This window comes from Mytilus galloprovincialis, chromosome 9, assembly GCF_965363235.1.
Source record: "Mytilus galloprovincialis chromosome 9, xbMytGall1.hap1.1, whole genome shotgun sequence".
Classification (NCBI taxonomy): Eukaryota; Metazoa; Mollusca; class Bivalvia; order Mytilida; family Mytilidae; genus Mytilus; species Mytilus galloprovincialis.
In genome coordinates, this window is record NC_134846.1 from 36,237,681 (window position 1) to 36,381,859 (window position 144,179).

The 144,179-nt window shown below is 31.9% G+C and overlaps 4 protein-coding genes across 7 annotated transcripts; 3 read left to right on the top strand and 1 right to left on the bottom strand.

Moving 5' to 3' along the window:
- The first annotated feature begins 19,137 nt into the window (after positions 1–19,137).
- LOC143044920 (ragulator complex protein LAMTOR3-like) lies at positions 19,138–46,818 on the top strand. Of its 3 annotated transcripts, none has more exons than XM_076217174.1 (6): positions 19,138–19,155; positions 38,050–38,084; positions 41,227–41,285; positions 44,581–44,714; positions 45,216–45,279; positions 46,095–46,818. In XM_076217174.1, exons 1-6 carry the CDS (start codon positions 19,153–19,155, stop codon positions 46,166–46,168), a joined length of 369 nt encoding a protein of 122 aa, XP_076073289.1. In that variant the 5' UTR covers positions 19,138–19,152; the 3' UTR covers positions 46,169–46,818. The 3 variants fall into 3 exon arrangements, with proteins under 3 accessions (XP_076073289.1, XP_076073288.1, XP_076073287.1); XM_076217173.1 differs by lacking the exon at positions 19,138–19,155 and adding an exon at positions 29,053–29,115; XM_076217172.1 differs by lacking the exon at positions 19,138–19,155 and adding an exon at positions 29,229–29,374.
- Positions 46,819–54,469: 7,651 nt separating this feature from the next.
- LOC143044917 (ATPase family AAA domain-containing protein 5-like) lies at positions 54,470–77,972 on the top strand. Of its 2 annotated transcripts, none has more exons than XM_076217167.1 (18): positions 54,470–54,613; positions 55,429–55,502; positions 56,693–56,881; positions 61,617–63,178; positions 63,683–63,737; positions 64,223–64,433; positions 65,081–65,284; positions 66,059–66,432; positions 66,811–66,958; positions 67,925–68,116; positions 70,116–70,298; positions 70,951–71,111; positions 71,731–71,863; positions 72,274–72,590; positions 73,005–73,163; positions 73,887–75,022; positions 75,544–75,702; positions 76,015–77,972. In XM_076217167.1, the coding sequence occupies exons 2-18, from the start codon at positions 55,452–55,454 to the stop codon at positions 76,091–76,093; spliced, it is 5,313 nt and encodes a 1,770-aa protein (XP_076073282.1). In that variant the 5' UTR covers positions 54,470–54,613; positions 55,429–55,451; the 3' UTR covers positions 76,094–77,972. The 2 variants fall into 2 exon arrangements, with proteins under 2 accessions (XP_076073282.1, XP_076073283.1); XM_076217168.1 differs by having other exon boundaries at positions 54,470–54,570.
- A 6,357-nt stretch (positions 77,973–84,329) lies between these two features.
- Positions 84,330–111,451, bottom strand: LOC143044918 (protein transport protein Sec24C-like). The gene is made up of 24 exons (XM_076217169.1): positions 111,297–111,451; positions 109,351–109,530; positions 107,329–107,446; positions 106,702–106,960; positions 104,838–104,894; positions 103,580–104,170; positions 102,943–103,051; positions 102,235–102,362; positions 101,719–101,857; positions 100,673–100,788; positions 99,089–99,216; positions 98,403–98,481; positions 97,747–97,859; positions 96,429–96,639; positions 95,920–96,090; positions 94,385–94,481; positions 93,952–94,097; positions 93,359–93,497; positions 92,921–93,115; positions 92,349–92,452; positions 91,723–91,810; positions 90,927–91,030; positions 89,377–89,466; positions 84,330–87,523 (listed from the first exon to the last, which is right to left on the bottom strand). The coding sequence occupies exons 2-24, from the start codon at positions 109,514–109,516 to the stop codon at positions 87,383–87,385; spliced, it is 3,489 nt and encodes a 1,162-aa protein (XP_076073284.1). The 5' UTR covers positions 109,517–109,530; positions 111,297–111,451; the 3' UTR covers positions 84,330–87,382.
- Positions 111,452–111,502: 51 nt separating this feature from the next.
- Positions 111,503–120,545, top strand: LOC143044919 (GDP-fucose protein O-fucosyltransferase 4-like). The gene is made up of 2 exons (XM_076217170.1): positions 111,503–112,829; positions 115,125–120,545. Exons 1-2 carry the CDS (start codon positions 111,580–111,582, stop codon positions 115,288–115,290), a joined length of 1,416 nt encoding a protein of 471 aa, XP_076073285.1. The 5' UTR covers positions 111,503–111,579; the 3' UTR covers positions 115,291–120,545.
- The last annotated feature ends 23,634 nt before the right edge of the window (positions 120,546–144,179 follow it).

The window sequence follows — 144,179 nt, forward strand, 5'->3', positions numbered from 1 at the left end:
TGAAACATTAGTATTTTTAAACAATCGGTATTTTTAGTATTTAAATTTTGCATCATATGTTTGCATCAGTGTTTTATGCAAAAAATCATCAAATATCAAAATATCCTCATCTTAAAATCTTGTTCTATATATTGATATAAGCAACAACTTTATCCCACCAAATATTTTCCTACAAGATGTAGTATACAAAAAAAGAGACAAAATATACCAAAGGTACATAACACTCATTAGTCGGATACAAATAGACAACGCCATGGCAAAAAAGAAAAAAGAACAAACAAAAGTATACAAGAACAGCACAGATACTAAATACACGAGAAACACGAACAATAAAAAATGTTAAAAACATCTTTTTGATTAAAGCCGTTCCTCATATCTATTTTGACCAAACCTATGCATATATACTTACCATTTATAAAGAATTACCATTCATGTCAAAACCTTTCATTTTTATGATATATAATAGTGACACAACAAATAACCTATATGCACTAAAGTGTCCTTATTAAATTAACATGGTCTTTTATTCATAAATGAACATAAATTTTAACTCTTGAATGGTTTTACTAATTTTTGTAATTTCTGCTGTCAAAAAAGTGTAATTTTCAGACTTATTAGAAATGTACTCTTATTTAGTGAACGCTATTTTAAAGCCAAATTTCAATAATAAATTAAAACCTTTTTGTATTCATTTCTGGTCAGACAAGAAAACAACTGGAAACATAACTTGGCAGGTGATACGAATCAGAATTTCCTAAGAGTGTACATATAATCTTTTTTGTTACAAACAATTAATTTAGTAATTGGTAGCGTATAAAAAAAGTAAAATCACAAAAATACTGAACTCCGAGGAAAATTAAATCAGAAAGCCCCTAATCAAATGACAAAACACATCAAAAACGAATGGACAACAGCTGTAATATTCCTGACTTGGAAGAGGCATTTTTAAATGTAGAAATGGTGGATTGAATCTGGTTTTATAGCGCTAACCTCTCACTTGAACGATAGTCTCATCAAATTCCGTTATATTTACATCGATACGTGAACAAAACAGACATAATAAATAAAAACGTCACAATATGGGTACAGCAGTCATCACTGTGTTACAATTAAACAAAAAAAAACCAATTTTACAAAAAAGCACAAAAGCATCTATCAAATTAAAAACACATTCATTGCTTCGCGTGTCTGGAAAAGTTGTCGTTCAATGTTTATACAAAACAATTTTATAATTTCAAATGGGGAATGTTGGCATACAGGGTTAAAAAATCAAAAGTATGTTGGAATTAATTTCAGAAATAAACCAAGATTTTAAATTGTTCAGAAGTTCTTTAGAATTTCTAAGAATCCACAAATGGTTTATACCACTGCGTTATTATAATAATTATGTCGTTTGTCGTTCAACGTATTTTTAAATTTATAAAATAACTATAACATAACATATAATAGAACAATAACATAATGACGAGATATTATAAAGTACTCGTTATAAGAACCAAAGAAATACAAAAAGTCGAATATACAAAACACATCACAAAAATGATCCTTGACGGGATGTTAAAGTACCGAGCAACGTCAAATGAATATCACAGAAAACAATCCAACCAATAACAGTAATATTAATAATAGAACAAAGATAAATAAAAGAATAATATAACACGTTGTTAAGATGATAAACAATGTCAGATTGATTAATTGTTGGTTGCTTAACGTCTAGTGGTAAACAATGTCAGTACTCAGAATATATACATCAAGACCGTATTGTATTGTATTATTTGTGAAGTTGCAACGGAATATTTATCAGCAAGGTCTTGGTACCTTCCGATGAACTTTAGAAAAAGGACGAGACGTTCTGTGAAATACCCCTGGTTCATCAACTTTCTGCTCAGACACTGGTGACATTTTACAAAGTCTGAGTAGGAGCTTCAAGCTCTTGAATATCGAATAAGTTTGGAAAAGTATATCCCATATGCAGGTGAAGTTGGTATATTGCTACTAAGGTGGGGGAAATTTATAATTTCAAAATTAAAATCGTCTCGTTTGTCATAGATTCGGGTACTGAGATGACCATGTATGTCAAATTCCAGATATAAGTCTAAAAATCAGGCGAAGGAAGCCGTGTATGTTGTTTATTTAATTTCTAGTTCTGGGGAATATATTAAGGGAACTCAATCAGAAAAGTTCGGATTGTTTATGGAAAGAACATCATCAATATATCTGAAAGTGAAATTAAATAATCTGGTTTCTTTGATCTTCTTCTGTTTGACAAGTATCTAAAGGAACTCCGATTTATATGAAAATAAGAAAGAAGAGGTAGGCAACAAGGGGCGCACAGTTCGTTCCCATAGGATTTGCGACAATTTGTTGAAAAAGTCTGACTCCAAATTCAACAAATATGTTGTCGATAAAAAAAACTACAGCATACTGACCACTTGTTCTTCTGTGTAGCATGTATTGGAGCCTGTCATATACTGTTTTTATTTTTGAATTAAAAAAAAAGGCACGAAGAGAATAAGAAACCAAAAGTTCCGAATACAAGTTGTCCAATTTTGATTAGACCAGTAATACATGGTTGTAGAAAAAACATAGCGCTTTGAATTAAATAACAGAAAATTAACATGCAATATCTATATCCATTACTGATTAATTGATTAATAGGTTTAACGCAACTTTCAACACTATTGTGCTATTTCGTATTCCTAGAGAGAACCATCAAAATTCGGTAAGAAAACTGACAATCAGAGTAAATAAAGATTGGAGTCGAGTGCACCTGTCCCGTGCAGGATTCGAACTCAAAACTGTGTTGTTAACTGGCGAGTAATACAGTAGTTCGATTACTTAGAGCACTCGGCAACTGAGGCCTTACCATATCAATTTTATATCAAAACAAGCATTGGCTAATGGCTTGGGATATATTTACCGTAATGTTTTGAATGTATTAAAAGTAAACTTACAGGTAAAGACAATATCGATGATATTGCAACACATGAGTACTGTCGATACCATCCTGAATAAAACGGCCTTCGGCAATGGTATAGACCCAATGGTTGTAAAAATTCTTAAAAATACCAAGGTTTTAATCTTATAAACCAGAAGCACTTATCGTCTACAAAAGACTTCAGTGGGACTGTTACTAATAACAGTATCATTGCCAACCCTCCACATTAGACTAAATAATTTATATGTTATCAACTAGAATGCATACAAAGACATACTAAAATTAAAAGTTTCGATGCGTAGACTTCAACTACCCGAAAATATCGACACGTTGGTGTAGAAGCTTCATTGCAATAATCAATACTAAAATTAAGATATGAGAGATAAATACTTCATTTGCAGGTGCTTCACAAAAATTTGACAGCTCATAATGGAATACTTTTCTTTTTTGTCGTAAATGTGAGTTCTCCACCTACATTTGCTGTCTATTTCTTGTTTTAATTAGTTAATTCATGTAAGATATCAAATAAATTATGATATGTTCAATGCTTTTTCCAGACGGAAGATCAATTTCACATTAGTTTACTTCATGTGAAGAACATTTAAAAAAGTTTATCAACCTTTACTGAAATTTAAGATATCACACCTTTATATATGTATTTTGAAAATTCGATTACCAGCCTAGTAGCTCAGTACTTTTGTACTCAAATGAAAATACGCATATTATTTTATTGAAATGTGGTCTAATAAAACTAAGGAACTACACTATATATATCGAAATTCAAAATTAAGAAATGCAGCCCTGCGTGCATAGTCTTGTTTTGGTTATCTTATATATTTTTATATCTGCTCTTTTACCATTACATCTATAATACTAAAATTACGAGGTCCAATTTGTCAGCCGTCATCACGTAAAAACGACGAATCAAAGAATTCAACTTTATATACAACTAATATAGTACAAAGGTATAGATTAAAAATTACACCACTCCAGGCCCTTTTGTTTTCCACGTAATTAATATTGCCAATAATTAGGAAGTTCCGGGTCGAGTCCGATACCGATACCAATAGTATAATCACCTGTTACCTATTACCTTATCTGTACGTTCCGCATCTGACAGGCGTACCACCAAACGGTGTATGCGGGATTAATATGCTATATACACGGGTCATAATCACAGGGTTGACACTACTAAATTGTCAAATTGTTACCTATTGTAGTATTTTAATCCGTAAGACTTTCTAAGATAACAATACGAATACTAAAATTCTGGACTAAAAATAAGTTTCAACTTGTTAGCGGGCATGACGTAAAACAGCGAATCAAAGAATTCAACTTTATTTGTAACTAATATAGGACAATGCTGTTGATTAAAAAAATACTCCATTCCAGGACCTTTCGTTTTCCAAATAATTAATATTACCAATAATTGATAAGTTCCAGTTCGACGGGTTCAAATAGAAAGATTTTAAAGCAGAGAAAATTGTGTATCTTATAATCGGCATGACTTTATCAGATGACAGTACTAATACTAAGATAAGGCTTGCGCATAGTTATATACTTTAATTCAGTCACGGACCCGTGATATTACGGGTGTGTTCTAGTTATATTAATAATTTTCAATTTGCTTTTGCCACCAGCAGTTTTGAAGATACATTAACTGTCAAAATCTACTCTGATGTAGTAAAACTGTTTAAGGGTACTTTACACTTCGTTTTACTCATTAGGTCATCAAAATAAAGAGGACCATACACAGTTATGTTGGTTTGACAATGATGTACTTCGGACTTTTTCTATACCAAATCAAGATGAATATAGTTCTATTGATATTTACCAAACAAAAGGGTCTGAGAAAAAAAATTCAATCAAAGACAACAGTAGTTTACAGGTGTTCAAATCCCACGAACCCATAACGAAGATCTACATCAGGTAAAAAAGTCAGGGAATCTGCATTCATGACCTGTCATGCAAATCTACACTCATTCAAAATATCACAACCGGGAATAGTACACCATCCTTAAGATTAGAACATGGGTATATCATATGCATTGAAAAATATACGAAATCCTAAAATAGCATTTCAAAGATATTTTAAGAAAATCTTTAATCTAAAATGAATAATGATTGTGGCTAACCTGATGATGCTCAAAATAAATTACTCTAGTATCGCTTACTTTGATAGGATTGTTTATTTGTTTCCATTTTTAAACACGAAGCAAATTACATCGTTATCTGTTGGATCCTTAGACTTTCTAGGATTTTCAGTAACACTTCTCATGAATGATGCAAATTATATGTTCATATACAAGTTATATATCTGTCTGCTTTAATTACTCATCTATGATTCATTTGTACACGTTAAAGCACAATACGCTGAAATATTAAAAAAAAAAAAAAAAAAAAAAAAAAAAAACCCTATATTTGAGAGAATATAAGGCACAATGAAAACACGAAGTGAAGAAAAGTATGCTAAATGAATTAGACTATTAGACAATTTAATTTGAAAAACGAAGTAAATGTTCCATGCTGGCCTTAAAGGAGACAAGGCTACCTGCTTTAAGTATTTTCTAATGATCTATGGAACGAATTAGCGTCACCAAATTTCTGCATTTTTAAAAGTTTTAGGGATTACTTTTAAATATTTTATTTCTAATATCAAAAGTTTAATTACATATTTTTTGTAGTTCTATAAAGATGGGTGTAAAGAACACAAATCATAAAAATATTTAACCGTATTTGATAACACAAAAGTACAGTAACTTCTACACAAAAATGAAATGGGAAAACAAATTATAAACATTATCATTTGGTCTCTAGTGGTCAGTTGCTAATTTTTATGTTATAGGTGCAATAGAAAAAAAACATGGGGGATTTCTGCGTAAAAAAGATTTTTTTCAGCATGTTAAGTATATTGCATTATATTTGATAATTTGATTGATTTCGATATCAAAATGGTCTATATTTTCTCGGTGCTTTGATAAAAAAAGTTGTGAATAGAACACGTTTAGATTGAGTTTCTTCACGTAAGGAATATATGGGTGATTTTCTATCCAATAAAATAAAAGAATCTTTTTTATTCATCCCCAAAGTATATTTCAAAAGAAATCCCATTTGGCATTTCATAGTTTGAAGCTTTAAAGATTACGCCAACACGTAAATTTAAATGAGGTAAATAAGTTAATCCTGCCATATTTAATAGTTTAAAATTCAAAGATAAACACTCCTCTGTCCAAGTAAAACAACCAAGATAAAATGTATGTCAATGCCAAACAGGGAATTGACATCCTCCACAAATGAAGAAAACGGATTATGTACTCGAGAAACACGAGATTGTGTCAAAATTCATAAAAAACCATGTGAAACTGCTTAATCTTTTAAGTAAATGTGTTCAGTATATTGCATTATATTTAATAATTTGATTGATTTCGATATCAAAATGGTCTAAATATTTATTAAATTAAACCATACTAATAGATTATTAACGGAAGTATGATTCAATTGGAAGGAATAATTTTAGAGTCGGTACTTTATATTTATTTTCGATGATAACGGTGACAACGAAGCAAATAAGTGTGTTCACATAGTTCTTTTATTTGGCTAAACGATATTTGCATCGTGTATTTCTATAACATCAATTAATAAATATCATCATAATTTCTGATATTAATGTTCCGTTATCTTTTTGTAGATTACTTATTAGAGCTTGAATAATTCCAATGAAGGAGAAACTGAAAGTAAAAATTAAGATTCAAGAGTTGAATACATATGAGGATAGAGAGAACGTAGAATGAGAATCATTTAGATAAAGTTAGCATTTGATTATCGTGATCATTCTACTAAATTTCCTTTGGCATGTGTTTCAAATCGTATGCTTGACTGTGTTTTTTTTTTTATAAAACGAAATGATTGAAATTGAGGATGTATTCTTCTGACTTTTCTATCTTGTTGAAATCTCGTTCTTGAGTTATTTCCAAAACATTGGGAAATATCAATAAATTTTATTAAAAATATTACAATCATACTAAACTATGTGAAAAGGCATCACAAATATTTTTTCTTTAAAAAGGCCGTATCAATTAAAGAAGTGCACCCTTAATGATTTTGTCTTCTTTAATTACTCTGTACAATCTTATAAACGCAATAACCAGGTTAGGAAAAAAGTTATAATTCTAGAATTTGTTTGGCTCCTCAGAGGTGTACATCATTAACAACACCAGTGTTAATAAAGTAAATTGATTTTATAGGTGTACCTTTAATGTAACCGATGATATAATTTGTTCTTTGAAAAATTTAACAACCCTACTCAGCTCTACTTATTAATAAATTCATCCTAGATATCAGGATTCTATTTGGGTTAATAAACGTTGGATTTAATTTCAACAGCTTACGTTCTTATCATCCTCAAGTTTCTACTTTCTGATAATCTGTCCGTATTGGAAGTAATCACTTCAATGCACTCTAACTTGTGCTCACATTTTTTTTCATGTTTAACTAGCTATCTTTTGTTTGAACGTTCTGGTAAAGACTTAGCCAAAAACTTGAGTTTCCGTAATAAGCTTTTTTCACAAAACTATAACGATGACAATGAATAAATACAACTCAGAAAAAATACGATGACTTCTCAGGAAGTTTTAAAAATATTTTGTGCAGGACAGGTGAACTGAGATAAAAGGCATGAAAGCAAGACTGTCACTGAAAACGAGGCTATGTTGAATACGGACAGAGGTTTAATTTGCGGACTCCTATGTGAGTTTCTGTACAGGTTTTTTTTTTAACTTAAAAGGAAGCGTTTCACTCACCCAAGAATACGCATGGAACGTCCCAATCATGACTTGATAATGTTGCGTATGTATTCACCACACACAGTCAAATGGACACCCCACTTTAGCAAGAGTTTTACTGCTGAATGCGAAAAGTTCAGAGAAGACGATATATTCTATGATGTTTCCGTTTGTTTTTATTTGTGTTTATTCTTTCCGGTGGTTGATATAGTCTAACAGTTGATTTTGTCATGTTTCTTTTGAACTTCCAACATTTCGAATTTACCTTGGAATTTAATTTGTTTGAACTTACAACATTTCGAATTTACCTTGAATTCGATATGTGCGTCACTGATGAGTCTTTTGTAGACGAAACGCGCTACTGGCGTATATACTAAATTTAGTACTGGTATCTATGGTGAGTTTATTTACTGTTTACACTGTTTTGTAACTCCCATTTAAACCATTTAAATTTTCAGCTTATTGCTTAAGGTGTAAACCACCTTAAATGTCCGGTGCTGGTGAAATCTAAATATTATAAAAAAAATATATAGTACAATTTTTAATTAAGATGTAATTATTGCAATGCATCAGACGCTCATGACTTATAATAAGTGAAAGTTATTGAATAATATTAGAGATCACTTTTCATTGGCATCTTTTAATGAAGATTTATCGAATTTGACTCAGTGGTTTTAGTAAAATAACGATTTTTTTAAGCGTTATTGTCTAGAGTGCATCTTGGTTTCACTTCATTCATGATGAACATAATTTCAGAAAAGCACGTTGAACGCATTTAAACACTTTGTTTAGATTTGATCAACTTCAATAGGTTCTATCGAAAAGAGGAGTGAAAGATACTAGAGGGATATTCAAACTCAAAGATCAAAAACAAACTGACAATCTAGTGCAATGACAGTCCTTTGTGTAATTATCTTCAATTATCTTTGCATTTCTCGGCTAAAAAAAAAATACCCAAAAAAAACCTGAAAAATTTAACTCTCTTAAGTAAGATTTGCATACGATGGCTTTGGGTTACTCTATAGAAATTTATGAATCCCCTCTCTCATTTCAATCAACTCTTTGGTTCTTATTTTTAAGTTAAAATTAAACACACGATAGTACGTGGCGTTTTCGTTCCAATCATACCCCTAATAGCAATGTTTAGTAGGTACCTGACAAATCTTAAAGGAGCTTTCACCTGAAAAATTTAACTCTCTTAAGTAAGATTTGCATACGATGGCTTTGGGTTACTCTATAGAAATTTATGAATCCCCTCTCTCATTTCAATCAACTCTGTATCAAATGTAGCTCTACCTTGAATGGTGAGTTTTGTGATGTGTGAAATGATCATATTGACGAAGTATAATTTTTCTTTTTATAAATTATACAATCTCTGTAATAGACTTTCCGTTTTGAATTTTGCTAGAACATAGATATTTTCGTACAGTTTTCATGTTCACAGTTCCTTACATTTTGGAAAGAAAACCTTTTGGTTCTTATTTTTAAGTTAAAATTAAACACACGATAGTACGTGGCGTTTTCGTTCCAATCATACCCCTAATAGCAATGTTTAGTAGGTACCTGACAAATCTTAAAGGAGCTTTCACATTTCAACTTATCACTGCTATGCTAGTGACTAAATATAAAGTCATTCAGTTCTCCTTGAGAAAGGTGTTACAAATATTTTAAGTTCATTTGACATATTGAAAAGTCTAAAATATAGTTATAGAAAGACATGTCTGACTGATCTTGAAAGTGATAATACGTTACAACTCTTCTCTGTCAAGCTGATGATTCAATACAGTCATTCTAGATGTTCAGAAAACACTAGAATGTATGAAGAAAGTTTTTAAGTTCATTCACCATATTGAAAATTCAAAATATATGCACAAGAACAGATGTCGGACAGATCTGAAAGGGATCACACTTTACAACTCATCACTGTCAAAGAAAGGCGAAAGATACCAGAGGGTGTCAAGTTGCTGATGAAATATGAAGCCATTCTGTTCAGTTGTACTGAATAAATGGGTAACAAAAAAATAAACATAAACTTGTAAACAGTTAATTCACAATTAAAACAACTGTATGCAGGTTCAGTTCATTCAACTTTCAAAGTATCGGCAAACTGGAAAACTGTGTCTGACAGAGCCGAAAAGTCTTATTCATTAGAGCTAACCACTTTCAACTTGTGACACGGTGATGACTGATGTACCCCTATTGTGACAACTTTACCTATTATTTCTGTTTTGTTCACGCATCGTTGTAAATATAATGGAATTTGGTGCGGCTGTTATGCAGGTGAATGGTTTGGCGCTATAAAACTAGGTTCAGTGAACATCAGTCCGCCATTTTCTACATTTGAAAATGCCTGTACCAGGTCAGGAGTATGACAGTTGTCCATTTGTTTGATGTGTTTTATCATTTAATTTTGCCATTTGATTAGGGACTTTCCGTTTTGAATTTTCCTCGGAGTTCAGTATTTTTGTGATTTTACTTTTTTCAAGCTGCTGACAAAACAAGGCGTCATTTTGTTCAGTAGTACATTAAAAAAAGTGTGGGACGGAAATAAATGTCGGACGATCAGACAAAAGAAAAGGTTTAGGTGTGCTGGGAAAATGTGTTACGAAAGTTTTTTAAGTTCATTTAACATGTTGAAAATTTCAAAATATAGGCACAGGAAATAGGTGCTCGACAGATCTGAAAGTGATCACACGTTACAACTTATCACTGTCAAGGTGCTGGTGAAATATGAAGTCATTCGGTTCCGTAGTACTGTAAAAATATGGGACGAATCAAAAGTCATATCAATAAACTTTGAAAATTCAAGGTATCAGCAAACAGGACGTATGTGTCTAGCATACCAGAAAAGTGTGTGTTCGTAACAACTTGTCACTATCAAAAAGTAAAATGACGAAAATACCAAACTCCAAGGAAAACTCAAATCGGAGAGTCCCTAATCAAATGTCAAAATCAAAAGATCAAACACATCAAATGAATGGAAAAACAACTGTCATATTCCTGACTTGGTACAGACATTTCCTTATGTAGAAAATTTTGGATTAAATCTGGTTTTATAGCTAGCTAAATTTCTCACTTGTGGAATTGCACTATCTTGACAACAATGTGTGAACAAAAAAAAAGTCGACATATAAGGTAACAATATCAAAAATCACGGTACAACAGTAAACACTGAACTACACAATCTTAATCACTGAAAAACAGACAAATAGGTCGACAAAGATAAACAATATGGCATATAGACAAAGCAATTACGCAAAAATGAAAGATAAGAATACAAAAAATTACTACAGCACAACACATTGGCGGGATGCATAAGTACTGAGCCACGCCAAATGATATAAGAAAAATAAGACAACACGGTAAAATTTAATAATTTACCACAAAGACAAATACAACAACACTATAACACGTAATTAAGATGATAAATAACGTCAGGAACTAGAATCTATATTTCAAGACCATCATGTATTATTTTTGAAATTTTGCGGAATATTTATCAACAAGTTCTTGGTATCTTCCGATGAACTTTTAAAAAAACGAGACGTTCTTTGTCATTCGCATAACCCTGGTTCGTCAATGTTCTGCTCAGACAATAGTGACGAGTTATAAAGTCTTGGTAGCAGTTACAAGCTCTTGATACCGAATGAGTTAGGGAAATGTATACCTCATAAGCATAGACAGTTGGTATATTGCTACTAATGCAGAGGGAAATGATAATTTCAAAACTTAAATCGTCTTGTTTGTAAGAGATTGTTAAGCTGTTGATAAAATATAACGTCATTGTTTTCAGTAGTACATCAGAAAGTGGGGAAGAAATAATTGTCGGTCGAATTGAATAAGTGACAGAGAAGGCGAAAGCAGTACATGCCAAAAGTGGCTGTTTAAATTTAAAAGTACAGTAGTGCAGCAAATAACGTCAGAGGACAGACAGAATAAAAATAATCAGTGATTCTTAATTTATGTTAGTTTTTAAGTTAATTAAAGAAATAATTTATGGTTCTTAATCAACTTTCGGCTGATGTCTGCTTTTTGATCCGGTTGTTGTCTCTTTCGAGTTTGGCGTATATACAAAATTTAGTCCTGGTATCTATGATGAGTTTATTTACAACCACTGGGTCGATACCACTGCTGGTGGAGATTTATTTCCCCGAGGGTATCACCAGCCCAGTAGTCAGCACTTTTGTACTGACATGAATTATCATTGATATGGTTACATTTATAAATTAACTGTTTACAAAATATTGAATCTTTGAAATACTAAGGCTTTTCTACCTCAGGCATAGATTACCTTAGCTGAATTTGGCAAAATTTTTAGGAATGTTGGTCCTCAATACTCTTCGTCTTTTGTAGACGAAACGCGCGTTTGGCGTACATACAAAATTTAGTCCTGGTATCTATGATGAGTTTATTTGACATATTCCCCATTTCCATTCAAAATTTTAATGTTATAAAAATGGAATTCAATCGATTATTATTGATTGATCGGTTGTTTATCAAATAGAGTCATTTCAGTATTATTTTCTAGGATATTAAATCTATTATTATACGTATGAATAAAATTTTAAAATGTGACTTTTAAAAGTAGAACAATGCATGATGTTTATAAAATTACAAGGTCGTGATGTAATAGTTTCAATGGATGACGTATCATTTTATCAAAACTAAACGTTAGATACAAATAAAGTTAATAGATGATATTGACAATAATGAAATACCAATGCTAGTGCAAACATAATAATGATGCATGTTTGTATTAACAACGGGAGCGTTTGTTAGTTCAATAAAAAGAAGGTTACTTGGAATATTTGCAACATGTTTTATGGTGTGGAATATGATTTTGTTTAAGGAGATGACATTGGTACTGACAACCAAAGAAACAAAGACTAATATTTTGATTTTCGACATGAGATATTATAGGAAAAAGTAAAATAACAAGAATACTGAACTCCAAGGAGAATCCTTTATCAAATGACAAAATCAACGGCACATACACATCAAACGAATGGAAATCAACTGCCATAGTCTTGATTGGTCCATCTATTTCCTTTTGTAGAAAATGGTGGATTTAATCTTGTTTTATTGCTATCTGAACCTTTTACTTGTAACCAGTAAAAATGCATTAATAAACCCTCTCTTTTATGTTCGCGCATCCTTGTTTTAAGTTTGCTGTATATCGTGCTTAAAGGTTATTAGCTACATTCTAAAAGACATTTCGAAAACCCATTTGCAATACTACAATACCTTGAAAAGATAAATATTTTAAAAACCTAAAATTGCAAAAAAAAAAATCTAAAAAGAGTGCATGTCTCATTTACCACTTTTAAATATCGAGTTTTATAGAAACTCATCAAAGATACCAGACATATAATGTACGATGCCTTGTTATAGAGTTGTTCCCTTTAACATATCTAGCAGTTGCTGACATCCATTAATTGTGATCGAAAAGGTTACAAAATACGTGAATGATTTGTTTTTTTAATTCACCATAAAGATTTACTTTAGAAAGAAGGTTAATGGATGATGTTGACAAAAATGAAATACCAGTCCTAGTATTATAAACAAACGAATGATTTATCATCAAAACAAGAGAATCTGTTTTAAAAATCATCATAATGAACTCACAATAAATTGCAGCATATAATGATCCTTGATAGCTATCTATAAAACCAAGTTTAATCCACCATTTTTTACATCAGAAAATGCATGTACCAAGTCATGAATATGACCGTTGTTGTTCATTCGTTTCATGTGTTTGAGCTTTTGAGGTTACCTTTGATTAGGTACTTTCGATTCTGAATTTTTTTAGAGCTCATTATTTTTGTGATTTTACTTTTTGATATTCATTCATTTTGTGTGGTTTTTTTTCTCTCTCAGAAAATCAAACAGAGCAAATGAAATCAAAGTATGAAAAACAATGTGTTTAGCCTTGTTATGATATAACTAAGAGGCGAGTCAATATAAATAGACACGTTATTGAAACAAATGAAAAAGCGGTAGATAAAGGATATATAGCAAAGCAAAAAATTGAAAAAAAAGTCCAAAGCTCAACGTTCAAATTAGTCACATGAAACAAAAGTAAAATAAACAAATTCTGAACTCCGAGGAAAATTTAGAACGGAAAGTTCCTAATAAAACAAGTCTAACAGGTGTTCATCGTTTTCAGTGAATGAACAACAGTTGGTTCCCATAAACATGTAGAAATGGTCAAACAAAATATCCTAATTGTCAGTTCACGGAGATCTAGAAGTCATAACAGAACAAAATATTACTTCGAATAAAAAACAAATTATCATTTTGAAGTGTGTACTTTTCATACTATATTTAATTAGTAATATAAAATTTTAAGGTGTATCGTGTGTGCAAATGATATCCTTTCAGAAGCAATAGTACACATAGTATACACAAATGCCGTTTCTTAAACTTGTGTGTTCTCTTGTGGTTTTTCATTAGCGTCAGTGAAAAGAGATGTTATTTCGTGCCACCATAGAGTCTTCAACGCAGCGAAGAAAATCAAACACCCGGATGTGGTCCTCAGCTTGCCCCTAAATAAAAGTGTGCACTAGTTCAGTGAAATTGGACGTCACACTAAACTTCAAAACTTGTAAATGAACTAAAATTTCAAAAAACATATAAGACTATGGCGGGGTTAAACATATTTTGCGAGATCTCAACACCCCTCCCCCCTAAACCTCTAGCCAAATTAGAATAAATTTCAATATAAAAGATGAAGAGCTTTAATCCAAAAGGTCAAAAAAGTATAACCAAATCCGTGAAAGGAATCAGAGCTTTGCACACATAGAAATACGCGAGGTAAAACTCAATTTAAAAGAAGTCCGAGTTCGATGTCAGAATAGGTAACAAAAGAAACTAAGCTATATGACAATGAATATATAATAACAAACTTAAGGACTACTAGCAGTTACTGACATGCCAGCTCCAGATCTCAATTAAACTGATTGAACGATTATGTCTTCGAGTAATAACTGTTTACGTTCTGAATATTTGTCGCTGTACAATAAACAAACAAAAATCGATCAATCTATTAAAACTATTTTTTTTAAAATCACTTTAATGTCGTTCATTTTTATCCTATGCTATGCATGACTTCGTCTTGATAGTTGCAAAGTCATAAATAGTATTGACTGTTGTATCATATTAAGCTTGAAAAGCCTTTAATCTTTCAAAATAAGGTTTTGTCTAAGTCTAACTGTTACAACGTGTCTGATAATTTGCTTCCATTTCTGACTAATTCTCACGCCAACCTAAAAAAAAACTGCGACATATGATTATCAAGTACCTAAAATGGTTGTATAATTATCTTTAATTGTACTTCAGATTTTACCAAAATGGCATCAGAATTTGTTATAGCAGCAGAAGCGGATGTGGTCCTCAGCTTGCCCTTAAATAAAAGTGTGCACTAGTTCAGTGAAATTGGACGTCACACTAAACTTCAAAACATGTAAATGAACTAAAATTTCAAAAAACACATAAGACTATGGCGGGGTTAAACATATTTTGCGAGATCTCAACACCCCCCCCCCCCCTAAACCTCTAGCCAATTTAGAATAAATTTCAATATAAAAGATGAAGAGCTATAATCCAAAAGGTCAAAAAAGTATAACCAAATCCGTGAAAGGAATCAGAGCTTTGCACACATAGAAATACGCGCAGTAAAACTCAATTTAAAAGAAGTCCGAGTTCGATGTCAGAATAGGTAACAAAAGAAACTAAGCTATATGACAATGAATATATAATAACAAACTTAAGGACTACTAGCAGTTACTGACATGCCAGCTCCAGATCTCAATTAAACTGATTGAACGATTATGTCTTCGAGTAATAACTGTTTACGTTCTGAATATTTGTCGCTGTACAATAAACAAACAAAAATCGATCAATCTATTAAAACTATTTTTTTTAAAATCACTTTAATGTCGTTCATTTTTATCCTATGCTATGCATGACTTCGTCTTGATAGTTGCAAAGTCATAAATAGTATTAACTGTTGTTCGTGTGTTTCTAATACGTTCTCCTATTTGTTTGTATTGTGGTCCTGTATTATTATGTTGTCATTTTGATGTTATATTTAACAATGCCATCAAAGTGCGAGGTTTGGCATGCCACAAAACCAGGTTCAACCCACCATTTTTTTCTTTAAAAATGTCCTGTACCAAGTCAGGAAAATGGCCATTGTTATATCATAGTTCGTTTCTGTGTGTGTAACATTTTTACGTTGTGTTTCCGTTGTGTCGTTTGTTTTCTCCTATATTTGAGTGTACTATAAGACGTGTCACGGTAGTTTTCTATCCCAAATTCATGTATTTGGTTTTGATGTTATATTGGTTTTTCTCATCGGATTTTGTCTAATGCTTAGTCCGTTGCTGTGTGTGTTATATTTTAATGTTGTGTCGTTGTTCCCCTCTAATATTTAATGCGTTTCCCTCAGTTTTAGTTTGTTACCCCGATTTTGTTTTTTGTCCATAGATTTATGAGTTTTGAACAGCGGTATACTACTGTTGCCTTTATGTATCATATTAAGCTTGAAAAGCCTTTAATCTTTCAAAATAATGTTTTGTCTAAATCTGACTGTTACAACGTGTCTGATAACTTGCTTCCATTTCTGACTAATTCTCACGCCAACCTAAAAAAAACTGCGACATATGATTATCAAGTACCTAAAATGGTTGTATAATTATCTTTAATTGTACTTCAGATTTTACCAAAATGGCATCAGAATTTGTTATAGCAGCAGAAGATTCACTCATTCAGACATCGTGTCTGTGTCGATAGCATTTAAGTATTATATTGACTGCTCTTGCCTAATCTGAACTGATTTGAATTTTGAAATGAATTATTAGACGTTTCCTGCCAAAGATATCGCACTGACTTATACCAAAACTGTTGCAATATTGTTTTCGAATTATTCTTGTAGTGTAATATCTTGTTTTGTACAAAATTCGGTCTCCGGGGAATAATTATAATTCTCAACATGAATCATGGAGTGATATACAATATTTGTAAATACTGAAATAGCATCGGTAAATGTTTTCACTTAATTTTGCTCTCAATATTAGATGTTAAAGTGAAACTTCATTCCTCTGATGAATATTCAATCATGTAAGATCAAACATATCTATCAACTTTTGTCTGTGTTTTCATTTTAACTTAATCTTTTGTTTTAATATTTTGTGTAGGAGTGAAGTTAGCTCTCTGTCAAGTTATACTGATATCTTAACCAGACTTCAGAGAAATAAAACAAAACCTAAGGGGAATCAACTAAGAGCAATTAGCTGTTTGGTGACATGAAATACAGTATGATTGTTTATTAAATATATCAGTAGTTTATAATTTTCAGGCGACTTTTCATTCATTTTTTTCAGGCGATTTCTCATTCATTATAATCATAATTCTCAAAATTCAAATTAATTCCCGCCTACATTGTTTAAACAAGCAAGTAGAGACAATTATGGCATTGAAAAGATAATGGTTTTATAACTATCATGTGGTCGCTATGATTTCTGAGGTGACATTCGTCAAACAGTCATTTTAAGTATCGGAGCACTGATGATAACAGTTGATTGGTTGAGCTTTCATAGAGTAAAATGAAACTTAATAAGTTAAAAGGAAATATGAGATATTAAAAAAAAAATTCACCTGGTTAGAAATTATAAAAAAAATATAATAGCAAGTCATTTAAAGTTAAAAACAAAAAATTAAATTAAAAGCAATTAAAACGGTGTGAGTTTTTTTTTTGTTTTTGTTTTTTTTATTTTTGTGCATATTAAGATGGACTGGCCATGGCTAAGCCTTAGAATCAATCGTAGGAAAATTTAGAATGAATACTCGTCTAATTCTATCACCATTAATCTTAAAATATTTTGAGGTTCATTTGTTGCTGAGACGTGATAGTCAAATAGCACACTTCCCGACTTTGATGAATTTTATGTAGTCGTCTTTTTTTCAGAGAGAATCCTGCATTGTGCTTAAATGTCGAACACGGAAAAATGGTGAAATACAGACATTTATATCTATGCTTTGCTCGACTGACTATAGAAACTTCGTCTGAAATTTAAAGCAGCAATGTTAGGTCTGTAATTTTTTAGAAGCTGACTAATTTTGACTTCCCTTCTGTAGCAGGGTTTTATCTAAGGCCTCTGAGACAACTTGACAATAGTGTATGTACTGTAGACTCATTAACTAACTATACTTTATGAAATATAACTTTTGCTATCAAGTACTAATCAAATGGCAAAATCAAATGATAAAACACATCAAACGAATGGAAAATACCTGTCATATTTCTGACTTGGTATAGGCATTTTCTTATGCAGAAAATGGCGGATTATACCTGGTTTTAAAAATAGTTCAACCTCTAACTTGTATGACAGTCGAATTAAAAGCTATTATATTAACAACGATGTGTGAACAAAACAAACAGACATTATAGGTAGAAATGTCAAAAAGGGGGACAGTTGTCAACAAATATGTAACAAAGAAGCGCAAAAAGGTATATAGACAAAGTATATTAGCAAAAATGTATTTACCTTTATATATTGGTTTATGTTTGCTCATTTAAGCATACTCATTGTCGGCTTATATTTATAAACAAATGTATTTTTGTTGTTGTTTTTTTTTTGGGGGGGGGAGGGTTGTCGTTCGACTGCTGTCTTATTGACAATGTATCCAAAAAAATCATATTACACTTATGCAAAAAGTGTAATTTTTAACAAGTCAACGTACTCGGTTTTTAAATATTTGTTTTGATTAAGATATTTTATTTCACCCTTTGTTATATTTTAACGATTATAAATGTTCAACCCTACCATAGCATATGAAAGTGGTTTAATTACAATATATATCGTAGCTTCAAAAAATGTGTTTGCTCCCAGGCAACACATGTGAGCAATTACAAATTTTAGCAGGTTTTTTTTAATATTTGTCATTCTTGTATGTTTAAATAATACGAAACTGCTATCAATGTTTCTTACTCTCTACACAATAGCTGAGATGCTGTAGAAAGTTTTTATCTTTGATATCTTGTTAGTATTTACCGTTTGTTCATCTAACATGTCCAAGGTGATTACTTCTTTAATTAAATATTTTATGCAAACTAGATTTTTAGTGCATTTTAGCACTTGCCGAAATTAATATCTATATTTTCTTGCAAAAAAATGAGTGGTTAATTTATCAGATTACAGGAACTAAATTACTTTATACATTTGACCTGGTCGGGAGTGGCTTAATCATCTACTTAATTGAAGATTATCGTTTTTAAGATAACAATTAACTTTTGTAGATTATGAAACTAATTTCTTATCAATTAATTGATATTTCAGTGCATACCTTTTTTTGCTACACCGATTATCGTTTTTGGATTACCTAATGACGTGTTTCCAGTAGGAATACAATTCTTGCAACGATTCTTTGTCAATGGTACATAGTTGGAGTGTGAATGTCGTAAGGCGAAATGTCTGCACTTTTTATTTTCTAATTCTGGTTCATATTTTCAACCAATGAGCCCTTGATCTCGGTCTTGTCACTTTGCAGGTCTTACATTGAAATTCTGTATATGTATGAAATGTTTGCCACTGGGCGTAAACAAACAGCAATCAATTAATATATGTGATCAACGAATAAGTATGTTATTATTAGGACTAAATGGTTGTAAATGATAGTATTTTCCTGTATCGTATTTTTGTATTAAACATTCTAATTATATTCCTGTGTTTTTACATTGCTGGCTTTTTATTGGCTTTTATTTTATTTGTGTGTGTTTTTTTTCAATTTACTTGTATCTTCACAAAATAGATTTCGATTATATGAATTCCGACAAAATATCAACCTTACTTTGTTATCTATGAGCTTATGATCTTTGACCTACAGAACGGCTTTAAGGTAATTAACCTGCATTTTACAAAATCATCTTCTTACATATATAGCAATAATCACAAAAGAAGAGGGTATATTCTTTATTGGCAGGGAGGTTATTTTCATTACTTTATTATGAGCAAATGGTCTTTGAACATAAGTAAAAGATTCACTCTTTATTCAGTAAAACAATCACATTTGACTGATGTGTTGGGTCTATTGATAGCAAAGTCATATGTCTCTATTGAGTTTGTTCCTATAATCGGTTTGTCGTCTCTATGACGTATATACCACATCCTTTTATTTTCCCCTTATTTGTTTTAGTAATTTTCATTTTTACTGAAACAATACTTAAAAGTATCGAAAATTTGATAATTGATCGTTAATTTTTTAATAATTCAATATGTAAAACTTAACTTTGCCCTTGACATTATTGGACCTTGACTTTCTTAATGACGTGTGTAGAGAAAAACGTTTTATTACATTTTCTAGACATCGGACTAAAAAAAAATACAGAAATAAATCTCCAGAGATCTGATTGAAAGCAATTTATATTAGTTGAAATTATGTAAAATGTTTATGTTTGCTAATTGTGTCTGGTACGTAGAAATTCATTCATATTAACTGTCCAAAATATTGTGATAACGACATTTTCCATAATTTTATGAGCATACTGAGAGTAATTAGAAATCTCATGGCGTTTGGCCATAAAATGAATGAAAATTGTCAAATTGTATTTAATTTCAGAAATAAGCTTTTACGTATTTTGGTCTCTGGTGGAAAATTGTCTCATTGACAATCATACCACATCTTCCTTATTTTTATATGATATACAACACGCAATAACAAAAATACTCATAATGAGAATAACAATAGTTTATCATCAATACCAAGATTGTTTTACTTTTAAACAGTTTCTCTAACAATGATGATTTGTGATCAGTATACTTCAAAATATGATATGTTTAGTGTACAGTGATTAGCGCATCGGACTACTAACACAATATTCCTGGTTCGATCACCGTTCCGGGGAGAAAAATTCAGGGACTGGGCATCATTTGCGAGTATGGTCTAGAGAAACGATGAAAATCCGTCGGAAAGGGACGACAAATGGCTGACCCTTGTTAAGAGAGCGCAATGTCTCTTTCACGTAAAAGACACCCTTGTAGATTTCGAAAAAGAGCAATGCCACTACAAGGCAGCACTCGCACCCGCAAAGTGGAAAGGGCTTGATATAAGTATCTATAACTTGTTTCCCAATCCACTATGAATAAATATGTTTAAACTAAATATAATACATTTCGTCCAGAACTTATCCCTACGTCAAACTGCTATGATAGTTGAAAAAATATCAGAGTTTACATCATAGATCACTTAGTGTAGACGTTAATTGGAAGATGTAGTATTAAAGAAGATGTGGTTTACAGGTCAATGAAATCCTTGAAGAAATAACCCTCCCTATGTCGGTTCAAACCGCAGATACTTCAACCTTTCGCTAATTAGTGAGTAAATAAATCATCAAAATTGTTAAATGAAAAGAAGTGGAAGAGCCCACCTACACAACATACACCTTTTACTAATAGAGATAATTGGTTGGTCAATTATAGGTAACAAAACATTCATTATTAGAAAATAATTGTATTTTTCAACAATTTAGAAGTTTTGAGGTGCTTATTAAAATGTTTTTCTTGTCATCTATTAACCTCATGTATGCTATAAATATTGTTAAGATATTTGTTTTTCCTTTTTTAAACTAACACGTTTTTAGAGAAAATATATATTTTATATATGAGTTTGCATCTAGCGTCGTGTGTAAACTTTCACTGCATCATCTTAGGAATCCATGTAACTAAATTTTGCAAGAATAATAATTAGACCCTGATTGGACAATTTCCAAACTTCCTCTTATAGGAAACTACATATCGAAACTTTTCAAATTTGTTAAAGATACAAATTTGCATACTATTGTGAAGAATGAACGGATGGGAGTCAAGGAATGGGAATTGGAAGTAAGAGGAGAAAAATAGGGTTTGAGGGGTATGGAAGTGTGCATCAGGGATCCCTAGCTTTCTATCTCTCAATGCTGCAACAGTAACAAATGCGAATACGTTTAATACCGTACAGTTAATGAGATAATATATTAACCTGTAAAAACTTCTAATCTATAATACTAAAATTACGAGGTCCAATTTGTCAGCCGTCATCACGTAAAAACGACGAATCAAAGAATTCAACTTTATATACAACTAATATAGTACAAAGGTGTATATTAAAAATTACACCACTCCAGGCCCTTTTGTTTTCCACGTAACTAATATTGCCAATAATTAGGAAGTTCCGGGTCGAGTCCGATACCGATACCAATAGTATAATCACCTGTTACCTGTTACCTTATCTGTACGTTCCGCATCTGACAGGCGCACCACCAAACGGTGTATTCAGGATTAATATGCTATATACACGGGTCATAATCACAGGGTTGACACTACTAAATTGTCAAATTGTTACCTATTGTAGTATTTTAATCCGTAAGACTTTCTAAGATAATAATACGAATACTAAAAATCTGGACTAAAAATAAGTTTCAATTTGTAAGCGGGCATGACGTAAAACAGCGAATCAAAGAATTCAACTTTATTTATAACTAATATAGGACAATGCTGTTGATTAAAAAATACTCCATTCCAGGACCTTTTGTTTTCCAAATAATTAATATTACCAATAATTGATAAGTTCCAGTTCGACGGGTTCAAACAGAAAGATTTGAAAGCAGAGAAAATTGTGTATCTTATAATCGGCATGACTTTATCAGATGACAGTACTAATACTAAGATAAGGCTTGCGCATAGTTATATACTTTAATTCAGTCACGGACCCGCGATATCACGGGTGTGTTCTAGTATGATATATATGTGTATACTATAATAACTTGAATAAGTTAATATTTATTAGTGCATCGGGTATATGCTGTAAACCAAAGACTTGAAATCTGATATTTAAATCGTTGAAATAACCAGAATTGAAAAATTACGGAACTCCAAGAAAAATTCAAAACGGAAAGTCGTTCATCAAATGGCAAAATCAAAAACTCAAACACGTCAAACGAAATCAATGGAAAATAACTGTTATATTCCTATCTTGGTACAACCATTTCCTCATTTAGAGAATGGTGTATTATAACTGTATTAAAAGCTAACTAAACCTCTCATTTGTATGAAAGTCGCATAAAATTGTATTATATTGACAACAATGTGTGAGCAAAACAAACGGAAATAATAAGTAAAATTGTCAAGCATTGGGGGACAGCAGTCAACAGTGTTATATTCTTAATCACTATACCAGCATATAAATATATTTCAACAAAGAAAATCAAAAAATGCATATAGACAAAGTTTAAAAGCAAACATAAAAGACAAGAACACCAAAAAATGACCATAGCACCATAAAACTATGGCAGGGTGTATAGATACCGAGTCATGTCAAAAATGGAATAAACAATTAAGGTTAATAATATACAAAGACAAATGGAAACACTAAAGCAAGAAATTTAACATCTATACTTTAAGACCATCGTATATGATTTGTGAAGTTGATATGGAATATTTATCAACAAGGCAGTCTTGATATCCTCCGATGAGCCTCTTTTTTTTTTAATAAGGACGAGACGTTCTTTGACAGGGCACAGGACGTTTGCGCTTTTTTACCTGTAAAACGATAGGACATTTGCGCTTTAAATTTTGATTCACCTTTATTAAATTGACCGGACATTTGCGTTTTTTTACCTACAGTCGTCTACCTGTAATTTTGATGAGAAGTTATTATTATTTTAATAAATTTAACTTATATTTGTCATTAGTACGAGAAATGGTCTAGAATTCTTCCCTTCCCACTAAAGTGGACAGTTTCGAATCCTCCTGCTATTTTTCTCTTTTTGAAGAGAAACAGTATGTGAATTACATTAAGATTCGTAATATTGATGAATAGGCACCCCTGTCAACTTTAAACTTAAAAAAATATTACTTAAACTCTGCCAGGTCACACATGCCAGTCCAAAGCCCGGATTAAAGAAAAATAAATCAAATATTGCAAAAGCGCAAATGTCCTTTGTTAAAAGCGCAAATGTCCTTTTTTAAAAAGCGCAAATTTCCTATGATTTGAAGCGCAAGTGTCCATAAAAATAAGCGCAAATGTCCTATCAAAAAGCGCAAACGTCCCACGCCGCTTTGACATAACCCTGGTTATCGACTTTCTGTTCAGATATGATGACGTTTTATAAAGTCGGAGTAGCAGCTGCAAGCTCTTGGATACCGAATCATGAGTTGGAAAATATATATCCCATAATGCAGGTTAAGTTGTTGTATTGCTGCTAAGGTAGGGTAAATTTATAATTTCAAAATTAAAATCGTTTCGTTTGTCATTGAATCTAGTACCAAGATTATTGCGTATGTCCAATTCGAAGTAAAAGTCCAAAAATGAGGCGGAAGGAGTCGTGTCTGTTGTTTCGTTAATTTTTAGTTCTGGAAACTCAGAAAACAAAATTGATGGCAAATAGAAATAACATCATCTGTATGTGAAATTAATTGATCTGGCTGCTTTGATCATCTTGTTTTTGTCAAATGTCTGAAGGAACTCGGACTCATGTGAAAATAAGAACAGGTCGGTAAAGAGAGTCACTGTCCGTTCCCATAGGAATGCCGGCAATCTGTTGAAAATTCAATCTCCAAATTTAAGAAATATGTTGTAAATAAGAAACTGATCACTTGTTCCTTCTTTTAATATACAAATATGGTTAGTACCACAATGTGAGTTAACAGTTTCGCAATATTTCTAAAGAACCCCTTCACTACGAACAGTTTTTTATTGTCAATCTAATGGATAATTCCTTTGCAGATGTTGAGTCAGGTAAATCCAATACAAACAAGGTAAGTCCTCCGATTTGATGCTCAGTGTAACGTTCATTGAGGCCATGAAGGACTTATGATTCGCCAAAATCTCATCTTTGTCAAATGATATGTTTTTGTATGTGTGATTACCTGAAGCTATTTGATTCCTACTTCTTTTACAAGACATTGAAAGTAGTACGATTAAAATACAAAAACAGTACTATTTGAAGCTAGCTTTTTTCGCAGATGAGCACACAGCGCACGAAAACCAAAAGTGTCGAAACCGAATAGCTAAAAATGCATAAGACCAATTTAAGGTTTGAGGTATTTAAAAAAGAAAATTAGTCGCTTTTCTGGTGTTACATTTATCAATAACTCTCAAACCCCTAATTTTAGGGCTGCAGCGGATGTATGAGTACACGAACATGTCCAATATGAATCGAACTTTATCTTTAGCAAATTCATATAATTGTATAATTTAGACAAAATTATATCATTTGAAAAATACCAGTATCGAAGTACTGGAGAATAACGCAGTCACGGAACAGGTGTAAATGAGACATATGGCAGTTTTTGTTCGTTTTGGAATATGTATCAACTGGGAATATTGTACTAGTTAATATAATAGTTCCAGATATCCATTTATAGTTTTACTTTTATGAAATGCATAAAGTTAAAAGACGCTATCATGGAATTTTCATTCCCGATCCACATGCAGTTTTCAACTGGTGACCTCTAAGGATGATATCATTATCTATGGTTATGTGATAATTTATTATTGTATTAAGTTGTATCTTTGCAAGAATAAGATTCATTTTTCCCTTATATGGCAATATAGAAACGTGTTTATCATTTATATGTTTTTATAGTGTGGACCAATATTATCCAGGATCAATTCGATGAAAAAACGTGTTCAAGAAATTCAAATGCATGCGTAAATATGCATGTTGATGGTTCAAAAGTGTAACAGAAAGTTTCTATTTACATATCTATCGTTCAGTTTAATGCGGCACTGGCTGGTACTACACTAGAAAAGAGCTGTCAATTTCAAGGTTGTTACCTGACTACACATCTGCAAAAAGAAAATGATAACTACCAAATATGGCACTGAATAACTGACTAAAAATAGTCGTAGCACGGTTATATTTGTTTGCTTCAAACTCATTTTTGGAAAGAGGCTATCATTTACTATTTGGTACATTAAAATGTGTGTATCTTTGAAGATCATATACTGAGACGCAAATATTTATATCGTGTTTTAATGGACAAACCTAAGCTTTTATTTTAATCAAATAATATCCTTGTTATCATATTCAGGTTATAGGTAAGTAAATGGCTTGTTCATCGATTTTCAAAAGAAATTATATACATGTATAACTTATCATCAAAAGATAATGAAAAATCGAAAAATTTCAGTTGGTCACCGATCTAATTTCCGAGTTCCAGACATTTGAAAATGGTAAGGAAACAACATAAAGTACATAGACATAACGTCAAATTTAAACCAAAAATAAGAAATTTCAAGCTTTAGTTTTTCTGCAGTTTAAACCAATCCTACGATTTTTCTATAAAAATCAGATGTTTTTAAGGTATTATTTCCTTTCTTTTGATATATAATTTTCATGGGGTTACCCAACTCCCTTTTTATATATCAGCCCGGTTGAAAACATGTTCCGTGATAGAGGGATCAGAAAATGCATGTCATTTGTGTTGTTTGCGCGCGCATGGTATATAAAATTTCAATATACATAAATTCAATGTAGTTTACCTAGAAAATTAATTAGATATAAAAATTAATTTTCTTTGATCAGTAGCAACTTATTTTGCCGACACGGACGTTTGTGTTTTTGATACAACATTGATAATATTTTATGGGCATTTGCGCTTCAATTTTAAGGACGTTTGCGCTCAGTTAAAAAAAAGTAACATTTTCACTTAAACAAAAGAATATTTGCGGTTTATAAATATAAGATTTGATATCACTTATACTGAGTAAATGTAATTGGCGGATGCTGTTCAAAAATACTCTTCAAAGACACAAAAACATAAAAGATACATTAACGGGGTGGTAAAGTAAAATATAATATTAAATATTACCAAGTACATGTAACTACCAATGATGACCGATTTATATTAAAGAAATACCACAGTATGCAGAAATGTTTAAAGTTTTTATTGTTAATTTCGCAATGATATTTTTCAGGCTCATTTTAATTTTCTGAACAAGGTGAACAAAAAAGAAAAACATATTTCTGGAAAGGTTTGTTTTGCTTCGGTTTCTAACCAAATTAAAATCGTACAAATTTGTGTTTCAACCATCAGAAAATGAAAACGAACCTCACGAAAATCATGGCCAAATATACAATAAAAAATTCACACATTTCTACATCTTACGGTATTCATTTTATAAAAAAAATGCTCATAAAAAGTACTTGGTAATACATTTTTTGAAAAATATCGATTTAAGTTGAAATATTTTTGATTGGAAACTCACTTTTGTCCACCATCTGTACTAGGTTACAGAAATCTAACATAAATACCTGTGCACTAATGGCTGAGCTTTTCGTGAATTGAATTGGGATATTGTTTGCTACATTCGAATGTTGCATTCGTTAAATTCTGAAACATAGGTCTACCTCGAACCTTATTGTTCCCAACTCAAACACTGCTAAATTTGTCGTGAATGAAAATGATAATTCTGTTTTCATGTATTTTTTTTATAAATAAAAAGTGCAAATGCACCGTCGGTTTATCAAACTGTTTAAAAGATCACCTAGAGGGACGATAGATACCAGAGGGACAGTCAAACTCATAAATCTAAAATAAACTGACAACGCCATGACTAAAAAGGAAAAGGACAAACAGACAAACAATAGTACACATGACACAATATAGAAAACTAAAGAATAAACATCACGAACCCCACCAAAAACTAGGGGTGGTCTCAGGTGCCCCGGAAGAGTAAGAAGATTCTGCTCCACATGTGGCACCCGTCGTGTTGCTTATGAGATAACAAATCCGGTAAATAGTCTAATTCGGTAGGTCACAATCATGAAAGGGGAGGGGATTGTAGTTATGACGTAAGGAACATATCCGATATCATTTGTGAAACGGTTATTCCATAACGGACAACCAACTCGTGATGGCGTCCGTAAAATTTACGAAGTGATGATTTCAACTTCACTATTTGAAACTCTTGATTTATTAGCTTCCTTGTGAGCAACAACCCTCTATCAAGAAAATCATGATAGGAAATGCAAGCACGGGAATATCGTATCAATTGGGAGATATATAAACCGTATGCAGGCGCTTCTGGAATGTTGCTACATAGAAATGGAAAGTTCACAATTGGAAAGCTGAAATTTCTTTTTTCGTAAAGTTTTGTTTTCAATCGACCCTTATTGTCAATTTCTAGATGTAAGTCAAGATATGAGGCCGACTTAACTGTATCTGTTGTATCTTTTATCTCTAGTTCAATTGATAGATGCGTTCAGCATAGTCACCAAATTTTGCTTTTAGTGAAAGAACATCATCTTTATAGCGGAAAGTAGAGTTAAAGGATATTTGTCTTTCTTCCTAAGAAGTTCCTGTATGAATTCAGCCTCATAATAATAAAGAAAAAAGTCGACAAGAAGGGGGCACAATTCGTTCCCATTGGAATGCCGATAGTTTGTTGAAAATCACATCCTCCGAACGTAACAAATATATTGTCAATCAAGAAATCAAGCATCTTGATAATGTCAGTTTCAGAGATTTTTTGTTTGAATCAGAGTGATCCTTTACAAAGTAGGATTTATCCCTTTCTAAGACAAGATACTTGTATCTTCGTTGGCCATTCTTTTTTATGAAACAAAGCAATATCAACTCTTTCAATTTGTCTTTTAGTTTGGAATGAGGAATACTTGTATAAAGTGTATAAAAATCTAATGTTTTAATACTATTACAAGATGAAAGAGAGTTATATTGTGTGTATTCTAAAAGATCTTTGAAATTTTTAAGTATCCACATCTGATTCACGCCACCTCTAGAATAGGCAGTTTCACAACTTAGTAAAGTGGACATGTCCATAGTTTTGGGGCGCAAAACACGCAGAAGTCCTGAGATTAAATTTTCTCGATTATTGTTTTAAAGTCCAACACTTGAATTTTTCACTTTGTCATTGGTTAGAAACGGGCGAATATATAAAACAATTAATGCATAGCCCACTTTTGCAATCCAGTATTTTTCATTAAAAAAAAAAATGCAGATCCAGGCGGCTATGCCCTCTCCTCCCCCTTGCATGGTAAAAATGTGGTTGGTTATACAGTGAATCACTGAAGCATTAGTGTAGTGGGTCCCCTTTTATGGCAGTTATTGGGCACTGTGCCTCCTAACTAAATGTCGGTATGGATCCGCCACTGTTAAATTTTGCTTTTCTTATCTTTTGGCTAAATTTCATCATGGAAAATTCACAAATGCTTACAATCAAAATAAGTTATAATAAAATGGAAACAAAATAACAAAAGAAAGCTGCATGACAACATTTTGGAAAATATATTTGTCCGTTGCTGTGCTATACTTTTTAAAGTGATTTTGAAGTTTTAAGATTTACCATTAAAAGCTCTTCACTGTGAAAACAGAAACAGTGTACATCATGACAGACGTAAGATTTTATTTTATTTTTTAGTTTATTCTCTACTATCAGACACATTGTATATTGAATTTTAAAAGAAATCAGGATCGTGAGTTCAACTGTGAAAAAGATTTCATACCCTAAATGGCCTCGTTTTGCCGCATAGCGAAAACTTCAACTTGAAAAAATGGGAGGGTCTTTTCAGATGAAGTTCCTTTATCTTCCAAATTATACTGGAACTAGTCTACTTAGATGGGTACTACATGATGAGCTCCCGAGGTTTAATAGTGTATGTTGTTTTTTTAATCTATAATCTGGTGTTTGTTATCCGATTATGAATACAACCTGTTACCTGTTACTTGTTACCTAGTCTTTATCTTCCTCCTATAGCAGGAGCTTCGCTTTTATAGCGTAATTCTTATTTGCAGCCTTATTTGCACCCTATCCCTTACACACGGGGCACTCATAAAATCAGTATACGTAGTTATTATAATGTACAACAGTAACATATATACAGCATGCGAACTAATCCATCACCATGTAAACGAGGTTACCTATATATTTTACACAGTCGTTCATAGCCGGTTCACTATTTATATCTCCATATCACATAGGCTTAACAATTCTACATATATAGCACTCCTGCCCTCGCATTAGCATTTACTGTTCAAACACTATCCTCGTTATCTTTAAAATCTAAAAACTTTCAACTGTTCATTTGGTAAGCAATTATTCCATATATAGCACGCAGATAAAGTACTTAGAATCTAAAATCGCTTGATATCTTACAAGCCTTGGATACAAGTTTTCAGTTCTAACACTGAACTTGAACTTTAAATATTTACAAGATTTAGGATTTTTTAAGGTGCACATGCATCCTAGACATGAAACCTTCTGTCTGGATGCATTATGTCGAAAACTAGTGCATCCACAGAAAGTTTTCTTTGTGACATTAGCCAAGTCCTTTAAATTATTGTCCATACATCTTCCCTTATTGTTGTGAAAATCCATGGTTGGTAGCAGCAATATTCGAACCTTCAATCTCAGGATCTACAGGCAGCCCCCTTACCAATTGAGTTAAAGAAGAGCTTCCCTTCCTCAACTAGTAAGCCTACCTTTATGTCTCCAGGTCTACAACACACTTCCCCCTTTTCTTTTTGTGGTCTGCGTACCATTCATCCAAGCAACTTACAAGTTTACTACTGTACAACCCAAAGACTTCTTCTCAGAAACCCTCTGGCTAGTTCCCTGCATGTCACATAGACATGTAACGGTCATTCTATAACCTAGTAACACCTCATGACCATATCTTACATGGAACTACCAGGCAATATTTTTTTTACATGTACACTGTTTGTACATTATTGTACCTTAGTAGCAGATGTTCGCTTTACAATTGTTGGATGGTACATTTTGTAGAAGTGCTATTCGAACCCTCGATCTTAGGATCTGAAGGCAGCGCTCTAACCAATTGAGCCAAAGAAGATCTTCCCTTACTCAACTAGTTAGGTTACCTTTATATCTCCAAGTCTACAACAATATCCCTATTTGTCCCCCATTAGCCATTACTGGATATCACAAAGGTTCCTGTAAAAATCTGAAGCCAGAAAAGAAAGGTGATTGTTGTATGATGTCACTAGTTCAAGTGTCAAGGAATTCCCAAATAAAGATTTATTTTTTTTCTGTCCTTATCCATGTTATCATGGTTGATAAAGTTGTCAAAAGAATCAGAAAATGTGCTTCCTGATAAGTATATTATTATTGAATTCTGTTTTCATGCATTGCCAGGGGTCTACGACCTTCCACTGTTGCAATTGGACTATTGTTTCGGTTACTAACTATGCCAGACGGACCTTCGATTAAAAGAAAATAAAACTAAACTTTGCCGTCCTTTTTAACCATCAGTATCTTAATTTCAAAACCATACTATGATTGAAATTGAGATAATAAAATGTTTCAAGCAAAAGCCTGAAGATGATGAACGTCATCATGGTCATTTACGTGAACAAAACAAAAGAAATAGAAATGAAGATCTCACTATGCATGTTATAGACTAAAAGAAGATTTTAAAAAAAAGGGAGTGATATAATAATTTAAGCCCTGTTAGATCAACTATATTTTGATGAATTGACTAGTCTAATGTCGTGTACATACTGCCAAAAGTTTTCATTCTTTAAGATTTATAAAGAAAGTGCACTTGATTGAAGGGTTACACAAAATCATAAAATAGACCCAATAATAATACAAAAATTGACACCCCAGCATTTATCTGGTTTAAAGCAGTGGATCCATGAGAGTGACCCAAATTTTAAGTCTTAAGCCTTACCATGCTTAATTGTTATCAGAAATTGTCTAGATTTCGAGTATTTGCAAAAATATGCAAATGATATGCAAATGAGCTGTACCCTGATGCTGATACATACTGATAACAATAAATCTAAGATAGGGGATCGCAGGGTGGGGTACTAAGGCGGGAATTTGCCCCAAAGTTGGTCCTCAGGTGCAAAAAGCGTCTATTTTGACGTTTTTTTTGTTCTTTTTCTCGACCTGTAAGTCCAAGGGATGCTAATACATGTAATAGATGCATCCATCTGTAGTTTTTATGTAGAGTGGACCCCAGTGAACACTTTTATCACAACAGTTGTTAGGTCGGAGTGAAACTGATCTGGGTTCATCAGTGTAAAGAAGGTCATTTGCACCAAAATTCACAAAATTTCCGATTTTTTTCGATTTTGAACTCTAACTGGATTTGCAACCTGAAGTAGTCGTTTCCTAGGCGTATTTTGATAATAAACACAATCAGTCGTCTGGGCCTTTAGGTAAACAGTATTTGTCAAGGTTTCAGTCCTCTTAACTCCATGTTTCAGACCTCGAAGGTAAGCCCAAAAAACCAATTTTGTCCGATATCTAATTTTGAAGTTCGTATTTGAGCTCAAAATGAATATTAAAAGTGAGAAACATGACAATCAGTAGGTCAGATTGAGGAAACTTGCATACACTACGAATTAAATGGCATTATGATGACCTTCAAATGTATGGAGCGCCATTGATGCCTAAATAACGGAGGTCTGGATACGGCCGTAACATTACGGCCCCGCACAACAAGGGTTAAGATTTTGTCAGGCACGAAACATGGACAATTTATTCTCAAACAGCAATGTAAGCCTGATCAGTTAAATAGATGTAAGGTTCTTTTCAACACTGCATACAGTTTTGCAAAAAATGGAATCCCCTCAGTGACTATGAATTTATTCTTGAAATCCATAGCAAAAATGGTGTTGATATTGGTTAGCACTACTTCAATATTTGAGGTTGAAAACTGTTTATAAGCTGGAAAGTTCATTTTATGAGAAACAAAATGAGTTTATGAGTTATGTAATATTTCTTATAAAAGTAGGACCTGGGATTTTGGTTGTGGACCTTTCACTTTTTTCACATTCAACCAAATGTTGATTTGAACCCCTGATGGGGTACATTGGCTTTCATCTGTCCCTCTATTACACATGTATGACACATTTTTCCAAGAAACTAAAATTCTGTTAGTATATATATAGCACCTTGGTTCTTCTGGTTTTGAAATATACATAGTGTGAAGTGTCAATTCCTTAGTCTTTAGAAGAGGGTCAAAAGATGCCAGAGGGACAGTCAAGCTAATAGATCAAAAATAAGCTAACACCGCCGTTACTAAAAAACAAAAAGACAAAGAGACAAATGATAGTTCAAAGACACAACATAGAAAACTAAAGACTAAGCAACATGAACCCCACCAAAAGGGGTGGGGGTGGGGGTGGGGGGTGATCTCAGATGCTCCAGAAGGGTAAGCAGATCAACCCACTTTCTTTGTCAATTTCTAGATGTCAGTCAAGATATGAGGCAGACTTAACTGTATCTTTTGTTTCCTTTATCTCTAGTTTGATGGGATAGAAGTCAACAACCTTCAGAGTTGGTTTTGTTATAGACTTATAGACTTATAGAGCAATAGCTCAAAGTACATCTTTGGAAATCTGTTTGAATTTTTTTTGAAAAAGAAGGAAATGCAGACATAAGTTTTTATATAAAACAGTGTATGAATTTAAACTGACATAAGCTAGCAATAAATCTAAACATTAAGAAGTTACACAGTTTGTACATTTGTAGGTGTGGACTTACTGAAAAGTAGGGGGAGGGCAAACTTCTTATACATGTAGTTACAAGCAAATTAATCTTTTCTATAGTCTTAATAGTCTCAGAGAAAGTCGGTTAATCCTCTTATATTTTTAAGGCCTCGCCTAGGGGCAGTATGATTATCTGTCTGTGCATCAGTTCGTCTTTCTGTTCTTCCTTCTGTCTGTCCTGTTTCAGGATAAACATTTGGTCAAGGTAGTTTTTGATGAAGTTGAAGTACAATCGACTTAAAACATAGTACACATGTTTCCTATGATATGATCTTTCTAATTTTAATGCCAAATTAGAGTTTTGACCCCATTTTCATGGTCAACTTAACATAGAAAATGATAGATTGAGTGGGGCATCCATGTACTAGGATATATTCTTGTTGTTTTAGATTTTCTATAATGTTTTTGGTTGCCAAAAACACAAAAACAAAGTTTTGCCCTTCTTGCCTCTCACCTACGCTGGTGTAGAACATGAACAAAAAGTACTTACTAAACTTCTAATTCATATGTAAAAATTAATCAGCATTAGTTAGCAGTTAGTTCCGTATTCTGACAGATGTTGATGTATGATCTATACATGTACAAGATGATTCTTTTTAAAATCACTCTTGATGCTAAGTGCTGATTGATTGGCTGCATGCAAAGGAGAGAATGTTGTCAAGTGAGTTTTGATGTTAACTCTTTTGATTTAGAGCCTCAGTCTGCATATTTCTATTTCATATTCAAAGAAAAATTTAGAATTAATAAATCAAGTTCATTAGTACAAGTAATTTGTTTAAACTGAATCACCTAACATGCACTTTAAAACAAGTTGACTTGAATACTTTTGTATTATGGTATTAACAACTTTCAAGTTACTGTAGAAGACCAATACTACCTATACTTTGTATGGAGTTGCAGATCTAGAATTTTGAGTGAAGGGGCAATCAAGGCAACATTAAGAGTTGGACTTGTAAAAGTCTATACATTATCCATACACATGGATGTAGCTCCTTAAGTGGTACTAGCGATTCTACCCTTAAATCTGCCTCTGGTATGCACACATATGTGCATATTTCAAATTACAGTCATTCCAATTGGAAGAGGTGCAAAAATGCAGCAGGTTGAACATGTTTTGTGTGATCTCAACTCTACCCCTATAACTAAGTACTAGAGCCAATGTAAAAAAAATAAACACACAGTAACAGAGGCGGATTTAGAGGGGGGTAAAATTTGGTTGCTTATATAGGGAATCACTGAAGCATGACTGGAGCAGGCCCCCTCTTAGGCAGTCAGTGGGCCCCCACTTGTGATAATGTCTGGATACGCCAGTGAGTAATATGCTGCAACTATATATATAAAATAAAACATCACTGGAAGACCAGTATCAGCAACTACCAAATTATTCAAACCAATATCTTTACCATGGTATCTGCAACTTTGAAATTATTCAGACCTATATCTAATTATATGCAAGTTTGAAATTATTCAGACGAATACCTTTACTCAAGTATCAACAGCTTATAAAATACTCAAGAAGAAGAAAACCTATAGATGAGTACAGTGATGGATCCAGAAATGTTCATAAGTGGGAGCCCACTGACTACCAAAGAGGGGGCCCGCTCCCTTCACGCTTCAGTGATTCCCTATATAACCAAACACAATTTTCCACTACCTTTACCTAATAGGTATTTGTAAATTTATAATTTCTCTGGAAGGCCAATAATTAGAATTAAGTATCTGCATCTTTCAAATTACTCTAAAAGACTTAACCTACACCTTAGGACCTTGAACTTTCAAAGTTCACCAGAAGACATTTACCTACTAGTATACTCAAGTATCTGTGACTTTCAAATTGCTCTAGATTAAGGATATTGACATTTGACCTAGTCTAAATTGGTGTACAAAATGTACTTTCATTGATGATCTCCAAAGTTTGATATTTATTTCATTTATTGTAATTGTAATGCAGTCTATACATAAATGTATATTATTGTCTGTCAAGTCTAGATTTCTACTTCATCCAACTGTCATAATTATTAATTTTTCTTAAATTCTTACATTCTTGATGCATTCCATGCTAAATTTTAAAGAATTGCTCAAAAATGTTTTTTTCCTTAATTTTATTAATCACCAAACTGTCATTTTCCTTCAACAACTCTGATATTTTATGCATAGTCTTATCATAACCTTCTTGTGTAGGATATATTATCAATTCTAAAACTGTATCTTCAACGGGGTGATTTGGCGTCTTAAGTGCATTAAGTTACTGCAGAATAGACATTTGTGTTTCAGTGAAATTTACATCACTTTGAAACTATTTATCTTTATATGCAATTAGGTTTTATCATTATTTACTTGTGCATCTTGCTAAGTAATGCAATTTGTATCAATTAATCTGTAAAAAGTACATTGAATGTCTTCCAATTTATTGGAAGAATCCAAACTTATCTAAAATGAAATTCTGCATTTGATATATTGTTTAAATGATAAAATAGTGGTTCTTGTCATGGCATATCCAAACTGACTAATCTGATGTTGTTTCATTGCACCTATGGTGCAAGTCAGTAGGCGTTCTTTAATTTGTTTGTTTACATCAAACGTTTATTTCTTCTTATGTCTAGTTAATGAATTGCGCAGTTTGATACTTATATAAGTGTGTAGCTTAAGAAAATAACACTTTTCTCTTTTGACTTTTAATACATTTTTTGAGAGAATAAAACACAAATAAGATTCATTGCTGAAAGCCCAGTTTTCATTCCTTTCAAAAACATTAAGAGAGTTCTTATTGTACACTTAAAAAGTATGCATGATATTTTATATATAATATAAATAACCTTTTGACACTGTCTTACACATAACATGCAAAATTTTCAATAAAATTGGCTAAAAAATTGAATGTACAAGAGTAAATTGAGTATAGTGACAAAATTGCAAAAATCTGAACAGTTTGAAGATTTATACAGAGAACAAATGTTACGATCATGTATTAAATTGAAGCAGGAAGAATATTTTGAATTAATCTCCTTGCTAGATAAATAAATGTTTTGGAGAAAACTTTCCATTTATGTGGATTTGGAATTTTTTCATTGTTGAAGGCCACACGGTACTCTATAGTTGTTAATTTCTCTGTCATTTGGACTCTGTGAAGAATTGTCTCATTGGCAATCATACATCTTCTTTTTAAAATTTGCTTAAAAAATTTTCTGAAAAATTTAATCTGTTGTTAAAATCTCCTTATTATATCACTTTTAGAATGTCAGTCACATAATGCCACAAACTTGAAGCTAAGAATTAAGTCTTCATAAATATTTTGTCCTGAAGATTCGCTAGTAAATCTCTGCTTTAAGAAGGAATGCTTTTAAAATAAATGAAATTGTTAACGCTTGGTTATACAAGATTTTAGAACATTTTATAACGTGTTCAAGAGTTAAATTAACAAACAAAAAACCATGATAAAATTAATATTCAAATTAAGTCCTTTTTTGTAAAAATTAATTGAAAATGAATTTCTTTCTGTTATAATTTTAATTGCTTTGTACAATTTTTGTTGAGAACAATAAAATAAAAATGTGTGTTAACTGTCACCTGGTGAAATCAAGAGCAATACCAGTTCTGGTCCCTAGATGTGGTATGAGTGTCAATGAGACATCTCTCTCATCCAAGTCACAATTTGTAAAAGTAAATCATTATAGGTCAAAGTACAGTCTTCAACACGGAGCTTGGCTCACACCAAACAGCAAGCTATGCAGTGCTCAAAAAAATGACATGTGTAAAACCATTCAACATGTTCAATGCAACAGGATTTTACGTTTTTATAGGTACCAACATACACCCTTATCTGAAACAATGGTGTAACTTCACAACATAAAAAAAACACACTATTAAATATCAATTGAAATGAGTTTAAACTCAATCATAAGACACATTAACACAAATGAACATACACTGAATGAATAAAAATGATCTTTGACACAATGTAAATACAAAAATTAATAAAATAAGGGGCTATATGGGGGAAATGTATACTGCAACAAACCTGATTATTCCCTTCCCCTTTGTAAAATTTCAAACTTTTGGAAAACAGGAAATAGTTGCACCACTCTTGTACCAGTATACACAGCTGCTTTTGCATAGGTACTATTTCTGTACTAAAATATGTAGTACTAGAAATTTACTTTTAATGTTTAGTACTATCTCTTTACTTTAAAATTATTGTAATATTTAGGTACTTGTATTTTACAGTACTTGATTTGAACTAAATATTTTGGTACATAAATTATACAATATTCCATGTTTGAAAATCATAATTTTAAGAGATTTGAAATAGAAAAACTGTCAAAATGATGAAAATGTAACGGTAGTAACCAAAAATCTGTAGTACCTAAATTTCAAGTACAAATTAAGTACTGTAAAATACAGGTACCTAAATATTACAATAATTTTAAAGTAACAAAATAGTACTGAATATTAAAAGTGGATTTCCAGTACTACAGATTTTTAGTACAGAAATAGTACCTATGCAAAAGTAGCTGTGTAACCTTTTTGTGCTGATGCCATGTAAAGCAAACATCAATCCATCAATGACATTGTATAATATCCATAAACCATTACATATGTTTTTGTTTTTTAACACACTGCATGAATTCAATACTTATTACCTAAAAAACCCTTTGCATATTCTAGATAAAAATCTTTTATTAAATCTTGCATTGCCTAACTGGTTTTAAGATGGTTCTTTTTATCTATATACATAATTCATTGTCAGATATTGAGTGTTGAAAGTTTGTTTATTCAAGTTTTTATCAAAGAGATATATGTTTAATTTCAGGAAGTGAAGAACTATTTGATGAAACTGATCAATTCGTAAGTTACATTTCTTATCGCTTACTTTCACTTTGTGAGTTGAGATATTATGCCTAGTTTTTCTTCAAAGGTTATATGAGTTTCTCTAGTTTTTTGCCAAATAATTCATACTAGTTTACTGCTTGCGAAATAAAAACTTTTATTTTTTTGGTTTCATTAAGGATGATATGATCTTTAATTGTAATTTCTTATCTAACAAGTTGTTAGGCCAAGGTAGCTGTTTATTGACTTTTACATTTCATGTCTCTGATTGCATCTAAGTAAATGCATTATTCATTCAACAAACAAACTCTATGCCATTTTCTGCTTCATGGTATTTAAGAAAAGGTATAGATGGATTTTCAAGGCTGTATTGTATGATGGCTATTTTGTTAAGGCTATACTTAAAAATGATTTTTTTGCACTGTCTGATTGGCAGTAGAAAATTTAGTTCATGCAATTTTGATTTTCTTCTTAAGTTTTATTCAAAAATGAAACTTCAGAATATAGTTGATGTCTTTCAGGCTTCATATATAAATTATGTTTTGGCAATGTTATAAATCATATACTGGAGTCTTGTTGGTTTCATAGATTGGTTTGACAACAGCAATCAAATGCTGATGTTATCTGGTTTAGGCAATCAAATGATTTTGGTCTGTTTAAGGCAATCAAATGATTTTGGTCTGTTTAAGGCAATCAAATGATTTTGGTCTGTTTAAGGCAATCAAATGATTTTGGTCTGTTTAAGGCAATCAAATGCTTTTGCCTTTTGTGATAGTAAAGGCAATCAAATGCTTTTGGTCTGGTAAAGACAATCAAATGCTTTTGGTCTGGTAAAGGCAATCAAATGATTTTGGTCTGGTAAAGGCAATCGATCAAATGATTTTGGTCTGGTAAAGGCAATCAAATGATTTTGGTCTGGTAAAGGCAATCAAATGATTTTGGTCTGGTAAAGGCAATCAAATGATTTTGGTCTGGTAAAGGCAATCAAATGATTTTGGTCTGGTAAAGACAATCAAATGATTTTGGTCTGGTAAAGGCAATCAAATGATTTTGGTCTGGTAAAGGCAATCAAATGATTTTGGTCTGGTAAAGACAATCAAATGATTTTGGTCTGGTAAAGGCAATCAAATGATTTTGGTCTGGTAAAGGCAATCAAATGATTTTGGTCTGGTAAAGGCAATCAAATGATTTTGGTCTGGTAAAGACAATCAAATGACTTTGGTCTGTTTAAGGTAATCAAATGCTTTTGCCTTTTGTGATAGTAAAGGCAATCAAATGCTTTTGGTCTGGTAAAGGCAATCAAATCATTTTGGTCTGGTAAAGACAATCAAATGATTTTGGTCTGTTAAGGCAATCAAATGCTTTAAGTCTGGTAAAGGCAATAAAATGATTTTGGTCTGGTAAAGAAATCAAATGATTTTAGTCTTTGATTTTGGTCTGGTAAAGGCAATCATTTTCTGCATTGGCTAGAGGTATAGGGGAGGGTTGATATCTCACAAACATGTTTAACCCTGCCACATTTTTGCGCCTGTCCCAAGTCAGGAGCCTCTGGCCTTTGTTAGTCTTGTATCATTTTAACTTTTAGTTTCTTGTGTACAATTTGGAGTTTAGTATGGTGTTCATTATCACTGAACCAGTCTATATTTGTTTAGGGGCCAGCTGAAGGACGCCTCCGGGTGCGAGAATTTCTCATTGCATTGAAGACCTGTTGGTGACCTTCTGCTGTTGTCTCTTTGGCACATTCCCCATTTCCATTCTCAATTTTAATCAATCGATTTTGGTCTGGTAAAGGCAATCAATGCCTTTGGTCTGGTAAAGGCAATCAATGCCTTTGGTCTGGTAAAGGCAACCAATGCCTTTGGTCTGGTAAAGGCCATCAATTGCTGTTGGGATGTTAAAGACTATCAAATGTTTTCGGTGTTTTAAAAATAAGATGTGGTATGAGTGCCAATGAGGCAACTTTCCATCCAAGTCACAATGTGTAAAAATTAACAATAAGAGGTCAAAGTACTTCAAAACAGAACCTTGGTTTACACAGAACAGTTCAGAACAGAACTTCTTGGGGAGTCAGTGGGCCCCCCGAATGAAAATTTCTTGATCACCAATAGTTGTCAATGGGAGTGACCATAGGTTTGCTGTGCCTACTTTTTACTGGCTTCCTTAGTATTGCTGATATGAAGAAATCTTAGTTTGAAACTAGGTCCTTTCTGTCTTTTATTTGTGATCCTAGTTGTATTTTATTTTGTATTTTCAAACATTAGTTTGAGCATCACTCAACAGACATGAATTGTTGGAATGTACAACTGGTGTCTGTAGCAGTAAAATTGGTACTGATAAAATTAATTATTAACCCATTCTTGAAACATTAAATCATAGTTATTAAATGATACTTAAATGCCATTCTTCTTTCCTTTATTGATTATATCATTTTTTCTTTGATGTAAAGACAGAAGAATAAAAATGTAATTATTACAGCAATCTTTAAACAATGTACTATTTTTGTGTGTGACTTTGGTTCTTTTTATTACCATTGACAGAAATATCTGGTAATATGTTATTTTGATCTTGATGTTTCTATTTATTGATGGCAAATTATTTGAAAATACATTCTCTGCATTAGACAATGCTTTGATCTTGTTTGATTTCTTGAAGGACCCCTTTAGTTTAAGTGTCACCTAACTCTCATTGTTTAGCATTCTTTAGCATGTCTTCATTACACGTTTTCTATAGGGATGCTTGATGGCCATGTTGCTTTGTGCTCAAACTTCATCTTCTGTATCACTAGACTGCCGAGACTGAGGTTTTGAGTTTTAACCCCACATATGGATAGGTGCTATAAATTCCAGTCATATTTGACTAGGATTTTCAGTTTTCCTGTCCAGATTATTGGTATTCATCAGGCTATCCAGCAATAAAAAACTGACATCCATAATATAGCAAATATTGCTGAAAGTGGTATTAAACACCAATCTGTCAATCCAGTTCTTAGTTTTATTCATAGGTGATTAGCATAAGAGTAACAAGTTACTTAAATAAATGATCATGATGATATGGAAGTAGATGTGAGAATTTGGGATTCACCTGTCCCTGAGTGAGGTTGAGGATATTAGGATATTAAAAACCTACCTGTATCTAAACTAATTTGATTTTGTCTTTTTAGAGTTGATGGTTTACTGGCAATAGCAGTTACAGACAGAGATGGAGTACCACTCTTAAAAGGTAAAGTGTAAAATTCATTGATGAATGAAAGAAATAAAAAAAAACTTCTTAAAAAATTTCCCAAAATTGCAAGGATTATTTTAACTTTTTTTATTTCTAATTTTGCATTTGTTGTAGAATTTTTTTTGAAACTTGCTACAGACCAGAACAAAGAGATATAAGATTTTAATCTTTTTAAAATAGACATTTGTTTGAAAAGTAATAGTACATTATATGAATGGCAAATACAGACGAGATATTTCTACCTACACCAGAGATAAATTTTCATATTTATCAATATTTATCAGATACATATCAATTTTAGATTTTCCACAGATATATCTGTAGAAATAATAAATGTTATGTGTTGAAGTTTTGATATATTTCTTGAATGCATGAAAAAGACAAAAACAATCATGGATTATTTACTTATCTAACGAATTTCATTCAATCTTGCATAATATTTCATTGAGATAACTATATCAGGACCTTGTGAAAGAAACTATTTTTCCTCCCCCACAGGCACCTGTTTAGTTCACACTATATTAAATGACACTCGACAACATATAGTTATTTTAGTCCAAACTACATGATGAAGTTCAGTTAATAGATATCATTATTGAAAGTTGATTAATGATTCACAACCATTAATATGACAATCGGTTATAATTTACAGTTTTTTGACAATGTTCAGTTTTTATAAATAGTTTGATAAAAGAAGTTAAAAGAGTAAATTACCACTTGAAATTGGTAAAGTGTTGCCTTTATTAATAAACGTGGGTGGGCTTATTTTACTTCAGGTAGGAACAAATTACGTTGACAGTAGAAGATAGATAACTCTGAATGGCTTGATAAATTTAATAGAACCCCTGTCAATTAAGAGTAATAATATCTTAAAATTCTCCAAACAGGGTATATGTAAAAAAAAAAGTGGAGCTAACAATAAAAATCCAAGGACTTATCATATAGTTTCTTTTTTGCAATGTTTTAGTTAAAAGTTACAGATAAAGTGTATATTATTTTGGGGTCTAATTTAAGTAAATTGAATTGTCTCCCCTTTTGTGATTTGCAGTACATTGTTTTCTGTTTAATATTTTAGTCACAAAATAATTTATTTGATAATCAGGTAATCAGCTGTAAGTAAGCTAAACAATAAGAAGGACTGAAGAAAAGGTGACCACTAAACCTGTGCAATTTACCTGTGTATACTGTCAAAGTTCATTGCCATAACAAGAATGCTGTTGTCTCTTTATAGTTTAATTGTATGCTTGTTGTCTAGCAAAAATCTATTGTGATAGTGTTCTTTACACATACTTTAAATATCAAGCTAATATTATGCTACATTGGTTGAATGTGATTTGATTAGCAATGATTTTCTTAAGAGATTTTGTAATGGATGCAGTGTTCTCCCCAGGAATTTTGGATAGCACCAGGGTGACGCGTGACGAACTGAATTTTTCAATATTTTGTGTCGCGTTGCGTCGTGTATTTTTTTCTTGTAAGTTATTGTGTTTACTGTGGTACTGTGTTATGTAGTGAGTTTACTGTGGTACTGTGTTATGTAGACTTTGGGTCAGAAAACTTTGGTTTAAAAAAGAAGTAAATCAATAAACAGTTTGTATACTTTAATATCTTTTAAGAATAAATAAACATAAGTAGACACAAGATATGATATTATAAATACCAGCACTAAACAAAGCTACTATATATTATTCACATTTAATATCATTTGAAAGAAAGCAATTTTATATAAAAATATTTATCTAGATATTGCTTTATAAAGTCTCAATTACATCTTAATATTGCTTTAAAAAGTCTCAATTACACTATAAGAAACTATTATTTCATTACACAATATTCATCTAAAAAGATTATATATCTTTTATAAAATTTGCTATATTTTTATATAAAAGGAATCTAGTGATAAGGAGATATAAAATTAACAAGGAGGCTAAAAATATTCAAATACGTTTCCTTAACCTTTTATCATTTTGATATAAATATAGATTTCAAATTCATGTTAATAATAACCTTTCTTGTCTTGTGTGATAATCAACCATGGGTTTGTCTTCTGCCATTCTGAATCTATACCAGATTGTCTTGTTTTTGAGTTTGGAGAAGGGCATGGGTTAGTAGTAATTGTAATACTGTCGGGTTTCCCCAACCAACGGGTGAGACTATTGTCAATCTTCTGACGTTTTGCGTTTGGCCCGGACATCGTGATTTATGATTTCCATCTTTCGAAATCGTATATTTATGACAAGGATAGCTTGTACCACGTGCTTCTTAAAAATTAAGAAATTTATAATTGTCAATAATCAGTAATAAGCCAACAATTTAATTAGTACAAAAATGTTCCAGCGTGTGTACAACTATCGGCATTGTTTGTGTACAAAGTGTTTGCCGACTTGTCACAGGTCAGCGCTTGGGTGGTGAGCGAAACCATAAAATAGTTATCTGTGATCTTAAAGTTATGATCTCTTAATTAAAACACAAAAGAATCATGTTACAAGTGTTAATTACATCGTTTGAATCCAATCAACAAGGTTAACTTCATAAGGTAAGTCGATCACGTGGTGTAAACAATCTTTACAACTGAAGTAGAACCGGTTTGAACTGGATTGAACTGGTCAAATTTCACCTCAAATTTTATACCGCACGGAAAAGATTTGACAAGTCGTTTAAAACTTTACCGATTTACGATTTTTTCATTGAAAATTTTAGCACCGCGGAGAAAAATTATACATCGCGGTAAAAACGATACCACCGCGGGAAAAAATTATACATCTCGGGCCCGCGGTCCTTTAATGGCCTGGGGAGAACACTGGGATGTGAAGCTATAAATTCTTGAGAAAAAAAAGGTATTTCAAAATTTAAGTTTACCAGAATGTTTCTTGAATTTCTGGGGAGAAACTACTATAAGAAACATAGAATAGATTGGAAATCAAATCAATTTACACTGCCAGATTGAGATATAGTCAATGTGCAAGTGTGCAGTCAGGGGCAAATTCATACCCAAGGTCAAGAAAGTTGTGTCTCATTGATGAATGAAATAAAAAGGACATGGCTTATGTTATTTAAATACTATGGATTCATATATTATTGTGGGTACCAATTTTCGTGGATTAGTGAAAACTTGCATGTTTGTGGATATTTAATTTCGTTGTTTTGCTGAAATCTATATACAAGCTTATAGAAAATTTATCAATCGTTGGACATTTAATTTCGTGGTTCAACGAAATCCACCAAAATTGGTATCCAACGAATATAAATAAATCGCAGTATATAAGTTTTACAGAAAATTTGATTGTTTCAGGTTCAACTGAACAGGTACCAGAACTAGCCTTACGTCCAAATTTTCTATCTACTTTTGGTACAGCCATAGAACAAGCCAACAAAATTGGGTTTCAGCAGAGTAAAAGTTTTATATGTTTATATCAAAACTATCAGGTAATCAACACTTTTGACTAGAATGTCCAAAATTACCTCCAGCAAAAACATTGAAACTGGAACTGTTATTTTATGTTGAAAGAATAAGAAATTTATGTTATGTTTTGATTTCAAAATGAAAATTAATATTAGATATAAAAAGAATTAATTCCTTGGGAAGATTATAGTTCAGTTGTTAAACATATTTCAATAAAGTTTTATTGAAAATTTAAAGTTCAAATGGGTTTTTTTGAGAGTGAAAAAAAAGACAAAATTTAAAAAAATAAATGTTGTTCTTTGCTGTGTTTGTTATGATTTGTTATATAGTTTAAATGTTATTTTCCCATAGGTTTCTAGTGATATATATTTCCTTCCATTTGATAACAAGTCAAACATTATATCTTGAAACACCCGTATAAAGATCTAGATAAATAAATTTTGCATAAATGAAACAAGTTTTGGTGACTTCATATCTGTTTCTTACTCTGTAAATTTTTTTCATTTAATTTTGTTTCATTTTAGGTTGTTCAGATAAACAAAAGTCCAGTGGTACTAACTTTTATTGCAGATAGTAATACAAATACAGGTAATTTAACTAATTATTTACTTTTGATGTCATTCTTGATAATGTTTCTAGATCAGAATTCCCATTATAGATAATTTTAAAGCCTAAAAAAATAATGTATATAATCTGTAAATAGTGAAGTGAAATATTGTTAAAAAAAGGCTGAAATAAGAGTGTTTACACATTGTGTTGTTTCAAAAATTTCATTCAATCCCAATGGACCATAAGTTTTTCATTGGTGTAAATCATTAGTTGTTCATCCAGTATTTTTTTGAACTAAAGACCTTAAGTTTTGCAGTTCACTTTAAGATACAGTCTGAGGTTTAAGTTTTTAAAGATTAATAGCTAAGCCTCCATTGAATGGTTTTAAACTTGGAAGTAAGCTACTTCCAGATCAAGAAATTGAATCTGAAGGAAAAATGTTAATTTTTGTAGAATATTTTCAGTACCCAGTATTTTATGATAAAAGGACTGCCTTTTTGACAATCAAGATTATACCATGAAACTGACATAGTCAAACATGGAAAGAGATGAGTTAAGAACCATTCTGATTTCATGTTTATATGAAAGATATAAAAGTTCCTTTCAAAAATAGAAGTGCCGTGAAACAATTGAATCTCCAGATATTTCTTGTCCAAGACTACATTTCACAATAAATAGACAAAAACTGTATACAAAAGGTCGAAAACACATAATTTTACTTTTGCAATTGACTATAATTTAGTTTTGCTTCAGATATTTTTTATAAACTAAAAAAAAAAACAAGAAAAAAAAATGGTGCAAACAAGAATTGTTTTACCTGTACATTTATTGATATCATTTTATTTATTTTTCAGGCTTATTGTTGAATTTAGAAGCAGATATGAATGACATTATTAATGAAGTTTCAAAAGTGGTGACAACAACATAGCAGGGATGCCAAACTGCAAAATACTATCTTTATCTTGTATATAAATTTTATGTGCAATAAAATGATTAATTGATACAATATACCCTGTTGCAAGAGATACTCTTTCTGTCTGTCTCTAAAAAAATGGTCTATTGAGGTGAATAAGCTATTAAAAAATAAGTGATGAGTTATAACTCTCACAAAAGTAGATTTGTCTCATAACATAGGTTGACTATTCTTAGAAAATAATAATGGAATTCTATCAGGAATGAGCATGTAAAATGCATAACAACATTAAAAGTCTTTTGAGATAGATAATTGATTGTATGTTGATGATTTCCTTGAATTTGGTTATGATTGATATTTTTGATATTTTATTTATGAAATAGACTTAGTTTTATTGTAATTTTCATTATTATTACATTTTTAAACAGTATTTTTCTACACTATTTGGTCTTTGAATGATTTTGCCTCAAACAACATTGAAGAAACATAGATTGTTTTAGTGTACAGTAAAATTGAACACTGTATATGTTGTTTTAAACTGTGAGTTATGATTAAAACATCATTGTATATGACATATTTTGTTGTAAAAGCTAAAAACATGTATATCTATAAAATGCAAATTTGAGTTTGTAATTATTTGTAATAAAAATTTTAAAAAAATCAAACAGCTTGGTTGTCATGTTTCTTCAATTTGAAAGTCTGATTTAATATCAATGGATAACAGAGTAACATTATTGAACTAGCACTAATCTCAAAGGATAACAGAGTAACATTATTGAACTAGCACTAATTGAACTAGCACTAATCTCAATGGATAACAGAGTAACATTATTGAACTAGCACTAATCTCAATGGATAACAGAGTAACATTATTGAACTAGCACTAATCTCAATGGATAACAGAGTAACATTATTGAACTAGCACTAATCTCAATGGATAACAGAGTAACATTATTGAACTAGCACTACAATAAATAATGCTTAGAAATCATGCAACTAACAAGTGCCTGCTTCCAAGAATAGAAACAATACTATAACTTTCATGAATTCCAAGCAATTTTGTTAATTCTCCTTCATCAGGAATGCTCAGTGCCAAATATATGAAAGCCAGATGAAATTATATATGACAAAAAAAAAGTCTGTAAAAATAATAATTTTACAAGTACATGTATCTATATTCTTTGACCCAGTTTTTTCTGATTGTATTATGGTATGGTCTTATGCCAGTTATGGCCATTATTGTTCTATATTTCTATATTTTCTTACCTTCTTTGTGGTAATTTTGTGTCTTCTTGATCTTTACAACATTAAAAACTGGACTTTGGGAGTATAAATAAATAACTATTCAAAATGTACATTCTAGCAGTTTCAATTCTGAACACATATTAGAAATTTAAAAAAAAAACAACAACTGACCCATGGATGCAATCATTTTTAAATGAGGATTCACAAATGAGTTGAGCAACTTAAAACAATGTTAGAGTAAAAATACATGGCATCAAAATATAGAAACAACATGGATGTGCAAATGTTGATTAGCAGTGCTGTCTTCACTAGTGCATGGCACATGTGTTTTACTGTTGCCAAGTAAAAAATCAGTGATAATTTTGATTGGTTGGTGTAACAGTGTACTATTATATAATTTATTTCTGCATTTCTCTGCCCTGAATGTTCTTGCACTTATTAGTCCCCTACCGACGAAGTCGAAGGGGACTTTAGGTTTGCACTCCATCGATTGGTCTGTCTGTCCATCCGTCAGTCCAGCAAATCAGCTTTTCACACTTTTTTCTTCGTTCTTAAAGATATTGATTTAATATTTGTTATATGGTTTTATCATGACAAGTTATAGATCAAGTTCAAATTTTGTTCCATTTTAATGATTTAGTCCAGAGTTATGGTCCATAAAAAAAATCCATATCTTATGTTAGATTTCTATGTTAAACCATATTTCTATACAAAGAGAGATAACTCATTTTTTTAAAGAACTTCTTTAGTAAATATATAAAAACAAAAATACTGTAAGCTTGTCAAATTTAATGAGTAGTCAAGATAAATATGTACTTGTTGGGTTGGCAAAATTTTGCAAAATTGTTATGTCTGTATTTAAATGATAATATATGGATATTACTCTTTCATCTGCATACACCTACTTCATATGTATATGGGCGTTTTTCAATAAAAGCGTTCCTTTCAGACCTAAAAAAATGGAAAATCAACTAGTCTAAAATTTATTTTCAAGAGTTATTTTGAATACCTCTATTATAGACCTGTTTGTAAACAAAAAGTGCAATCTTAAATACTCTTTAAAATGATATTATTTTCATAATTTGTGTACTGTTTCGTAGGGGACTTTAGTCCCCATCGAAACTGCTTCTAAACACACATATTTTTGCAATTTTAAATGTTTCCTATAGACATTCCAGTTTGTTTACTTTATATACTAGAAAAATCTCATTTTTTTCTGAATTGGAGAACCATTTTTTATCGATAAAGATTAGACAGTAATTCACATATGAAGGTACAACTCATGTTACGTAGTGGACATTTTGATGCGTTTCGTAGTTGACAAAACCGTTTCGTAGTGGACAAAAAGTTTCGTAGTTGACATCAACCCTATTCTATGTTAAAAAAAACATAATAAAACTTACATGAAACTAACCTTTGTTATTTGCTTTGCACGAATATAATTGAAAAAAGAGTAAAAAAGACTGCATGGTAGTGGTAGTGTCCACTACGAAACGTTTTTCTCCCAAACTTGTTTCATAGGGGACCGTTTCGTAGGGGACGTATTCACATGTTTTATTTTTTTCTCACAACCCCAATATTGCAATAGTAACAAGACTGACTGTATTCATCAAAGCGTTATTAAGCTGTACACTGATATTTTTTTCATAATTTTAAAACCAGTTACTGAAGGAGATTTGACCCGTTTCGTAGTGGACATTTACAAAAATACGGCATCACTCTGGTCCATTTGATGTGCTCAATTTTTCTTACCAACAGTTTAATTGCCGTTATAAAAGCATCACTTCTTTTGTAAGACCCTAATGTTTGTATCTCTTGCAAACAAAAAATTACATTGATTTGATAAAACTGTTTATAAGCAAGTTTTAATGACTTCGTTTCGTAGTGGACATTGTGTTAGGGACACACCTTCTAAAATAAAAAATCCTATGTTAAAAGCTGTTTATTAAAATATGTTGGCTCTAAACATACTTTTGAATTATTAAAGAACTTATATTATGTAAAATTAATATTTATTTCTACATTTTTTACGATATTTGAGAGTATGAATGTTGAACAGGCGGTCTAGGGACATGCCATTTTGGTTGTTTTGGACCATTCAGGAATCGGTGCATTACGTTTGCGCGCATTATCATTACATTTGCGCGCAAAAATCATTACGTTTGCGCGCAGCTTTTGATTACAATTGCGCGCATTTTTTTGACAGGTAAACTCAGGTAAAATACAGGTAATAATACTTATTTATTCATAATTAGTTCAATTATTTACAAGTATAAGTACTCATTCCGTTAGTCCAACGATGAGGTGGAAGTGGGATTTCGAGCAAGATAAGTCCGTTTTATTATGCACAAGCACTAAATCCTAGAAAAATGTACAGATAAAAATGTTAAAATGCTAAAACATAGCTAGTCATAAAGGTAAAAGTATTGATAATTTCATATACTTTACATGTAGGTACGTGTCGAAACTCAATGTTTGTGCCTTAGTTTAACTTTACAAACTAACTTCAATTATTTACTTATTTTAAAAACGATCACTATTCGTTCAAATCCTTTTCACTCTGAAATATTCGCAATGGAGTATAAATGATGATAACTTTATAATTGGTTTTATAATTCAATATGAACAATATATAGTTTGAATTAAGAAATATTTTCAAAATTAATAATTGATAGTCATATTTATTATGAAAATAAAAAAATATATAGTCAATTATAATTTAATTAAATTTTTATTTATATTTTTACCTGAGTTTACCTGTAAAATGAATGCGCGCAAATGTAATCAAAAGCTGCGCGCAAACGTAAAACATTTTAATCCCCAAATGCGCGCAAACGTAGTGCGCCCTCAGGAATCAATATCTTATCAATCCCTCTAAAAAATAAACTGTTTCTTTGCTTAAAAATGTTATATCTAATTCAATGTACTGACTGCACAAAAAATTACTTGCAAAGATCAAACACATTTTTTTTAAAGTGGCTGGGACAAGAAAGTACGTTTTTATTGAAAAACGCCCATATATGTTAGTTCATGCATTACTATTGTTTGTTAAATTTATTGTTTGTTAAATTTATTGTACTATTATGCCTCATGTGAGGCCTTTAGTGAAATAAAAAGTTTCAAAGTTTCAAAGTTTCAAAGTTGTTTGAAAAATTTGTGCCAGTTTGTTTGTTATTTTCTAATAACTAACTTTCTGTATGCTATATATATATATTATTAAGTGAAATCCTTTAATTATTAAGGTATATATTTCATTACATTATATTGTGTATATAAAAGTTGTTGACACTTAATAGATAAGTTACAAATCTATATTAGTTTGTGACAAATGAAAGAAAAAATATTTGGAACTATTAATTATATTTGATTATAATTTGAAAAAAGATATACATTGTATTACATCATATCTAATTTTAGGGAACTATTAATCATATCCAATGTAAAGAGTGTTTTCCACACTTTTTTCATCATGCTTGAAGATATTGATTGATAATTGGTATATAGTTTTATCATGACTAGTTACAGATCAAGTTCAAATTTTTGTTTTGATCTGATAATGTTCTGCATGTTATGGTCCTTGGACTTGAAAATTTCACTCATATAATCAGTTATTCACACTGTTTTTAGTCATACTTACATATACTGACTTGATATTTACTTTTTGTTTACACTATGACAAGTTATAGAACAAGTTAGCATTTTGTTCCAGTTTAATGTTATTTTGACCCGGTAGGGGACTATGTATTGCCATGCAATACTCTCAGAATGCTTGTTTTAACTGTATTCCCAGTCATGTCATTTTGTCTTTTAAGCAATAATTTTAAAATTGCCATATAAGCAGAAGGTTTGGCTAGCCATAAAACCAGGTTCAACTCACCATTTTTTCTGAAAATGTTCTGCACCAAGTCGAAAATATAGCAGTTGTTATCAGAAAGTTCGTTTATATGTATGTTGGCGTTTGTTTTTGTAGAAATTCATGTTTTGTTGTTCCGTTGTGTTTGCTTTTATAGTTGTTGTGTATCCCTCAGTTGTTTTTTTTTTTTTACTCAGATTTGTTTCAGTTATATCTATTTGTTAGTATTAAGCAGTGTTATACTACAATTTCCTTTATTTACAATAGAAGATATTTGAACATGTCTGTGTTCATCTGTGATATTTAAAACCGGTCACTTTGAACGAATTTTTTCTAGATAGGGATATGACAAATTATTACTGAATTTTACGTATCATGAGTAACAGGTGTAACTAGTTGGGCAAAATATGTTACCCTGAATTCTATGCTACTTTGTGATGGTATAGCTTAATCATTATTTTTGTGTGAAGTGTTGTGTGCCTTGTCGATGATTTTCTGTTTTACCAAATTACCATTGTGTGTCAGGTTTAAATTTTGCTTGTTTTACTCAACATTTGTTTTGCCCAGATGAAATCTTATCCCTCTTTTTTCACTTAATATCATTTAATCTACGATTAAAGACCAAGAAAATAAAGAGAAAGCAAAAGGAGAGAAATAATGATTGGTGTGTATTAGCTCATGATAAATAAAACTTAGTGATCTTTGTTGACATGTGTGTTTGTTTTATATTGATAACGATTATAACACAATGTTAACTGCTGTACCCCTATTTTTGACAGTTTTTATCCAATTGTTTGATGTGTTTGAGATTTTGATTTTGACATTTGATTATGAACTTTCCGTTTTGAATTTTCCTTGGAGTTTGGTATTTTTGTCATTTTACTTTTTATACGACCGTCGTCGTCGTCGTCGTCCGAATACTTTTAGTTTTCGCACTCTAACTTTAGTAAAAGTGAATAGAAATCTATGAAATTTTAACACAAGGTTTATGACCACAAAAGGAAGGTTGGGATTGATTTTGGGAGTTTTGGTCCCAACATTTTAGGAACTAGGGGCCAAAAGGGGCCCAAATAAGCATTTTCTTGGTTTTCGCACTATAACTTTAGTTTAAGTAAATAGAAATCTATGAAATTTTGACACAAGGTTTATGACCACAAAAGGAAGGTTGGGATTGATTTTGGGTGTTTTGGTTCCAACAGTTTAGGAATTAGGGCCAAAAAAGGGCCCAAATAAGCATTATTCTTGGTTTTCGCACAATAACTTTAGTATAAGTGAATAGAAATCAATGAAAATAAAACACAAGGTTTATGACCACAAAAGGAAGGTTGGGATTGATTTTGGGAGTTGAGGTCCCAACAGTTTAGGAATAAGGGGCCAAAAAGGGGCCCAAATAAGCATAATTCTTGGTTTTCGCACCATAACTTTAGTATAAGTAAATAGAAATCTATGAAATTTTAAACACAAGGTTTGTGACCATAAAAGGAAGGTTGGGTTTGATTTTGGGAGTTTTGGTCCCAACAGTTTAGGAATAAGGGGCCCAAAGGGTCCAAAATTGAACTTTGTTTGATTTCATCAAAAATTGAATAATTGGGGTTCTTTGATTTGCCGAATCTAACTGTGTATGTAGATTCTTAATTTTTGGTCCCGTTTTCAAATTGGTCTACATTAAGGTCCAAAGGGTCCAAAATTAAACTTAGTTTGATTTTAACAAAAATTGAATCCTTGGGGTTCTTTGATATGTTGAATCTAAAAATGTACTTAGATTTTTGATTATTGGCCCAGTTTTCAAGTTGGTCCAAATCGGGGTCCAAAATTAAACTATGTTTGATTTCATCAAAAATTGAATAATTGGGGTTCTTTGATATGCCAAATCTTACTGTGTATGTAGAGTCTTAATTTTTGGTCCCATTTTCAAATTGGTCTACATTAAAGTCAAAAGGGTCCAAAATTAAACTAAGTTTGATTTTAACAAAAATTGAATTCTTGGGCTTTTTTGATATGCTGAATCTAAACATGTACTTAGATTTTTGATTATGGGCCCAGTTTTCAAGTTGGTACAAATCAGGATCCAAAATTATTATATTAAGTATTGTGCAATAGCAAGAAATTTTCAATTGCACAGTATTCAGCAATAGCAAGAAATCTTCAATTGCACAGTATTGTGCAATAGCAAGAAATTTTCAATTGCACAGTATTGCACAATAGCAAGACATCTTCAATTGCACAGTATTGTGCAATAGCAAATATTTTCAATTGCACAGTATTGCGCAATAGCAAGAAATATCTAATTGCACAATATTGTGCAATAGCAAGAAATTTTCAATTGATTGGAGTTATCTTTCTTTGTCCAGAATAGTAGTTGAATCAACTTAAATCATTGTTTTATACAATATACAATGTATATTCACTTTTACTACCAACTGATAAATTAAAACAATCTTTACCATTCAGTGATAACAAGCACTTTATTTTACATTTTAATATTTTATGATGTATTTAAATGAGTAGTTATTGTTGCAAACTCCATTAGGAATTTGAATTGAGATCAGTTTTGGAAAAAGGGAAAGGGGGATGTGAAAAAAAATGGGGGGGGGGGGGGTTAAATTTTTCTCATTTCAGATTTCATAAATAAAAAGAAAATTTCTTCAAACATTTTTTTGAGAGGATTAATATTCAACAGCATAGTGAATTGCTCAAAGGCAAAAAAAATATTTCAAGTTCATTAGACCACATTCATTCTGTGTCAGAAACCTATGCTGTGTCAACTATTTAATCACAATCCAAATTTAGAGCTGAATCCAGCTTAAATGTTGTGTCCATACTTGCCCCAACTGTTCAGGGTTCAACCTCTGCGGTCGTATATAGCTGCGCCCTGTGGAGCATCAGTTTTTTTTTTAAAGATTAGGATGTTTAAAAACAAAGAGTTCATCTATTTGATCTTATTATTTTTATTCAACACGATGCGAATAAGTATGACGTTCAGAGACATACTATAAACCGGGTTATAAATTATAAATACATAATTATGTCTCTGGTATGATTTACGATCTGATTTAAATTTCCCGCTCAAATTACTTTAATACACATTGATATCTTTATTTTCGCAACTTTAAAACAAAATTATCAGTGCATCGGCATAAATAAGAATTTTAATCAAGTAATTTCCATGATATGAATAAAAGTCATTTTGAAAAATAAAGTGCGAAACTGTGTGAATAAATAAACTTCTGCGATAAAATTTCAACTTCCCGCCATCCCGCCAGAAAATAAACAACAAAAAGCAAACATTTGGAAGAAAAAGAAGGGTTACACGACACATGTAAATTGTAGATAAACCAAAAATTACAGCCCACTAATACAATGTAATTCAAAACTAACGATATTAGTTTTTATTACTATCCAATGGTGAAAATTCTCTTATAAACAATTATTTTGACAGGTCGAGTAATATTGATTCCGCCAGAATGAATAAGAGTAAACACTATATACATCGCAGGTATAACACACATAAATACTCAGAGCCCTGATTTAGTAGTGACAGGGGACTGACCACCTATTGTGGATCTTCAAATTTATGATTATGTGTAGATTTTTTTGGCATTGATCCAAAGACAAAGTGCTTGTTTGGTATCCCCCTTTTTCTAAATCCTAGATGTTAAAGGGTACCTTGATTGACAGATATTGTGTATGTTATATTACCCGTGTCATTAGGTTATTTCTCTTACCCGATGCTAGATCCATTATTGACAATAAGTAAGAAAGTTTGATGCAATTCCTATAAAAGGGCATATAGGGCTCATAACAAGAAGACCCTGCAGTCACCTCTTAGCGTCTGCTAGTCGCAACTGATTCGAGAGAAAAACAATCCACAGACTGATTTTGAATTTATTTCCAGTTTACTTTGTATTGAAATCCAGGACAAGCACAAAAAATGGAGTACCAACACGAAACATGGAAGATAAATAAGGGGAAACATGAAGCACATTGCAAACCAAACAAGAGATAACAAGAAATAAAAAGGCTGAAAACATTGCACGAAAATAACCCTTTACCTCGCTAATCAATGAAACTGCAATCTAGTGATGCTGATAACCAACAGACATTAAGATGTCAAGGAATTTCATATCTAAGGGATAATGTTATTGATCATATTGATATCAATTCTTTTGTTTTGTAGATGTTAAGTCAATAGATGAAAACATGCCAGGTATTGTTATGGAAATGGAACAAGAAAAAGAAGCAGAGGAAGATGTAAGATATAAGAGAAATTAAAACTAAGGATAAATAACTAACTATAAAGACTAAAAACATACATGTATATGGTAGACTGGTAGTTCATTTCTGGCCTATTAAACTTCCAACTCATGCCTATCCTATCACATTTTATGTACATGTACATATTAGTTTAAAGTCATGAAACCGCCATATTTTCCATATGCAAGTGACCTCAGTGAGACCCTCTCGTAAAAATCCGGTGATCACTATATGCATGGATCTGTCATTGAAATAAACTATTATCTGATTGTACATGTTATTCACGTTTTACTCATTTCATATGACTTGTAAGTACATGTATTGTTATCTTAAGTCGCAACATTTTTGGTTTGCACCATTTTATTTCCAGAACATTTCCCTTTGAAGTCTATGAAAAATATTTAAAAAAAATAAGTCAACCTACATACTGGAAACACCTGTTTTTTTCTGCCATCGTGCAGGAAAAACTAAAAACATTGTTTTGTTCTTCTGAGTATTATATAATTATGAGTCAATGTGTTAAAAAAGATTTCATCTAATCACTATTAGTTACTCTTGTGTGCCAGAGTTTCTATAGAATAAAAGAGAATACTAAGATTGAATTAAACATTATATATAGAAAAAGTCCAGATAACAACATGACCTGAGAAAAAGAACAAAATACATAAACAAACACAACAGTTAAACTAATGATTATGCAACATGAACCACACATAAAACCTAGATGAATTTAAGTGTTCATGTCCCACTATTGGCACTTCTATTTAACATAACAGTTGAAAATATAAAATTATTTTGTTTCAATTTGTTAAATTGTTCTCTTATTAAATCATTTGATACATGGCTAACTAGAAGTTATGTCAGGCACTGAGCAACTGCCAATGGTTAAACACAAGAATACAGTGCAAAGATTTCTTGAAAAAATCTGTCAATCAGTGTGTTCATACATACTGTGGATTTGTCAACTTAGTGAGGTTAACTTTTTATTTTGAGGATTTGTGAAAAAAAAATTGCATTGCATGGATACTAGATTTTGCAGTATTTTCAAATTCTGTAACAAGCTTATTAGAAATTTGCGTTAAATGAACACTTATATTGGTAGACCCCTATTCCTTGAAATTGATGGAAGTAAAGTATGTCTCAAATAATAATGAATTCACAGAATTGTTTGTTTTCTCTGATTGCAGAAGGAATCCAAACTAGAAGAAATTGCATCACCGCAAAGGTCAATACTAGAATTCTTCAAATCACCTACCAAACCAGTGGAAAAGCCTAAAAATCTATTGAGTTACTTTGGCAAGCCATCTCCCAAACAGAAAGAAAGTACAGAAACATTGACCAGCCAAACAAAAACAGAAAAAGCAAATGGAAAAGTGGTATTACAATTATTGACTTTCTTTGTAGATTATTTGGTACACACAGACACAGTTATCTTAGTCTGCACGGTTAACCACTAGTCCGATGCCCCAGACAGTAAATCATTGCAAAACTTTGTTTGGACCAATATTAAAGAAAAATTTTGAAATATTGGTCTTCAGACTAGTAGTTGAAAAAGTTTTTGGTGCAGACTGTTATCATTTATTTATATAGAAATGATGTATATATATACTAATTGTACTTAGCTATCCAGGCAAATTAATTCAGTATGAAAAAAAAAATGTTCACTCGCTCAACTGTGATAGTAAGATCATGACATTGTGTCATATTTGTTGATTTCTATCTTGTCTTAACAATGTGCTAAAGAGATACTTAGCATGCTTGTCACTACACCTTCAGTCATGTGTTGCATATTTCATATGGGCCATTTTAAAAAAAATGAGGCAAAAGTGTGACATGGGGGTACCAATTTCAAACTCAATATTTTGTATTTCTTTTTGTCTTACCCTATTACCGATACTTTAAATTTTATAATTCCAAAGTTTCAGGCCGAATGAAACAGACACATTGAATAATCTTAAATTTTAATAACATACATCTCAAAAAATTTGAACAGAAACCATACTACTTATAAACAAGTTTGGTAATAAAACAGTTAAGAAAACATTGCTCAAACCTTTTCCAAATGAAAGTCAATAGAAAAAGAAAAATTTTAAAACCAAAATTTCCATCTTTTCTGCTAAATCATATAATAACAATCAAATTGAATATCTTAATTTGAAAAAAAATAATAATAACTAGTCATTGAAGTTTTTGCCAATAAAAAGAATATATTTCAGTTAAAATAGTAAACTTTGAAAGCTCTGAGTTTTTGTGATCATTTGCAAAAAAAAAAAAGTCATTTCATTGTACCGTTTCTATGTAATTGTATGTAGAAAAAGCCTTCTTTTTTCAGTATTTTGTCACACTCCTGACATATGTTACAAAGATTGAAAAATGCTTTAAACTTTCACAAAAATTCACTTAACACATTGCTATATCATTGATTTCAATTACTGATATCTTTTGCCATAGAACAGGACTTTCTTTTTAGGGCCATTTAAAAAAAATACAAAGAGAGGCACCCAAAAATGTCAGGAGTGTGACAACTGTCTTTAAACAAGAAAACAACTGCCACAAAACCCAAATGCTTATGAATGATCTCGTCTAGAAGGGCCTTTCTTCTTGGTGTAGCATTTTTTATGATGTGTTTCAAAGTACTCGTCCAAGCATTTGGGTTTTGTGGCAATTGTTTTCTTGTGTGTTGTGCAGGTTTTCTCACTGTAGATCTGGAATCTGACACAGTCACAGATCTGTTCTCATTTGAATTTTTGAGCTGTTTTTGTTCGATTCTAAGTCCTTATTCAACCCAACTTCTTTTTTATCTTTCTTCCTTTTTTTCTACTGTTTCTCTGCCACTGCCTTTGTTTTTCTTTATATTGTTTATAAAATTTGGAATTCAAAGTTCTTCTTTCTTTAAGCCTTTTTTTGTTAGCTTGGTTTTGTAGTTTTTTATTTTGTTTAAGATTGTCCAACTTCCTCTGATCATTTTTCAATTTTATATACAGCCAGTATTAGCGGGTTCTCTCTTTCCAAGTCTCCTTCTTTGAATCATTTCTTCTAGAGAATTTTTTCTGGCTTATGTCAGCAAGTCTAGTGGATGTTTTAAGGAATGGAAGATTTACCAAAAGTTTCTTCATTTTACTAGCTGTCTTTCAATTATATTATCTGTCCTAAAAATAAAGCTAATTTTCATATTTTTCTTAAATTGTTAAATTCATGTCAGGAGTGTGACGAATTACATCTGAATGGTTAATCCTTGAAACATCTTTAAATATACCATTTTAAATCAAAATAATTGTTCTATTTTGTACAAAATTCATTTCCTCACTTTCCTATATGATATTATAGTTGTACACACTTATTTCCTTTGATAAATTTGCATTACTGTGCACAAAAAATAGAAAAATGACTAATTAAAACTTATTGTGCCAAAACAATCATGATAAATAACACATTTAAGAGGTAAATGATAGGAATATAACTTGGTTTCAACATTTCTAACACAAAGAAACTTGTGGGACTTGTCCTTGTGAAATTATGAATTGACAGAAAATGTCTTAAAAAAAGCGTCACACTCCTGACATATATAATGCACTCCCACATCTATGATATAAACATATCACAGTTGTAATAGATTTTTTTCTTCTCTTTGGAATAGCCACTTCTGAAAAATAAAGAAGAAGAAAACATTTAAGTCCTATGTATTCTTTGGTAGATGTTTAAAGACAGTTGTCACACTCCTGACATTTTTGGGTGCCTCTCTTTGGTGTCCATTAAAACAATAAAATATGTGATTTAGAGCACCAACATACCCTTAATTATAGTGCTAATATACCAATACAAACTTATTTCACATACTGACATTATTGGACTTTAAAACATGGTTACAAGGAAGCTTTAATTTTAAAAGTGTCATTTTTTGAAAGACTTTATTTTTTGTACATACCTTCACAATAAAGGTCAGTGTTTACTTGTTTTAAAATTTTATTGGACAAAATTACAAAAATATTTAAGACTAATAATGTAGCAACTACCAGAAATATTTCAGTATAGCATAAAAACGATCCACTTTTTTCAATACTACTTTGAAAATTTCTAATTTTTTAAATGTCACGCTAAAAGCATCACACTCCTGACAAAAATGGCCTGTTTTTAAAACATTTCTCTGAAGTGGTTTGAGATATCTTCATGAAACTTGGCAGCAAGCTAGCCCTGACTATCCTGCATTTTATAACACCTGTGTTATAATTCTAAACTTAACTAATATAAAAATATACCACAAAAAGTAAAAATCCTCATTGTTTTTGAAATGGCCCATATACTATAAATTCAGAAATTATTGCATGCTTTTATTATTGATATTTTGTCATTTTAGGCTAAAATTAGAGTTTAAATTATAGCAATTATAACCTTGTCCCATTTTTCGCAAAAAAAATAAAACATAGCAATAATTTCTGAATTTACAGTATTAATGTTTTGTTTGTTTAATTTTTAATATCAGCATTTTACTGTTTCAATTACTTACAATGTACAGACAAGACAAATCTTGGTTTCAGTAGGTCAATCTTTTATAATCAGTAGTTAAAAAGGTTTCAGTGAAGGTAAAATAAAAGTTTTTAATTAGAATAAAACCATGTGTTCTTTTCTCATTCCATGCTGTATATATAGCCTTTGGATATATTTTTATACCCCATTTATGGGCATTATTATACCCCCGCTTTAAAAAAGGGGGGGTATACTGTTTTACCTCTGTCTGTCAGTCCGTCCGTCAGTCCGTCCATCAGTCCGTCCGTCCATCAGTCCGTCCGTCCATCAGTCCGTCCGTCAGTCAGTCCGTCCCATGAAACTTTCGTCACATTTTTCTCAGGAACTACACATCCACCCTTTCTGTAATTTGGTATCAACATTTATATATGTCAGCCATACCGTGTGATGCGTTTTCAGATTCATCACTTGACAACTTCCTGTTTACCGAACACTTGTCTGATTTTACGCATGATAGCCAAGTTGAAAATTTTCGTCACATTTTTCTCAGGAACTACAATACAAGGTTTCTGAATTTTGGTTTCAGGATTTATATAAGTCAGCTAAACCGTGTGACGCGTTTTCAGATTCATCACTCGACAACTTCCTGTTTACCGAACACTTGTATGATTTTACACATGATAGCCAAGTTGAAAATTTTCGTCACATTTTTCTCAGGAACTACAATACAAGGATTTCTGAAATTTGGTTTCAGGATTTATATAAGTCAGCTATACCGTGTGATGCGTTTTCAGATTCATCACTCGACAACTTCCTGTTTACCGAACACTTGTATGATTTTACACATGATAACCAAGTTAAAAATTTTCGTCACATTTTTCTCAGGAACTACAATACAAGGATTTCTGAAATTTGGTTTCAGGATTTTTATAAGTCAGCTATACCGTGTGATGCGTTTTCAGATTCATCACTCAACAACTTCCTGTTTACCGAACACTTGCATATTTTTACACTATTAATATTATCCACTTGCGGCGGGGGTATCATCAGTGAGCAGTAGCTCGCAGTTTCACTTGTGTTTTCTGGTCTGTGCGTCCGTCTGTCCCGCTTCAGGTTTAAGTTTTTGGTCAAGGTAGTTTTAGATGAAGTTGAAGCTCAATCAACTTGAAACTTAGTACACATGATCCCTATGATATGATCTTTCTAATTTTAATGTCAAATTAGAGTTTTTACCCCATTTTCACAGTCCACTGAACATAGAAAATGATAGTAGGGATGGGGCATGTATTATGGACACATTCTTGTTTGTTGTAAGGGTGCATTCTCATTAATCTATCCCCACATCTTTATTTGTTCATAATGAAGGAATTTCTAAAATATAAATAGGAAATAGACAGCAATGGTATTTTTAAAATGCTTACTTTCTGATCATACAGAAAACAACCAAAAAAAAACCTGTCAGACATCATTATAGGATACCTTTTTGCAGTCCAAACAGTGATTTCTTTGCCCATGTCTCACAGTCCTTGAGTGTAGGACAGTCCTTGAGTGTAGGCTCTGTTGCAAAAGCTATGAAGATTAATAAATGCACTTATTTTTTGTTGATATACAATTTCTTTTAAGTGTATTCTATATTTGTATTTACAGAATGGTCTTCAGAATGGCATTAATGGTAAAGAGCAAAAGCAGAAAGTTGAAAAGAATTCATCTTCGCTAAATTCATCAATTTCTGAGTTTGAAGGTCAGGATTCTCTTACTAAAATTAAAAAGACAGAAAAAAAGAAGGGGACAAAAAAGTCTTTTAAAGCAAATGATGAGGCTTCAAAAGAAAATGCTGAAAGTAAAACAAAAGACATTTCAAAATCAAAGAAAAATAATGTAGAGAAAGATGTTATTGAAAAAATACAGAAAAAGGAAGTACAAAAAGAAACCCAAAAGAAGAAAAAAATAAAAGACAAGGAAGTTAAATCAGTACAAGATAAACCAGTAGGAAAAGCAGAAGTTGAAACAAAGACAAATGAGAATAATATCAGGAAGTCTGAACAAAAGGAAGAGGAAAATTCAGGAATAAGTTACCTTGACTTCTTAAAGTCCCTAGAAAATAAATCTGAAGAAAAGAGAGATGAAATAATTACAGATAACACAGAATTAGAAACAGTGATTGAAAATGACTGCAAAGAATCAGTGACAGTGACTGGAAATGACGATGTAAAATCAGAAGCAATGACTGGAGATGAAGTATCACAAGTGACAACTGATTCAGACAATAAAAACCCAGAGATTGTGGTAAGCGTGGATGATAGCAAACACGATTCATCCGCTGATGAAAACTATCCCAGTATAACATCTTTTTTTACTAAATTGTCAGGACCAGTTCCCAAACAATCTAGCAGTAAACCAAACAGTCCTAAAATCCTAACTACTAAAGCTGACATACATTCTGAACCTACCCCACCTAAAATTTCTAAGGAAAATAAATCTGAAAAGACGAAAGTATGTACTTCTGTAGAAAGTGACTCAAAACTGAATGAAATTGAAATTATTAGTTCTGAAGTTGTAAAAGTTGACAGCCCAACAAAGAAAAGGGGTACTAAGCATAAAGACAAACCTGTGAAATCAGCCAGAAAGTCTTTGAATCAGAAATTGACAGAAACAGTAGAAATCTCTGATGATAGCATGACTGTAGATGCTACTGAAACAAAAGAGGCATTGGATAGGAAAAAAGCATTTCTTCAAAGTGATAATACCCCTTCAGGATCTCAGAAAACTTCCCAAGCAACACTTAGCTTTGTTAAAGGTGGGTTTCAAGTGTCAAGCAAGCCATCACATAAAACAAGAATTCGTAAATCAGAACCAGAAGAGATGACATGTGAGTCACCCTTGTCTAAAAGTACGCCAGTAAAGAAAGGTAGAGGGCGGCCACCATCTACGAAAGTCCAAGAAAAAACGCCGGTCAGTACAAAAGCCAGAGGAAGACCACCGGGTAGTACAAACAAAATAAAGAAAAGTGCTTCAGACGGTCAAAAACCTGAATTAAGTAATGCATCTGTTTTGGAGGATAGTGTGATAAAAAGTGAAGATACAATGGAAGTTTATGATGATAATGCAGTACAGAAGAGACGATCCTCGAGGAAGAAGAAGCAATACAAAGTTGATATGATCAGTATTGATACTAAAAATAGAACACCAATCAGGATGAGGCTTACAAGGTAATGATTCTCTTTAAATATACATTGACAAATAAAGCTATTGAAAATTGTAGTAAAACAAGACACTGAAATAATGAGTTTATACTTAGTACAGGAAAAATTATAAAACTAAAATCTGACATTTTATAACAAGAAGTTCTCTTTATTTTTTCAGACGGGTTTCACATATCATTCTGAAAAGTTGCTATTTGCATGATTTGAGTCTTTTAGAATACATTTTTTTTGTATTTACAAAAGGCTTTTTTTTTGCAAAAAGAGGAAATATTTGATAGGTGAAGAGTGGTAAAGATCAAGTGAATATCATTTTTACTTACAAGAAAATGTGTCAAATATGCATTCCACACATTTTAAATTCTAAATTTCAGCTGATTGCATTGAAAATGCAGATAAAAGTTTTATTTTGATATAATATGAATTTATATTTTTATTTTGCTCATAGTTTGCATGTATTTTTGTCATCTGACAATGCTGTCTTTAAATCTCATCTGTTTTTATTGATTTCAGATGCAACAAAAGTGGCAGTAGCACAGATGAATCTTCTTTTACTTTAAAACCAAAGGTAAAGGTCAAACAATAGTACCACACTATTATAAACTATTCCTTGTAAGAAAAAGAAGGCAAATATATTACAATAGCATTTCTCTACAATTTTGGTTCTTGATGTAGGAAACCAATATGAGAGCCAATGAAACAACTCCATGCAAGTCACAATATTTTAAAAAGAACAATTATAGATCAAAAGTACGGCCTTCAACATGGAACCTTAGGCTCACACCTAACAGCAAGCTTTAAAGGGCCCAAAATGACTAGTGTAAAACAATTCAAACAGGAAAACATAGTCTAAATGGAATATAAAACCACACCAAAAAAATTGACAACCACTGAACAACAGGCTACTATTATGCATGGTTGCAATGGTAAAGGGTTATTTTAAGAATTGAATAAACACTCAAATCAACAGTTTCCAAATGGTCCTGACAAAGATCTTATCATAAACTATTGAATTTCATTGTATTAACAATTATTTAAATGTGATAATTTCAGTCAAATATCAAACAAACCAGAGCACAAAAGCTATTGGAAAAAGCAAAGAAATCAAAGTCTGGAAAGTCTCCAGAATTGAAGCTACAGATGAAAAAGGCCATTAAAAAGAACCAGAAGAGATCTAAGTTAAAAGGAAGTGCCAAAGAAAAAAGAAAGCCAGTTGAGACTGAAAATGAAAGTTCTAGCAGGAGAAGAAGTTCAAGACTATCAGGTAAAGTACAATCCCTGTCTGATATATTGCTAAAGTTTCATCATATTGTGGTAATAAAACTTATACCAATTTATATATTCTAAAATCAACATGTTTTCGTGAATAACCTTTATATAATCAGCTGGGGTTAAGACCAAATGTTTGGAATGCCAAAAACATATGGGCATAAAAAACCATAATAAGACCATCTTAAATTGCCTGATTGAGTCCCTATCTTAGTTAACATACTTAAGCATTCTTGTAATTTTCTCACAAGATGTTTTGTTAATTGTGCCAATATCAAAGCATAGCTGATTGAAAGATGGTTATCTTGAAGACTTATTAAAGACACATTTATAATCAACAAAGTACATCTGCGCCAATATGTAAAAATCAAGAAACTTCGTTCCCTGTTCCAGTACTGGTATCTTGGAAAAAATCACAAAAGTGCCTCAAAATTTATTTACCATGTAATTGTGCACTCCATTGGTGGTTGTTTACAGACTTGAGAAAAGGACAGACTTTTAAGTATCACTGAAAAAAACAAACTTTTACAGATTTTCTGCTTTACATGCAATTGTTTTTTCTCCTCAATATACATGTTCAATTTTCTGTTTTTTTGGGGGTTACAGTGACATAAAATCAATATTTTCATTATTTATTTGTAGATAAATTTAGTGTTTCTATGGAGGAGTCAAAAGATGGCAATGATGATGATGAAATCATGATTATAGATGATGATGAAGATCACAAAGGAAAGAAGAAGAAACAGAAAGACCTGTGTACTCCTAGGAAAGGCAGGAAACCATCAACACCTAAGACTCCACTGCAGAACAAAACTACAAGTAAAGGCACACCCAAGAAGCCTTCAGGTATTTTAATTGTTAAACGTCCAAAGAATCACTGGTCCATATAAAAAGACATAGCAAGGGTTTATGAAACATTCTATATGCATCCTATCAATGAACATTTCAAGAGATTTATTAATGCAATATATTCTCAAGTATTCAAGTTACTCAATGATATGCATGCCTACATGTAGAACCATAATTGTCCATCAATTTACATAAATTGTACATGATGCATGAATCCAGTATCTGTTCTTAAATATCAATGATTTCGTTGTTAAAGTAATATTTCTGATTAGAGGTATCTTCCTTCGTCAACAATTGTAGTTGAACCAAATCTTAGCAATGCCATCAGATACTCATAGAATACTTATAGTATTGTTCCTACTGCAAAGTGAATGCAATCTACCCTTCTATGCTCACTAACACTTTGATTAATCAGATAGCAGAAAAGAAGAGAAAGGCAGAAATAGTTTGTGGTCTGCCATAACCTGGGGCGAGCAAAGGTTGAAAATTGTCAGGCCTTGAGTCACATTCAGTGGGGAAATGCAGGTTACAGCAAGTTACACAATATATTAACCTTTACATTTGTTGATGTCTCGTATCTCTATTTCGTGGCATTAGTTTCAAAATGAAATTACTGTTGAATTGCTGTGTAGAATATGTTATTAAAGCTAAAGTTAATGTTGAAACTTTGCACCATCAGTAGCAATGTTACCATGTAATTAATGGAGAAAACACAGTTTTTAAATGTAACAAAGTTAAAGAAATAAATAAGGTAAATTTCTGTTTTTATAGGAAAACTTGCCCCAATATTTATGAAGAAGAAAGCTGGTGAAAAAGTTGAGGAACCAAAGAAACCAGTTTTGGATCCAGAGCAAGAAAGACAGAGACGAGAATTTCTGATGAGTGGTGTACCTGAGGCTTTAAAGAAACAAACAATTGCTGCAAGTGCAGCTGTCATTCTCTCTGATCTACCTCCCTTTCCTGCCATTAGGCATGTGCAACAGATGGAAGGCATTATGGGAAAGTCTGGAATTGATATATGGAATTTATCAAGTGTACAGCTTAAGAACTGTGAAGAAACTGATAATACTGGAGTTATACAAACTTATTGGAATCATGGCTTACTAGAAAAAGACAAGATTATGTGTGATTTATCTAAAATAAAGGTATTGTAACTTGTATCATAATCAGTTAAAATATGGTTTCCCCAAGCCTTAGTATTGAATTTTGAAAATCACAAATCAAGGTCTTTAAACCTTCAACAGGAAATGACTGATGACCTTTATAGGGTCAGTTTGCTTTTAATACTAATAGGTATTTGACTGCTAGTAAACTGCTTTAATATATTTATCAAGCAAGGTGAAAAAATTGTAGACATAGTGTTATAAACTAATAAAATTTCAATTCTTGGTCATTAGTGAAAGTAAAAGTGTAGATTGTTCCTTTTGAATACTTTTGCTGTTTTTGTAATAAAGAAAGATTCAAATTACTGGAAAAATAGTTCAAATACATAATTGACAAATAAAATTATATATTTTTTTCAGCTTTTTAAGCAACATTCAAAGGTAGAAGACAGTCTTGAAGAACCATTATTGAAAGAAATTCAAAAAATCAGTCCAAGTTATAATGTTGATAAAATGTACAAATTACTGAAGGAAAAAAAAGAAGACCAGGATGCTGAAATGACCTATGGTTAGTGTGATCAGAATACTTAATTACCTCACCTGGCCCAGAAACCAGTAATTATAGTTCATGTACACATTTGTCTATAATACACACCCTTTTTCATCCCACCAAAATCGCAGTTATTACACTATTAAATATCAATGGTGAGGGATGGTATTTTTTCTGGAACATCATATGGAAAACAAAAATAAATATACAATATTTATAGGTCAATGTCAGAAAAATATCAACTTTTTTTGTATGATGCTGAGAAACTGGGGAAGGGTGAGGTTCTACTGAGCTCCTCCCCAGTTTTGCGCTGAGTACAAAAAAGTTGATATTTTTCTGACATTAACCTAATGTTGTTTTTATACTGCAACTTAAATAAATAAATTGATAGCTATTTAAATTGTAACTCAAATATCAAACTTATTTTCATCCCTTAATGGACCCCTGACTGGAAAAAGTGTTCCATGATGAAATTGACATTGCACAAAATATAGCTGTGTTACTATATTTAGGAAATAAACACAACTAGTTGCAGTATAAACTCTATAAAAGTTTAATGCTTGGAAGAACAAAATGCATTTTGCCCTGTGAAATGCTTGTACTTTAACTCATGAAATAGACCTTAGATTTTCATGCTCTATTTATGGACATTATGTTTTGGTTTGTTCATCCATCCACCCACTCCTCTGTTTGTCCACAAAGTTTTTGGTAAAAACAGTTTTTGATACAGATGAAGTTCAATCAACACGAAAGTTAGTATGCATGTTCCCTATGATGTGATCTTTCTAACTCTATTGCTAAATTTTGACTCCAATTTCACAGTCCACTGAACACAGAAAATAATAGTGTGAGTGGGGCATTGGTGTACTATGGACACATTCTTGTTTTTAAACAACTTTTTTTAAACAAAATAAAACAGTAAATAGCATGCAACAGTTTTAGAACTTTTTTGTCTGGATAAGTGATTTTATTTTAATTTTGTAGATATTGAGGAGCAAAAAGATAGCAAATCAAAGAAAGGTGAATCAACTGATACAGGGAAGGAAGGTAAAAAGAAAACAAAGAGGAGAAGTCTCCGTCTAAAAAAGAAAGATGAAGTCATGGAAGTTATAGATTTAGGGAGTCCAGAACCAGTCGCAGAGGAAACCAGTTCAGGAGACAATAAACAGGAAACAGGTATTGATTTATTTTCTTGTTATTGTCAAAGCTTGGAGTGAAGTTCATTTAAAACTTTCTAGATTAAAACATTAAAAATTATTAAGAAGTTTAAGTTACTTTAAATTTAGTGTTTATAGTGTAGAATATATATGTAATTGATTTCAAGATCAGAAAGAGAAAAAAGTTCTGTTCATCTTGTCTACACTTTCTCATTTTTTCTGATTTTCAATCGATTGACTGAAATTTCTTGACAGATATTCGTGAGGTTTGTGTTGCTCAGTCTTTAGTTTTTTATACGCCCGTCTTTTAGACGGGACGTATTATGGTATACCGTTGTCTGTCCGTCCTTGGTCCACACTTCGGACAATAACTCAAAAACACTTTCACCAATTTCCATGAAACTTAAGTGAATTGTTTATATCTATTGACGTAAGCTCACTTTCGTTTTTTTTTAGTTTCAGATTTTAAGTTTTGGATTTATGGGGCTTTATTCATAAAAAAGGGGGGATTTTCAACACTTCGGACAATAACTCAAAAAGGCTTTCACCAATGTCCATGAAACTTTGGTGAATTGTTTATATCTATTGATGTAAGCTCCCTTTCAATTTTTATAAATTTCAGATTTTAAGTTTTGGATTAATGGGGCTTTATTCATAAAAAAAGGGGGATTTTTAACACTTCGGACAATAACTCAAAAAGGCTTTCACCAATGTCCATGAAACTTTGGTGAATTGTTTATATCTATTGATGTAACAAATAATACTTAATAAAATCTGATGAAAACATAAAATTTGTAAAATCTTTAGTTCAATTTAAAACATTAAATTTCTTGTAAAAAATAGGTTCCATGAATGTCATATGTTTGTACTATTATTGAATGGTTGCAAGGATGAAAGCACATTAGCAGTCCCTGAGATACTAACTGTTCCCTGAGGCATATATCATTTTATGATAACATTTTTACTATCTAAGCTATGGATAAAAATCAAATACTGTTTTTGCATATAGGATGTTTTACTCTTGTTAAAATTGGTTGCAATTGAAATCACAAATGATACCTTAGCATTGCAGCTTTTTTATAGAGTTCGGTTTCGGTGGAAGGGTTGAGCGCAATAAAAAATGTTATAAAACATAACTAGTCTACAATAGCACATAATAAGTGAACAAGTGACAACATGAAAATCCTAACATGTGACTAAATATTCCTTAAATGTTAAAGGGTGTCATTTTATGAAAAAAATAAGGAAATCAAGTCTCCTAAACATTTATCAATATGATCATCTTGTGAATATTCTAAACAATAAAAAGGTAATAATCATTATCCACCATATTAAGCACCATTTGAACAACTTTTGCATACATCTTTGTATAATTTAGTATGGATTCCTTACTGTGTTCAACAGAATCTAACTATGAGCAATATACCCCAAGAAAATTACCTTCTTTCAAACTACTATAAAATTTGGAAATCAGCCATAGAATTACTAAAACCCATAATCATATATCACTTTCCTTATATTGCATTGAAGACTTCTATGTTATATGCCAATGTTAATGATATTTGTTTTTTATGCTAAATATTGAAAAGCTGAACTAGGTTTAATCATCAGTGTCTTCTTCACTGTAATCACTGTCCTCATCATCAGAAAAATCCTCATTTTCATTCTCAGAAGAGGCCTCCTCATCAATGAAATCTTTATCTTCATCATCAATGAAATCCTTACTTTCATCACCTACTTCCTCATTTAGATCATAACTTTCAGTAGAGTCACTTTCACCATCTTCACTTTCCCTGTTATCTTCTTGCTGCTCCTCATTGTCATTGTAGTCTTTTTTGCCATTTTTATACGCCCGTCGTCTTTCAAACAACGGGTGTATCATGCGCTAAAGCGCAGCCCTTTATTATGTTGTGTTTTGTAGATTGGACTTGTTCGTCTTTTTTTTTTTTTTTTTTTTTGCCATGGCATGTCTGTTTTCATCTTATTTTAAACCTTACATTTTTGCATTAACATTTCAGCAATAGTAGTGCCATGGACAGATAAGTATCAACCAACCCATTCATCTGAAATAGTGGGGAATTCTAATAATGTGAAGAAACTGAAAACTTGGTTGATAGAATGGAAACATAAAGTAGATAAAGAAGCCAAAAAGATGAAAAAATTAGCCATGAAAGAATCTAAAAATAAAACAAAAGAAAAAGGTTTGTTGAATATTAGATATTCATGGGTACCAAGTGTAATGTATTCAGGAAAAGTTGTATTTTCATGGATGATTGTTTTCTTGGTTAAGATGTTACACAGCTTTCTAAAAAATTCAGCATTGAATAGATGCATTGAAGGAATTTGTGCTGGTCTATGTGAAAATCTGACCTTGTGTGCAAATGATCTGACATGTTCAGGATAAGATAATAGTAATAAAAGATCACACTTATTTAACTATAACTTGATGTCAGAAATTCAGAAAATATTAACAGGGAAATTTCTGAAATAATTTGTTTATACAGGGCTGCGTTCAATATCGTAGCGGCTACGTAGTGCTTCATAGATTTTTGCATAGCTGCTATCTATATATATGTAGAAGCTATAGACTAGCTACATGTTCAGTAGGCAAAAATCTACGTAGCTCTACGTAGCCGCTACGATATTGAACACAAACCCAGTACCCACATACTTAATGCATTGTCATATTTCAAAATTTTGTTTGAACCACTTAAATTAAGTGTTACTGTGCCCTGTCATTGGTTACATATCTTTTGTATAAATCAGTTCAAAAGCTTGCTTGCAAAAGAATCTGTCAATAACAAAAAAGTTGCTCCCAAATGTTTTGATAATTTTAACTATTTTGATTAACAGAGGATAATTGGTGGGCAGACGACGACAGTGACTTTAATGTTGACAGTGAGGGTACTGAAGATGAGGAAGATAAGCTGTGTAATACTGTCATGTTAATGGGTCCTACAGGTGTGGGAAAATCTACCACAGTGTATGCTCTGGCACAGGAGATAGGGTTTAAGGTAAGTAATAGAAAAAATAATAATAATATTGGTAAGCACAGAAAAATATGTCAGTCAGCATTGATTTAAGGCAAGTGAAATTTATTCAGATGAATTGATTTATGTACAACTGCCATATAAAGATTTACAATTAATGGAAAGTTAGTTAAACTGGTCACCGACTAGTTATTTGTCCTGTTATCAATTTTCACCATCATACTTAATTTGTTTTACACTAATGAATTGGTAAAATGTTTTTTCAGTGTCTTATTTCAAAAAATAAGCACACATGTTTTAAGATAAACAAGATGAACATAGTTTTTCTATGACCAGTATGACTCAATTTGAAGGGAAATAACCCCTCTAAAACAGTTTCAATACTTTTTTTGAAAATCACATTAATTTTGTGCATTTGAAGCGCTTTCTGGGTTAACCTTCATCAGCAACCATCAAACCCAATCATTTGAACTAAAATTCATTTCCTAAAATAATAAATTCTCTTAATTTTATAATTTTATCTGGGTGTTATTCTAAAAAAATATCTTAGAAAGATACCTACATGACTTTAGTTGTGAAAGAAGCCCAAGTCAGTAATCACATTTGTATACGAAGGAAAATATAAAAATATTCAACTTTGCAGGTTTTTGAAGTGAATGCATCTTCAATAAGGAATGGGAAAAGGATACTAACTCAGTTACAGGAAGCTACTCAATCACACAGGGTCTCTCATAAAAGTTGTGGGGATGCAGGTCCAGCTTCTATATTCACACAAGGTAAATAAGTCATTGTATATATACAGTATTACAGCTTTCAAAAATTAGAAAGTTAGTCCTCTTTTGATGACTCATGCTTAAATCCTCTGTTTGGCTCTATCAATCCTGCCCTGAAAGGTAAACAAAAAGCAATAATGCTGGAATGAATTGTGTTTCACCCAGTTGCAACTGACTATAAGATACAGATAAAGTGCTATTTAAATATGGTTGTTGCTACTATTTATGTGTAATGTTGCTTAACAATGTTAAATATATATCATGTATATCCAAAAAAATATTTCTGACAATAAAACACTATTGACTCTGACAATTTTGGCATGTGCCATTTAATATTTTTATTATTAAGAAGGAGAACAATTTTTCTCAAAACTATATTTTATGTATAATTTGATATGATTTTATAATTACAGGCAACAAACCATCTCCTAGGAAGAAACCAGAGAAAGAGAAGAATGCACCAACTTCATTTGCTAATTTCTTTAACAAAACAACAAATTCTAAACCAGTAGAAACTGAAAAGTCCAAAAAGTCAAATGATAGTAAGAATGCAAGAAAAAGAAAAAGAGACTTGGAAGAAAGTGATGCAGAGAAAACACCTAAAAAGAAGAAAGGAAAAGATGAGAAAGGAGTTAAGTTTGATGGCTTAATGCCTACTACTTCAAATCAGACTGCTGGAACTAACCAAGGACTGAATTTATCAAGCACATCTCTAATACTATTTGAAGATGTTAGTATATATTTTACTAGAGATCATGATGAGATGATGACTGATGTATGTCGTCTGAATCATGTTACAAAATTTGTCATCTCAGAGCTTAATTATTTCAGCAATGTCAAATGTCTGAATAACATGTAGATACTAAGTTATTCAGTTTAGTAATCTAGAATTTAAAATCTGCATCATTATTTAGTAAATTGTGAAAACATTAGTTGATGACCAAGATTTTCTTATATTGTAAAAATGATCAGTATTTTATTAAAATTTAGAAATTCTCTAATCATTACACCTCATTAAATGGGATTTTGTAATACTTTTTTTGTTTGAATTTCCTTGATTTGTGTTCAATGAACTCTTCTTTTTAAAGTACAAAATTTTGGAGCCTTGTTGAAACTATATCTAACCATGAATCCTATTTTTCAGGTTGACGTTGTGTTTGAAGAAGATAAGGGATTTTGGTCAGCTATACAGACATTTATGAATTCAACAAAGATTCCTATCATTCTCACGACAAACGATGTTACATTGTCTTCTAAGTTTGAGGGAAGATATGAACAGTTTTTATTCAAAACACCATCCATGGTAAATATATCTCTTCAGTATTTGAATTGAAATGTTGACTTGCCAAAAATGCTATAAGTATTTCTTAATTTTGCATATAAATAAACTTTTATATCAGGATTAAAATTTTGTTCGCTAGACATGAGTTTCATTTACATATTTACATTCATTTACCCATAAGTGACGCTCAAATCTAAAAAGATAAAAAAGGTCAAATAAAATATAAAGTTTAAGAGCATTAAATGCCAAATATATTTTTACAAGAGGAATTATTATTTTTTTTAAATATTTGCATGCAAGTATGAAGTTGAAATTTTCAGATAACTTGAGGGTTTTATCATATTATGCTATCAAGAAAACCAAAATAGGTTATTTTTTCAAGTGGGTATAAAATATTTTTGTCATGTAAATGTGATTTAGAGTGGAATATAAAAAAATATCTACAGAATTCTGTCCATTATGAAAGGGCGTTTGATGAAGAAAGATCAGCACTTTATTCAATTTTATAAGCCTGTCAAATATAAAAAAGAAGATATGGTATGATAACCAATGAGACAACTCTCCACAAGAGACCAAATGACACAAAAATTAACAACTATAGTTCACTGTCTAACCTTCAACAATAAGCAAAGCCCATACCGCAAAGACTGGACTGAATAAGCATAGGTACAGTAAAATTGATACCTTTATTGTTTCCAAAAGGAATGGAATAGTGTTTAATTTTTAATTTTTTTTTTTTTTCAGAAACAAACAACAGTGTATCTACAGTTAATATGTTTGGCAGAAAGTATAAGGACAAACTCAGAAGAAATCATGACTCTTGTAAAAGTTTTATCAGGAGATATTCGTCGATGCTTGCTGGCATTACAGTACTGGATTGAATCAGGAGGTGGCACATTACAGGAAGTCCAGAAAATTATCTCCCCTGTTAAATTGAAGCCACTTACTGTGATTGAGGACACTTGCTCACAAAATGCTATAAAAACTTCAAGCATTTCTGGGGATTCAAAATCTAGGTTTGACGATGATGATGATTTCGTTGTCATAAAACCTGTCGTGAACAAACGAAAAAGACCTCTGATTAGTGATGATGAATTGTCAAATAGTGCCCAACCATTTCCACCGGCAATGGAATCTACGGAGAAACGGGAAGTAGCTTTGCAGTCTTCTGTTCATTTGTCATGCTTGAATAGTTCTTTGGGGCTGAGTTTAGGGGGATCAGAGGGAATTATGAATTTATTAAAGCAGCTAGTAAAAGGTCAAAGAGATGACCTTGTTACTGTGGTAACAGAAGCATGTGATCAATACAGGAAGTTGATGTATAATATTGTTTACAATACTTACATTGATCTGTTACCCATGCCTAAGAGTCAGCAGATGACACCTCCATCTATAAAAACAAAAGTCAAGGAAAAGAAAACTCAATTGAAAAGAATAAAAACATTTGATTTGTATGATAGTGAGGCTTCTAATGATGGAATCTTAGATGAACCAAAAGAAGAGTCTCTTGAAGAAACAAAAACCGAAGAAAGCAAAGAAGAAAAAGTAGCAATTATTAAATCTCTAGATCAATTAACGGAATTTTATGACAATATGTCTTTCATTGATTCAGTGACAATAAGTTCCGAAGTGCCTGAATCGTCAAATAGTTTTATATTGCACAGCAAACGATGCCTTCATGACACTGATATTACAAGTTCGTTAGAGTATATTGATAAAGATAATTTGTGTTCAGAGATAGAAGTTAGAGCGCTTTACAAATTGTGTACAAATCAGGGACAAATACAGGACACTTTAAAAGGCCAGCACATAGAATCACTTAGTATACCTTCTGCAGGGAGTCAGTCAAAAGGAGTTCTAGTCAACAGGGCCAGTAATAGGTTAGTTTGGTATAAACTGTTAGCACATCTTTTATATTCTTGGCCAGAATTGTGTCCCTTTAGCCTTATTTTAGTAACCTCCTTGTCATCGCAACCTGAACATTTGATAAGTTGTTGAATTTGATTTAAATGTTCCATTGTTTGTTTGATAGTCTATGAATTACTTTTAGATAAAGGCCTTAAAGTACATTGCAATGTGAACCCTTTGTAGTACAAACTTTTGGCACTGAAAATCTTCTTAATTGAAACACTAGTTAGATTCTAATATAGAAAGGATATCCTGGTCCACTTCGGTTCAGTTCAATCTGAAAGAACCCACTTTGAGCCATAATTACACAGTAGAAATCTAATTTCTTTAATAATATTAAGAAATAGTGTATTAAAAAAGTAATTTTGTCTGCTATTTTTAAAATTAATTTCCTTCTAAGGTTTGGAATACAGATCTCCAAAAACCAATTATCAGTATTTATTAAGTTATTATTTTACTGTTTTACATTAAGTACTATTCCTTTTCTTTTCAGTAAAAATCTAGTCCTGAAGAAAGCCAGTAATAATGTTATGAGTAACCTCCCCTTGAATGTTAGATGTCATCAGAGATCCATTGTCATGGACTACATGCCTACTCTCAGAGAAATCAGTAAATCAGAAAAACTCAGGGAAATGGCAAAAATAAAAAGAAGGTTAGATATTTGCACTGATTGATTTTCTATAAGTACCATACTCCCATTATTTTTAAAGATCGAAAAAGAGAGATTTGATTTGAATCATCAAAAAGGAACAAAATTAACAAACAAAGCATTTACTGTATAAAACTGAAAGTTAGCTTCTACCTCAACTTGTTTTATATTTCTCTGTATGAAAAATTGAAATTAGGATTTTTGTTGTCAACTGATTTAATTTTTACCTAAACTTGTTTCCCTCAACATGCCTGTAATATTCGCCATTCGATTTTTAAACACCAATTCACAATTATCATCATTTTGTATTTGCAGGTTTCATCATTATTTTGACAACATTGGATTGAATTTTAAAGACACAACTCTGGATATCATGTATACAAGTTTTCAATGAACACTATTGACAGATTTGTAATAATTTTCCTGTCTTGATTTCTTTCAATTTATAACAATACAATTTGTACCAAGAAATTTATGAATGTGACACTGCAAAACTTTTTAGACAGTAATATATAGTATGAGGCTTTTCTTTCAGTGCATTAGTCTCTTAAACTATCAATTTCTAAATTATATAAGTGATTTTTGTTGAACTGTTTACTTTGATATTGGTTTATTTTATGAAAATATGAAGAAATGTTGGTATGAATATTATTTTGTTCCCATCATTCAACACAATATGGAAGGCAAATTGGCATTGCATTTCATTCATAGGTTCAATTGTGATTTGTTCATCCATCTGGCTAAATTTGCAATAATGTCCATTTAAAATACAGCAAAAAGTAATAAAAATTTAACATTTATCATTGAATGTCTCTCAGTTTACATGTCTCCTTTACCTTATTTCATTCATGAATGAATGTACAAGTACAATCAGGTATAGTTCTTGTTTAAATAAATGTTTCCGATTATATTTTTATTTTCAATGTTTTAAATGATTTCCACTAACTCTAAAAATTCAAGTATACAACTATTTTGTATACAATCCCTGATATTCTCAAATTTTTTAAAATTACAAAATAAATGTCTCAATTTTTTTTTCTTGTCTGACGTTATATTTAAATTAGTTTAAAACTTAAATATCCTCTGTCATATTAATCAGGGTTAAAAATTTGAAAGAACTCTTTGCTAGTGACAAGATTATTAATATGCACATACATATTAGTGATTTTGCTAGCGCTTGTCACTTTCGTAATTTTATATGAAACGGTTTTCATATTGACAAAAGTATTTCAAATCAATTTCGTCACTTAAATTTTGAAATTGTAAAAATATTTTTGCATTAAAATACTATAAATTTACTTGTCTTTATGTTTAGGACAAGTTCATGACCTCCGGCCCAGGTAATTAAGATTTGCAACAGGTGTTGCAATTTGTGATTACAACTAATCTGCTTATCGCCATCCGATGGATCACTAATCTATTAATTACTAATAAACCTCATAATTGACCATCATAATTATTTTCCCCAGGAAAATCAGTCAGTCTGTTTTTCAACATCCAGGAGTATAGTTTCGTCATTTGATCAAAATCGTTTTCCCCCGGACAGTTTGCATGCACATGAATTTCAATATTTCTCAAACGATCACAATTTGAAGTTCATCATTCAAACACATTTTCGTCATATTTGATATAAATTTTCATCAATAACTTTCAACATTTTCCATTTAAAATATAGAACTTTATTCAAAAATGTTTTCAAGAGTCAAACAGGTGCTTCCTGTACGGTGTACTACGCATGCGTAAAAGTATTCCTATGACTATTTATAGACACCAAAAACGTAAAATGGGAAATCATTTAGTATCTAGTAGACGAGAGATACAAACATATATATCTCTTACCAAAGGAATTTAAATCGAAAAATTCTAATTTCCTGATGAACCCAGACTCATTTTGAATTTATTATCCACGTGTTACTTCCCGTTTTCATTTAATTTTAAAACTGAAAGTAAAAAAACATGATCTATTGGCTATTCTTGATTTGTTTTCCAAGCTTCAAAAATATCTTTGTATGACACCTAAATCCTGCAAATAATTATAAAAGAAATGTTTTATACCTAGATACAAAAATATGTGATTTTGAAATTTTTATAATATTATAATAGAAATTGATGTAAAATATATATAGTGATTTTTAAAACTGATTTTATGGGAATTTTTATGTTGTCTTCTTAAATTGAATTCATATTCTTAATGCATGAATTTGTATAATAATATTTTCTTGAGTATTTATTTATTGTAATATCATCTGTGACAAATAAATATGTAAACTATACTAATGAAATTGCTAATCTGTTTTTGAAATTTTCACCATTGAAAAACTGAAATTGACGTTTTTATACAATCTGATTAAATAAATTCCTATGTCCAAGTTTTGCTTACAAAAAATGAAAATGCTTTGTTCTACTTTCTGTTTCAAAGATCTAACAGGATCCTCTTGTTTTGTTGTAATGATAAACACCTTCAAAAATATTGAAGGATGAAATTTCATAGTCTGATGTAAAAATTACCAGAATAGAGAGTCAAATGGGGGTTGTCAGATCCTTGTGAGTGAAACTTTGACACAGTATCTGTATTTGAATTAGATTGAGTTTTTATATGGCAGTGTAATTGAATCTTTTAAGGAAATATTTTGAATCTCCTTAACAACTTCTGCTATCTCTTGGCACCAATAGGCCAGTCACTCTGATTGGCTAAAACATCAAAACATCTTTCCTGGAAGTACTGCTGGACTAATTGATAGCAGAGAAATTGTTTTCACATTGGTGCCTATTCAATTGCTTATATGTAGAAAATCTAATTGAAAACTGTTATTTAAATAAAATTGAGAATGGCAATGGGGAAAATGTTAAAGAGACAACAACTGGGCCAAAGAGCAAACATCAGCTGATGGCCTCAAATGGTTCTTCATCACTGCAAGAAAATCCTACACCCAGACTAGCCCCAGAATAAAAATAAACCAGTGGAAAGAAACATTTAAAGGAAGATTAAATGATTTTTCATCAGAGGATATGATTGCTCTGTAATCACAACCTAAAACATGTTTCTAGGTAGTACATGTATCATTGAATAAAAAAACAATGTTGTGGTGTAAAGGGTAAATAAAACTACTGGACTGGTCAAGTTATCATGGTAATGACACAAAAAAAAATGTTCTGAAATTATCTTGAAATTTTTGTAATGCCTACACATACAAAACTTCAATGGAAAATAGAAAAGATTGACTGAAAAATTGCCACCTGTAGTATTACTAGTGTATTTTCAACTGATCTGGCGGAGCTTACTTTTCAATTTGCATAAGGACAGTCTATTTGAAGTTGTGTGTGATGAGGATGATTGCCGTTATAATTTTTACTGATTTCTAATCACATATCAGTGTCACCAAAGCATTATAGAATAGCGACATATGCAGATTTTGCAACTGCTGTCGTTTTTCTTTCATATTTCAAATACACCTTTTTTTGTCCTGTGAAATACTGGACTTATTTTGGGTATAGTTTCCTTGGAAATCTACATGTTTGTCAGGTAGGGTGGACCTGATATCAACCTTATTTTGATGGATCATTGATCAAGGTTAAACTTACATGGTTAATTCTGGATTCTCAGATACTATAAGCATTAGGTCAACTATATTTGGTGTACTGAAAAATTATAAGGTGTACATGTCCGACTTGCAGTGTGTTCATATGACCTTATTTTCATGGTTGTTTTCATAATGGTTATCAGATAAGTATTTAATAGGTCAACTATAATTGGTAAATGGTGTGGTTGTAGGGTGTACATGTCGGCTTTGCAGGTTTAACCAGACATTGATCCAGTAATGGTATATTGGACAATGTCAAGTTTTTGTGGTTAGGGCCATTTTATGAACAAGAAGTCCATTACATTAGATGTTTGTTAGGTGTACATATCCATCTGTCCATGACCTCATGTTCATGGTTCATGGACATTAATTAGTTTTTGTTGTGTGGTCTATTTCTAAGATATTTTAAGCATTACATCAATTATATTTGGTGTACTGAACAATTATAAGGTGTACATGTCTATTTGGCATTGACCTCATTTTCATGGTTCATTAGTACATTTCTTTTACAGACTTTCAATATGAATTCAATGATAAGTGAAACAGGCAAGACATTGCGGCGTGTGTACGCTTATTTTGATCAGCATCCATTCAACTTCCAATGAGAGTATACAAAAGTAGATAACTCAATAATGAACCCTTGTTTTATATACAACTATGTTTCCCATATTCTGCATTGTAGTGTTACAATTCTTATTAATTGATTGATTGATTTGTGTTTTAACACCACTTTCAACACGATTAAATCCTTATTAAAATATCAACATTAAAACAGCTATTGAACGTGAGAATTTCTTGAAAGAGGAGTTATTTCAATATCAGATTAATGTATGTGATTTGAAAGACTTAAGCATTTTAAGCTTCAGAATTGCCAACCATCAAATCTTAAAGCTTTCAACATGCAAAACCAGATGCTCCGCAGGGCGTAGCTTTATACGACCGCAGAGGTTGAACCCTGAACGGTTGGGGCAAGTATGGACACAACATTCAAGCTGGATTCAGCTCTAAATTTGGATTGTGATTAAATAGTTGACACAGCATAGGTTTCTGACACAGAATGAATGTGTTCTAATGAACTTAAAATTTTTGTTTTCTCTTAGAGCAATTCACTATGCTGTTGAATATTAATCCTCTCAAAACAAGAATGTGTCCTCAGTACACGAATGCCCCACTCGCACTATCATTTTCCATGTTCAGTGGACCGTGAAATTGGGGTAAAAACTCTAATCTATACTATTAAACGAGAAGACCTCATTTTGGGTGTCGCTTCTCTTCTTTCCACAATAAATTAATCATCATGCCTCTGTGTCCTATGGATACAGTGCATAATCGTATTTGTCATCCATTCATATGATTATTCAGATTGAGTTATTTTTGGGTGAAAAACTAGAAAAAAGACGTCCGGGTATGTTTCCGTCATTGGGCGAAATTTTAAGTCAGATTAGACTTCCGGTTTGCGTTTTTCTGTATACTTTGAACATACATTAATACTACGAATACAGTGTATTTTCTGTCTTATATCCGTCATTGGACGAAATTTAAGTCAGATTAGACCTCCGGTTTGCGTTTTTCTTTTTACTTTGAAACAAATACATATACTACGAATAAAGTGTATTTTCTGTCTGATATCATTTTCAAGTTTACTATCCACGGCAGTCACAGGGTTTATTTAATAGAGAGGGTCTGAATAATATATCAATGACCGCTGTGGATCAATTATTAAACTGAGAATTGACTGTAAAAAGAAAATACACTTTCGGGACGTCTGGAACGGGTGTTTTTAAGATCGAAATTTCAGGATTGACCATTTCGGGATCCGGGATTTCTTTTTTCGAATTTCGGGATGTCGAGATATTTAATTTGTATAATAAATTCAGAACCTCGGGATTTCATGTTTTCAAGCCCGGGATATTGGGATCAGGGCCCCTACGCAGTGACGGATCCAGAAATTTTCATACGCAGGGGCCCGTTGACTGCCTAAGAGGGCCCGCTCTGGTCATGCTTCAGTGATTCCCTATATAAGCAACCAATTATTTTCCAGAAAAGGGGGGGCGCCCCTAAATCCGCCTCTGCCCCGACCCCCCTTTAATGAATGTTCATAATATACAGATAAACGCTAAAATTATTCATGTGTCATTAAAATTAATAGAGAACAAACAAAAAAAGGAGGAGCCGGGCTAGAAAAACAATTATCCTGACCCAAATTACCTATGACTTTTGATACCTTTTCTGAAATACTCAAGTCACTAAATGTTTTACAAAAAAAAGAAGATGTGGTATGAATGCCAATGAGACAGCTCTCCACAAGAGACCAAAATGATACCGAAATTAACATTTAAAGGTCACCTAACGGCCTTCAACAATAAGCAAAAGCCGATACTGCATAGTCTGATATAAAAGGCCCAGAAATGACAATGTAAAACAATTCAAATGAGAAAACTAACAGCCTTATTTATGTACAAAAAATGTACGAAAAACAAATATCACTGAACCACTGAATTACAGGCTCCTGACTGGAATGTTCATAATACATGTACACTAAATGTATGTTCATAATGAAATTAATAGAAAACAAAAAATGTGAATTTTGGAAATAAAGGAGGAGGATTAAAACAAATATTTTCCTGTCCCCAAGTACCTATGACTTTTGATACTTTTCCTGAAATTTTCAAGTTATTAAATCTTTTACAAAATTCTTCCTACAACACTTTACATCCTTTCAAATACGCTCTAAATGCCCGCGATTTCGCGGGTGTGTTCTAGTTTGGCATTAAAATTAGAAAGATCATATCATAGGGGACATTTGTACTAAGTTTGAAGTCGATTGGACTTAAACTTCATCAAAAACTACCTTGACCAAAAACTTTAACCTGAAGCGGGACAGACGGATGGACGAACGGACGGACGAACGGACGGACGCACAGACCAGAAAACATAATGCCCCTCTACTATCGTAGGTGGGGCATAAAAATGTTTGAAGAAATTTTCTTTTTTATTTATGAAATTTCAAATGAGAAAAATTGAACCCAATTTTTTTAATCACATCCCCCTTTCCCTTATTCCAAAACTAATCTCAATTAAAATTTCTAATGGAGTTTGCAACAATAACTACTCATTTAAATACATCATAAAATATTAAGATGTAAAAAAAAACTGCTTGTTATCACTGAATGTTATTTATTATAATTTATCAGTTGGTAGTAAAAAGTGAATATACATTGTATATTGTATATAACAAAGATTTAAGTTGATTCTGGACAAAGAAAGATAACTCCAATTAAAAAAAAATCTTGCTATTGCACAATATTTTGCAATTAGATATTTCTTGCTTACTATTCTGGACAAAGAAAGATAACTCTAATTAAACAAAAATTTGCTATTTCACAATATTTTGCAATTAGATATTTCTTGCCATTGCGCAATACTGTGCAATTGAAAAGACTTGCTATTGCACAATACTTAATATAATAATTTTAGATCCTGATTTGGACCAACTTGAAAACTGGGCCCATAATAAAAAATCTAAGTACATTTTTGGATTCAGCATATCAAAGAACCCCAAGATTTCAATTTTTGTTGAAATCAGACTAAGTTTAATTTTGGACCCTTTGGACTTTAGTGTAGACCAATTTGAAAACAGGACCAAAAATGAAGAATCTACATACACAGTTAGATTTGGTATATCAAAGAACCCCATTTATTCAATTTTTGATGAAATCAAACAAAGTTTAATTTTGGACCCCGATTTGGACCAACTTGAAAACTGGGCCAATAATCAAGAATCTAAGTACATTTTTAGATTCAGCATATCAAAGAACCTAACTGATTCATTTTTTGTCAAAATAAAACTAAGTTTAATTTTGGACCCTTTGGACCTTAATGTAGACCAATTTGAAAACGGGACCAAAAGTTAAGAATCTACATACACAGTCATGACAGTTAGATTCGGCATATCAAAGAACCCCAATTATTCAATTTTGATGAAATCAAACAAAGTTTAATTTTGGACCCTTTGGGCCCCTTATTCTGTTGGGACCAAAACTCCCAAAATCAATACCAACCTTCCTTTTATGGTCATAAACCTTGTGTTTAAATTTCATAGATTTCTATTTACTTATACTAACGTTATGGTGCGAAAACCAAGAAAAATGCTTATTTGGGTCCCTTTTTGGCCCCTAATTCCTAAACTGTTGGGACCTAAACTCCCAAAATCAATACCAACCTTCCTTTTGTAGTCATTAACTTTGTGTTTAAATTTCATTGATTTCTATTTACTTAAACTAAAGTTATTGTGCGAAAACCAAGAATAATGCTTATTTGGGCCCTTTTTTGGCCCCTAATTCCTCAACTGTTGAAACCTAAACTCCCAAAATCAATCCCAACCGTTCTTTTGTGGTCATAAACCTTGTGTCAAAATTTCATAGATTTCTATTAACTTAAACTAAAGTTATAGTGCGAAAACCAAGAAAATGCTTATTTGGGCCCTTTTTGGCCCCTAATTCCTAAAATGTTGGGACCAAAACTCCCAAAATCAATACCAACCTTCCTTTTGTGGTCATAAACCTTGTGTTAAAATTTCATAGATTTCCATTCACTTTTACTAAAGTTAGAGTGCGAAAACTAAAAGTATTCGGACGCCGGACGACGACGACGACGACGACGACGCCGACGCCAACGTGATAGCAATATACGACGAAAAATTTTTCAAATTTTGCGGTCGTATAAAAAGTGGTTGTGTGTTAGACTCAAGTGTGGGAAGTCTTGGGTTTGTTGAGGAGTCCTAGTAAGTGCATAGACTGGTAGGCTAAGAGTTTGAAAATGAGTCCATGCAGGTTGAAAAATTTTCTTTCTAAAAATTAATGTAACTTGCAATCTGACATGTTAAAATTTGGCTGAGGGTGTCAAGTCTAGTACAAAGCAGGGTTAATTAAGTCCTATCACATTAACAGGTTCTCGTCCTAAACATGCATTAAATTTGCAGCTGGATGGTAAACAGTCTTCCTCCATCATCAACGTGCACCTATATATGTATATACAACAAAGCATCTATATGTTATTTATAATTTATTGTCATTTACACATCATTTACATGTCAGCATTCACACTATCACTTCTGAACCACAAATATAACAAGATACAGCAACCAAAAAAATATACTTCAGTCAAATAAATTATTGGCAAACAAAATCATGTTGAAATATACACAGAAAACAGGTTTTTGTCTTGAATTTATTCTGATTTATAAAGTTATCATTACAGCAAAAAAAAAAAAAAGACTTACACAATCATACCATTCTTTCTTTTTTGACAATTGATTTTAAAATCCATTGCATATGTAACTGTACAGCTTTCTAAGGGTATATATAATGGTTTGCTAAGGAAAGCATTAAACTATGGTGAGCTGAAATAACACTTACATGCATACATTACAGTTTATAAAAATCTACTCTATGAATATCATCCTCCTAGTAGATGTCACAAGTCAATCTTATTTCAGACTATAATACATCCTTATTTCTCTTAGTTCTATTTATCTAAAATAAGCTTTGTTTTCTGCGAGCAGTGATTTTTATATCTGATTTTTTTTTATAGGCAATGAGATGTTTGTGAACCTAAACGTCTTATTGGCATTATTTTATCTCCAACAATGAGAAGATTTTTAGTCACAAAAATGCAAGATAATTAATGACAACAAAAATTCTAGAGACTGAATACTTTGGGTTGGTAGTTTGAAAGAATAAAGATGTGTTATGGTCTGAAAAATATCACAGAATCTATTAGTATAAATACCTCTTAAAACAGATTTATATAAACATTAAATAGCTCGGAGACAAAAACAGACATTTTGTACATGAACACAGTACATCTCAATTACTGGGTAATTTTAATGGCATCATAACAAACACACAAAATATGTTACAGTAATGGTTCAATCACACGATTTGGGTTTATTTTACATCAATGAACTCATTTTCTGGGAAATTTACTCCCAATGCCAAACAATACATATAACAGCCAATTGCAAAAAAACAATATACAGAAATTATCTATTGTAAAATTCTATAATAATTAATAATCTCTGTAAATCAAGGATGACTTCAACCCTTCAAATCTTAAAAACTGGTTCCAAATTTTAAATCCATATTGGAATTTAGTACATTAACTAGTCTTATATGGTAAATGACTGGTTACTATAGGAGCCTATTTTCAGTCTCCATAGCTTGTTGTAACATTATTGAACTCTGAATAAAATACATAAGTTAGGCAATCCAATATAACAGTTATGGTTTCATTAACTACATGTTTATAGGATATTGCACATACAATATGATTAAATCATTTAAGTTATCATTAACTTGTATATATTGATATTCCCATTGTGCCTAGAGATACTTTGCATGTTTACATGGCAAACAGTAATTCCTTGAATATGAGATGCCATGCTTGCTTTCTTGTTTTAAAAAGGGACAAATTCATACAAGTTTACTTTATCATCAGTTTATGTTAACATCAGTTTTCCATGTTAACTTTTTTTTCAATTTCACGTAAATACTTATTGGTATATTCTCAAATATTTATACAGCATATTGTTTAATATATAGGAATAAATATTTCCAAACATAAATCTGAGATTTAATTAGCTTATCATATGATTGCTTTATCAAATGACTTTGATACACAATTCTTCCCAAATTTAAATCCATTAAGTTGTTCTTGTATAATTCTGCTTCAACATTTCCAAGTTATTTTTTTTTATAATTTTCGGAAGCCATATTTAAGATCTATTTGAAATTCCATAAGCACATTTCTTGTTTGTATATTTATTTATCCACTGGAAGTTAAAAAGCCATCCATCCATCGTTTATTAACACAGACAAAATGGTGAAAATATTTATGACTACATAATAAATACTGACATCACAGTACAACCAATTACCATTAAGCACTACTGATTCCGATACAACAACTAAATCAGATTTTTAAACAAAAAAGTAAATTCTAATAGCACTATGGTGCCAGAAAATTAAAAAATATATGATTATATTAATTCAAATTATCTATAAAAAAAGTTTGGAGATTTGGTATGATAGCCAATACGGCAACTATCCACCAATGGCTGAAGGAAAAGCGTTTAACAAAATATAGTATGATTTTATTGGAGAGTATATATACCAACTTGACTGTTGCTTTAGACTGCATATAAATGAGTCTATGTTTGTAAATTCCTTTAACCAATCATAATAAGGACGAAATAAAAATCTAAATAAAGAGCAACTTAACATATAAACTATTGAATAATTATATTTCATAGTTGTAATTTGTTTAAAGAAAAAAATTCTGAAATCAATATCAAGAGAAGACAACTCTTTTTAAAAAGCTGACTGATGATATAAATACTTGCATCTGACTAGGTTATCACAGGAAGACATAAGAGATACATGGACATCACAACATTCAATAAAATATCGCCATTTGTAATGTTTTATTTGTTTTCCCCCTGTTGATTTTGTACCCCTGTGAGAACCCTAATTCTTTAATATATATGGACTGGTTATGTTAAAAATGACATAAATTTAATTACAACAAAACAAAACAATAGTTAACCAATTTATTTTACTCACTTCATAAATATATATAAGGTTCACATCTTTTTTTTTTTGATTCAACAATTTCTTCACTCAGTTGTTGGAGTATTTTAATACTATATTTTAAGATGAATTTTCAAAGTTCAGATGATATAACTATGACAATATTCATTGAAATCATAAATCCATACCTCAATTTTAACTATCATTAGGTTTGGCAGTCTCTCTTAGTGAGACTTACATTTTACATGAATATGGTAAAACAACAACTTTATGTTCAGAGTAAAATAAATTGGTTAAAAAAGCTTAAGAGATTTTCTCTTCCTTTGGTTTGAAACAATCAAAGCTTCTGATTCTTTTCGAATTAATGCTCCGATAATCCATTCTTTTTTCGGCCAGGATTTCGTCATTCTCATGCAAATAATCTCTAGTCTATTATGATGTTGACATATTCTGAGATATGCATGAATCGTATGTTTAATTATGAATAAAAGAGTCCTTGCACCATAATAACAATCAGTTCATTAAGTTCCTAATCTCTTTATGTATGTGGCATAGAAAGTCTACATAAGAACTGCTGCCGTTGGTTCCTTTGTCTTCAGCCATGAAATGGTTAAACCAGGGTTCTAATTTGTCTCTTTGTCTAATTATTGTCAACTGTAAAAAAGAAAAAAATGTGTTCACCGACTCATTTAAAACTGAAATCATCTAATACACAAAAGTGATCTCTTGTAACAAGTTAATATACATCTGACAGTTTTATAGAAATTTGTCTAACATTTACACAGCCTGCAGGGCTTTCCATTGAAGCCGGTAGCCGGCGGAAATCTGCCGTTTACGGTGGCTTCAAGTGCCGGCTACTTCACTGACAAAAATATAAATTCAAAAAGAAAAAATATCTTTTTAAAATGTTTACAGGCAGCCGAGAGACGTATTGTTGCAAAGTCACGGTCACGATAAACAAGGATGAAAAGTCAGTGTTTACCTTGGGCTAAATATAGTTCACATGAATTCAGGTCACTGATTGGTTGTCTATTAAAAGTCAGAATGCATTGTTTCTTTTCAAAGATAACAAGAGAGACGTTCCGGTGGTCATTGAATGATAACAATAGAGACGTTCCGATGGTCATTAACTCGTTGGCTTTTAAAACGTGAAGACAATCAGATAGGATGACAATCTTATGTTATGAAATAATATCAGTTAAATTAAAGAAAGCGTAGTAGATTATATTGTTCAGAATCTGGAAAAACAGTATCTTTTGAAGTTCATTTTACAAAGCCCACGTGGTGTTCAGAGAATCAAGGTCAAAAACGAAAGTAGAATTATATTGTCAACTCGACCTCAAATAAATAACATTTCCAAATGATTTATGTATCAGACTTATTGAACAGTTTACAAAAAAAAGCAGTTTACAAAAATCAAAGGATATATCAATTTTCTGTCAATGCTTGAGAAATAATTGTATGATTTAAATATGCGTAACAGTCTTTAGAGAGAAAAGGGGGGTCATTTGTTTTCAAATGCGCATAGTTATGCAAAATAAATCGATCAAGATTTCTAACAAACCAGATTATTATATAAATAAAATACTCCTTTAATAGTTAATGAATTTTAAGCAAAAGGTAATGAAAATAAAAAAACTATAACATAAAAAAAATGAAATTTCTTTGAGATTTTTTGTCTTTCTTTAATTCATACATAAAAAAATGGTCATTTAAAAGATGAAATTAGGTGCCAGGAGATTGCAAGAATGCAGGATTTTGCTCTATTTATGTCAGAGCTTCTGGGGGCCCAGACCCCCTGCCCCTTTGCCGAACGCATGTTACAGCCGCCTATAATTTTAATTGAGCCTTCTACTTCAATTTCAAGGGAAAGCCCTGCAGCCTTAACATATTTAGGCATGCAGTAGTTTGATAAGTTTCTATTAAAACCTGTAACATGTTGTTGTAGTTTGTTGATGTGCCTCATAAGTGTTTCGCGTTTCTTGTTTTTTAAATAGACAGTTGCTATTCCCATTTCAATGGTTTTACACTAGTCAACTTTTTGGGCCCTTCATAGCTTGCTGTTCATTGTGAGTCAAGGCTCTGTGTTGATGACCATATTTTGACCTATAATGGTTTACTTTTACATACTGTGACCACATCTACTTATATCTAATAACTGTCTGAAAAAACATTTGCAATTACCACTTGGTAACCCCACACAATTGGTTTTCAGACAGGTAGGAACAGATTTATCACAAACAAGGTTTTTACCTTCAAAAAACATATTTGTCTTTACAGTTATGTTTTAAAAAAAACCCTGTTGTTTGTTATTGCAAAGTTACATTAGAAAAGTCATTTCTACATTCCAGATCCAATATAAATAAAAGGTTGATAATTTGGTTTACAAAATGCATTGTACGGATAACAAATTAATTCTTATTATCAAGTCCTTGGCACTGATGAAAAGACAGAAGTGAATCCTTTAGGAGCTGAATGATCAGAACAGCTACCATTTTTATACTGACCTTCATACATCTTGATCTTTGTGACCTGACTTTAGCTATCACTTCACGGAGTCGGATTGATACTGGATTGTCTAGGTCCAGGATTTTACTCTGAAATATAGAATATTTATAACAGTTACAAAGACAAATAAACACTGCTTTACAATATGTATCGCAGGCAAAAGAAATATCGGTTTCCCTACAACAAATCATGGTTAAACAGATGTATATACACTAATGTAAAAACTTTTCTTAAAGTTTTCAATAAAGGAGTAGATTCAGTAAGACCCCTTTTTGGTCCAAGAATATAGCAGTTTTACAAAATTAAGAAATTGTAATCTTTGAGCTATCTATTGGAAAGTAGAATGCTTTTGCTACATAAATACAGGGTGTTTTTGACAATACAATGTACATATATCAGGTACTAGCATCATTAAGTCATGCTTAATTTCTGAAATCTTCACAATTTTAGCTTTTTAGTTAAATTTTCGACGGTTTCCATCTTAAATGAAAGTGGCCGCATTCGTGTTCATTCATAATATTGAAATGCAAGTTTTATTTGATGATAATACATAACATATATAAAAGTTAAGGATGAACAAGGATGCGGCCATTTCATTTTTGACTAAAACCATCTGAAAAGTGACGTTTTTGGCATATTTGATAGATTTTTCATACTAAGCTTGAATCGGAGCGTTTTTAATGACTAAATCAGTTAGAATCTTTCACAAAAACTTATCAAATCAATTAAAATAGACACTTGAGTGATTAAAAAGTGTCCAAAATCTTTCCCTAGATGAACCTGAAATTTGAGGCCAAAATCGGCCCTTACCCAACCTACTCCTTTGCTCTTTTTCAAAATTGTTCACTTCTAATTCTGTGTGCATTTTAACCAGTTCTGATAACCTTTATAAATTTGGATAAACTATATACTTGTCTCATGTAGTTTCATGCAATATACATTTAGAAAATTGCTCTCATTATTTTCCACATAATAATGTTATAAATATATCAGGTTGTATACCGACTCTGGCAAAACCACGAAATTACATATCCACGAAAAGGATAGTTTTCAGAAATCCACGAAAATTGGTACCCACGAAAATAAATGAATCCACAGTATTTCAATTAATTGCAATGATAAGAATGACATCAAAAGTTCAATGAAAAATAAAAAACTTAATTCATATAGTTTCTTCACTGACCCCCCCTCTTAACTTAATTTGGGAAACATTGATTGACCAATAAGGATATATGTAAAATCGATGTCAATTTATACAAAACTTGTAGCAATTTGACCCGTCAACCCCCAAACTATTTGAATTAAGTTTTTTATCCTTCATTGATTTTTTGATGTCGTCCCTTATTTGATTTGTATAAACGTATGCCGATTTTTCTGAAATCTCAATAATTAATCTCACAATAGTGTCCATTCTTCAAAAATCACAATAATAAATGCAGGCAATAATTTTCTGAATTTCTTGTATCTCCATAAATTTTGAAACTAACAGAATTGTTTGGTAGAATCTATAAACAACAGATTTAAATGTAGTAACAAATGATATACTAACCTTATCTATATCTATTTGTGCCACACCCTGAACACTAAATACTTCTTGTACCCAGTGTGGGTAAACATTATGTCCTATCCACAAGAACATAGATATACCATTTTCTGCGAAGAAAATATTTAAATTCACAATCTTCATATCAAGCTGAAAATTCATTTAATACTGTAACAATATATTTAAATGTATATCTAACAACAAATTAATGAAAAGCATTACAAATGCAATACAATAATTGAGGCTCCCGCAGGGTCAAAAACGACCTGCGACCTCTGGGCTCTTTAGAGGCTACTTCCGACCTGAGGGCCTTCTAAAAACGACCTGTAAAATTTGAAGAAAAAAAACGACCTCAGACCGACTCCCGTCCTCTGTGTTGGGAAAAACGACCTGTCGACGAATTTAAAAGTGACCTTGCAACCTGAGGGGGTACCCTGTGGGAGACTCATAATTCAAATTTGTAGTGCACATAACAAAAATGAAATGTTCTTCAAGTTACAGTTAAGGTTGATAGAGGTCTAAATTCAAATCTGAAGAATTTTTTTAATAATTTGTTAAAATGTAGTTCATATCATGATTTTTTTTTTGAAATATAATTAAAAAGTATTTTATCTGTTAATTCAAAATCCAAGATGGAGGAAGACACCCCAGCTACTTTATATGATGCATAATTTTAAAATGTTATCCCCTCACAGCTTCCTGTGTACAGAATAAAGTTAATATTTGATTGGTTACTTTTAAAATGTCTTTCAATATCAAATGGCACAGAGTGATTTAAGTTTGTCATTTTAATTAAGTTTACCTAATAAATAAACACCATCGTCACTCAATCTTTCTGCTGAACAACGTATACTCATGGGTATATCTGTAGCTTCATCGTCTAAATCATGCTGAAAATATAAATACATCAATACAATAGACTGACAATGAATATCTATTATGTTTTTTCTGAATGTTAGAACTAATTTTCTTATGCATGTAGAAAAAGAGTTTGGTTAGCTTGCTTGCTTTGTTTTTATATTGTACAATTGTATTTGAAAATATAAATACATCAATACAATAGCCTGAAAATGAATATCTATTATGTTATTTCTAAATGTTAGAGCTAATTTTCTTATGCATGTAGAAAAAGAGTTTGGTTAGCTTGCTTGCTTTGTTTTTATATTGTACAATTGTATTTGAAAATACAAATACACCAATACCATAGACTGACAATGAATATCTATTATGTTTTTTCTGAATGTTAGAGCTAATTTTCTTATGCATGTAGATAAAGAATTTGGTTAGCTTGCTTGTTTTGTTTGTATATCTTAAAATTGGGATGATGTTTAATTTAAAATATAATATATACAGATTTAAAGATACCTATCTATATTTTTTTTACAGATTTCAATTTTAATAACAATACTTGAGTCTATATATACTTACTACTGGGAAAATCCTTGGATAAAAGAACACATTTGAAAATGACACATTCATAGAATTCATTATAAACATTAAATAACTTCTGTCATCAGTTGATATCTCTTGACCTGAAACAATAAAAGAAATAAATGCAAAATAATGTTTAAAGGAAGATATTAAATATTTTATACTGTCAAGAAAAGAATGTCAGTTAAGGTATCAGAGTAATTGTGTCTGATTTTGAAAAGTAAATATATTCATATAACTAAATATTAAAAGCTAATTAAAAATTCCCAATTTTTTTTCAATGCAGAATTTATCATGGCCTCACTATCTCACTATGATATACCAATAATTTACTTTCAAGAATTAGTGCAATGCTTTTTTCCTTCACAAATTGGGTAATGGATAGTGTGTTATGTTACTGATAAAGGATTAACTTAGGATTGTGATGATTATGCCAATAAATAGTATTCCTTCATCTGCTAATAATTATTACCTTTAAAGGCTGAACATCTTTAATAGCAAATTAATGGTTTCCTAATAATTAAAATTGATGACAAATTCATACAACCATATAATTTATAATGCCTTACCTCCCCTTAATCCATCACTCTTTAATACACAGTTTCCATATACTGGTAATAATTTCATACACTCTGGTAATATGAGTTGTCCAGCCGATGAAGGACTGGCACAATTCTTTCTATAACAGGCCAATATATGTGCAACATCGTTAGTAATACTCTCCCGTACTTGACATGGATTATTATTCAGTAAAGATTTAATAGCTGAAATAAACAAGAATTTAAAATTATTCAAATATTTGGGCATTTGATGTAGAGGTTCAAGGTATCTGTACAAAAATGGCAATTTGTCTTTCCTGGTCAAAAAGAATTCCCAAATAGAGCTACCATTAAAACATTTGGTACAATTTCAGGAAATTATTCAAATAATTGAAACATATGTTAGGCAATTATCATTGGACTACAACTATTATACATGTACATGATAAAAACATTAGAGATACATACCTTGTTTACCAAGGAAGTTAATAAGAGCATCAAGTTCACAGCTACGGAACAAATCTGACATTTGCAAACAACAATTGAAAGATAGGTTATGAATACGTAATCGTCTCTGACCACCAACAGATGTATACAGCACAGCAACCTGAAATTATAAAATTGACCAAATTATTCCTTTGTTCCAGTGAACAGATGTGTAAATCAACATATCATTAAAAAATCTTTAATATAAGATGTATGGGAAACTTGAAATTTATCATGATCTTTTAATGAGAATCTACACATAATATTCTTTCATGATCTTTGTACAAGATATGATTTTTTCCATATGCAGAAATCTACAACATATAAAAAGGAAGATGTGGTATGATTGCCAATGAGACAACTGTCCCCCAGAGACCAAAATGACACAGACATTAACAGCTATAGGTCACCGTACTGCCTTCACAATGAGCAACGCCCATACCGCTTTTTAATATATATTTAGTTTTACTCTAATAAATTGATAAAAAGTTCTTCATACCTTTCATAATTTTAATACTCCACCATTAGTTTTATCATATTTAAATGTTATTAGTAAAATACATATCGACAATTACCTGAACATAAGCACCATCCCCTTCTGATAACTTGTCATCATGTTTAATTTCTACATTTAAAGCATCATCACTATTTACTCCAGCCATTTCTACATCAGTTGTGTTAGACATGTAAAAGTTTCCATAGAAATCTACAGGTCGTATACCTGAAACAACAAAAAATTGAAATTATTTTCCAACATTTGGTAATAAACTATATAATTCATGTGTGGTCAGATTCAGGCAATCAAATTTTCAGGGATGAAAAAAGGCAAAATAAATCTTCTACAAATATTTCTTTATACTTCACATAAAGATGTCAGTTTCACTTCTAAGCAAATAATATTCTACTGTTTCTAAGTCAAAAGTAGAAATGAAAAAGTTAGTTTTTTATCTTTTGTCTATGAGCTTATACTCTTAGTTGAAAATGATAAACTAAGAAATAAGACAATACCTGTGCTTGTTCTGACTCTGAGTATAGCATCAAATCCTGACTGGTTCTGGACATTTCTTCTTAAATCTTCTAAAAATCTATCACCATCTAAATCAGCCTACAACACAAATAAAACAATTATTTGTCATCTTTATAAGTTAACAGAACATTTTTATTTAAAAACTAGATGTGTCAAAGCGACACGAATGGCCCCGTCTCAAAAAGTTGGAAAATCTGCAATTTCAAGAACACATGTGGACACAAACATCATGATAGTCTCACATATCAAAAATCAGCTCAAAATGAGGAGCGGTATAGAAAAAAAGTCTGTATAACTGTGATTTTCAACAATTTTCAAAGTTGTAAACCCTTAATTTTGGCAAAAATTAACGGAGCGGAACAAAACTTAAACTAACTTAAACTTGATCTGTAAGTCATTATGAGTAACTCACATACCAAAATTCAGCCCAATATCTGAAAGCATTTAGAAAAAAAGTCTGTATAACTGATTTTCACCAATTTATCAAAGTCCATAGCCCTTATTTTCGGCAAAAATTAGCCGAGCGGAACAAAACTTGAACTTGATCTGCAACTCATCTTGGTTAACTCACATGCCAAAAAATCATTCCAACATCTGAAAGAGTTTAGAAAAAAAGTCTGTATAACTGTGATTTTCAACTATTTATCAAAGTCCAAAGCCTGTAATTTCAGCAAAAATAAGTAGAGCGGAATGAAACTTAAACTTGATCTGTAACTCATCATGGTAAACTCACATACCAAAAATCAGCCCAATATCTGAAGTCGTTTAGAAAAAACTCTGTATAATGGTTTGTTGCGGAATGACGGAATTTCGGAATTACAGAATTTCTGAATTACGGAATTTCAGAATTATGGACAAGGGTAAAACTATATGGCACAAAACAACTTCGTTGCAGGGCCATAATAAAGATAAAAGGAAATATCACATTTTTACTTGACCTATAACTGAAAATTCTAAATGTGTATTTTTTTCTGACGTCAAAATTTATCTTTGTTATTGTTGGTATTACAATACATAATCTCTTGACAAGTTAGATAATAAACAAAACTCAAGCATGTTTCTTATAGAATATCTGAAAAACTTCTGTTTAAAGTCCATGTTTTGGTATGGACAAAAAAAAATCACTTGGATAAAAAAATAAATGATAAAATGCACAATTTTGTGTTCAGTAGAATTATCAGTGTTCCTTTTGTATTGGAGAAAAATTTCTGTAAAAATTTGATTGAATTTGATCCACAATTTAGATAAAGTTGTCATTTTTACTTCACATTTTTTTTTACAATTCAACTGCTGCTTTTAAACTGTGGTATCCAACTTAGGGCTATTCAATTCAAAAGTTTGTAGGAGGGTAGGAAAGGAAAATTAATTATTGAATGTTGATCATAGTTCTTTTTTCAGTATGTGTCTATTACCATTATGCAAAATTATCTAAAAATGGTTCTTGGTTTTAGGATTTTGAAAGACCCTTTCTACCCTCCAACATAATGGAATAGCCTCTATCAGAATGATCACTTACCTGGAAGTAACTGTATTTATACACACTGCCTCCAGTTAGGCGACTGACTTCACTTATTGTTGCCACATCAATATACGAGTTAGGGAACAGGAATAAGTCAACACTACAACCCTCCCCGACGCACTCCTGGCCTAATTTAGTGTAGAAATTGTTCTGTGGTGTCAATATAGTCTGAAATATAAAAGAATGGTATTTTTTTTTTAACTTTCTTTGAAATAGACAAATAATTGTTTACACTTATAAACAGAAGCAAATTTATCCAGTCAGAATAACAGATGACCTACAACCCTTGGAGATGACATTACTAAGTTGTTTGTTTAATTTTTAACAATAAAAGAAGTTTCAACTGTTCAAAAAGGGTTTTTTTCAAAGTAAAGTTCTACTGATAGCCAACTAGATAACAACATGCCTATAGGTAATAACATAACATCTTATTCAATAGGCTCAGTTATAAGATGAACACCTTTGTCAAGTCAAATATCAAAATCTGAATTATCTCCATAATTTACCTTTTCTTTATCTGTGCCTAATAATTTTCTGTCGTCTCTGTTTTTCAACTTGCCAGGAGCTTCAGCTATGGGTAATGATGTGTGGAATATATATAGTTTTCCTGTTCTATCTGAAGATTTTAATGCATCAAGACCAGCCTGAATAACAGGTCCTAAGACCGTTTCTGTTTCCCTAGACTCAGCAAACATCTGAGGGATTTGTGATAAAAGACTGAAAAGAAGAAAATACAGTTGACTTATAACTTCTAGATTTTATGTTATAACTTTGATAGCGAATTGAAAATTTAATAATTATAATGAAATGTCTATTTTCAGAGGCTCTCATCAGAGAGGGACAACTTCAAAAATTCTTAATACAATATGATTTAAAATCACAAAATTTAAATTAAAACGATTTTTTTGAGTGAGTGAAAAGACATGTGTAGCTTTCACTTTTCTTCAAGTCTACCCCTTCTCCTTCACACTTCTCTACCTTATGACCTCTAGCTCACCTAGAATGAGGAAGGCCGTGGATTGATCCCTGGCCAAGTGAAATCAGAAATATAAAATGTGTATTTGTTGCTTAAAGCTAGGTATGTGACATAGAACATTAACTCAAAGTTATTCAGCTCATATAGGGTTTGTCTGTAAAATTGGATCCAACTTAAATCTTGTTTTACCAAGAATGCAGAATATACTGCACAAAAATACCATATACAATGTAGAGGGGACAAAACTGTGTATAAATATTTTTATTGCATAGCAATATAATATTTCCCACAGAAAGTAACCAAAAATAAGCATGCAATAAATTCTTTTATTGCACTAGTGCAATAAATCATCAAAATTTATGACGTCATCAACGACAAATTCTTAGTTTAAACCAATTTTTACTTTCAAATATAATATTGCTAAACAATAAAAGGGTTATTGCATGAATATTGTCCCTCGTAGAACATATATTACACTCGCAAGCTTGTGCAATATAAAATTCTACTCGGGACAATATTCCCCAATATTCATGCAATAACCCTATAATATTAAAAGATTTGATTTTCTGATTTTTGGTGTTATAACGCCACTTTTAAGCACCACATTTAGGCTATTTCGTGGAGACCAGTTTTTAGTGGTGGAGGAAGCTGGAGTGCCCGGAGAAAACCAGACCTTCGATAGCAAAACTGACAATCCTAGTATATTAAGATTGTAGTCTAGTGCACCCACACCAGCGGGGTTTGAACTCACAACCTCAGTGTTGACTGGCTAGTGATAACAGTAGTAACTACTTAGACCTCTCGGCCACCGAGGCCCCTTTATATTAAGAAGTCATGTATCAACTTACCTGTCAATAACAGCTTCCGATTCTGATACTTTGACCAAGAAACCATCAAGTAAAGGTACAAATACATCTTCTAAATCAGATACCACTAACATTTGTGGCTGAGCTAAATTACTCTATAAAAAAATAAATCATTGAATTAGATTTCAAAACAATGTACAAACATACAAGAGGTAAAGGCTTTTGCTCCTCGTGAAAGGCCTAAATGTGCAGTTGAGATGAAGAACAGCAATTAAAGTGTTGTTCTTTTGCTGTATGTTTTGTCTTGGATGTGTTGGGATTTGAATTCATTAATATATTTTATAAATACCCCATAACATCTCTGAGTCTAAGTTTAAAGTTGACTTGATTTTTTTTCATAAATGGATTGCAGATTTTTTCTTTGTTAAAGCTGTTCAATGAATTTGAGTTATACAGGTATTTATATATTCAACTTGACAAATATGCTTTTCTTTTTAGAACAATGCTTTCAATACCACAAAAACAATGTGTTTCATTTAAAAATCAATTTGGTGGTGAATATTTCAAAGTGCAGGTGGTCAACTAAAAGCTTTATACATGTATGTACATGCAATCATTTATATTTGAAAAAGTTGTAAATCCTAGGTAGCTTTCAAAATTATCATGTAGTGGGTACTGTAAATATTAAACAAACTTACCTTTACATTATAAAAGTGTATTTCTTTTGCATAAGTTACAAAACCAACTCTTATTTCAGATTCCTCTGCACCCATATCCCTGTAATTACAAAAAAACATATTAAAATTTATATAAGAAGTGATTTTTGATAAAAATATCTGTAGCTCAATTTTTAGGTATAAATTCTGTGCATGTAGTTATGCTGATATTGGTGGATTAAATCAAAAAGTTTTCATTGTCATTTCAATTATACTGTGAAAATCATCAATTCATATTTTATAAATTTTTTGAACCTATCTTTACTTGACTACAATACAGACTTATCTTTCTGATGATTTTCAAAAGTCTGTTTTAAAATCTGAATTGTTTAAAAGGTCTTTCTTTTAATGAGAAAAAAAAATAAACATGGAGTGTTATTTTAGTTTAAATTTATTTTTAAGAGAGTGAGAATAGAATGTTCTAAACAGATGAGGTAACTTGAAAAACAGTGTATAAACATATACTGTGGAAACATTAATTTTCGATGTTCTGTCTCTATATAAGATTTCATGGGGATTTAATTACTTGGTTTCCATTATTTGGAAGGGACATATGTGAAAGTTAAATTTTTGTGTTTTTTTATTTTATTTCGTGGATATATTTTTTCCACGAAATAAACGAAATGAAATCCTCCATGAAAATTTCTGCTTTTACAGTACATACTTACTTTGGCAAATATGACAATATATCTGATTTTAATCTCTCACAGATGAGATGGACTAGACCACTTTTTACACTATTATACGACACATCTATCATAAATATAAAGGCAGGTTCCTTTGGCAATAAACTGTTCTACAAAGAGAAAAGTACACAACTTTAAATATTTGTTTATGAAAACTGTAATAAAAAAAAAAACCAAGCATTTTTGATACTGTGGATTCATAAGGCCAAATAAAAATATATGTGTTGTTCCAGTAACTCTACCGTCCCTACTTTTTTGGCTTAAAAATAGCCTACCCTAAAGATTTTATTGTCATTTTTCATTAAGCACTGTTAAAGTCAGAATCTTGCTCCCATAGACTCAATATAAAAAAAACATAAAATAAAAAAAAAATCCCTACCTACCTACCCTAACTTTTTTTCAGATGTAACTGGAACCACACATACTTTTTTATTTGGCCTTAATATTCGTTGGATACCAATTTTTGTGGATATTGTTGGTACAGGTGAACCACAAAATTAAATGTTCAAAGAATAACAAATTTTCTATGGGCTTGTATGTAGAATTCGACAAAACCATAAAATTAAATATCCATAAACATGCAAGCTTTTCTTAAACCATGAAATTTTCTTAAACCATGAAAAATGGTACCCATGAAAAGCTCCACATTACATTAGGCCAAAAAAAAATATATGTCTGTTTCCTGTTTCCCGACCGACCCTGACTCAAAGCCCTGACCCTAGATCTTTTTATTCAATTCCGGAAAAAAATCGTTTCCGGTCCGATCCAGATCCGTATTTTACTATACCCAAACAATCAAAATGGCTGCTCCCAGCACAAATGTGCTACAATTAAGGTTTAAAAAATGTCGGCACTGGGAGGATTATTCAATTAAAGCTTTTTTAAAGAGATTAAATGATTTTAGGGTTCAGTACCCTAATCAAACATGACATTTAACCATCTGCAAATCTGACAGGGAGTGCAAAAATAATAATAAAAAAAAAAAAAAAAAAAAAAAAAAAAAACCCAACCTACCGACCCTGATTTTTTTGCCTTGGCAGCAGGAAACAGACATATATTTTTTTTTGGCCTTATAAACTGTTTGACACACAGATACTGCTTAGTCTTTAGTTTTTTATGTTTTGTCTTCTGTACTATTATTTGTCTGTCTTCTGTACTATTATTTGTCTGTCTTTTTAATTTTAGCCATGGCGTTGTCAGTTTATTTTCAATCTATGAGTTTGACTATCCCTCTGGTATCTTTCGTCCCTCTTTTGCATGTATATAATTTCAATGGTGAGTGCCAATGTTTAAATTTATATTGCAACAATAAACAGAAAAACTTTCAAAATGGACCCCGATCTTAATAATTGTAACTAACTGGACAAAGATTCAAAACATGTACTACTCATAACATCTTTTTTTTAATATACATGATATATGTGATTTTCTTTTGTGACAGAAAAAAATTAGGGGAATAAATTTCATAAAGCAAAATTTTCCCACTTGTTAGCAAACAGAAAAGGTCAATTCCTTGGGGTTTCATCTATAGATAAATACTGTTTTTATAAACATCAATGACCTTACTTTACAATAATCCTTTGTGGCTACATATTCATATGATCCTAAACACAATTCTGGTCTGTCATATGCATCCACTCGTTTTCCAGTGTGATCTAAGTGATTGAAGTATTCTTGTGGAACTAAAATATAAAACATCATTTTGAAATTCTTGCCTAAAGACTAATTTACAACAAATGTTTACAATTTAACAAGAAAATATTGAAAAAGTTGCATTAATATCTGTATGTTTGTTGGATTTTACATGATGAATGCATGATGAAGATTTTATCAAATTCATAGGTTTCTATTTGACATTGTATTTAGTACATAAAATTAAAAGCTTGCTATTTGCTAGGTGAACCCTGAATTCTTTAGTATCTATTATACTAATATTAAAAAACTTGTGAAACAGGTCCTACTGACATCTTATTTTTATATGATTCCAGTTTGATTGTTTAATAATGACAATTGTAGTCATTCTTGATAGTAAACAAAAGTATTATTGGTTTCAATGGAAACCTAATAAATACTCAATATCATGTGCATTGTTCTTTGCAATACACAGACATAGTTACAGCCGTTATCCTAATGATAGCAAGTTAAAGGTTTAGTTTGCTTGTGTGATTAAGCAAACTTTAATACAAAGAAACAAGCTGAACCTTTAACTTGCTAGCATAAGGATAACAGCTGTAAGCAGTTAACAGTTTCATTGATTTCTTTAACTTGCTAGCATAAGGATAACATTTGTAAGCAGTTAACAGTTTCATTGATTTCTTTAACTTGCTAGCATAAGGATAACAGCTGTAAGCAGTTAACAGTTTCATTGATTTCTTACAACTGTTAATCAAACCATTAGTTCTTTCATATATCACAAATTTTACTATTATAAGCTTTGGAGTCCTGCAAAATTTTTATAAGTCATTAAAACTCTTTTCCAAATGACAAAAAGTGATGACAGACACAAGCATGGGGAAAAGTAAAAACCCAATAAAAATGCAATCTGTAGTTTTCATAACAAAACAGTATATAATTCCTATTCTCTTGAATAATATATTTTAATCAATAACTACCATCAGTGGATGCTCCACAGAAGACACACTGGAACCGCCGTCCTCCATCAACAAATGTCATGAATGGACCCATGTAAGCTTTACATCTCTTACATCTGACTGGACCTACTTCTCCCATGTTTACAATTGGGGGAGGTTGCTGCAATAGAAAAACAAATTAATATCTGGTACCAATATTTTTTTTTTAAAGCAGTTTGCCCTTAGTTTAATAAATGTTTGTTTAAACTTAATGATTCACCTTAATTAAATAAATTTGTAGAGAGATCCTTTGTTCATGTTGTTACTCAAAATGCACATAAAAAATATATGATGACCCTTTGGGCCAGTCTTATAGCCATTATATTCTATATTCTATATTCATTGATGAAATTCATATCGACAAACAGCAAAATATCTTTATACCAAATTCAGCAAATATGATCATAAGCTTTCCCCATCACAATTTTTTTTTAAAACTACTACAATTAATTATTTTTTTTCTTTCTCCACAACATGAACATGATAAACTAATATTACCTCCTCATCTCTAAGTTTGGCAAAAGGACATATAGACAATGCAAATGGTATATGGCTACTTTTCATCATGTCTGATGTGCATGGTACATTATACATAGTTGAACGCATGAATGCTGGATTGCAATTTCCTGAAGAAAAAAAAGAAGAAAATTACCTAAAAATTTCTTGAGAAGATTCATAATTTGTTTTATTTTTCAGTCTTTTCTTAGATATCAACCATATCTTTAAAATTTTCAATAAACCAGGTGCTTATAAAATACATATTAAAGTAAGCTTTTACTATTCATCAGTTTTCATTATAAACTGAAACAGAAACAATGAAATCACCTAGGAAGGGAAGTATAATGTCACATATTAATATATTATATATTTGTACTGTCAACGTATATTTGTTCCAACTAACAGAAGTTCCACTGTAAACTTTGTTATAAACAATGTCATAATACCTATTCCTGTTGAAACAAATGTTCTATACTGTTAATTCCATTAGGAACATATACTGTAATATTTATGCCTGTGGAAATAATATTCTAGAATATTTTTTCCTATCAGAACTTTTATTATGAAGGAACTTATATTCTGTGACAGTATGTCCTTATGTTGAGTGCAAACTTAATTAAAGTTTGTTGGTTATTGGGGAGTGTTTGTAAGTCCCCTCCTTCTCCTCCACATCCCTTTTAATGGAACAGTCTAGAATTGGATACATACCCTGATCCTGAGTTGTAAAGTCTGTTGTGACAAGAGGTGGTACACTTCCTCTTGATGTAGTCTGAAATTGTCCACTGCGATTTAATTTGTCATCTTCTATAACTTGTACCTGTTAAAATAAAAGAAACATGATTGTTGAATATAATTTACACCTATATCTACATCATATCTTATTACCATGAAGATTGTCCACTTAATATAACTACCTGCATTTTTCTTAATATTCAAAAATATTTATAGGTGTAAAAGTCTCATTACAGCATAAGTAAATACTAAATCAAAAACAAAAGAACTAATGTTAAGAAAGTCTTCATTCTCCAGTTTAAAAGACATCTTTATAAACTTAACTGATAAATTTACACTGTATGAGCAAACCACTTTCACAAAAAGCAATGACCCAAAACTTTAAATGTTGCAAGCAAAAGTAATGAAAACTTAATCAACTTATGGTAAGAGGTTTGAAACTTCATAATTTTGCAATTTCTTTTCTTTGCATTTGAATGCACCTCCAAATTTAATAACTATATAGGCCCACTTGCTCTCTTTTATGGAGGTCACAGAATGTAAATATAAAAATATATTGTTCAAAATAAAATTTCTTCCTGCTTTCATTCATCACATTACAATCGAAACTTACTGGACTAGGCATAGAATCTGGATCTAACTTCTTAGCTTGAGGCTGTTGCATTGCATTAGGCCCTGGCATTCTCTGTTGACCTGGTCCAGGAAACTGCTGAGGAGGGAATCCACCCTGCCCTGGCATTGATCCACCCATGTATGCACCTGGTTGGTTCATCTGTGGTCCTTGACCCATTGGTGGTGTAGGTGGCATTCCATACCCACTTGATGGTGGTCCACTCATATTACTGGTTGGTGGCATTCCAAAGTTACCTGCAGGCTGTCCACCAAAATTACTATTTGGTGGCATCCCTATACCACTAGAGGGTCCACTAAAATTGCTTGTAGGAGGCATTCCAAAGTTACTTGTAGGTGGCATTCCAAAGTTACTTGTAGGTGGCATTCCATAATTACTTGATGGGGGCCCATTTAATGTACTTGTTGGTGGAGCACCAAAATTAGGGGGCTGCCCCTGATTAGGCTGTGGATAGTGTTGCTGTCCCATCTGAGGAGGTTGTCCCATTTGAGTAGGTTGTCCCATCATTGGTGGTGCTTTGGAAGATGGTGGACCCCCAAACTGACCTGGTGGGCCATGTCCACTTCCAGGTTGCTAAAAAAGATATTTCCAGAATTCAAAACAGAAATATGGCATCCTTGACCAATAAACCTAGTCAGGCATATAAAGCAGTTCTTTGTCAAGACCCCAAATTTCCTTCACATAGTTATTTCAGATGTTTTTAAATACGCTTTACATAATTTATTTATCATTAAGATGATGAATGTTCTGTTTTATATTAAATCATTTTTTTAAATACATTTTACATAATTTTCATAGTTTATTATCATTAACATGATTAATCATTTTTAATGCTAAATCACTTACATTAAACAGTCTACATACATATTCATTTTAAAGGTTGTTGATAGTATTTATGTATCTTTTGAACATATATAACAAGGAGTAGTGCATGATAAAATATAATTCAAAGAAGGCTGTCTGATGGCTTGAAAATTGCTTTAACAACCCTACATTTTTGTAATTTTCAGACCAAATATCAAAACCTTCCATAATATAGAAGCTGAGTGCAATGCTCAGTAGGTACATGTACATTAAAAATCTAAATACTGTCAAAGGAAGTTGTTTTCCATTAACCCAACTAAATATGAATTTGTCTATATTAAGATCATTCTTATCAATTTCCACATTTTCTCTATAAAATTGTTTGACAATTGGACACTGACGTATTTTTTCTTCAATGTCTTTAGTGGTTACTTACAGGTGGCATAGGTCCACTAGGTCCTCCTAAATTCATACCTCCCATCTGACTTGGCAACTGTAAAATACAAATTATAAATTAAATTTCAATCAAAATTCTTCCAATGTTTACAGTAGGCAGTGCTACACTCATTGAAGGTCAGAGAATCCTTGTAAAAACTCTTTTGAAAGCTATTCAACATTGAGCAAATTCAAAATGTTCAGCACTCCATACTTGTGGACATACTTTGTTGTATTAATTGTTCATTTGATAACCTATATATAAACTATACAGATTGTACTTATACTTAATGTAATTAAAATGTATCGGTCAGTATTTTTTTGTTTTATTCCATACTGACTACTGTTAAAACTAGATGTGTCAAAGCGACACAAATGGCCCCGTCCCAAAAAGTTGAAAAATCTGCAATTTCAATATAAACACATGTGGACACAAACATGATGGTAGCATCACATATCAAAAATCAGCTCAAAATCTGGAGGGGAAATGAGAAAAAAATCGTATAACTGTGATTTTCAATAATTTATCAAAGTCCATAGCCTGTAATTTCAGCAAAAATTAGAGGAGCGGAACGAAATTTAAGTTTGACCTATAGATAATAATTCGATGTTAAGCCCAACCCTTATTCATATGACCTTTACTCGTCAGTTCCCAATGCGCAATCGCACATTGTGCCTCGAAGGGAAAATGGTCGAACAGGGGAATGTTATCGCGGAAATGGTACGCGAATTTACAGTTTCAGCGAGAAAAGAAAAAAAAAAGAGGTGCAGACAAGTTAATTTAAATTAAAAATACAAAAACGTCGATGAGATCGGTCATTAAAATCACTCGAAACACCTGCAAAGGCAAAGTCAAACAAAAGTAGCCGACGGTTTGCGTAATGTTTACATTTCTTAAATTTTCCAGATCACATGAAAAAAAATCTCAACGTGTTCTTAATTGTCAAAAATATGTTTATAAATTTACGGGCAGTAATCTCCCACCTTAGAAGAAATTAGAAATCAACTTCCTAAACTTAAGTATTATTCTTCAAGTGTATCCTTCATGGAGGCCCCGATTTAACACACAAACACGTGTATATATTATCGGCATTGTTTGGTCATACAAATGTAATAACAAGTGTATAATATCGCCATTGTTGGAGAATCTTGGGTTGGAATAATATGCCGGTATTTGTTATATTTTTTATTTACATAATTTGATAAATGGCGTCAAATATGTACGTTTAATAAAGAGTAATTATCAAATATGTAAGAAAACAAAAAGCACGTGTTCGTATCTATATATATCTTGGTTAGCTCACTCGCTATGTCGGCAAAGTTCGGGAAGTAAACCCGATGCATAATTAATGAGATGAATAGGCACACAACACGATATGAATTATCAATTATTAACACTTCTGTAGTTTATGAAAACATTTTAGCGATCTTATTGCTTAAATTTAGTACATATCTTTGATTTTAGCAGCTTTAAAACTTGTTCATAATTTTGTCAAAATCGTAGCTACTATCCCTTTAACACACATACTAAAAATCAGCCCAATAGCTGAAAGCGTTTAGAAAAGAAGTCTGTATAACTGTGATTTTCAACAATTTCTCAAAGTCCAAAGCCTGTAATTTCGGCAAAAATTAGTGCAGCGGAACGAAACTTAAACTTGATCTGTAACTCATAAGGGTTAACTCTTACTCACATACCAAAATTCAGCCAATATCTGAAGGTGTTTAGAAAAACTCTGTATAATGCTTTGTTGCAGAATGACGAATGACGGAATTACGGAATTCCGGACAAGGGTAAAACTATATGGCATCGACAACTTCGTTGCGGGGCCATAAAAACGTTATGCATCATATTGTTATAAACAAACCTGGCTGGCAGAAGTAGGTGGATGTCCTGGACCTGTTTGTGGAGGGAAGCCTGGTCTATGTTGTTGCCCACCAGGGCCACCCATGTTTGGTTGTGATGATTGTGGACCTGGTCTATGCATAGGCATGCCACCTGGTCCTGTAGATGGAGGAAAACCTGGCTGGCCTGCTGGACCTCCAGGTGGCCCAGGTCTTGGGCTGCCTTGACCTGGAAAATTCTGCATACTAACGGGTGGTCTTGCACCCATTTGAGGTGGGCCTCTGAAATATGAATGTAAATATGTAAATTATAGAAAAAAATATTGGTACAAAACTCAACCTAATCGGATATTGGCTAAACGAATATATCGGCTATTGTAATATTATTTCAAAACACCAAACCCTTCCCTATATGTTTAATGTTAATTTCATTGTGTATGATATTATATTCCAATTACAGTTGATTCATTATAATATTTGTGGATACCAAGTTACAGGTATTTTGATGGTACAGGTCTGGTGAATCATGAATTTCAAGGAGTTACAAATTTTCTTCAGTTTTTCTATGCAAAATCAGCTTTCAAGGAAGAAATAAGAGCTTTCTCTTATTCCTCTGTAGAAAAGACATCCTATCTACATAAGATTCTTACCTATTCATACCAAATTGATGGTCTCCCTGGGGACCAGCTGTTCCTTGCCCTGGATGAGGTCCATTTTGAGTTGGAGGTTGTCCACCATATGGCTTTGGAGGTCCTGTCCCAAATTGACCTGAAAAAGTCCATTTATATAAATTTGTAAACAATGAACTGTCTTGCTATTCCAGTAAACTAAATCAACTATATACATGTACTGTAAACATATTTTCAGAATTATTTTTTTTGTGTATTCCTTTCTAACAGTCTTTAGTTTTCTTAGTTGATTGTCTATTTTATCTGCTCATTTGTCAGTTTATTTTTCGACTAATGAGTTTGAATGTGGCAGATTTTACAGTATTGTGTTCTGTCTCCTACTTTCATGTTGCTAACGTGACAGAGACAAAAATGAGTAACGTTAGCGACATTTGGACATGTCACATGAGCAACAACATCTTTAAAAGTTAAAATGTATGCACACAGTGATGTTTAATATATGCCTGGAGTAATAAAATTGTACAGTCTGGTTTAGAATTTCTAAATATACAGAATGTCATTTGCAGGTGTACTTTATATCAAATGAATACACAAGAAACCAAAAAATGAGTAACGTTAGCGACATTTGGACATGTCACATGAGCAACAACATTTTTAAAAGTTAAAATGTATGCACACAGTGATGTTTAATATACGCCTGGAGTAATAAAATTGTACAGTCTGGTTTAGAATTTCTAAATATACAGAATGTCATTTGCAGGTGTACTTTATATCAAATGAATACACGAGAAACCAATTCGTAATAGTAACATTAGCAACATCTACTATCATGACATTACGTTTTGTTGCGAACGTCTTTTTGGTGGACGGAATACATTTAAGGTCCTCTTGTAACGATATTACATACAACTTCCCATCTTTGCTTCCCCATCATGTGAAGGAACTGACTCCGAATCTATTTCTGCAAAGGGCGATATCGTAACTCCTATACAGGAGAGTTACAGATCTAAATATATGTTGCTCACGTGACACTGATTTGGACGGAAACGTCGAGAGTAACGTCCGCAAAAAATAAAACAGCCAATGATATTGATTCCTCAAGTCCTTTGAACCCCTTACGTCATCCAAATTTAATATGATTAGTATTTTCAATTATTTATAAAACCCGGGATAAAAATAACTACAATGGGCTGTCTGAGAACCATCAAGAAGATTGCGATCGTGACATACCACAATGGACGGAAAAGACGTGACGTTAGCAACAATATTATTAAATTACCTTTTTTAGCCTTTACCAATAAAAAACTGCCTTAAAGTTATGATTAAAACACAAAAGAAGACTTTTTATTAAAATATAAGTCCATGTTATTAGGCTCCACTTATAAATAATACTTCAAAATTCCACTCGAAATAAGCTGGATGTCAGTAAAGTAGGTCATGATGTCTATTCCATGTCCAATATTTTGAAATTGAAAACCCTCTAATTCTAACAAAAAACACAAACACAGAGTAATTTTTATTTTTATTTACTCAGAAATACACATTTTATTCAATAACATAATGCATTACTCCATTACACAGTCGGTTTCACAGTTTCAGCAATTGCTTTTTTGATGGATACAAAAAAACAATATTTCCTTCTTATTGTAAAATCTGCCATGTCCTTTTGGTATCTTTGGCCTTTCTTTATAAAAGAGAAGATCAAAGCTTGACATAAATTCTTGAAGACATTTGATAAGAATAATGACATATTTGTGTAACAGTTCCTACAGATGTGATGCTAAATGAAACTTGTTGGGAGAAAATTCATTATAATAATAAGTTCTTCTTGCCTTCTTTGTTTGGTTAAAAATATCACCAATAATTTTAATACTTTTGGTATAGTAGGTGCACAAAACAAGTCAATAAGAACATATATAATTTGTATTTTGTTAAAGTATGATTGGAATAAACATGACTTTGGAACACTGGGTTATAATTCACTTGCATTTGGAATTGTATAATGTATATAAACACTGTCATGAATTTGAATGTTAGTTATACCTGAACCCGGACCTGGCGGACCATGTTGAAATTGTGGTTGATTCATACTTTGACCATTGTACATGTTCTGTGTTGGACCAGGTGGTCTCTGACCTGGTCCCATTGGTTGCTGTCCATAACCTGTTGGAGGCATTTGGCCTTGATTTCCTTGGTACTGTGGATTCATTGTTTCATTTTATCCTAAAAATATAAAATAACTGTATAAAATATAAGATAAAATTTAAATAACAATATCTAATTTATGCTTATTATAACCTGTAGGGAAATACAGCAGGTACTTGTCACCTACTACTGACCTACCTGTATAATGTACATTTGTACTTATTTCAGAAAATCAAAACTCTCCTGAATTTTGATAAACATTTTCCCCCTTTGCAACAAAAGGTGTAAAACTTAACTACAAATGAATATAATGTAACTTAAACAGGGCTGTTTATTTTTAACTAAATATAAATGTAACAATTAAAACTATTCCTTTGAGAAACACCTTCATTGCATGTCCTAATGACACATTTAAATTTTTTTTATTAGCCTTGGCTGTTTAGTCTGAGGGTGAGCCATCTGGGGTGAGCAAGTAGACTACTGTTAGGAATTGTTAAAGTTTATGAAAACAAACTTTTTGTACAGTGAAGCGGTTACTAACGATAACAAATGAATTTGACTGAACATGCTGAAGGAAGGATGTAAAATTAGAAGTAGGTTTTAATCATTTTTTTAAACAATCAATTGCTTCCTTACAAATTGATAATTTTCATGTACTTGAATCTAAAATATTCTCCCACTACTGTCATCTCTAATTATGATTGCATGACATAATCTTTCATGTTATTGAAAATGCCTTAAATGGTTTTTCCATTGTAAATCAACCATCTTCAATTATTAAAGATCCTTTATTTACACAACATACATTACTCTCTATTTATATTTATGTTATTAATGTGATGGTTTCCCATGACTTTATTTTGTATAAGAATATTTCTTTTGACTAACTCTGTAATTTAGAGAAAGTTCTAAGTTGTCAGAAAAATATGTATATAATTGTATAACGTACATTTTTATGTACCTGCACTTTTCTAATTCTTAAGACCCTCTTCAAGATGACATTAAGCCAGATAAACTAGAAAGATGGTTGTCTGTAGGTACTTAATTGACAGCAATGCTGATAATCAATTTAAATAAGAATTGACTAAAATTGCAAAATTATTTGTGCAACATACTACTGCATCATATGATCACATTTTTTCAACCTTTTGTTCTACATATAGGAGAAAGTGCAATGCCCCCCTAAAACCACGAATGACATTCACTAACACCAAAAGTTTTTGACAGACATGCTAACATGGCTAGAACTCATATATAGGAGGGTGGTAATGGGGTAACTTCATGACGAATATCGGTAAAAATTCTTGCCAAATAACATTTACGGTAATTTTTTGTGCATGACCATCATGATGACGATAAAATGTATACTTTCTATTTGACAATAAAAAATCGACTGATTTTGACGAATCACGTTAAATTTTTCTTCAAGATGACGATAACTATTCGACGAATCACAATACATACAATAAGGATATTTTGACCATTCACAGTAAAATTTTAACCAATTAGCTGAAAATGACCGTTTGAAACCTGATGGTAAAGGGCATTACTACCCTCATGTGGCGTGGTCTCCAATCAAGGTAATCTTCCTTTAATTTTTGACAGAAAGCCATGAAGAGCCTACAATTCTATTCTCTAAAGATGAACATCTCAGATTAGTTCTCGATATGATATATAATTTGCTATACTCTGCAAATTATGTAGATGTTATAGTAAATACTACATTGAAAAGGATTATTGAATGAGAAATAAATACTGCATATTGCAAAAATTCATGACTGTCACTGTCAAAGCCGGTTGACGTGACTTTAAATACGCCATATAAACAGAGTGCTTGAACTTACCTCGAATTGGTATTTATCTTATTTGTGAAGTTCTCTTAGCTTTTGCTAATTATATATGATGAATGACTTAGAGTTTAACACTATATACGTAAACACGTATCAAAATACACAAATTCTCTGCCACGTACAGAAGAAGAACTTCCGGAATTTGGCACCTGCGCACTTCTGCCACGTAACGAAATCAACTGCATTCTGGGATTGTAAACATTGGAAAGCGGATGTAGCACGTTGCCGATGATGCTGCTTTATATCTCTATTTATCAAGCATAAATCTGCAACAGCAATGAAAAGAGTTTTGTCACGCTTAATTTTTGAAATATTCTTCTATGTCAAAATGAGATCTTTAATTTTCTTCTTCATTTCAGTGTTTACTATTCTTAGTTTTGTTGCAGTTGAACATTTTGCAAAGGGGGACCTGCCAATCTTGTTATGGTGGACCCAACAAATATATCCACATCCAAGTGAAAACATAACGCTAATAAGATGTGGAAACGTTAAATGTTATTCTACAAAGTCTAGAGGATATCTGGACAATAAAAACACAAAAGGGATCATGTTCTATGGTACAGGGATAGATCCTTTAGATTTACCTCTCCCAAGAACTCAAGATCATGAATGGTGCTTGTTTCATGAAGAATCACCATTAAACAATTACCTCCTGTCTCATGAACATTTCATTCAACTTTTCAATCATACTGCTACATTCAAACGTGAATCAGATTACCCAATTACTACTCAAGACATTTTTTCATTAGAGTATCTCACAGAGCGTCAAGCAATTGACATCAAGGTTAAAAATGAAAAACGTAAATCAGATGGATTTGCTGCTTTAATGTACACTCAATCTCATGCTGATGTACCATCATACCGTGATTCTTATGTTGAAGAGCTGATGAAATATATAGATGTAGATTCATATGGGACATGCTTGCACAATAAAGATCTGCCGGAAAATTTAACAAATCCTGAAGAATCATTCCAAAAAGATCAGTTTTTAGATTTTATAGCTGGATATAAGTTTCATTTATCATTTGAAAATGCTGTATGTGATGATTATATGACTGAAAAATTAATGAGACCTCTACATTTAGGCTCAGTTCCTATTTATTATGGCTCACCTAAGGCAAAAGATTGGATGCCAAATAATCATTCTATTATAATGGTCAATGACTTCAAAAGTCCCATGGAGCTTGCTGAATTTATAAAATATTTAGATGAAAACGATGAAGAGTACTTAAAATATTTAGATTTTAAGAAGCCAAATGGCATATCAAACACACTGTTAAAAGAAACTGTTTTAAATCGTGACTGGGGATCACATGATCATAAATATTATTTTTACAACATTGAGGATAAAGTTGATTATTACCAAGGATTTGAATGTCATGTTTGTCGTGAAATTCATAAACGAACAAATGCTTTAAAGGAACATGAAAAAGATCCATCTTGGTTTCCAAAGCCTCCACCTAAAATGGCTGACAATTCCCATCTTGGATGTCCTAAGCCATTTTCACCATTGTCAGGTCATGAAATGTAAGTGTCTTAATTGTTTCTGTTAATTCAGTTTTTAAAATAAAAAAAAAAACATTCATTATAAAAATGGTAAGGAGCCTCAGTGTTCTCCCCAGATATTTCATTTAGCATCCTAGTAATAGGGGAAATTGAAATACCATCTTTTTTCTAAAAATTTAACATCACACCCTTAACATAATCCATAAGAAAACCACTTCAGATAGCATCACATTTAAGATTATAGCATCACATACATGTAACAATGATGTTAAAAGGACCTTGGGAAAACACTAGAGACTGTTACAGTCTTTACGCAAATTGAGCAAGACCCTGCCAAGGTCGTTAAAAACCACTTCCATCATACAGTATTTCATTATGTGAAACATTACTTTATGAAGGGTGTGTACCTGTAATTTTTTAACAGAATAGTCAATTAATAAATATAACATGTAAACACTGATAACAGAGGACAACACCTTGCCATATCCTCATTTACAACATTGGTTATGAAACCATCAAAAATTCAGGCAAATTTACACTAAAGTAAGGTGAGGTTGATTTTATCTGATTTCTGTTTTTGGAAAGATTGGAACTTGTTCTAAATCTTTCCTTAGGCACTGGCCTCCCTAACAACACGATAGGTTAGCTACTATTACTGCATGTATTCACACTGAAATATAGTTCCCTATATTTCTCATGTATGTGCACATAATACACATATAAACTGTGAAAAATGGTTATATTTTTGGAGCAGTCATCAAGAATGTATGTAATTAAGGTGTGTTGATGTACAGGCTTTTTTTAAAGCATTTTGATTAGGTAATTTAGTATTGATACAATACTAGTATGACTGACAACTGTCATTATCACCAAACAATCAGGGACAATGTGGACCATAAATTACAATGTCCAATCCTCCTAAACTGTCAATCAAATTGACCACATTACTTATCAACATCAGTGTTGCATAATTGTACAGACCCAATAATCATTTCAATACACAAATATTTGACCTCATAATTGAATACACAAATGTATATATTAGATGTTTGATATATAAGGATGATAGATTTATTTATTGCCTATTACTTTTGATCTACATTACATAAAGTGATTCTATAAATTATGTCTGAAAGATAAATGATTAATTAAGGATTAACACGATCTTTAAAAAAAAATGAAAAATAAATATAAATATGAATATATAAAAGGTATTCAAGTTAGGCCTATAATTTACTTGATAAATTTCCAATAATCATCTGTATTAAATCAACAATTTAGGTTAGTTCACCTTTTTTTTTATCAGAAATTGGCTTGAAACAGTTTTAAAATTTTAAAACTTTCATTTATAACAAACCATTTTTTATTGATTTATTCCCTATCAAGCATTATGTCTATTTTAGTCATTTATGAATTTTTATAAGAAGTGAATATATATTTTTGCTATCAAGAAAAATCTGCATTTCAATAAAAATAAGTTTTTTAACTTGTTTACGTTGAAAAAGTACATTTTCAATGCCCTGTGCTGAATAAATACTTTATAAATTGATCAAAAGGCACTCTACAACTTTTAATCTTCAATGTCATATAACCTATGTTTCAACTAACAAAATGCCCCAAAACAACATTTTTAGATTATATTTGTTGACTCTTTAAAGTTCTTAGCTGTTGGTCTAGAACTTATGTCTTACAAGGAATTGGTAACATTTACTGGAAGAATTTTTGATTTGCATTTTTTTTTTAAACATGTTCAAAACAGGCAACATTATTTTGATAAGATATAAACTGCAGTTTAAATAAAATTGTGCAAATTAAGAGACCACTATTATTTAATTTGAGCTCATTTTATCTTCATACTGGAAAAGCACTTTTATTCCTGCTAGAACCCTGCTGTTTATGCAATTTTCAGCAATACTGTTTTATTAATGTTCTTTTGTCCCCATCATACCTTAATATGAATTTATTCAAACTACTCTTCCAATCTTTCCACAGATGCTATCCAGCACTTTGATTTTCACCAACAAGACTATTACATTTGTATTAATCTATATAATATCTCCTCATCAAGTCTGAAAAAAGAAGTTATTAAAGATACAACCAAACACATATATACATTGTGCTATAATTAGAAAAAATACCAGACACAATGATGTTAAGAACAAAAACCTAGAGAAACAACTTAAACCAGAGGTTATGATTTAATAAATTGTCAGACATTGACTGGCCTTACTGTTTTAAAATGTTTATAACTGTGCATGTTTTTTTCTGATGGAAGCACAAGATGTGTATTTCATATTTACAAAATTAATATTTCAGACCTTCTTCACATTGGTCATTTACATATGAAGATACAAAGACAGTAGCTGATGCAGTTGTAGAAATGTTACGTAGAGGAGAGGAAGATCCATCTCTTACATACATGTACTATACTCAACTAAAGAAAAAACAGAAACAGAACTCTCAAAACACTGGAGAATTATGATTTCACATTCTTACAAGGTCAATAGAATATTTTGTTTATTGGAAGATCCTTCTCTAACATATATGTATTTTTCTCAACTAAAGAAGAAACAGAAACAGAACTCTCAAAACACCGGAGAATTATGATTTCACATTCTGACAAGGTCAATAGAATATTTTGTTCATTGGAAGATCCTTCTCTAACATATATGTATTTTTCTCAACTAAAGAAGAAACAGAAACAGAACTCTCAAAACACCTGAGAATATATATACTGCTTGACTTTGTAATGGGCAATACCTTTCCTTGATGGTTATATTTATAAATTAACTGTTAACAAAATTTGGAATTTTTGAAAAACTAAGGCTTTTCTACCTCAGGCATAGATTACCTTAGCTGTATTTGGCAAAACTTTTAGGAATTTTGATCCTTAATGCTCTTCAACCTTGTACCGGTACTTTATTTGGCCTTTTTAACTTTTTTGGATTCGAGCGTCACTGATGAGTCTTTTGTAGACGAAACGCACGTCTGGCGCATAAACAAAATTTAGTCCTTTTATCTATGATGAGTGTTTTATACAAAATTTAGTCCTGGTATCTATGATGAGTTTATTTAAAGAGTTGAAGGATATTTATCAAGGAAATAGCAACCCAATAACAATCAATCATAATCAAAAGACTTCAAGAGGGCAACAATAGACAATTGTTTTTACATAATGCTAATTTTTGAATTGTCCTGGATCTAAAAAAGTTGTGAATTTCAAAATTGAACAAATGTTTTACTTATAAATTTTTGGGCTAACCATTTTTTTTAATGATTTGGAGATAAAAACATATATCAATTTTCTGTATTTACCATTTTACTTATAATTATTTAGTATGGAAACTTGTTTTGTAGCAAAGTATACATTTATTGTGAAGTACAGGTTGGTAACTTTTTGATTAGTACAGATTCACATATACAAAGTTTCATTACTGCTGGGAGGAGAAAAGAGATTCAATATATTAAATTTGAATATAATATGCTCCGAGATAACAGTTTTCAAGTTTAACTAACCACATTCTCAGTTGATAAAAAATGTAATAAGTAAGTTTTTTGAGTTATCTCCCATTTTACAGTAACTTGTTTTTTTTCCAAAGCAATTATGTTTATAAATCCTACATAAGTTCCAATAAAGTTAGTATAATTCGCAAGTTAAATGACACTGTGTATTACAAAATTTTCAAAGTGCAATAATATAAAAACAGCAAAAATGCTGATTAAAAAAGTGGGCCATTTTGTACATACCAATAATTTTTGTTGTTTCAATAGCATTTTCATCAAATCCTTTGAAACACAGATTAATTACTCACTTGTTTGTCTATGTTGTTGTGGAATTGAATGATGAAGTTTTTTTGGGTTTTTTTTTTTGCAATTTTAGGGACAAAACAATTATTTATCCCTCAGTGAACTTCCTTACTTCTTTTTTAGCTCACCTTTCTCATCACTTGGCGTCCGTCGTCGTCGTCGTCGTGGGGTATCTTGTTTAAAAAATGTGTCCGGTGACCCCGCTTACCAACCAAGATGACCGCCATGGCTAAAAATAGAACATAGGGGTAAAATGCAGTTTTTGGCTTATAACTCAAAAACCAAAGCATTTAGAGCAAATCTGACATGGGGGTAAAATTGTTTATCAGGTCAAGATCTATCTGCCCTGAAATTTTCAGATGAATTGGACAACCCGTTGTTGAGTTGCTGCCCCTGAATTGGTAATTTTAGGGAAATTTTGCTGTTTTTGGTTATTATCTTGAAGATTATTATAGATAGAGATAAACTGTAAACAGCAATAATGTTCAACAAAGTAAGATTTACAAATAAGTTAGCATGACCAAAATGGTCAGTTGACCCCTTTAGGAGTTATTGCTCTTTATAGTCAATTTTTAACCATTTTTCATAAATCTTAGTTATCTTTTACAAAAATCTTCTCCTCTGAATCTACTGGGCCAAATTAATCCAAACTTGGCCAAAATCATCTTTGGTGTATCTAGTTTAAAAAATGTGTCCGATGACCCGGCCATCCAACCAAGATGGGTGCCATGGCTAAAAATAGAACATAGGGGTAAAATGCAGTTTTTGGCTTATAACTCAAAAACCAAAGCATTTAGAGCAAATCTGACGACGTAAAATTGTTTATCAGGCCAAGATCTATCTGCTCTGAAATTTTCAGATGAATCGGACAACCCGTTGTTGGGTTGCTGCCCCTAAATTGGTAATTTTAAGGAAATTTTACTGTTTTTGGTTATTATCTTGAATATTATTATAGATAGAGATAAACTGTAAACAACAATAATGTACAGCAAAGTAAGACCTAAAAATAAGTCAAACATGACTAAAATGGTCAATTGACCCCCTAAGGAGTTATTTTCCTTTATAGTCAATTTTTAACAATTTTCATAAAATTTTAACTAACATTTTCCACTGAAACTACTGGGCCAAGTTCATTATAGATAGAAATAATTGTAAGCAGCAAGAATGTTCAGTAAAGTAAGATGTACAAACACATCACCTTCACCAAAACACAATTTTGTCATGAATCCATCTGTGTCCTTTGTTTCATATTACATAGACCAAGGTGAGCGTCACAGGCTCTTTAGAGCCTCTAGTTTATTTATGCAACTGAGTACATAATATGAATGTATTCACCTTTTGTTATAATCGGTCTAACAAAAATTGTAAACAATGTGTCAGCAAATTATTTATAATAGATATTAATGCACCTTTACCTATGCACTTTAGTTTTTAATATAGCTTCATCCATTATCTGTTACTGAAATTATTTATATTTGATATTTATATTTATTAATATTTTATTTAGGGGCCAGCAGAAGCCTGATTCCTGGTTTGGGATTTTCTCTTTGTGAAAAACCCATTAGTGGCCTTCGGCTGTTTTCAGTCATTTGGTCGAGTTTTTTTCTCTTTGACACATTCCAAATTCCAATTCTCAATTATATATATGCACATTCACTTTAGTACTTTTTGATATAGCTTCATTGCCTTATCTGTAACTCTGTATATTTATTTACTGATTGCTGTCAATATTTTTTTTGGAAGAGATGGTTTATACCAGTACAAGTACCACAGTTCTCATGGCAACATGCTTTATTTTGTTGAAAATTGTCTCCCTTAACGATCTCATCATTATTCTGTCATCAAAATGATTTTATACCAGTATTGTAAAATTAGTTATACTATATTATTACTACATGTACTATTATAGAAGGTGAATTATTTACTTTTGTAAACTTTCTAAAAGTTTCAAACTTAATAGATCTTTATATTTTTACTTTTATATTTTATCTATGTTGTCCCTCAGTCATTTGGGACAGTACAATGTTTTGCATAATCATATTATGATCAGTTTCACCAAAATATAAATATTTAATAAATACATTTACCGGTAAGCATTATAAAATTATGATGTTTTGTATTAAAATATTTTTATTGATAGATATGTTTTTGTCGTATTTTTATAGGTTAGATTAATTTACTTCAATTGACAAAATGTTTGCATAATCAGAGTACATGTATCATCAGTTGTGGAAATTGTACTTAAAAACTTACATATCTTAGTGGATTTGCATAATCAGATTATAATCAATTGTATCAAATATTATTATGGGTGAAATATTTTGTATTTTTTAGCTCACCTGGCCCAAAGGGCCAAGTGAGCTTTTCTCATCACTTGGTGTCTGTTGTCCTTCGGCGTCTGTCGTCGTTAACTTTTACAAAAATCTTCTCCTCTGAAACTACTGGGCCAAATTTGACCATACTTGTCCACAATCATCATTGGGGTATTTAGTTTTAAAATTGTGTCCAAACCAACCAAGATGGCCACCATGGCTAAAAATAGAACATAGGGGTAAAATGTATATTTTGGCTCATAACTCTGAAACCAAAGCATTAAGAGCAAATTTGATGAGGTGAAATTGTTTATCAAGTCAAGATCTATCTGCCCTGAAATTTTCAGATGAATCAGACAACTGGTTGTTGGGTTGCTGCCCCTGAATTGGTAATTTTAAGGAAATTTTGTCGTTTATGGTTATTATCTTGAATGTTATTATAGATAGAGATAAACTGTAAACTACAATAATGTTCAGCAAAGTAAGATCTACAAATAAGTCTACATGACCAAAATGGTCAGTTGACCCCTTAAAGAGTTATTACCTTTTATAGTTATTTTTTACCAATTTTTCGTAAATTTTTGTAATCTTTTACAAAAATCTTCTCCTCTGAAACTACTGGGCAAAATTAAACCAAACTTTGCCACAATCATCATTGGGGTATCTAGTTAAAAAAATGTGTGGCGTGACCCTGCCAACCAACCAAGATGGCCACCATGACTAAAAACAGAACATAGCGATAAAATGTAGATTTTGGCTTATAACTCTGAAATCAAAGCATTTAGAGCAAATCTTACAGTGGTTAAATTGTTGATAAAGTCACTATCCATCTGCCCTGAAATTTTCAGATGAATTGGACAACTGCTTGTTGGGTTGCTGCCCCCCAATTGGTAATTTTTAAGGAAATTTTGCGTTTTTCTGTTATTATCTTGAATACTATTGCAGATAGAGATAAACTGTTATTAAACAGCAATAATGTTCAGCAAAGTAAGATTTTGGTAAGTTTTACAAAATAATTTCCTTTGTAAGGGCCAAGTACAAGTTACATCAAAAATGTTCAGTAAAGTAAGATCTACAAACACATAACCATCAACAACACATAATTTTGTCATGAATCCAGCTGTGTCCTTTGTTTAAAATGCACATAGACCAAGGTGAGCACCACAGGATCTTAAGAGCCTCTAGTTTGCATTATCTAATAATGGGTGAATCCAGTCGTTTAAAAAAGGGGGGTTCCAACCATATTTCCATATTCTAAAGCTTCGATTGTTAAAAAAAGGGGTTAAAACCCCCTAAGCCCCTCCCCTTGGATCCGCAACTAAATTAACAGTTGTATCAAAACATTATCCATGTAATGGATAGAGTAGATTGTTCTTAAAGGTTTTTTGGCATAATCAAATGCTGATCAAAATATTATTATTGGTTTAAAAATAGATTGTACTTAAAAAGTAAAACTGTGATTAGTTTATCAAAATGTATTCTGGTTTACTAGATTGTACTTAAAAATTGTTTTGCATAATCTAATTTTGTTAATTTATATAAAATATTATTGAGGGTTGACTATATAGTACTTAAATAGTAAAATACATAATAAAATTATGATCTGTTGTATAGAAAATTTAGTTATTAGAAATACTTTTTGATTTCTTTTTATACGACCGCAAAAATTGAAAATTTTTTGGTCGTATATTGGTATCACGTTCGTGTCATCGTCTGCGTCGTCGTCGTCGTCTGAATACTTTTAGTTTTTGCACTCTAACTTTAGTATAAGTAAATAGAAATCTATGAAATTTTAACAAGGTTTATGACCACAAAAGGAAGGTTGGGATTGATTTTGGGAGTTTTGGTCCCAACAGTTTAGGAATTAGGGGCCAAGAAGGGCCCAAATAAGCATTTTCTTGGTTTCGCACTTTAACTTTAGTTTAAGTAAATAGAAATCAATGAAATTTAAACACAAGGTTTATGACCACAAAAGGAAGGTTGGGATTGATTTTGGGAGTTGAGGTCCCAACAGTTTAGGAATTAGGGGCCAAAAAGGGGCCCAAATAAGCATTATTCTTGGTTTTCGCACCATAACTTTAGTATAAGTAAATAGAAATCTATGAAATTTAAACACAAGGTTTATGACCATAAAAGGAAGGTTGGGTTTGATTTTGGGAGTTTTGGTCCCAACAGTTTAGGAATAAGGGGCCCAAAATTGAACTTTGTTTGATTTCATCAAAAATTGAATAATTGGGGTTCTTTGACATGCCGAATCTAACTGTGTATGTAGATTCTTAATTTTTGGTCCCGTTTTCAAATTAGTCTACATTGAGATCCAAAGGGTCCAAAATTAAACTTAGTTTGATTTTAACAAAAATTGAAACCTTGGGGTTCTTTGATATGCTTAATCTAAAAATGTACTTAGATTTTTGATTATTGGCCCAATTTTCAAGTTGGTCCAAATCGGGGTCCAAAATTAAACTTTGTTTGATTTCATCAAAAATTGAATAATTGGGGTTCTTTGATATGCCAAATCTAACTGTGTATGTAGATTCTTAATTTTTGGTCCCGTTTTCAAATTGGTCTACATTAAAGTCCAAAGGGTCCAAAATTAAACTAAGTTTGATTTTAACAAAAATTGAATTCTTGGGCTTTTTTGATATGCTGAATCTAAACATGTACTTAGATTTTTGATTATGGGCCCAGTTTTCAAGTTGGTTCAAATCAGGATCCAAAATTATTATATTAAGTATTGTGCAATAGCAAGAAATTTTCAATTGCACAGTATTCAGCAATAGCAAGAAATCTTCAATTGCACAGTATTGTGCAATAGCAAGAAATTTTCAATTGCACAGTAATGCGCAATAGCAAGAAATCTTCAATTGCACAGTATTGTGCAATAGCAAATATTTTCAATTGCACAGTATTGCGCAATAGCAAAAACTATCTAATTGCACAATATTGTGCAATAGCAAGAAATTTTCAATTGGAGTTATCTTTCTTTGTCCAGAATAGTAGTTGAATCAACTTAAATCATTGTTTTATACAATATACAATGTATATTCACTTTTACTACCAACTGATAAATTAAAACAATCTTTACCATTCAGTGATAACAAGCACTTTATTTTACATTTTAATATTTTATGATGTATTTAAATGAGTAGTTATTGTTACAAACTCCATTAGAAATTTGAATTGAGATCAGTTTTGGAAAAAGGGAAAGGGGGTTGTGAAAAAAAAATGGGGGTGGGGGTTAAATTTTTCTCATTTCAGATTTCATAAATAGAAAGAAAATTTCAAACATTTTTTTGAGAGAATAAATATTCAACAGCATAGTGAATTGCTCAAAGGCAAAAAAATATTTTAAGTTCATTAGACCACATTCATTCTGTTTCAGAAACCTATGATGTGTCAACTATTTAATCACAATCCAAATTTAGAGCTGAATCCAGCTTGAATGTTGTGTCCATACTTGCCTCAACCGTTCAGGGTTCAACCTCTGCTGTCGTATAAAGATGCACCCTGCGGAGCATCTGGTTAGTTTTTACAAAAACTGAAAGAGAATCAGGTGATTGATTATTTAAATAATTAAAAATATACAAGTTCTAACTTGTTATTTTAAGGAGGTAGACTTGGTAAGGGAAATAACTCTTAGAATCATTAGTACGTTTGTGTCAATTTCATAAATATATTCTAAGCTTAAAGGTAACATAGAGAATTTCCAATCTTTTTAAGTAAATGCTTATAATGTATTGATGATCTTGACTTTTACAAATGCATCACTGATTTGAAGAGTTATCTCCCTGAAATAAGTTCTACACCCTTAAATAAGGATATCTGTGTTGAAACATTTTTTAGAGTTATCTCCCCTTTGGAAAGATATGCTTCTGTAGTTTGAACTGAAGATATTTACCTTTTTAGATCACCTATCAATGATGACCTAGTCAGCGATTGCCATTTCTTTCTGTTGTCATTCATTGTTTACATAAAACATTTTGATTGATTGATTGTTGGCTGCTTAACGTCCAGTGGCAAATATTTCATGCATATTCAGGACGAGAACAAGTTCACAAAAAATACAATAGGTAGGTGGATACGATAGAGGCCATCTGGGATGATGGTCGCGGAAATTTGGACTGCCACTGGAAAATGAGGGTTTATTGGATAGGGACAGGGACAGAAATTTTGCCTTGCAACAGGCCACCTACGGACCCCTCAAAGAGTTGTTGCAAGGGTTCTTAACGTGCAAAGAGCGTTGCACTCTCTTTACACGAGGCATCAGATTTTACGTCCCCCTTCTGACCGGACGTGACTGCGAACTTGATACATCCCGCACAGCCAAACGGACGCCCCACTTCGGCAAGCGTTTTACTGCCGGTCGGGAGAAGACCAAGTGACCATATTTCTATACCCCAGTCACCCTTGGGGTATAAAACATTTTCTAAATGTTCTATGAGACTAATGAAAATGTTTGGCTTGACTTAATTTTATTTTTGTGTTTGTGGCTATATAAAACTATGATAAACAGAGAGAAACTGTTCCAGTAAAGTTATCTGTTTGTTAAAATAGTAATATGTTCATCATTAACAAAATTGCCAATCAACTGCAATTAGAGTTATTATAAAAAAGAAGAGGTGGTATGATTTCCAATGAGACAACTTTTCACAAGAGACCAATTGACACAGAAATGAACAACTATAGGTCATTGTTAATCTTCAACATTGAGCAAAGCCCATACCGCATAGTTAGCTATAAAAGACCCCAAATTGACAAATGTGATACAATTGAAACGTGAAAACTAACAGCCTAATTATAAGATGAACAAACAAGAATGTGTCCATAGTATATGGATGCCCACTAGCACTATAATTTTCTATGTTCAGTGGCCCATGAAATTTGGGTCCAAACTCTAATTTGGCGTTAAAATTAGAAAGATGATATAAAGAATATGTGCACTTAGTTTCAAGTTGATAAGACTTCCAACTCATCAAAAACTAGCTTGACCAAAAACTTTCATCTGAAGCGGGACTGACCGACGAATGGAAAGAGGATCAGATGCACAGACATAAAACATAAACCCTAAGTCTAGCTTAAAAACAAATATGTCACACAGCAACAAAAGATATTCAAAAGCTAGTTTGACTTAAACTGTCAATCTACTCTTTATTCAAGTAATTTCAAATTAAATTTTTTAAACATATTTTTGCTTAGGCCCAACAAAAAAGTATGAGTGTTTACTGTACCCATACCTACCCTAATTTTTATCCCATACCCTAAAGGTGTTTTTACCATTTTTGATTAAGCACTGTTAAAGTCACAATGTTGCTCCCATAGACTTAATGTAAAAAAAAAATCCCTACCTACCTACCTACCTTATTTTGAGATATTTTCTTAGATATTGTAATAGATACAGAGAAAACAGAAAAAAATGTTCAGAACAACTAGCTCATTTATCAAAACCAAAGAACGATATCAAGGTTATCAAGGTCAGGTTACTTGCCAATTCTTACAATGATGCTGTTGACAATAAATTGTCGACTTGTTACTAGGGCTGAGAAAGTGACTAAGCATGTTTCTCAACTACTAAATTAGATCTTGGTTAATAAATCTTGTTAGATACACATGTACATGCATAAAATTATTTAAATATTGTCCAAATATAAATTAAGGTTTTTAAAGTTACTCACATTTACACAGAAATATGTTGAATAATGAACAAAGTTCCACTAACTCATCATTGAAAATGAGGTCAAGGACATACACCATGTAGCAGACAGAATCTTTACAAATATACAATAAGGAGATGTGGTATGATTTTAAATGAGAAACTGCCTAACACAGTTGAAACGAAGGGAATTTATAAGCCTCCAACCCTTTTTAGCTCACCTGACCTGAAAGGTCAAGTGAGCTTTTCTCATCACTTGGCGTCCGTCGTCTGTCGTCCTGCGTCCGTCGTCCGTCGTCCGTAAACTTTTACAAAAATCTTCTCCTCTGAAACTACTGGGCCAAATTCTACCAAACTTGGCCACAATCATCCTTGGGATATCTAGTTTAAAAAATGTGTGGCGTGACCCGTCAAACCAACCAAGATGGCCACCATGGCTAAAAATAGAACATAGGGGTAAAATGCAGTTTTTGGCTTATAACTCAAAAACCAAAGCATTTAGAGCAAATCTAAAATTAAATTGTTAATCAGGTGAAGATCTATCTGCCCTGAAATTTTCAGACGAATCGGACAACCTGTTGTTGGGTTACTGCCCCTGAAATGGTTATTTTAAGGAAATTTTGCAGTTTTTGGTTATTATCTTGAATACTATTATAGATAGAGATAAACTGTAAACAGCAATAATGTTCAGCAGAGTAAGACCTACAAATAAGTCAACATGACCAAAATTGCCAGTCGACCCCTTAAGGAGTTATTGCCCTTTATAGTCAATTTTTAACAACTTTTCATCATTTTTTGTAACTTTTCTAAAAATTTTCTTCTCTAAAACTACTTTGCCAAATTTAATCAAACTTGGCGACAATTATCATTGTGGTTTATAGTTTAAAAAATGTGTCCGATGACCCAGCCTACCAAACAAAATGGCCGACATGGCTAAAATTAGAACATAGTGGTAAAATGCAGTTTTTGCTTTATATCTTTGAAACCAAGACATTTAGGGCAATTTTTCAAGATTTTAATGTCCATCAGAATAAGATATATCCCCTCACAAATTTTCAGTTGAATCGGACAACCTGTTGTTGGGTTGCTGCCCTTAAATTGGTTATTTTAAGAAAATTTTGCAGTTTTTGGTTATTATCTTGAATACAATTATAGATAGAGATAAACTGTAAACAGCAATAATGTTCAGCAAAGTAAGATCTACAAATAAGTCAGCATGATCAAAATTGTTAGAGGACCCCCTAAGGAGTTATTGCCCTTTAGAGTCAATATTAAATAACTTTTCCTCATTTTTGTAACTTGTATAAAAATCTTTTCTAAAATTACTTGGCCAAATTAAACAAACTTGGCCACAATCATAATACTAGGGTATCTATTTTTAAAAAGAGTGTCTAATGACCCCGCCTACCAACAAAGATGGCCGACATCAGTAAACACATTAACAGGTGAGCGACACAGGCTCTTGAGAGCCTCTAGTTTTATTTAATACCTTATCTGCATTCTGAAATATAAGGCTTTATTCAATAATCAAATGCCATTTTAAATGCTATTAAACATATTAGAATCCTTGTGAAGAATATTCTCTGACTTTTATTTCAGAGAAGTCAAAAAGTTGAAATTTGAATCTATCTTTTTAATTCTTGCAATTGCAAATTGTATATTTAGTTGGTCATTGTTTGTATATCACTCAAAAGATGGTATTTAAGCACAGAAGGTCAAAAGGTATAGTGAGAGCTATGGACCTGAAATGGCATTCCTCTGTCACTGATAAGTATAACCTAAAAATAATGTACAAGACTATGAAAGGTCCTGGGCCCCTCTAAGGTCAGTCAGCCCCCACCCCTCTATTAAAAGTTCTGGATCCGCCACTGGTGTTATTTATTCAAACTGTTATCACTGAACTAGTATACAGAATAGAATATTTTTATTTCCCAAATTACAGGGCCCATAAAGGGCATAAAATCATCATTTGGGTATCTAGTTTAAAACATGTGTCCAGTGACCTGGCCAACCAACCAAGATGGCCACCATGGCTAAAAATAGAACATAGGGGTAAAATGTAGATTTTAGTTTCGGAGCTCTGAAACCAAAAATTTAGAGCAAATCTGACATGGGGGTAAAAATGTTTATCAAGTCAAGATCTATCTGCCCTGAAATTTTCAGATGAATCGGACAACTGGTTGTTGGGTTGCTGCCCCTGAATTGGTAACTTTTGCCGTTTTTGGTTATTATCTTGAATATTATTATAGATAGAGATAAACTGTAAACAGCAATAATGTTCAGCAAAGTAAGATCTACAAATATGTCAACATGACCAAGTTGGTCAGTTGACCCCTTAAGGAGTTATTGCCCTTTATAGTCATTTTTTACCAATTTTTCGTAAATTTTTGTTATCTTTTACAAAATTCTTCTCCTCTGAAACTACTTGACCAAATTTAACCAAACTTAGGCACAATCATCATTAGGGTATCTAGTTTAAAAAAATGTGTGTGGTGACCCAACCAACCAACCAAGACAGCCGCCATGGCTACAAATAGAACATAGGGGGCAAATGTAGATTTTGGCTTATAAGTCATAAGGGAGCTACCATTTGATTTTTATGGGGGGGCTAGGATGAAAAATTTTGTCCTGCATTTTTTTTTTTAGCTGTAATCTCTGTCCTGCCTTTTTATTTTTCACTCTGTTCGGTCCTGCCTTTTTTTTTTTAGTTTATCCTGACTTTTTTTACCTAAATTGTCGTCCTGACTTTTTTTTTTGCAAGTGTCTCATCCTGCCTTTTTTTTTTTACTCAAAACTCCTGTCCTGCCTATTTTTTTCAAATTTCATCCTAGCCCCCCCCCCCCCCCCCCCCCCCATAAAAATCAAATGGTAGCTCCCTAAACCAAAGCATTTATAGCAATCTGTTAAGGGGTTAAATTGTTTATCAAGTCAATATCTATCTGCTGTGAAATTGTTGGGTTGCTGCCCCCAATTGGTAATTTTTAAGGAAATTTTGCCGTTTTTGGTTATTATCTTGAATACTATTATAGATAAGAATAAACTGTAAACAGCAATAATGTTCAGTACAGTAAGATCTACAAATAAGTCAACATGACCAAAATGGTCAGTTGACCCCTTCAGGAGTTATTGCCCTTTATAGTCAATTTTTAACAATTTTCATTAATTTGGTAAATTTTTGTAAATTTTTACAAAATATTTTCCTCTGTAACTAAAGGGTCAAGTTTATTATAGATAGAGAAAATAGTAAGTAGCAAGAATGTTCAGTAAAGTAAGATCTACAAACACATCATCACCAAAACACAATTTTGTCATGAATCCATCTGTATCCTTTGTTTAATATGCACATAGACCAAGGTGAGCGACACAGGCTCTTAAGAGCCTCTAGTTTTTATACGACCGCAAAAATTTTAATTTTTCGTCGTATATTGCTATCCCGTTGGCGTCGTCGTCTGCGTCGTCGTCGTCATCGTCCGAATACTTTTAGTTTTCGCACTCTAACTTTAGTAAAAGTGAATAGAAATCTATGAAATTTTAACACAAGGTTTATGACCACAAAAGGAAGGTTGGGATTGATTTTGGGAGTTTTGATCCCAACATTTTAGGAATTGGGGGGCCAAAAAGGGCCCAAATAAGCATTTTTTTGGTTTTCGCACAATAACTTAAGTTTAAGTAAATAGAAATCTATGAAATTTTGACACAAGGTTTATGACCACAAAAGGAAGGTTGGGGTTGATTTTGGGAGTTTTGGTTCTAACAGTTTAGGAATTAGGGGCCAAAAAAGGGCCCAAATAAGCATTATTCTTTGTTTTCGCACCATAACTTTAGTTTAAGTAAATAGAAATCTATGAAATTTAAACACAAGGTTTACGACCACAAAAGGAAGGTTGGTATTGATTTTGGGAGTTGAGGTCTGAACAGTTTAGGAATTAGGGGCCAAAAAGGGGCCCAAGTAAGCATTATTCTTGGTTTTCGCACCATAACTTTAGTTTAAGTAAATAGAAATCTATGAAATTTAAACACAAGGTTTATGACCACTAAAGGAAGGTTGGGTTTGATTTTGGGAGTTTTGGTACCAACAGTTTAGGAATAAGGGGCCCAAAGGGTCCAAAATTGAACTTAGTTTGATTTCATCAAAAATTGAATAATAATAATAATAATAATAATAATAATAATCTTTATTTCAAGAGGGTATGCTCAATTAGTACAAACACTATTCTCCCTTGAGGCCCTCACACTCCACTCACAATGCAATTCACACAATTTCTTCATAACAAAGAAAAACATTAGAAAACATAAATCAAAGTTGATACATAGTCATTTAAATATTTCCTGGATTTTCAAGTAAAAACTTAAAGCAGTTTGTTTTAAAAGTATTTATGTTTGACATGTGTCTTAGTGCTTCTGGTAGTTTATTCCATAAAGTTGGGCCAGAATATGAAAAAGATCTTCTAAATGTGTTTGTTCTTGCCTTTGGTATATTAAGTAATTGGGTAGTATTTGATCTAAGTTGCATTCCATTTTTATTTGAAACATAGGAGATTTTGTTAGACAAATATTCTGGAACAGATCCATATAAACATCTATGAACATATAAGGCCTTGTGGTAAATCACACGATCAGTAAATCGAAGCCATGATAACTTTTTAAACATTGTATTAGATGGGGTATCATAAGGAAGTTCAAGAATAATTCTAGCTGCTCGTTTTTGAAGTTTATCTAATCTATTTGTATTTTGGTCACTGGTGTTTCCCCAAATTGTACAACAGTAATCCAAAATAGGGAGAATATAACCATTAAAGTATAACTTTCTTGTTTCAAGGGGTAGGGATTTCTTTATCCTAGACAAAAGATTTAGCCTTGTACTGATTTTTGTGCACAAAGTGTCAATTTGGGCTGTCCACTCAAGATTTTCATCAATAAAAACCCCAAGGAGCTTTTCACAATTAACATCTCTAATTTGTGAGTTACCAACACTCAAATTCAGAACATGGTCTGTTTTTGCTAGTTTCTGTCTAGAACCAATAACCATAGATGTAGTTTTTGTTGGATTTATATACATCTTATTTCCCTTGCACCATTCTTCAATTCTTTCTAAATCATTTGTAATGCTGTCCTGGATGGTATTGAGACTACGACCTGTGCAGTGAATGGTAGTATCATCTGCATAGAGGTCTGCTTGAGATGAGGTTATATGAAGGGGCAAATCATTAATGAACAATAAAAATAAAAGGGGGCCTAATATGGAGCCCTGAGGTACTCCAGTTTTTATTTCTAGTGCCCTTGACTTAATTGTCCCATTTTCCACTTGTTGAAATCTATGAGATAGATATGATTTAAACCAGTTACATGATAAATTTGAAATTTTGTAGCACTGCAGTTTTTGAAGAAGGATAACGTGATCTACCAGATCAAATGCTTTTTTAAAATCTAGGAAGATAATACCTATAATTTCTCCATCATCAATTGCTTTCAACCACTGATCAATAAGTTTTAGTAAAGCAGTATGACAAGAGTGGTGGCTTCTAAATCCAGACTGACTTGCATGAAGGAGCTTATATTTTAATAGGTATCGGTATAGGTGTTTGCAGACATGCTTTTCAAAAATCTTTGACATAGTAGGCAAAATAGATATTGGTCTATAGTTGTCGACAGTATCTTTAGGACCCTTTTTATAGCTTGGCATGACACGGGCATTTTTAAGCTCAGAAGGAAATATACCAGCAGTGATGCTCCTATTTATAATATAAGCTATTGACGGTGAAATAACTTCTGATGATAATTTAAGTATGCGAGGACTTATCTGATCAATGCCTGTAGCTTTTGCAACATTTAAATTGCTAAGGCTGTCCTTAACTTCTGCAACTGTTATCAAGGGGATGTAAAACCAAGTATCTTGAGGTACTTTTGCTGCTACCTCCTCATAAATCTTGTTACTATCAAATTTGTATGATTGAGATGTTGATAGGCTATCTTTTGGGGCAATATTTATAAAATGTTTGTTAAAAGCATCAACTATATGCTGAGTTTCTGTGATAACACCATTGTGTGTCTTAAGTTGGGATGGAAAAGGAGAACTTTTTGTTTGGTTGAGCCCCTTGACATATTTCCATAATTCTTTTGGATTTTTAGCTTGTTCAATGGATGTTTTATAAAATTTGTTTTTTGCATCATCTATAAGTGATTTGCTTTTGTTCCTCCAGAACCTGTATCTGTCTAAATCATGCTTTTTATGGTAATAATCCCTGTTTTGTCTAGCAGTTAATATTTCAGGGGTTAACCATTCTGGCCTTTGAACATTTTTGACTCGCTTTGTTTTTATTGGAGCATGCTTATTTAAAACATTATTGAAAAGAGAATACCAGATATTTAAAGCTTTGTCTGTGTCATGTTCTTCTATCACATTATTAAAAGGTTTACATTGAAGTTCCTTTATAAAATTCTCTTCATTAAACTTTTTAAAACACCTATAAGTTATGATCTTGTGGCTAGAATCAGGTATTTCTTTAACATTTGTTTTTCTTGTAAGGCACACTGGGTAATGGTCACTTAATGCCAAATAAGGTACAAATGCTTCAATTATATTATCGAACTTATTTGTATAGATATGGTCAATGATCTTTTTACTTTTATCTGTTACTCTTGTTGGATTATCAATAAGTTGTGTAAGACCATGGCACTGTATCATATGGGACCATTTGTTGTTACTACATCCTTGAGCATAGTCAATATTTATATCACCCATAATAATAATTTCTAAATCTAAGCTTAATGCTTTACTTATTTCTAATTCAAAAGCATCTATCCAGTCTACTTTCATATCTGGTGGTCTGTAAACTGAACACAAAAGAATAGGTTTTGTGGATGGAAAATTGATCTGAAGCCAAATTGATTCAACATTACCAATCTCTAAATTGGGGTTCTTTGATATGCCAAATCTAACTGTGTATGTAGATTCTTATTTTTTTGTCCCGTTTTCAAATTGGTCTACATTAAGGTCCAAAGGGTCCAATTTTTAAACTTAGTTTGATTTTGACAAAAAATGAATCCTTGGGGTTCTTTGATATGCTGAATCTAAAAACGTACTTAGATTTTTGATTATTGGCCCAGTTTTCAAATTGGTCCAAATCGGATCCAAATTAAACTTTGTTTGATTTCATCAAAAATTGAATAATTGGGGTTCTTTGATATGCCAAATCTTACTGTGTATGTAGATTCTTAATTTTTAGTCCCGTTTTCAAATTGGTCTACATTAAAGTCCATAGGGTCCAAAATTAAACTAAGTTTGATTTTAACAAAAAATTGAATTCTTGAGCTTTTTTGATATGCTGAATCTAAACATGTACTTAGATTTTTGATTATGGGCCCAGTTTTCAAGTTGGTTCAAATCAGGATCCAAAATTATTATATTAAGTATTGTGCAATAGCAAGAAATTTTCAATTGCACAGTATTCAGCAATAGCAAGAAATCTTCAATTGCACAGTATTGTGTAATAGCAAGAAATTTTCAATTGCACAGTATTGCGCAATATCAAGAAATCTTCAATTGCACAGTATTGTGCAATAGCAAATATTTTCAATTGCACAGTATTGCGCAATAGCAAGAAATATCTAATTGCACAATATTGTGCAATAGCAAGAAATTTTCAATTGATTGGAGTTATCTTTCTTTGTCCAGAATAGTAGTTGAATCAACTTAAATCATTGTTTTATACAATATACAATGTATATTCACTTTCAGAGGCGGATTTAGAGGGGGGCCCAGGGGGCCCGGGCCCCCCTTTTGGGGAAAAAAATTGGTTGCGTATAGCACCTTTTGTTACATTTTAATATTTTATGATGTATTTAAATGAGTAGTTATTGTTGCAAACTCCATTAGAAATTTGAATTGAGATCAGTTTTGGAAAAAGGGAAAGGGGATGTGAAAAAAAAAATGGGGGGGGGGGGTTAAATTTTTCTCATTTCAGATTTCATAAATAAAAAGAAAATTTCTTCAAACATTTTTTTGAGAGGATTAATATTCAACAGCATAGTGAATTGCTCAAAGGAAAAAAAAGTATTTTAAGTTCATTAGACCACATTCATTCTGTGTCAGAAACCTATGCTGTGTCAACTATTTAATCACAATCCAAATTTAGAGCTGAATCCAGCTTGAATGTTGTGTCCATACTTGCCCCAATCGTTCAGGGTTCAACCTCTGCGGTCGTATAAAGCTGCGCCCTGCGGAGCATCTGGTTAAATCCTGTAGTTCTAAATATTCTATACATAATTTGTTAAGGGGCCACCTGAAGGACGACTCCTGGTGAGGGAGTTTCTTGCTTTATTGAAGACCAATTGGTTTCCTTCGGCTGTTGTCTGCTTTCCTGGAGCAGGTAGTTAGAAGTCCTATTTAAATTACTTATAGGATAGATGTTAGCAATTTAGAAGCGATATTGTAGAGTGAGTTAATGGTAGGAACCATCAGGTTGTTTGCATGCAGACTTATTTGGGTATTTCAGTAGGTTAAAGTCGGAGCCAGTTATTCTATGTTGTTTCACTTGAAATGTTTAGGAAATATGAAATAGGCAACTATTTTTTTAGTCCCTGTTTTATTATTTTCATTCAATAAATTGTCTACTAATTGTTTCTGTGTTCCAATTAAATTTTGAAATATTTGATGCTGGTTATATTGTAGAAAAAAGTAAAATAACCGGGAAAAATACCGAACTCCAAGGAAACTTCAAATAAAAAATGAAGGTCTCATCAAATTGCAAATCATAAGCACAAACACATCAATCGAATTGAAAACAACTCATATTTCTGACTTGGAATTGGTACTACATTTTCTTATGTAGAAAATGTTGGATTAACCCTGGTTTTAAAGCTACCTGAGCTGCTAAACCTCTTACTGTTCAACAGTCACTTAAAATTCCATTATATTGACAACAAGTTCAAAGTAGGTTCGTCAGACGGCATGTAGAACAATCTCGGACTACCGTCCAACAGTAAAACCATTACTTCAGTGGGGTCCCGGAGTACGTTTGGCTGAGTGGGATGTACAAATTTGCACCCATGTAGGTTTGGTAGGTTAGTTGACGATATTTCCGATGTTCCAAGAAGGATGAGTGCTACGCTTTCTGTATGTTAACATTGAGAACCCATGTGTCAAAACTAAGAGGGTCCGTATGATATAAACTTTGAGCCATCTAACATACGCTCATTTTCTTGTGACATTTCAAATTTCACCCCCTTTATGATTCGTCTATCGACCAATCTTGCTGCATGCAGAACCCTTACCTCTATTTCTAAATACACATGAACTATTTGCCACGATAGGCCATTTGCAAACAACTATAAACAAAATAGTTATGTGCATGTAATAGTTTCCACTGTACATCCGTTTAACACCAATCAAAGAAACCTTGCGTTTATGTTATGAGAGCTACCATTTGATTTTTTTTGGGGGGAGGGGGCGGCTTGGCTGAAAAATTTTGCCCTGCCTTCTTTTTTTTTGCAAAGTGTCTCATCCTACCCTTTTTCAATCAAAGTTTTTGTCCAGTCCTGAGTCTTTTTAACAAATTCATTTTATCCAACACCCCACCCCCTTTCTCAAATCAAATGGTAGCTCCCTAATAAGATTTTGTTGTAAAAAATTAGAAAGTTGTGATATGACTGCCATTGAGACAAATATCCTCCATAGTCCAAATGACGAGGATGTAAACGTTTTTAGATCAATGTACGACCTTCAACAAGTTTAGTTGACTAACATCCAAACGGATGGTACGCAATAACAATGACAACATATGAATTTAACAATTGAAAGAGAAATAACGAAAAACCATAAACGAAAATATATATCGTAAACACGTTTGTCAACCATTGATTTTGGTGTTGATCGCCGCTTTTAGCACTATATTTTGTATTTCGTTGCAGTAATATTTTATTGGCGAAGGAAGCAGGAATTCATGAGGAGAACCACTCTCCTTCGGTAAGAAAATTTACAATTTAAGTCAAGTAAGACTGGAGTCGAGCGCACCTGTCGCGTGCGTGATTTGAAATCACAGCCTTTGTGTTCACCGGCCAGTGATACAGAAGTTCCACTACTTAAACAATTCGGCCACCTCGAGACCCCTTTCTTTACCTTAGACAGACACTTAAAGAATGTGGGGCTAGACATGTCGTTTGTCGAGACAAGATCAACACATCTATCATGTCTATGGCTGATTGATTGGTCATAAGTCATATGACCTTAAAATTTGACCTCATGGTCAGAATAGTAATTTTGGGGAAATTTTGTACCGAGGACATTTCTTACTTTGCTACTTTGTCACAGGCTTTTGATTATTGACACAAGAATGCAGCCCCTATAAATAGTATATGTGTTGCGTATCATGGAAACCGACAATGAACTTTTACCTTCAATATTGCATAAAAGGTCAAGGTCACATGTGACATTTACATGTCCACCCTAAGCGTAACCATACATGTTCTTGCTAGTCATTGCAATTTTGATTATTGCAACTTGTGTTTGTCCCTGGATCATGCCCGCTCCTTCCAAATAAGTTGGTTATATATCTAAAAAAAAGATGATCAGATCTACACTCCTTACCCATATGAAATCTAAATTGCCTTGATAAGATCTTTCTAGTTCACAATAGATTTTTTTCCTGTCGGATATGTCCCGCCTCCTCCATATCATTATTGGTTAAATAGCTTGAATTTTAAACCTGTTCATATCCGGATCTCTAAACCATATGTGTTCTTAATCAAATTTGACAAATATGTTTACAACAACACCTTTCAGTACACCACCGATAATGATTGCTGGTAGTCACTACCCGTACATCAAGTTGCGATAATTTAACGTAAAACACAAGGAATGTCGGGCTTTTGAGGCAATCCTTTGTCATCTTAACCTGTTGTTTATTTAATAGTTGATGATCAACATTTTGATACATTATAGTGTTATGTATGCCGATGAAACTACTGATATGGGTATTGTGACATATAAAAAAGAAGATGTGGTATGATTGCTAATGAGACAACTGTCCACAAGAGACCAAAATAACACAGACATTAACAACATAGTTTACTTGATTTATAATAATATATGATGAATATTATATAGAAGGAAAAGACCTGTTGCGGTCAATATACCGTTGGGCCTCCAACAATAGAAAGCGCACGTGTCTTTAAAAGCCATAACCCTAGGTGTAATTGACCATTTTCTACATAAGGAAATGGCTGTTCCAAGTCTAGAATATGACAGTTATTTTACCATTCATTATCTCCAGAGACATAAATCTGGTTATATAATTATGTGGTTGTGCTTTTTATCGCTTTTGATTTTGCCATTTGTTAACGGACTTTCCGTTTTGAATTTTCTTCAAAGTTAAGCTTTTTTGTTATTTCACTTTTTACAATATGTATTAAAAAGTTACATTATGTATTAAAAAGTTACATTATGTATTAAAAAGTTACATTATGTATTAAAAAGTTACATTATGTATTGAAAAGTCAATAAGATATTTATCCACTATGCAACAGGTTTAAAAACGTAAATAAAACAACTACATGTCACCATGATAGGGCTTTCAATGATAGAATGGGTTAAGCAGAGACATATAGAATAGAATAGAATAGAATAGAATAGAATAGAATATTTTTATTTACCAAATTAGGGTCCAGGAGTGCTTATCATACAGACAATATTATTATAAACAATAACATATGCAATACATAAACAATAAAAGATATGTAACAAGTGTTATAAAAATAATAAAATAAAATAATACACCACAGAAAATACACTCAACAAAATAGTAGCAATGTATTATTATTCAATGAATACTATGTTGACATTGACTCAAGTGCACCCGGTATGTTTGAAAATACAAACATGAGGCATTAGTATTTTGTGCAAAGAAACTCTCAATATAAAAAAAAAACAAAAACAATTAAGCATTCGCACATTTGACTATGAGGTATACTGCAAATAACAAGTATATTTAATAAAGGATATTTGATATGACTTATCTGCAGAAAGCACCAAGAGTCGGTGCTTAAAGGGAAGTCCCTACTTGTACTTAATGCAGATGAGTCAACTCCTAAATTATTTAAAATATATTTTAAAAACATATTTTTAAGATTATAGATTCTGTGTCCAGCCAGCAAGGATCATCAAGGGACTGTGCCAGAGAATTTGAAATTCTTCTTATGATCTGTGCAGGCTTAGCAGGGTATCCAAATTCATATTAAAGAGTTATAATGAATTAGTTATTGCAGATTAAGTTGTCCTTCAATTTAGTATCTTCTATATATTTATAAAATGCAAATAGTACATTGGGATCCTCATTATTCATTATCCAAATTAATTTGTTATCAGTATTTAAATTTTGAAAGTTTGGACATGATTTTAATATATTTTGCATCAATTCTTCTCTTTTAAATAAATGAGTGTCACATTTAAATAAAAAATGAACTTCATCCTCAACCTCACCTGAGGTGCACCTGAGACAAATTCGGTTTTGTCGAAGAGTACCCTGGTATGGTATCTACCAGATTCAATTTGCAACTTGTGAGCAGATATTCTTAATCTAGTAATACATTTCCTTTGCTCAAAATGTCGAATTATTGACAAATAATTTTCAAAACCGAAGTTGCACTTGAATGTTATATAAGTTCGTAGTTTACCATCTTTATGTATATCTAGCTGTTTTTCCCTCAATTCAGTATAGTATCTCTTAACAATCTGACCACAGTGTAGTTTAAATGTTGAATATTTTTCAGAAATATGCTTTTCTATGCCTGACATTTTTTCCCTTAAAATATTAATTGATCCATACCAAGAGTTTTTTTTTTGTTTCAAAGAGCTTTTTAGAACAATTATATGCAGCTTTTAACAAGAGAAATGATGAGCCAATATTTTCTAAACGATGCCAATATCCTAAAACATGTTTGACTACACTGTCATTCGGTTTAACGAGAGAAATGGTCGTGAAAGAATATTTAACGGCGGTCAAGTATTGAGAGATGATCGTGAAAGTTCTGGTAACGGATCGTGAAAGACATTTAATCGAGAAGACATATGCAAGGTCAATACATATTCTAATTTAATCAATTACACAGACAAATTTACGACAAAATAAAACTGTCTGTCAAAAAGGTTCAACATTATGATCAGTATGTGAGAATATCCAGTTTTAAAAGTACATAGTTATTACAAAACAACAAAAGGCAGATTACTTCTCGACATTTCAATGACATAAAAAATGTAAACAAACATGATTTTTTCACTTTTCGACTAGAAAAACTACTTTAATACGAATAAGGGCATTCTGTTTGAATTAATCAAATGGTTCTCATAGTTATTTTGTATAAACATAATCTGAAACTTGGTAAATAAAGAACTATTTACACAAAAATTGATCATAGTTTTCGGATCGTGAAAGATCACGTACCGCATTTTTGAAGATCATGAAAAGGATCGTAAAAGATTGTAGGATGAAGCTTTTTATTGTCATGTGAAGTACTCATTTATCACGAGTTATAGGATACCCACATTTTGTATATTGGATCATATAAACTACATGTCCGTCAGACAGGATTCACCTGACCCCAAATTTGCCTTATTTCATGGATGAAGATTCATTTTTGTGGTCAAGTCCGTATCGCGGATTCGTTAAGCTTTAGGATAACTGTCTGTTGTTATGATTTTGAGGTGTACATTTTCGACTTCTGCAAGGTTTCAAATAACACCGAACTCATTATCATGCATCATTCGGCAATGCTCGTTTTATGTTGTCTAGCCTTTTGGATATATACCTGTATGCTATTTCGTGTATGGTGTACATGTCTGTCTGCATGTTTCATATATGACCATGATGACGTCAATTGCATTTGATATATTGAATGATAGTAAGATGTCTATGTCTGGCTGTCGGTCAGGGTTCATATATTATTGACGTTATGTTTCGAATTAATTGGCCAAGCATAACTTTTACATTTGTCAGTTTCTAAGGCACTGTAAGGATCGGAACACATTTATTTGGTCTACGGGATATTTGTAGAGATCTGTATGTCATGGTTCATCTAACCTTGCACCCTTTTTATGAAACACTGACAATCATAATTTAAAAAAAGAAGATGTGGTATGATTGCCAAAGAGACAACTATCCACAAGAGACCAAAATGACACATGTAGACGTTAACAACTATAGGTCACCGTACGGCCTTCAACAATGAGCAAAGCCCATACCGCATAGTCAGCTATAAAAGGCCTCGATATTACAATGTTAAATAATTCAAACGAGAAAAGTAACGGCCTTATTTGTATAAAAAAAATGAACAAATAACAAATATGTAACACATAAACAAACGACAACCACTGAATTACAGGCTCCTGACTTTGGACAGGCACATACATAAATAATGTGGCGGGGTTAGACATGTTAGCGGGATCCCAACCCTCCCCCTAACCTGAGACAGTGGTATAACAGTACAACATAAGAACGAACTATAAAAATCAATCGAAAAGGCTTAACTTATCAGACGGACAAAAATACATTAAGCGCATTTAGCGCCTTTGATACTTCTAGTAAAACCCTTGATATTATAGACGTTTCAAAAATTAAATATCATAAGTAAAGCAGACGAGACATTACAGCATTTGCGCTCTGGTATTCTATAGTCTGTAGTGTATAGTTAAATCAATCCACATCTGCTTTGTATATACAGAACTTAAGAAAGTACTGTTGCATAAAATGTTGGTTATCGTTCAATCTCAAATTACTCATGAAATATGCTGTTTTGCTATAATTTTTTGTTTGGTGAGTATCATTTTGGTTTAAACGTTGCATGTCCATATTATTGGCTAAATAGTGTCGGTCTGCCTGAATTGCACTTGACCGATTCTCGGAGCTGAATCTTTCAAACTTATTTAGAGACGTTTTTAGTTGTTGTATTTTTAACTTTCGAGGTAAAGTGTTGAATAAAAAAAAACTTTAATGTTCATTCTTAGCAAAATAGTTACAGGCTTCAACCAGTTGCAGGTTTATCAAATGGTAAAAGAAATACTGATTTCTGATTAATAGTAATAAGTCTGGTCACACATTATCTTTCACGATCAAAATAATGCGTTGCCTGATCTTTCACGATCAAGTTTGATGGATATTTAACAAATTCAAGGTTTTCATATACAAATTAATGCTTTTAAGAGAAGAACTTACCTTCATTTTACTGTACTATCAGATACACCAAAGATTAAATTTCTAATATATCACGATAAACTGAAATATGACCATTATAGGTACAAAAAGCGTGTTATTTGTAATTAATTTCATAGACATGCATTGCGCCTTTTCTGTTGTTTTTTTTTCATAAAGTACTGCATATTTTCTCTATCTTATTTCACAGTTATGTTGAGGAAGTTAAACCATTTTGACAGACATTTTTTTTTGTTCGGATTTGTTCCGCGTTTTGAAAAGATTCTGACCTAGAATTTTCATTAAATGTCTTTCACGATCCGTTACCAGAGCTTTCACGATCGTCTCTCAATACTTGACCGCCGTTAGATATTCTTTCACGACCATTTCTTTCGTTAAACCGAATGGCATCCGTGGACTATATCATAGTGAAGTGGAAAACGGCCTAATTCAGACAAAACTGCAAAGTTTGTACTTTTTCTATTCACACCTAAAATATATTTGCAGAATTTAATATGAAGTTTTTCACAAAGTATCCTTGAGTAAATTGTATCCACCGAAATGTTTTCTTCTTTTAAACGTACAGTAAAAGGATTGAACTTGAATATCCCCAAATTTCACACCCGTATAAAAGTATAGGCTTTATTGTATGGTCAAAAACATGAATTGCATTTTTAACAGTAGGATTATGCACTAAAAATCATTACATAGTTTGAAGTATGCTTTTAAGGCTCTTTGGTATAAATCATTCTGAGCATATGAAAAAGAACAAGATGCATTTAATTGGATACCCAAATATTTATAATTAGATACACACTCCAGCTCATCTTTGTTGAAAATAAATTTTTGAGACACATGTCTGTCTGCCTGCCTTGTTGAATATCAACACTTTAGTTTTCTTAGTATTTATATTTAAGCACCAATCATTGCAAAAATCATGAAGTTTATTTAATTTCTCTTGTAGTCTGTTTGTGGTTTAAGCTATAAAAGGTTACTGAATCGTAGATGAAAATGGAGCATTAACAACTTGAAAGCCCTAATTTAAACCAGCTACATCAATTGAAAATTATTATTAAGTCAGTTATAAAAAAAAAACCTGAGTGTTCGCTAGTTGAAAGCCCAATTTTGGAGTGTTTTTTTTCAAATTGGTCCGAATTCAATAGTATTTAAATGGGTCCGAATTGTCTTTGTCCGAGTTGTCCAGATAAAAGTGATATCCACTCCACTGTTGTACATCGGGTGCTCCATTGAAAGGTGATATCCACTCCACTGTTGTACATCGGGTGCACCTTTGAAAGGAGGAAATTGATCCATATACTGGGGAGCGTCGTTTTACCACAGAACACCACAGAATACCACAGAACACCACAGAATACCACAGAACACTAAAAATATACCACAGAACACTTATAATATGCCACAGAACTCCTAAATAGTAACAATAGTTGTTGTTATTGCTAATTATGTCTATAATATGACTTTTATTATTCAAATAAATTAAAAAATTTCAATCTAGTGTCGACTCATTGTCATTACGCCCCCAATCGACTTGGCCTTTAATTGGGTCCAGACTAAAAATTAACGTAAGACCAATCATCGAGAAAACCACATAGAAATCTACCAATATAATGTTTTAAATAACCTATAAATTATAGTTTACATGTATTTGTATTTAATTATTGAAAATTGAAGGTCGAAGACTGATTTACGTTTGTGTGTGTGTGTGTATCTTCCTCAAATTTCAAGTGAAAAAATTCAAGTTTAGATAAGTCTTGTCTGTGGTCAAATTTCAATAATAATAAAGAGATATATAAAAATTAAGTTGAAAATTTTAATTTGATAACATCAATAACAAAACAATTCAATAAATACATGGTCAATGTGATTAATGTCTTTTTTCGGCTCTTTCTGTTCTTGGTCTCTTTCTCTGCATAGGTTTCTTGGCTATTGACTTAGCCTTGTTGACAACAGAGTAGAGTCCATCGGATGAAGTTATGATATTTTCGTGTTTTCTTTTCTTATTGTCCTGTAGGAAACTATTAAAGAGTTTTCGTTTTTCCTCATCTGATTTAGTTTTCCAGATGGCATCAGCTATAGTGTACTGTTTGTATGAGTTGACCAGCATGTAGTCCCCAGAATGATGAAGGGCTGACCGAAGATTAATGAACTGGAAGTCCACCATGTCAAATAGTTTATCAACCAAATCTGGTGCATGTTGGGGCTTCCAGTTGACTGCCACTTTCACCACCCGGTTCATGGATTCTGCATTGTTGTTCGTCCACATTTGCTTAGTGCCCAAACGTCTATTGGGTGCATTAACGAATTCTTGAACTCGTGGCTTAAAACTTTGTTCGTAATATTTCAGGAACTGAGGATGATTTACGCACAAGTCCTTGAGCTCCGAACCTGCCCTTGCAAATTGCAAGGTGTCGTCTGCGCTTGCAATTCCTTGATCTCCAGAAATTGTGTTGATGATGGTTTTTCTTTCTTGGGTGCTAACACCAACACGGTCTTGGAGGTAATGTTGTACATTGTCCTTTAAATGTTTTGTGCACAATCTTCGTTTGGCGGTTGGGAATGCATTTTCTATCGCCTTGGTCATAGCTTTTTCGTCATCACTGCCAAACTCTCTGTTTTCATGGAGACGAAGTTCTACATTATTAATGGGTAGTTCAAGTGTGGCAGAAATGTTTGAAAAGAAGACTCTGTATGTTTTGTATGACGCACCCTTGTGTAGAAGCATTGGACCTGCAAAGATTGGATGGTCTTTTGTTTCTTTTCTGTTTACCCGCAGGTTCTTGTAAACAATGGATGTGACATAAAATTCTATCAGTTTCATTGGGCAGGGGAAAAAATTACATTTCAGACGTTATTTCGATATCATATGATGTTTAAGGCTGTATTTGTCATTTATTCTGGACAAAAACACCGTAATATCGAAATAAAAGTCTTACTTTATAATTCTATCAGTTTCATTGGGCAGGGGAAAAAATTACATTTCAGACGTTATTTCGATATTATATGATGTTTAAGGCTGTATTTGTCATTTATTCTGGACAAAAACACCGTAATATCGAAATAACAGTCTTACTTTATAATTCTATCAGTTTCATTGGGCAGGGGAAAAATTACATTTCAGACGTTATTTCGATATTATATGATGTTTAAGGCTGTATTTGTCATTTATTCTGGACAAAAACACCGTAATATCGAAATAACAGTCTATAATATTACTTAGTCGAAATATTAATTTACTTAAAAAAGACTACAATTAAAGGACTTCAAACGTTACACCTATTCTTCGTTAAAGTGTTCATGTCAAAAAATAAAGCTGTGAAAGTTAAAACCTTTTAATTGATTTATCTGTTTCGTTTTCGGAAAGAACAACTATTAAACTAACAATGTGCAAAATTTAGCGACTCAGGCTCAAATGATAAATATTTTACACAATTTTACATCAATGCAACAAAACAGTAATTGTAATCTACGTTTCAACAATATATCCAATCTAAAAAACCTTTATCTTGAAAATGTATAATACTTATAAATTTTGGCAAAAGAAAAAAAGATTCTATGATAATAAATACTGGGGCATCGAAAAGGGTTATACGAAAGGAGGTTAATAATAAAAAAAATAACATCAAATGCTTATCGTATTTTTGGGTTTGCAATGTAGTTTTACAAAGGCTTATCTTCCAGCTACTCTACAAACGTTACCGTCAGAAAGTTAAGTAGCCTATTTTTGTTACAGTAAAACAATGGGTTAGTGCTTCGACTTATTTCAGACCTGAAATGATTATGTTTACTCCTACCAATTTTATTTCAGATTGACTTCGGTAACGTAAATTACAATTGATGTGTCACGTAGATTACAATGACCGACACACAAGTAAACAAATCAAATCTAAGTGATACTCTGTGAAAACAAGAAGACAAATATTTAAAAAAATGATGATAGACAAAATCCAAGTGGTGTTGGTTATCTTTGGACTAAAATGTAACCATAAATTGACTAACTCTTTGTGAAAAGATGTTTTTAGGCTTAAAGAAAACATTAAGCTTTATTTTGACAATATAATTTGATGGTGTTTAGTATATGTAGAAAGTTGTAACATAAAATTTGAAAAGGCATTGACGTTTTACTAATAGTTTTAAGAAAAACACCGGTAACGTAGATTACCATATTTCCATCAAAGTTGTTATAAAAATCAAAAGTTTCATATAAACGGTATCAATGAAGCCCTTTGGTTAATGTACAATCTTTTTTACAAAATACAATGAAAAATTCAATAGACTAACAAAAACACAGTCCTTGTACAATTTGCTTGTATTTATTAAAGTTATTTCATTTTTTTCAGTATTTTCTCCTTGTCACCAACGTCGATTTGGAAACTTCGCCCACTTCTTCCCACAGCACTGGGTT

Excerpts from the sequence above, each read along its gene's own strand:
- LOC143044917 (XM_076217167.1), top strand. The coding sequence starts at position 55,452 with ATGCCAGGTATTGTTATGGAAATGGAACAAGAAAAAGAAGCAGAGGAA. Across the intron at positions 63,738-64,222 it reads CTTTTACTTTAAAACCAAAG|TCAAATATCAAACAAACCAG; the intron begins GTAAAGGTCAAA and ends TGATAATTTCAG. Across the intron at positions 70,299-70,950 it reads AAATAAAACAAAAGAAAAAG|AGGATAATTGGTGGGCAGAC; the intron begins GTTTGTTGAATA and ends TTTGATTAACAG.
- LOC143044919 (XM_076217170.1), top strand. The coding sequence starts at position 111,580 with ATGAAAAGAGTTTTGTCACGCTTAATTTTTGAAATATTCTTCTATGTC. Across the intron at positions 112,830-115,124 it reads CCATTGTCAGGTCATGAAAT|ACCTTCTTCACATTGGTCAT; the intron begins GTAAGTGTCTTA and ends TTAATATTTCAG.
- LOC143044920 (XM_076217172.1), top strand. The coding sequence starts at position 29,273 with ATGGGAGGGTCTTTTCAGATGAAGTTCCTTTATCTTCCAAATTATACT. Across the intron at positions 29,375-38,049 it reads AGCTCCCGAGGTTTAATAGT|GAAGTGAAGAACTATTTGAT; the intron begins GTATGTTGTTTT and ends GTTTAATTTCAG. Across the intron at positions 41,286-44,580 it reads TGGAGTACCACTCTTAAAAG|GTTCAACTGAACAGGTACCA; the intron begins GTAAAGTGTAAA and ends TGATTGTTTCAG.
- LOC143044918 (XM_076217169.1), bottom strand. The coding sequence starts at position 109,516 with ATGAATCCACAGTACCAAGGAAATCAAGGCCAAATGCCTCCAACAGGT. Across the intron at positions 107,447-109,350 it reads TCCGCCAGGTCCGGGTTCAG|GTCAATTTGGGACAGGACCT; the intron begins GTATAACTAACA and ends GGACTTTTTCAG. Across the intron at positions 103,052-103,579 it reads CAGATTCTATGCCTAGTCCA|GTACAAGTTATAGAAGATGA; the intron begins GTAAGTTTCGAT and ends TTATTTTAACAG.